At 38.3% G+C, this 144,179-nt stretch overlaps 6 protein-coding genes and 2 long non-coding RNA genes across 17 annotated transcripts in view; 6 read left to right on the top strand and 2 right to left on the bottom strand.

The window, feature by feature from the left end:
* Window positions 1-26,415: 26,415 nt before the first annotated feature.
* Window positions 26,416-32,377, bottom strand: lipg (lipase, endothelial). Of its 2 annotated transcripts, none has more exons than XM_044111936.1 (10): window positions 32,044-32,377; window positions 30,591-30,775; window positions 30,293-30,472; window positions 29,762-29,873; window positions 29,455-29,673; window positions 29,106-29,348; window positions 28,820-28,937; window positions 28,315-28,542; window positions 27,089-27,193; window positions 26,416-26,999 (listed from the first exon to the last, which is right to left on the bottom strand). In XM_044111936.1, exons 1-10 carry the CDS (start codon window positions 32,120-32,122, stop codon window positions 26,987-26,989), a joined length of 1,482 nt encoding a protein of 493 aa, XP_043967871.1. In that variant the 5' UTR covers window positions 32,123-32,377; the 3' UTR covers window positions 26,416-26,986. The 2 variants fall into 2 exon arrangements, with proteins under 2 accessions (XP_043967871.1, XP_043967869.1); XM_044111934.1 differs by having other exon boundaries at window positions 30,591-30,778; window positions 32,044-32,346.
* A 5,063-nt stretch (window positions 32,378-37,440) lies between these two features.
* Window positions 37,441-47,731, top strand: LOC122828403 (E3 ubiquitin-protein ligase KCMF1-like). Of its 2 annotated transcripts, none has more exons than XM_044111933.1 (7): window positions 37,441-37,654; window positions 39,469-39,636; window positions 41,571-41,710; window positions 43,812-43,913; window positions 44,710-44,890; window positions 46,089-46,407; window positions 46,956-47,731. In XM_044111933.1, exons 1-7 carry the CDS (start codon window positions 37,639-37,641, stop codon window positions 47,281-47,283), a joined length of 1,254 nt encoding a protein of 417 aa, XP_043967868.1. In that variant the 5' UTR covers window positions 37,441-37,638; the 3' UTR covers window positions 47,284-47,731. The 2 variants fall into 2 exon arrangements, with proteins under 2 accessions (XP_043967868.1, XP_043967867.1); XM_044111932.1 differs by lacking the exon at window positions 37,441-37,654 and adding an exon at window positions 37,733-38,620.
* A 3,218-nt stretch (window positions 47,732-50,949) lies between these two features.
* Window positions 50,950-108,848, bottom strand: slc20a2 (solute carrier family 20 member 2). 5 transcript variants are annotated; one of them, XM_044111927.1, is made up of 11 exons: window positions 108,534-108,848; window positions 78,542-79,104; window positions 76,558-76,698; window positions 76,368-76,453; window positions 75,684-75,780; window positions 75,431-75,550; window positions 73,021-73,254; window positions 71,294-71,924; window positions 70,477-70,662; window positions 64,924-65,008; window positions 50,950-56,546 (listed from the first exon to the last, which is right to left on the bottom strand). In XM_044111927.1, exons 2-11 carry the CDS (start codon window positions 78,828-78,830, stop codon window positions 56,382-56,384), a joined length of 2,034 nt encoding a protein of 677 aa, XP_043967862.1. In that variant the 5' UTR covers window positions 78,831-79,104; window positions 108,534-108,848; the 3' UTR covers window positions 50,950-56,381. The 5 variants fall into 5 exon arrangements, with proteins under 5 accessions (XP_043967862.1, XP_043967863.1, XP_043967861.1 ...); XM_044111928.1 differs by lacking the exon at window positions 108,534-108,848 and adding an exon at window positions 86,234-86,449; XM_044111926.1 differs by lacking the exon at window positions 64,924-65,008 and adding an exon at window positions 67,092-67,176 and having other exon boundaries at window positions 54,410-56,546.
* Window positions 56,540-64,914, top strand: LOC122828402. 3 transcript variants are annotated; one of them, XR_006370223.1, is made up of 5 exons: window positions 56,540-59,036; window positions 59,122-59,293; window positions 59,369-59,805; window positions 64,088-64,259; window positions 64,335-64,914. It is a non-coding gene; the product is annotated as an uncharacterized LOC122828402 (long non-coding RNA). The 3 variants fall into 3 exon arrangements; XR_006370222.1 differs by having other exon boundaries at window positions 64,088-64,914; XR_006370224.1 differs by lacking the exons at window positions 64,088-64,259; window positions 64,335-64,914 and adding an exon at window positions 63,140-63,318.
* A 777-nt stretch (window positions 108,849-109,625) lies between the features above and the next one.
* On the top strand, window positions 109,626-112,165 carry LOC122828195. The gene is made up of 4 exons (XR_006370176.1): window positions 109,626-109,690; window positions 111,097-111,227; window positions 111,388-111,492; window positions 111,576-112,165. It is a non-coding gene; the product is annotated as an uncharacterized LOC122828195 (long non-coding RNA).
* A 6,783-nt stretch (window positions 112,166-118,948) lies between these two features.
* Window positions 118,949-130,084, top strand: mthfd2l (methylenetetrahydrofolate dehydrogenase (NADP+ dependent) 2 like). Of its 2 annotated transcripts, XM_044111216.1 has the most exons (8): window positions 118,955-119,710; window positions 120,202-120,386; window positions 121,327-121,449; window positions 121,788-121,940; window positions 123,386-123,493; window positions 126,795-126,887; window positions 129,208-129,333; window positions 129,463-130,080. In XM_044111216.1, the coding sequence occupies exons 1-8, from the start codon at window positions 119,490-119,492 to the stop codon at window positions 129,576-129,578; spliced, it is 1,125 nt and encodes a 374-aa protein (XP_043967151.1). In that variant the 5' UTR covers window positions 118,955-119,489; the 3' UTR covers window positions 129,579-130,080. The 2 variants fall into 2 exon arrangements, with proteins under 2 accessions (XP_043967152.1, XP_043967151.1); XM_044111217.1 differs by lacking the exon at window positions 126,795-126,887 and having other exon boundaries at window positions 118,949-119,710; window positions 129,463-130,084.
* A 3,805-nt stretch (window positions 130,085-133,889) lies between these two features.
* On the top strand, window positions 133,890-135,680 carry epgn (epithelial mitogen homolog (mouse)). The gene is made up of 5 exons (XM_044111218.1): window positions 133,890-134,049; window positions 134,274-134,405; window positions 134,758-134,878; window positions 134,990-135,142; window positions 135,371-135,680. The coding sequence occupies exons 1-5, from the start codon at window positions 134,016-134,018 to the stop codon at window positions 135,423-135,425; spliced, it is 495 nt and encodes a 164-aa protein (XP_043967153.1). The 5' UTR covers window positions 133,890-134,015; the 3' UTR covers window positions 135,426-135,680.
* Window positions 135,681-137,403: 1,723 nt separating this feature from the next.
* Window positions 137,404-144,179, top strand: part of LOC122828663 (proepiregulin-like) — an 8,430-nt gene continuing 1,654 nt past the window's right edge. The window contains exons 1-4 of the mRNA XM_044112425.1: window positions 137,404-137,551; window positions 141,303-141,386; window positions 142,960-143,083; window positions 143,180-143,326. Of these exons, the coding sequence (XP_043968360.1) occupies window positions 137,512-137,551; window positions 141,303-141,386; window positions 142,960-143,083; window positions 143,180-143,326 (395 nt within the window). The 5' untranslated portion in view covers window positions 137,404-137,511. The remainder of the gene's footprint in view (window positions 137,552-141,302; window positions 141,387-142,959; window positions 143,084-143,179; window positions 143,327-144,179) is intronic.

Genomic DNA, 144,179 nt, shown 5'->3' with positions numbered 1-144,179 from the left:
GCAAATATCGTCAGGTCCAGGAGTCGAACCCACGACAGCTGCCTTGAGGACTCTAGGCCTCCAAGCATGGGTGGCGCTATCCCCTACACCACCACGGCACGCCCAAAGATTATGTTTACCATACAATTATCTTGTGAAATGCCTGTCCTGCTCATTTTAGCTCAAAGGCAAATTCCTGTAGTTCAAAATGTAAGCATTAGTCTTTGGTATTCTTACTGTTTTTTTGCAACTTATTGTTGATCTGCATATAATTAAGCATGAAGAAATAGGGAGATATTACATGCCTTATTTTTGTGCCTCTCGAACTTTTAATGTCAGGGATGCAACCTGTTGGGCTTCCTTAGAGTTTTTTTTTTTTGTTGTTGTTTTTTTTTTGGGGGGGGGGGTTGCATTTTTTTCTAGTTTAAATAATGAGCTGAATAATTATTAAAATTATAAAAATATATATATTATTTAAATTTTTTGAGACATTGTGAGATGCTCATTCTTCTGGGAGTCACTGCTCTACCAGATCCAGTTGATTTTCCCCAGGTATCTAGTTAATTTGCCTCCTGGATGCCCCCCTGCTCAGGTGAAGGCTGCTGTCCCTGTGACCCAAACCCAAATTAAGTGGAAGAAGATAAACGTGGAATTCAGATGAATACAAGCTTACACAAAACATTCAAAATAGCTTGCAAAGTTCTTGCCAAGTTTTTTGACAATAAGATACTCCGAGTTGCATCACTCAAGTAAAGGTTTACGCTGAGCTTAAGATTTCACGCAGGCAGTATGTACCTTTGTAACCCCACATCAAGCATGCATTACACTTTGCAACTTCTCGTTGTCACATATGGGTGTGTTTGATGAGTGAGCGACAAAGTATGCAGGCATCCCACTCTGCAGGAATATGTTCACCTGTACACATAGTCTCCTCAAGGACATCCTGTCCCAGGTCCTTTTATTTTCAAGAGTAAAAAATAATTATTTGCACATTTAAAAGCATTTTTTTTTTATTCAAAGGATGCAGATGACCACACATTCATCCCAGAGGTTTATTATCAGTTTTAACATTTATTAAAAGTATAGTAGTGAAAACAAATACATCCATTCTTCCTTGTTGATGTTGTAAAATTCTATCTGTATTGAACACCAAACTTCTTATTTGTTTCCGTGGAGAGCATTTAAAGTAGTTAGACATGAGGTGTAGAGAATACAATGTTCCTGGACTGGCCTAAGACAATAACATTGTCTTAGGAAATGAGAACATGAATTGTTTGAGTTCTAAACATTTCAGAGGGAATACCTTTTGACTGAGTAGGTTAGCAGATTTTTATGATTACATAAGGGACTATTATTTTTTTTGGAATGATAAGCAAAGTAACAGAATTTAGTTAAAGTAAGTCATAATAAGCATTATCATTATGGATATTTGATATTTTTTGTGAAGTCCCAGATGCACTCCATTCTGTTTTGGAGAATGCCTTGGTCCTTCATCAGTTCAGACAAATTAAGTCTCACAAAGTTTTTTTTTTAACATTTATCACAGTGAGCAAGCTGCCGGAGAGACTGCGGGTTGTGTGACGTAAGTTTAAAAGCGGAAAGATGGACAAATATGATTAAACAGAGGCTTGGTATGTTTTTGTTCACATTTACCAAGTTACTTCATTTCTTTCAGTATCATGCAAAGTCATTTCTTGTGACGTCATGATCTCAGGTGTTGCCAGGATACATTCAAAACAGCCCAGTGGATTACGGTTTAAACCACACCTTCTTCTCTCTATCTATGGTATATTGAATGCTAACATTTTATTTTTTCTTTAATAAAGTTGTGATAATATAGAGGTGAATGAAATGTTGTTCCACAAAATTTAATTTAATCCACTGCCTGGCTCCAGGTCAATGGTCCTCTACTTTCATTTCACACACGCAAGTTGTCATTTTGTCCCAGCCTGATTCCATTCACACATTATTACACACTCTTTTTTTGTTTATTGCAGGGATTAATTTTCAACTGCTCCTGTTTGTAGATTTTGAAATTAAAACAGACACTAGTACTTTAGGTGAAATCTGGTGAGTTAAGAATCGACCACCAAAACATGGAGTATTTCCTGATTTTTGACAGCATCTGATCTGTGCAACAGTTTAAAAACACTGTAGATGACAAGAGAAACTGGGTCTGACTCTGGTTCAAACCAGCTTAGGAGCAGAAATTGCTGGCTCAGGAAGCACTCCAGAAACCAGAGGCAAATTGTGCACAATGGTTGTCAGATCTTTTACACTTTTCCCATGTAATAAAGCCAGGTTATGAATATTCTCTATGTTTCACGCTGAATTTTGTGGGAATGTAACTCATCAGAGCCACTTTCCCACCGAGGACCCGAGTTTTCACACAATGTCCCTTTGTCTGGTCAAGTGCCACAGCTTCAATGGCAAACATTCAAAAGGAGCAAAGTGTCACAGCCCCGTGATTTGGGTCAGTTTAAAGGTTCGGTGGAAGAAAGGGAAAAGGGGGTTAGGGTTAAATCCAAAATTGGCAAGAGGGCTTAGCTTTGCTACATGAAGCAGGAAAGTGCACAAACGCCTTGAACGCCTTTCTTCAAGGTCTATACACCTTTTTGAGCCAAAATTGCTGACTTTTTCTAGTTCAGATTTATATAGTCTGTCCTTTGCCAATGTGGTTTAAGCTACAGATACAAAATTTATAACTATGTCGGTGTGACTTAGGTAATGGACAGATTGATGGATAAACAATTTTATTTTACAGAAAATAAAGTATGGAAAACTAAATATTTTGCCAGTTTTACACTGACCTCAAAAATACTGAATCAAAACTCCACACACCTCCAGATTTAGTAGAAATTCTGCATTTACCAAAGTCCCCTTTCTAAAGAAGTTCCTACTTTCATGATGTATGGTGATGGTGGTTGTGGGTGACTAAGCACAGAAGAACAGAAGTGTGGAGTGGATAATCAAAATATTTAATAAAAAAAATGATAAAACTTACAAAACTCACAGCTGTCCAGGCAGGAACGTAAACTAAAAATCCAAATACTAAATCAGCAAGGAGCCTCGAGGAAAACGATGGGGATAACAAAGAAGTGACTAGAGGAACCAGCAAGGAGTGACCGAGGGAGAGGTGCTTAAGTACTGGGAGGTTGAATGCTGAGACAAAAGACTTGAGCTGGTTGCAGGTGTGAATGGAAGGGAGCAGGAGAGAGAAGTGAAACAAGGTAAGAGGGGAGAATACACAGGAAAAATAATCTAACACTGAAGAAAAACTAGACTAAAAAACAGAATTAAACCAGAGTGACAGAAAATAACTAGTGACAAGAAATAAACATAACTGGAAACACTAAGGAAAAACTTAAGTGAAAACAAGGCAGAGCTAATAGAAAAACCAAGGAACACCAAAAATGATAAAATATTAAACCAAATTCAAAGAACCCCAGATTGTACAGACTCTTCCTATAGAGTCAACATGACTGCTTACTTTTAAATACCTGAATGATGCAACTAAGAGAGATGATTTACCAAACAGTGTAATGTATATGCCAACAAATGTTTACCATTTTAAAAATGTTTGTGTTGTAGAAAATAAATGCCTAATCCTACAAAAACATTTCCATGACACATGTGGAATTGTTCTTCTTTCTCATCTTGGCTAGAAAAGTAAGACTGTGCTGCATACCAGTGACTAAAAATCCAGGAAGACCACACACCACCACAAGAGTGCCTTCTCTTGTGGTGATGACTACTGCATACGAGAAGGGCTTGTGCTTGTGGTTAACGTATAATTTACATTGCCAAAGGTGTCAACGAACTAGAGTAACCCTTTATAAGGTGAGGCCACATCTTTCAGCCAATAGGATCAGGTCTAGAATGAGGCATCTTTCTCAGCCAATCAAGGCCTTCTTGTACCCTCCCCCTAGTTTCAGGTCTTTTTTCAGTTCTTTGTATTCCCTTACATCCCTTTCAAAAATTTTGTTTTATGAGTAACAACCTACTCCCAGAGGCGGAAGTGGTATTCAATCGTTAATGTGTACCAGTCAGGCAGTTTTTATTTTCTCTCTTTCCGCTAAAGCTCTTGTTTTTGTGTCTATTGAGTTTTTCTCCCACTTCATTGTTTTCCACCCATTCATTCACAAAAACCCACAACACTGGGGGAAATCCTTTACAACCAAGTCTGCTTTACTCTTGAATTTGTCTGTTTGCACTCTGAACAGCAGTATATGCTTTTTGAGATCATACTTTGCTCAACAAAGAGAGTTGGAAGCTGAGTCCACAGCCATGCGTGCTCTCATATGTCCCACTGCGAGTGTAATTTGAAGTGGGAGTACTATCATCTAACATCAGCTGTTGCATCATCCAAGGCGCAGGTATTTCTGTTTCTAGTATGAGAAATAAATGCCGTATGTTCTTAATACAACATTTCCCTGGTAAAATCTCTAAAGGAAACTCTGAAAATCAAACATAGATGTAAAAACTCTGCAATAACAGATTTGTTTATCTTGCTTTGAAAGTTAAATAGCTGTCAAATTGATTCGGGCCACAAAATGTTTTCTGATTCTGCCTGCTTGACATATGGAAGTTCTTGGAGAGAAGAAAGTAACTGAAGAAGGGAATACTTTGTTTCAAATATCAAAGAACAAAAAACCCCAAACTAAAACGGCTTGGAAAACTAAAACGACACACAGGAAAAACAATGCATACATATAAACTCAACTTTTATCTGGGATTGCGTATTCTTCTTTGATTGACTCGGTTTCTAACATCAAACAATAACAAAAATTCAGGATGAATGAGACAACACTAACTATAATACATAACTGGTTTTAAATTCAATAAGGCCCTGTGCACCAACACTTAAATATAGTAACATAGAAGAGCAGTATGAATAGAAAAGACTGTTTTGTTTGAAATGCCTTTAAACAATTATGGATGTAAAATGTTTTCAGAAAAAAAGGAAACATTGTTATTCTTCCATGTTTGGAAGAATAACTGGGAAGCAAACATTGTTGTTTGCTGTTACAGCCAGGAATTCATTGAATTGAAATAACACTAATTTCTTCACTTTAAGGAAACCTAAAAAAAAAACAAAAAAAACCCCCACCAGATTTAGAGTTTATTTTATCTTTAAATCTGTAATCTTCTATGAATGAGTTAAAGAGAATTGAACAGGATGTGTTAATGCTTTAACACCTTTTCTTTGCACAGCACGAAAATATGCAATACATTATTTTTGACTGACTCATTGGAATGTGGTTAAAACAGTAGCTGGGTAGTGCTGATAGAAAACACAGAACAAAAGCCTCATTCAAGGAGTGGAATGTTTTTTTAGCTTAAACTCTTTTACAATATCAATGATTTGCATTGCTCAGGAATGCAGGACTACACCTGATTCACACCAAGTTTTAACATGTGACCTGGTTTAATTAGATGCAGGTGGACCGTTCACACCAGGCTTTAAAATTCATTACGCATAATCAAATCACAGTTACTCACTTAGAATGGGAATAAATTGGAGCCATGTTGAAAAGTGGATTGTCGACATGTTCACTTGATTTACTGACTCTGGAGTAAAATCCCAGACATGTAGTCAGTTGCACTCTGTTGTAATTCAGGACTAAAGGGAGACAAATGATTCGCTGTGGCAATCCCTGAAGAGAAGAAGAATGTGAAGATAAACCAATGCTATGGAAACAGCTGTTTGACCAAACTAACGTCAGATACATGTTTGGAAGAATAACTCCTACTAAGATGCATTCATTTCCAAAGCAGTGGAGCAGGCAGCACTCCATATACAGAGGCCATATACAGTGCATCTGTTCAGGATTCAAATCCTCATCTTGAGAACTTTGTTTCATGTTGTCTCATTGCTGTCAATTAAACCCACTTAAATAACAAAACAAAAAAAATTGTAAACCTAAGGAGTTCCATACACTGTTTCTGACATGAAAAAAAAATCTCCCCAAAAACAGAACACAACACCTGACATGGAACGTTTGGTGGTGGGAAATGTGTCATGTTATCTGAATAATACGGTGGCCGACAGGTGCAAATGCGCAGCAAAAGAGAAAACATGCAAACAAAAAAAGACACACGCACAAATTAAATGCGGTAAACAAAAAGCAAATAAAATGCAGCAAACAAAAAAGAAGACACCCAGAATGAAATGCAGCAAACAAAAAGAGAGACGCAAACAAAAAAGAAGACACCCCCGAATGAAATGCAGCAAACAAAAAAGAAAACACCCCCGAATGAAATGCAGCAAACAAAAAGAGAGACGCAAACAAAAAAAGAAAACACCCCCGAATGAAATGCAGCAAACAAAAAGAGAGACGCAAACAAAAAAGAAGACACCCCCGAATGAAATGCAGCAAACAAAAAAGAAAACACCCCCGAATGAAATGCAGCAAACAAAAAGAGAGACGCAAACAAAAAAGAAGACACCCCCGAATGAAATGCAGCAAACAAAAAGAGAGACGCAAACAAAAAAGAAGACACCCCCGAATGAAATGCAGCAAACAAAAAAGAAAACACCCCCGAATGAAATGCAGCAAACAAAAAGTGTTGAAAACGGAAGTGCTCCAGACCACTAGGGGGAGTCAAAGAAAATAGTATTCATTTCTACGGGACCAGATGCAAGATTCTGTGCTGTTATTAAAAGTAGCATATAAATAGTCTACTCTACAAAACTATGTGCAGTTAGGCATAATAATTTTAAAAAATATATTTTTTAAAAAATAGAATAAAACCATATTTATTGAGATAATGTTATGTTGTTGCTGGGAAATCGGGACAGATGATCAAAATAGTTCCTGTTTTCCCAGCAACAACATACGCATCTCCCTCCTCCCCGTATTGTTTATGTTTCTGTCGCCGCAGATAACTGTCACATGTAAACGGCGGTCGTTCCCCAAGACGTACATAGGGATTAAATTAAATTACAAAAGAAAATAGCAACGCACAGTGATTTGGATAAGTAACTTTAATATGGTCTACTGGATTTGAATTAGCAACGCGTTTGATTACTCGTTACTAAAAACAGTGGTCCCACGACGCACATATTCATGAAGTACTTTTGGTTTAACAAGCCACACTTTTTTTAGATATATATCCCAGCTGTTTATCTCAATAAATATGGTTTTATTCTATTTTTTTTAAATATATTTTTTTAAATTATCATGCCTAACTGCACATAGTTTTATAGCCATTTTTTGATACAATCATACAGTTTCAGGCTTTTGTAGTTTTTTTCTGCGACTTATTTAATCTATCACGATTTTGAGATTGAATTCTCTGTCTGGCAAAGGAATTTATTTAACAAGCAGCTTCTGGAGTCATGTGAGCTTTAGATTGTGGGAAAAGAAATCCACCTGTCTGGAAATCCCTGCCATCAGCCCAAGAAGGACCGATTTAAGGCAGAGGTTATTTTATCTTAGTTACATGCAGCAAGGTCACTGGGTAAACTCTATGACCTCTGGCAGAATTACAATACAGAATCATGATTTTGTCTAGTCAGATGCATGAAGAAGCAATCTTGTGCAAGTGGTCTGTAGCTGCAAGTGTATAGTGTATTATAGTGTGAACCAAAACAGACAATGCTCCAAAACATTATTGTTCTAACAACAAACAGATTAACGTGCTAACATTAGAAAATGTGTAAGAAAATGCATGAAAAGTCTTCCCAGTACAAGAGAGAAAGAACAGACTGGACAACCAAGGATCATGTTAAAAAAATATTCACAGATTTATATCCTTGTCTACATTATTTGCTTTAATTTCACTAGATTTTATGTTTTCAACTGTTAGAAACTACATGGTTTGCCTGTTTCTCTCACTGAAAGGCAGAACTTTTCCAGCGTGTATAACTGGTTTTCCTCTGGACACTCTGCTCTTAACCTCAGTCTAAAAACAGGCTTTGCCTCAAGACTGTGTAAAAATGTGTGTGTCTGCATGGTTGTCTGTCTCATGTGACCTGTCAAGGCTGTAACACCCCTCCCCCCAACACCACCACCAAGCTCTCCTCCTTTCACCCATGGACTACTGGGATAGGCTCCAAAACACTGCAAAACCATGAAAGTTGGTGAAAGTAGCGTCACAATCATGGCCAGTGAAGCAGAAACTGTGAAGGTTGAATGAAAAACAAAAATTTATTTTGATCCCAATGCCGATGATACTTATCAGTGTTTCCCAAGCTGAACCACTCAGGACTCAAGACTTGCCTGGGCCTTAAGGACCAGGCAAGTCTTGGATCTGGTCCTCGAGGCCACTTCCCATCTAAAAAAAACATGTTTTAGATGGGAAAACAGACATATTTTAGATGATTCCCTGCTTTAACACCTGATACAGATGTTTGCACTTTAACAAACACCTATTGATCAGTCATCAATTGAATTCACGGGTACTGAGGCAGGGAAACACATAAAAAATGGAGGGCAGTGTACCTTGAAGTCCAGTGTTGGGAAACACTTTAAATAATATGGCAAAATGAAATATCATTCTGATGTTTTTATACACTTTTGCTACATGTTGCTCTCTAAAGTATCTATCAGACAAAAGTCCAGTTTGAGTCTCTAATGACCAAATTGAACTTCCTACAACCCAGAATTGTTGCAAGTTATAAATTTAAATCAAATGAATGTTAAGAGCTGGGGAAAATTTTGAGCTTCAAAATATTTTCCTTATTAAAGCAGAGTAAAACTGTTGCACAAAACAGAGGAGGTAGCACTCAGTTCTTTTCTCAATGTGTTTCTATTTTGTTTTAATAGTTTAATAGTTTTTCTTTAGTCTTGTTTCCTGCCTCACTAGAACACCATGTCCTAGCTTAAAAATGATTGCACGCTGTCCCGCTTAACTTCATTCTCTGTGAATAATACATTTTTGGGGTGTTTTTTATTTCCTTTAATTTTGTATAGATGTTTCCTTTTGACATGATAACAAATTTTTCTGTGTTTCTGATGTGGCATTTGTTCATCGTAAATAGTGTAAAACTTATGCCAAACATGGGGAGTTACAGTTTGGCATGAGGTAGGTTTGCAGCAGCACATGTTGTACTTTATACATGTTTGCAGCTGGAGCAACACTCACCATCATAAACTTAGTTCCCATGCTTCATGTGCCAAATTCCCCAACCAGTTAGGGTGTTCTTCCAGTTAAGTTTGCCTCCGGTTAAACTGATGATTCATTGGTAGTAGGGCTAAACTAATAGGGAGGAATTTGTTTGCATTGAGGTGAAAGATTAGCAGCTACTTTATGCAAACTGAAAATACCAGAGAGAGATGTTACAGGTTGATGCTTCAGCAAAAAGGAGCCTTGACAGAAACCTTTAGTGTGGACCTCACTTCCGTAACCAACAAGACTGATGTCTTAATTAAGGCTTGCAGCATTCTGCTAAAACTTGAAATATTGACAGGCTCTGTAACAGCATAACAACTGCACTGAACTTTTTTGAAACATTGTATTTCTTGTAAAGATCCAAGGACCTACTAAAACAATGTCACTGGCCAAAGACACATTTGCAAAATGATCAGTTCAGTTTAATCACAAGTTTCCTTCTTGTTGCTGCCTTTCAAACAACAGAAGCTGAACAACAGGTCTAGTAAATATGCTTATGCTTGTGTGTTCCAGGACCTTTGTTGGCATTTTTGTCTCCAGAAACCATGTTTTTCCTATGTGTTTAATTTCTTATTATTGTGTTTAATTTCTAATTTATTTCCCACTAGCATCTATTGATTAGTTTCACCAAATAGATAGATGTTACTGAAAATAGATAAGATTGCAGCTTAGGTGAAGTTTCTTCCCCAAGGACAGACTGAAATGAACAGAACAGGGATTTGGACCAGTTACAGGATGAACTCCTGCCTTCTGAACCACCATCAACATTAAACACTCTGTCCATTTGGACAATATACTTTTTCTGAAAATAAGTGACCTCTTGAGAATCTGCAAACTCAAAAAAATATTCATGTTTACTTTATCTGGAAAATAAAGCTCACTTTGGATGTAGACCAAAATATTGATATGCCTTTTCTGTGTGCTTGAATGATGCATTTACTTTTGGAGCTTTTGTTGTTTGTTGTAAAACTTGTTTAATGTTTTGTTGTGCAGGTTCTGCAGGTTGAAACAAAACAGTAAAAAAAAATCTGTTTAGGTTTTATAGAGTAATAATGTTTTTTATTTTATGCTTTTAAAAGTGAAAAAGGTTTAAAATCTTTTCTGTTTCTTCAGACTTCTAAGACAATGATTTTAATGAAAACTATATATATCAGTATATTGCTGTGCTTTTTGAAACTATCCCCTTGCATCATCTCATAAAGTAACTGGATGAACTTATTGCTCTTTGCTATCTTTCCCAAATGTGGAAGAGTTTTAGACGTGGTATTAAAAGCTTAACAATAAATCCTCAGTCTGCAGGAGAGTTGCTCTGATGAAAACTGAAATCCACTTTGCGACAGGATCCATTTGCAGCTGCTGGGAACCGGACCGTGAACACACATCTACGTTTGATCTGTTATAAAAAATCAACCTCCAGATTATGTGAATCAAATAATGTGGCATCAAAGTCAATACCTTACATACAACAGCAGGATTTGGAGCAGTAATGGTTCAAAAGTCATACTCTACGCCAGTTACACCATAAAACTTCTCCTGTGGTGAAGTGCGAGTTATTTAAATAGAAGTGAGTGCATGTTGAATAAAAATCTTTATGCAGATTTAACTCAAAACGTTCGTCATAAAGCTGATTACTTTGTTAAGCGGACAAACTACGCACTACAGTCATGTGAGAAGCCAGCTGTTGGGGCATGTGCAGCAAAGCAATAAATACATCACACATAATCCAAGCTAAAGGTTTACTTTGTTACATTTAATATCAACTGAAGTTTAAACTCGTTAACATGCCAATGATTTGTGTTTTGTATGTAAATAAGATATTTAATTGTGAAAACTAAGTTTTAAATTAATGAGGAACATTATCATAAATGTGAATTGAAAACCATTTTAATTTAAAGAACTTATTTCTGTTGACAGAAGTCCTCACCCAATTTCTGATGCAGCTGTAGATGGAGATAGCTGCTCCGGTTCCTGGTGAACAACCTCCATTAGGTCCAGTTACGGAGTTTGAAGAGGGGAACTAGGTAGAAACATAAAAGGGATTCAGGAAGATTTACTTCAATCTCTTGTGTCCAACAAGAGGATCTCAGGGCTCTAGTGTTGCCTCCTAATGTCTGGTCTCCAACAAGGAAAGTACTTCTCCTGAAGTTCCTTATCTTCAATGAAGGAGTTCTTGAAAGTCCACATCTTCAGGTTCCTAGCTAAATCTCTGACCCTTGAGGGTTACCCAAAAGGGTCGTCATCCTCAGATTCCTGCTCCAGACAAAGGGCTCCATGACGGTCCACCTTCTCGGGATCTTGTTTTTGCCTTCAGGTTGGGGGCCCAGTAGGCTTCACCTAAAGTTCCTGTTCATGTCTCAGGCTGGTCCTTCCTTGTCCTGAAGACTCTGTCTCAACAAAGTGGCTCAAGGACAACCTCCTTCCAGAACTTTGTGTTGAGACAGGCTGGCTTCCCAAAGACCTGCCCAAACTCTACTTTGTTGGACTAGCCTCCCGACTGACCACCTGAATTTTGCATATCATTTGAGCTAAATTACTTTTAAGTTTAATTACCTCCATGCAGGTTTTTTGGCAGGGAAGCAGGGGGGAAGCAGTGTTGGATTTTGATCATTTTCAGTATTTTCCTGTTCTTCATCAGCCAAGTTTTTCAGTCCACCTTAGCTCAGTCTAGCTCAGTCACCCTCCATGACTCTTTGCTGGGGTTTTTCTTTCTTGATTCTGTTGTTTCACTTATGTCTGTTTTTCTCTCATTCTGATAAGGTTCACATCATTAAATCTGTTTTTTATTATTATTATATTTTTTTCCTTCTGCTTAAACTCAGTGCCCCATCTGCCTACCTGCACTTGGGTCCTATACATTCAGTATGTTGTTCCCTTCCAAAGGGGTCATAGGACTGTCTCGGACACAGGCTGCTATTAACACGTGTGTCCGAGGTTGCATTGGTAAGAGACAGGAACTGATGTAAAGAGGCATCAGCTCATGTTCCGTGATGCATCTTAGCTCTGCCTCCCCTGTCCTGGATGGATAGGAGTCCAGTTACAACGGCAGTGGGCTGAATTGTTGTAGAAACAATGGCACGCTTATCGTCTGTGTGGCTGTAGAGACAGCTGTCACATCAAAACAGTGATGAGACGATAAAAGAAGCAGCTTGGTCAATTTTAGAGTTTTTAATGCATTGTAGAAAATAAAAGAAGTGCTGCAGTGATTTAGGTTACAGCAGACAGCCTGATAGCTGAATGTGTCCAAGGGTATGCAGTAAGAAAAAAATTGTTATCAGTCAGTATTGAGGACAGGACGGCATCCTTCAGGGTCGCTGATCTGGCCTAGAACTGATATGATTTATATGTGACTGATATGAAGCCTGGTGCTCCTTTGCAGAACACAGAGAGACATTCAGTGTAAAATAAAGCATTTATAGAGATATGGGGAACAAATTCATGTTTTGTCTTCTTCTGATATACATTGTAAACCCTTTAATACAGTCAAAGTGTCACTTGCAGTTTCATTTGTTTTAATGCCAATATAGAGCAAAGGTCTTTTAAGTTCTTAACATTTGCATGCTAGCATTATAATATGTCAAATTCTTTGATTTAAAGTAGTGTAAAGAATTATGTCTCAGACCCAACAATGAGGAACAATGTAAAGTAATATGTAAGAATTTTTAAAATCCTTTCTAAGCAGATTATTTTCTAGGCATGTCTTTGTATTCTTTGCACTCCATTTGGCTTATTCCTAAGCAAAAATCTCACTACAAAGCTCCAGACATAGTATAAGGTCTAGATGAGAAGAAATTCCCAGCATAGAGGCTCAACGTGTGGGGTTAATATTCAGAGTTTATTTTTTTACAAAAAGAATGAAGTTCTCTTATAAAGATCTTTCTAAGGATTTTATAAATTAAGAAGCTAGTTTTTGTTGTTGAGATATCTAATTCTTGGCTTCTTGACTATTACTGTGTAATGCTTTTCTGTCCATTTCCACCTAAACATCACAAGCCACCATTGTTATTTTTGTTTTTGTTTTTTTGGTAAATCCAATTTTTTTTATGCTGTTATACTTTGTGCTTTAAATTCACAATTAAAAGAGACTTTAATGATCATTGATACAACCATGCACACACACACTAAGGGAAATTACAAAGACCAGTTAACGTATAAGTTATGTTTGTGGGAGGAAATCCCAGAACCGCTGCATACATGGAAAAAACTAGTAAACTCCATGCAAAAAAAAAACAAAATATTTCATCAGCACTAGTTAAACTAGTACAGAAATATTTTTAGATTGTGGGATAAAAAATACGAGCACATGGAAAACACAATTCATACATGTGTTTACAAACACTGATGGATGTATAATAGTGTTTTGACTACATTTGACACTGCGACCAAGTTTTGTTCTTGGTCACCACTGAGAAACTTGAGAAAGAAGGAAACAGTTACACTTAAAGATTCAACTCTGGAAAATCAATAATAAATGTGCATCAAGCTGAGAGGTTTCAGTGTTAGCTGTTTACACCCTAATGACATCATTAGGATTCAAAATTGACTGTAAAACATCACTTTTATTTGAGTAAAATTGATGGGAAATGCTTATTGCTACCAACTTTAGCTATTTGGTTAATGGCTTGCCTGATTTGGGCAAAAGAGGGAATTCACATTGTTTTAATCCAATATTGTAATTTTACTGTTTATTGTAATTAATATTCCATGTTAGCTAAAGGGTGTTACATCTCTCAGGTCTCATTTTCAACTACTTGTTTTCTCAGTTCCTATAAGACAATTTCAAATCCTGTTAATCTGCAGGACAAAGTTTCTTTTTTTAAATGACCATTTCACAGAAATTCCAAAAAAATTGTGAAACTAAACTATAAATAGTTATTTAAAAATTTTGCTTTACTTTGTATAGATTGTTATGAAGTCAACCAAAAGCAAGTCTTGATTTTTAGAAAGTTGGTAGAAGCATAATACCAATAGATGTATATCAATGAGCTTTCCAATGGAATTGCCAACACTTGTGCAGTTTTAATGTTTCTGTTCACCACAACTTTATTATTATATTATATAATTGTTTAATTAATCACTCTGATGGTTAGTGGGTGTCCAAATTTGTGATTGCTATAAAGATGTGGTAAAAAAAAAAAAAAAAAGGCATCTTCTTTGGACTGTATCCATATTTGTGACCATAACATATCAGCTAAATATAAGGCTAATTCTTCTTTTTTTTTCCCACACTCTTTATGTCCAAGATGTCTTTCATACAGTAGCATTAAAAATCAGTCAGAATGCCGATGTTCTCTGCAGGCTCATTAAAAAGTTTTCTGGGCTGCAAGAAGAACACAGTGGGTTTCACACAAGATTTTGATGGCATGTACATCATTTGGCTTTATTCACTTCCTCCACTGCCATTTCTAAAACTACAGGGAGGCTACAATTCTAACACAGCTCGGAAAATTGACGTCATCGTTCACTACTTCTCCTTCTGTTCACTGATTGTCCCAGTCAGAAATCGACCAGAGTCAATCCAAGTCAATGATAGAAAGCCCAGACTTGGCAAGAAGCAAGATTTTGTCTTGGTTGAATTTTACAGGAAGGCATTCGCCAAGTTAGTCAACTGAAGGAAGTAATCTATTTTTCATGTGCAGTTCCAATGCAATACATGTATGGCGCACTGCCAAAGAAAAATCTCATTTTAAGAAGGAGGGATTTAAGGAAGAAAAATCACAAGCAGTGGATTTCGGGGTTTTTAATGCAATCTTAACGTAACCCATAAACAATTTTTTAGACTCTAGAGGCAATGTGTGATCAGGGAAGAACAGATTTTGTACTTTGTAATATTTTCTCTGACTGTTCTGTGTACAGAGCAGGGTGGCAGGCTGAGTGGTTTAACCAGTGTTAGTTTTATTTCTCCGTCCCCATAATACTGGTAATGACGTCTGGAACTGATTTTTAGACTTTTAGTTCCCACTTTCCACTTTCATCCCCTTTTCCAAATATGGTCACTTCTGGTGCCCCAACATCAACGTGTGCAGAACTGATACTTTAAACAAAGTCAAACAGGAAACTAAAAATGTAAACATGAAGCAGGTATTAGAAAATAACACCCACTAATTCCCAGAACTACCATTCACAAACATTTAACAAAAACATCGCATTAGCTTTCTAAACCATGTTATAATGATGTTTCAAGTGAGTCATCAAAGCTAGTGAAAAAAACTCACAAAGGAAGTACATTGACTGTGCAAACATGTATTACAAGTAAGCTAATGAAGAGCTTTGCATGTGAACATCACATCCTGGATTTCCCCTGGAAAGGGATGTTTCTGAAATCTGTAAATTACTTCCTTCGGTGAAAAGAAGTGTTTCTGAATTTTCTTGCAGTTTTTTGAATCCTTCACATGAATTTAACTTTTTCAGAGGTCATGTTGTCAAGATCTTATTACCAGCTTATTGTTTTCTCAGAAGATAATATCCAGATGCAAAAATAATGTGTTTTTTGACACTTTAGGGGGATTTCTTCACAGAAAGTGTCATTAGAGAAGTTGAGCCTATTGTTTCTATTATAGTTGCCCTTTCTCTCTGCTTTTGCTTTCTCTGTCATTTTGTGATGCACTTATGATCATGGTTGGATGCTGTAACTCTTTAGTTAATGAAGGGTCACTGAGGACAGCAGTAAAAGAAAGTCAGGATGTTAAGGATCTGGCACAAGTACAGTGAACAACACCAGTACTTCTGTTTGGATATAATAACTCTGTTTTTAAAAGTGTAAACAATGCTTATGGAAGGATGCCATATCACCTGGGCTACACAGTGGTGCAGTTATTACCACTGTGACCTTGCACCGAGAAGGTCCTGCATCGGAATCACAAGGTCTTTCTGTGTAGAGTTGGCATTTTCCTCTTGTGTGTTTATTGGTTCTCTCTGGATACTCCTGCTTCTTCTAACAGTCAACTGATGGATATTGGTTATCAAGGTCCGTAGGAGTAAGTGTGTGTAAGTGTGTGGGTGGTTGTTCATTGGTCCTTACTGGAAACTCCTTCTTCTTCCAACAGTCCACTGATGGATATTGGTTTATCAAGGTCCGTAGGAGTAAGTGTGTGTAAGTGTGTGGGTGGTTGTTTGCCCAGTGTGTCACTCTGTTGTGCTGTGTATTTACCTTCTGTCCCAATTCATATTCACAAGCTCCCACCCAGCCCTTGATCCTGCAAAGGCAAACAGAACCAGACGTCTGATGGATGAATGAATGAAAGCCATATCAAAATTCATAAAGAAGTCTTTAGATAGCAATGTCACCTTGTAGCAACCAATGTCATTCAATTATTTAAATTGAATGACATGGATTTCCCCTGGAAAGGGATGTTTCTGAAATCTGTAAATTACTTCCTTCGGTGGAAAGAAGTGTTTCTGAATTTTCTTGCAGTTTTTTGAATCCTTCACATGAATTTAACTTTTTCAGATGTCATGTTGTCAAGATCTTATTACCAGCTTGTTGTTTTCTCAGAAGATAATATCCAGATGCATTAATAATGTGTTTTTTGAGACTTTAGGGGGATTTCTTCACAGAAAGTGTCATTAGAGAAGTTGAGCCTATTGTTTCTATTATAGTTGCCCTTTCTCTCTGCTTTTGCTTTCTCTGTCATTTTGTGATGCACTTATGATCATGGTTGGATGCTGTAACTCTTTAGTTAATGAAGGGTCACTGAGGACAGCAGTAAAGGAAAGTCAGGATGTTAAGGATCTGGCACAAGTACAGTGAACAGCACCAGTACTTCTGTTTGGATATAATAAATCTGTTTTTAAAAGTGTAAACAATGCTTATGGAAGGATGCCATATCACCTGGGCTACACAGTGGTGCAGTTATTACCACTGTGACCTTGCACCGAGAAGGTCCTGCATCGGAAGCACAAGGTCTTTCAGTGTAGAGTTGGCATTTTCTTCTTGTGTGTTCATTGGTTCTCTCTGGATACTCCTGCTTCTTCTAACAGTCCACTGATGGATATTGGTTATCAAGGTCCGTAGGAGTAAGTGTGTGTAAGTGTGTGGGTGGTTGTTTGCCCAGTGTGTCACTCTGTTGTGCTGTGTATATATCTTCTGTCCCAATTCATATTCACAAGCTCTTACCCAGCCCTTGATCCTGCAAAGGCACACAGAACCAGACGACTGATGGATGAATGTGTCATGAATTTGCTGTGTGTGAGGTGGTGAGGCAGATGCTAGACCCAGGTGAAAGTGCAAATGATGATGTTTAATGGTGAAAAAATGTCCAACAAGTCCAAAAACCAAGGCGGCACTGCAGAGCCGAATCCTTGGCTCAGCACCGGTAGCAACTGCATATACAAAGGACAACAGACGTACAGAGACGTAACCCAGACGTAACCCAGACGTAATCCAGACGTAACCTAGACGTAGGACCCGACAAAGACACAGAGACACTAAATACACAGAGGGTCATCAGGGAACGAGACACACCTGGGAACTAATCAAGGGGAGCCAGGACAACACAGAGACTCAGACACACAGGAAACTCGAAATAAACATACAGAAAAACACGGAACATGACAGAATGAATGGAAGCCATATCAAAATTCATCAAGGAGTCTTTAGATAGCAATGACACCTTGTAGTAACCAATGTCATTCAATTATTTAAATTTTTTTTAATTAGCTTGAGTTAAAACAGTACCTCAAACTTAGTTCACAACATTTGTTACTTTAAAATCCATAACTTCTTATAAACCTCTTATGATTTATATCTTGATTTTAGACCACAATTTTTGAAACTGTCATTTTTTTCTTTCCTATTTATTTATAGTGAAATGTTTTTACAAGTCATTTTCATTTAGCTCGAATTCATTTATATTCACACTTCATGTGGTTGATTAACATTAAAAAACAAGGCTGGAATGATAGAAACCTGAGCCACAAAATACTGCAGATGCATTGAATTTTCTTTCTATAACTATTGTTAGTTAGCCAACATCCATCCATCCATTTTATGACCCCTAGTGGGGTCAAGAGGGGTGCTGGTGCCTCCCTCCATAGAACATTTCGGCCGAAAGGCGGGGTACACCCTGGACAGGTCTCCAGTCTGTCACAGGGCATAGTTATCCAACATTAAACTCATATTCTCCAGTCATTATAACTGTAATGTAGTTTGAGTTGTTTGAGCTTGAGCTTGTAATCTGGTTATTTTTAAACAACTGGCTAAACTCCTAATACCTGTTGTTGTTCAACTTTTTCAGGTTTTGTCAGGAGCACTCTGAGAGAGGTGCATGACCAACTGTTAACATTTTTTTCATTATTTTACTGATCAAGTCTGGCTCAGAAAAGCATATCACTCGACAATTATGATGACTAAATAGCTTAAAATTAAGAAATTGATTTAGTTTTGACTTTAATTTTTAGACTGCATTTTAGACAATTTATAGGATCAAGAGATGAGATTTTTGTTTATATTTGACATTATTCCCCTCCACTGCACAAAGGCCATCTTTTGAACCTCAAATATGAATTTTATTCTTGTTCTTCCACATAACTCAACAAGACAATCCCTCTTGATAATACGATCAGCTCAAACCACGCACGGCATGGGTGGCTGATGTCACCAAAAATGGCACAAATGTGACACCACACCCTCCATAAAAGTAAAGCTGTATAATTATAACCTCCTGTAAATATGGCATTAATTCTGATCCACTTTCCTTTCTTGCTGTTTGTTCTTATTAATATTTGGTATTCAATTTCTTGACTTCCTCTGTTCTCCACAGTAAAAGCAGAACATAATATATTGTGGAGTTTGAAGCAACAGTTGAACACCTGCTTAATCATCACGTCACATGCTAAGCATAAATTTGATTCTCATGTCAGATTCTTCCCTTCTCGTCCAGAAAATTTCAAAAGATATCCTACTTGGAAACAGAGAGATCATGTGACCTGGATGCTTTCAAGTCTTGCCAGAAGGCCTCAGCAGACCTCACACTTAAATGCTGTGGCTGCGGAGATCCATCACACTACAGAGAGTCTATGGAGTGCTATTCAAACTGTGTGCCTCTCTAACTATGAAATCGGTATGTTACCCCTGGGATGACGCAGTGTGACCTCCTCCCTCATTATTTGATTGCAAGATTCTAGATAACTGAATGCCAATATACCAACATGTGCTTATTCACGTGTTGTACGACATAGGCTGAATGCAATTTCCAAAACATCCCACATGTCTGAAGGTCATGTTTTCTATTTGTTTTGCCAATCCTCTGTATAGTATAGCAACAAATAAAATATAAAATATAACCATCTTTTGAAAAAGAGACATCACTTACGCTTCTCTTGTAACAACTATTATCTGGAAGCTGTTTCCAACTAGAAGGTCTTCTTCTTCTTCTTCTTCTTCTTCTTCTTTTCTTTTCCATCATCTCTCCGGTATAAACTGATACTCCATCAGTAATTCTTTTACATTTTTTAACTCTGAATTCTGGAACAATGAAAGACACCCCATTGCTGCTATTTGAGTTTTTAGACGCATCTGTAAAAACTTGGACATATCCATAGTACTTATTATCTAAATATGATTGAACCAAATATGGATCTGAAATGTTTTCTCCTTTCCTTTTCTCCAACAGAGTCAAATCAACAACATTATTATAAAATAGAGATGGATAAACTGGCGAAAGAGGAACTGTTTGACTAATATTTATATCAGATAAACCAAAATCTTTTATAATATTTCCTATCTCCCATCCAAAAGAATTTAATTTCTTTATTCCTATTTCTTTACCAATTTCAATAAATATAGGGTAGTGATCACTCCCTATAGTTGATTCTCTTAATATTTTCCACTTACTAATCCCGGCCAAATTCTTTGAAACTAAAGTTAAATCTAACGCTGATTCTGATCCATTTCTAATATTAATTATCGTCCCTTCCCCATTATTAAGACAAACCAGATGTTTTCTATCCATTATTTCTTCCACCACTTCTCCATTTGCATCATTCCTGTTACCCCACAAAGTACTATAAGCATTAAAATCTCCACAACAAATGAACTTTCTTCCTATATTTTTAAACATTTCCTCCATTTCATCTAAATCCAATTTTTTACACGGATTATAAAAATTTTATATTTTAATACTTTCTTTATTAATCCAAATTTCCACAGATAACCATTCTAGTGAAGCTCCTTTTCCTAAAAATCTATACTGTATTCCTTGTTTAATAAATATTACACATCCTCCTCCACTTTCTTGTTCCCTATCTCTTCTAAGACTATTATATCCTCTTATGACAAATTCTAACTCTGGTTTAAGCCATGTTTCTTGAATACAAATAATATCTGGTTTATTTTCCAAATAGTTTAAATATCCTTTAAATTCTTGACCATTTGCTAACAAACTCCTTGCATTCCATTGTAAAATAAGTATTAAATTCTTCCTCCACCTTGTTTCCCATCTATTTCAAGCCTTTTATTTATCAACTCCCAAGATAAATCCTTCACAGCTAGAAATTTTTCTGCACCTTTCACTATAATCTTGATTTTTTCAGTTTTCTGTTTCACTTGATCAGTACAATTAATGACATAAGCCATGAATAAAATTAATTTATCCATTGTAATTTCCATTCCTGACATTGTTCTTTGACTTGGCCCAAGATTTGGACTAGAAGACACTTGCTGGTTTTTCTGAACTGTTCTTTTTTCTTGAACACTTTTTGCTGCCTCTGCATAAGTAATGTTTTTAACTACTTTCAGCTGTTGAATTTCTGCTGCCTTTTTTCTTGCTTCACACCCTCCATATGCTACATTATGCTGACCACCGCAGTTACAACATTTCAACTGTACATCCGCTCCACATTCATCATATCGATGATCTCCACCACATTTAGCACATCTTTGCTTCCCTTTACACACTGATGCAATGTGACCATACCTTTGACATTTGTAACAGCGCAAGGGAGGAGGAATATAAGGTCTAACAGAAAAACTCAAGAAACCAATTTTCACTTTATCAGGAAGAACATCACCTTGAAACTCCAGAAGTATCGAAAAACTTTCTATTTTCTCCCCATCCATAGATTTTAACAATCTTTTCAATCTCCGCACTTCACCACCATGTATATTTCTTTTAAGTTTTTCTAAATCTTCCTCAAGCGGAATACCAGTGATTACACCACGTGATACTCTGTTTTCTCCAACAATTATCTTTTCACTCACAACCTTTTCACAAATGTTATCAATCTGCATGCTTTTATTCTTTTGTTCTTCAGACTTACATTTTATCAACATATTACCATCTCTCAAGATTTTTACAAACTCAACCTCCCCTAGTTTCTTTTTTATTTCTCTAGACACTGCTATCGGACTAAGGTTTATGTTCATATCTTCCTTCCTGAATTTAAGTATTACCTTAAACTCCTCATTTACCATTTTCCTCCTAACCACTCTGTTTTCTTCATCTGAACTATATTCTTCTAAACTTCTCTTACTATTTAGGTTACCATTCTCTCGATCATCTTTCGAAACTTTTTCCTTCCCTCTACCCCTTCCTCTACCTACCGTAGTCCATTCGTCAAAATCCATGTCATCTTCATCACCACCCCCATCTACCTTTGTGGTCATCCCAATCCAGTCACACTCCAGTTTATGCCAACCGCCTTTCCAAAAGTTGTTCGACCAATGTTGTCTTCTCAAGAAGATGCTGCCATTATCGTCAACTAGAAGGTCAAGACATCAATTAAATTTTATCTGTCTTTTATATGTAGAGGAGTGACAAAGAGAAATAGACTGCTGTGTCGCATCATATTTTAACCCCAGGGAAACAGGACGTTCTGGATTAGGTTCCTGGATACACTGGTCTCCTGTAGACTTGAGTAAAATTTTTAAAGTTTGTGTCCCTTTCATTTTAGAGGAATAATACGTGTGGAATTATTTAAAGGTTAATATTTCTTTGGGTTTTTTTTCTAGGACTGCAAAAAGAAATTACTTAAGGATCTTTTGAAGAGTGGAGAAGGCTGTCAAAGCATGAACCATACTCACATTTCACCAAAACCTCTCAATAACTATTATTTAGTTGAGACATAAGGCTGAATAGTGAAGCAGTTGGTTCTGTTGCTTTGGAGCCAGAAGGTCATGGGTTCAAATCCTGGCATGGTGTCTTTCTGGATGGAGTTAATATGTTCTCTCCAGTCATGTGTGGATTTTCTCTGGTTACTACAACTTTCTTCCGCTGTTCAATGAAATTGGTCTCTAAAACTTTAGGTGTGTGTAAGCATGGTTGTGTATCTGTGAAGCCCTGTGATGGACTGGCAACCTGTCGGAGGTGTACCCCGCGTCTTGCTCAATGACTGCCGGGGATAAGTACCAGCCCCCCTGCAAGGATCAACAAGTATAGACAATCGCTGGATAGTTGAGACATCACTGGATTTTAAAAAAAAGAAGAGGTATTTCTTAAGATCTGTCACCCAATGATCTTTTAACTCATGCTGTACAAATGTTACTCAACCAAATTGGATGACGATAAATCCCTGCAACATCATAAGCAGGATTAACATGACAAGTACATACATGGAAGATGCACAATGATGTTGAAATGTTTGACAGAGGGACTTCACTTCTTTCTTCCTTTTTTGCCAGAAAGAAGCTAAAACAAGAGTGTATTATCCTTACTTGGAATATTGGGAAAGGATCATTAGAATAGGTTTTGATTTCTCAAGATCTAAAAACAGAAGGAGGATAGCCGAGGCTTGGCTGGATAGCAGAATATGAGAGAGAATGCTACAGTACATCATATGTATATGAATGCAGAACAGTGTCTGATTATGGAGAAATAGCAACGATACCATTGAAGAAGAAACATCAATTTGTTGTAAAACCCTGCTGTGTCTTTTTTCCTGACACAGAGTTTCTGTTTTGCATCTGGAGTTCCCCTGAATTTTGGCAATTGTATTTGAGGAACAAGTACATGCAAGTAAAAGAAGAACCTCTTTGCAACTTTGCCCTTTTGGATCGGACAAATAAATTCTTAGAATAAGTTTGTTATTGTATATATATATTGAATTAAAAAATCTCAAAGGGTGCTACTCAAACAGTAGCACCCTCTTCAGGGAGGAAAATATCAACCCTGTTTTATTTTAACCCAAAATTTATACTTTTTTTCAAAAATCTATTGTCGTCATTCCAAAGAAACTTTTTTTAGGGATCATGGCCAGCGATCAAAGATCTAGGATTATTTCTAAATTTGTTATGAATGCAAATAGATTTTTATCAGAAATGCCTATTATTTTAGGTTCCCCTGTGGTTCAAGTCATAGATAAAATGAATGGAGATCCAGCTGGCTGCAAATATTTGACTTTTATTTATTTGCTGCTAAATTAAACTCTCTCACATGACTGGTTTTAAGAAGCAAGATAAGTAAATTATTTGGAAAATGGCCTAAATAAGTCCAGGACCCCTTGAACTCTGGTGTCTGGAGAAAAGCTCAGACACTCAGACTCAAAGTTTTCCTTAAAATTCACCACCTCATGGAAGAGGGGCCTGAACTAATTTGCTTCCATCATGTTTTAAGCACAATTCATATGCACAATGCCTCGGAAAAGTATTCACAGCCCTCAAACTTTTAGATATTTTGCTGCATTACGACTGCAAACTTCAACGCATTTTAATGGTCATTTATTTTTAAAAATCAGAGCTAGGCTATAAAGCTTCAAAGCAAAAGCAATAGAAGGACAGACTAAATCAAAATGAAACCTTTTAGTCTGCATGAAGGCAGTAGGTGTGAGATTGTATGTCAATCTGAAAACCATTCATTCAGAAAATCCCGGTTGTGGCAGCATGATGCTGTGGGGATCATGCTCTTTCTTCAATTGGAGAAAGGGAAGACGGACAGAGCTAAATACAGACAACTACTCAAAGAGAACCTATAAGAGCTTACCAAACACTCAAGAGTATGATGGAGGTTAACCCTTCAGTACTGTTTCAAGAAATGTACATCATGTGTTAAAATGTCCCAGTCAAATCCAGACCTAAATCTAATTAAGAATGTCTGGGAAGACTTAAAAACTGATATTCACAGATGGTGTTTATGCTTTTGCTGCTTTGCAAAGAAGAAGAGGCTAAAATATCAGTCAAAGTTGGTTGATACATATTAAAGTTTATTAGTCAAAGTACACACTACTTTTAGAACTGTGATTCTTCTCAGATCTGATCCCTGGAAACTGGAAACTCCCTGGAAGAGCCAGACCCTGAAAAAGGTTACATGAAACTGATGACAATAAGCAAACAAATATACTCCTACTCCAAATGATAACAGAGAAGTGAGTTACCCAAGCAAATTGATGCTATGGCGAGGGGGGAACATAGCCTTCTTACTCCACCAGACTCATCAACCTCCTCCAGAGATTGTTGTGTCTCTTTCTCTGTGGTATAAGTCATCAGTTTCCAGAAATAAGGCAAATTCATGAGTATAATCATAACCAGGAACACACAGCAAACACAATAGTCTCATTAAATATAATTTCTCAAGTATGTGTGGTACACATGAAAACATTCTGGCTCTGTAACTAATACTTTGGGATTTCAGTGCATGACAAGACAGAGCATGAGGATGACAAACTATCTCATCGATCTTGTTTCTGTTTGACTCAGGAAGAAAAAAAAGAAAAACGAAACTGAAAAGAAATTCCTGGCAAATAAAACTGATACAGCTTATTCTAATTTAATTTAAGAGAAAATCGTAGATGTTAAAATTTAACCACTGCATGCAGCAGAAGATATTGTTTGAAATTCAATATTTTGAGTTACAGTCAAAACAGAAATGGATGAACAGGTCTTAGTTTATATTGAATTGAACTGAAAATACTTTGTTGTTCACAGCGAAAATTCACATTTCAGTACAACCTGTGCAAAGAACAACACATAAACAGACATTCTAGACATGACATGGGAGACGGATGCCTGAGGGAACTGTACCTGATAAACCACAGTCTGTTTACTGAATCAGTGAAAACCTCTGCTAAAACTAAGACTCTTTTGTCACAGAGTTCAAATTATTAATGAGCCGTTGCAACATTCCTATGTTGAGGTGAATGAACTTTTGGCAATTTAAGCTGAGTTTAGCTTGAGGCGGTTAGTTTGATCAGTTACTCAGGGAAAATGAAAAGTAGATCAAGACAGACAAATGAGTAACATCTTTGGAAGCACTTTTCAGCATATAATGACTTCTAACTATTGAACCCCAACTTTTGTCTCAATCCTGCATGTTAGTACAGGTTTGAAGCTGTCCAGATGCTAACTATGAGTAAAATGTAAATATTTAATCCAACTTCTTCTCCAAATCATTTGACCTTAGCTGTCCCACTAAAGAACTAATATTAAACGTTGTCCATATTAGTTACCATCCACCCGTATATTCTTGCATGGTCGAGAAGTGTTGATGACTAATCTCCAGCAGCATTGGGCGAGAGGTAGGGTACACCCTGGACAGGTTTCCGGTCCATTATGAGGCACTACAGATACACAAAACTATGCACGCACACACCTAAGACTGTTTGGAGAAACAAACTAAAATGGAAGAAGTCAAATGCAAGTAGACGTGCAAACTCTAAGGAGAAAGAGCCAAAGTCAGGATTTGAACCAAAAGCATTCTTGCTCTGAGGAAACAGCGCTAATCATATTGTTCATTAGTGGAATAGTGATTTTTATCAATACAGATTTTTACAGCTTTTGTCACAAATCCACACAAATCCATTCAGTCCACCCTCAACCTTTAATTGCCTTCCATACAATTCCTGTTTGGAAGGCAATTAAACTTTTCCACTTTTAAGTTTACATCACCCCACTGAATGCTTTCTATAGAGCCTATATAGTTCTGACTGCATTCCTGGGGGAGAGGGAAGGTTAAATATTTTCTAAGAGAATTAAATCTTTAAAACTACACCTTGCCCAGTGGATAACTCAAATAAAACTCTTGCCAGACAACCCCGCACAAAAGAGGGGCTTACACTTGAGCCAAGATAAGTCAGTTCTGATAAGTAATCAGAAACTCAGTTCATGTTTCTCACTTCTCTTTCTATCCCATCAATCCAGTTTACTCAACATTTAGTGCCAGTTCAAGTACCACTCAACTCTTTCCCCAATACATTTATGGATCAGGTTCCCCAAAATATTGTGGAGACTACATTCAGATAAACTAGTTTAACCCTTACTCAGAAGTCAAATGCCATTTCAAAGACATCCACATTTTATGTAAAGTCTATTGCAAACCATTAGAGTTGCTGTACAAGAACTGACAGAATATCAACCTCCAGATAAAAGGGGAAAAAATGACAAGAAAAAGTTTCTACAAATTACTGACTTTATTATGCAAAAAAGATTTACACCATTTACACACACCCCAAAAATGACACTTTGTAACACTATGTTGTATTTAACAGGTCCAAATACAGTGTATCAGTAATCTCTCAGCAGTTCTTGGTCACAGACAAACACACAAATACTGCATCTGGAAGAATTGAACATGTCCATCATTATGGGATGTGCTGATAAGTTATGTTGGTCTTGCAGTGCTTTATTTTTTAATAAATAAAATATTTTAAAAAATGTACAGTATGTACTACAATGGCTGGCATTTCCTGGCACGAAGTAGAGCTTCGTACACACAAGAGTAACGTTCCACCCAGCAGCCTCAACGCAGACAGGACCTCCAGGGCTACCACCCAGAGCACCATTTCCCAGCTTTCTGGTAGACAGGACTCCCACAGTCTTCATTCCAAGAATCTTTCAAGACCTGAAGCCTCCTTCCCCAGTGCACCAATAAATCCAACAAAAGTGCAAAAGTGATGCTCCTCTTCTCTGAACCACACTGGGGCTCCCCGTGGTGACTGTGCATTGGTCATTTGAAGTCTCAACTTCTTACATTGGTAACCTTTAAGGAGATTTGGAATTAGACATGAAAAAAATAAATAAATAAAATTAAGTGTGACAAATCTGTAAAAATCAAGCTGGGTAGCCTACCGTTTTCTAGGTTTAACTTCCCAGCCGTCACGACATTTAACGAAGGTTATCGACTCTCCTGGAGAGATCTCCGTTTTTGAAGGGTCTTGCGCACAGAAGGTAAACCTGCAGCAAACAAAAGAACTTTAATACAGTGCCCTCTTAACATGCCTGGGGCCTCATGCATAAAACAGTGCGCAGTTTTCACACTAAAACTTGGCGTACGGAAAAATTTAGGAAAAAAAGTGTGGCGCACAAAAAACCGGTACCGCACGGCTCTTTAAGTTTTGCTCAGAGCTCCAGGATGATCAGTCTGAGCAATCTAGATGCTTATAAATCATCAACAACATTTCCCAGCAGATCAATATGATCTCTGAACAAACGCTCCCTCTGAATCCTTCCATTGGCGATGTTCTCCATCAGCGCCAAAACGTTCCACAATTACGTGGAACACCTTTGCGCAGCTACTTATATACGTGTGATTGCATACACACCTTGATCACCTTAAAAATAATAAAACCTGTTGATTATTTTTAATCAGCAGGATTGAGTTAATCTGCCGATCCAACCCCGTTTTCTTCTTTTAGTGAGAATGAAATTATCCCACAGATGCATTTTATGCGCTTCGGCGCACAGACCAATGAGTTACATCTTTACGAGACAAAAACTGTGAAAAAAAAAATACTATTTATATTCGAGCGAGGTTTTCACATATTCATTTTTATTTTGTGTGCGTGTTAGCTTATCGTCTGATGATAAATGCGGTTCAGTTTCATCGTTTACGTTTAAACAATAAAATATTAATTATGAAAAACATCGGGTCTATTGCTTCTTGCTCTAGATAACACCGAATGTAGTCAGATTTCAGTGTATTTAGGTGAGTTTTGACGCTGTGTAGTTTGATGTTGCGCGGCTGCCGCACATTTTCGCACCAGCGAAAAAGTGTGCGTATATTTACGCAAGGTAAATTTTTTATACATGCCGACTTGTGCGTAAATATGGCGCAGCACTTTTTTTGTGCGCATGCACGCTTTATGCATGAGGCCCCAGATTTCCATAGAAAAGGTCCAACTTCAGATAAAAGCCCTGCATGGTTTATACATTAAAAGAGCAAAAGTAAACTGTCACCAGGTCTCTAGAAAACTTTTACACACTGAGATGGTAATTTAGCAATTAATGCAATGGTAGTGCAGAGACCAGCTCTTGACAACCATGTTATAGACCTTGCCATCTCCAATGCTGCTTACTTTTTCTGAGATTCTCCAGCTTTCACACGAATCCGTCGGATTTCCAGGACAGGCTTGGCAGCGTTGGCGTTCCAGTTCCAGAAAGAGTTCTTGATATATTTGAAGACAGAGCTGAATGATTCAGAGTCCCCCTCCCAGCTTAGACGGATCTTCAGCAGATCACCAATGTCCTCTTCAGTGAACACCAAGAAAGTGTTAGTGAAGTTCAGGCCAATAGGATCAGCATGGCTGCAAAAGGAACATTGGGGATTGTCAGGAAATCTGCTAAAGCATCTGAAGACTGGGGAACAGCAAAGGTCAGGCAAGCAAAAATCAGTTACATGCAACTTTTCGAGCCAGAAGCAACCAGATCCAACTCAAATATACATTATATGGCTTTTAGCAGGTTTCCCCAAGAGAACCAAGTAGGCAGCTGCTTTGACATAGCTCAACGAAGAAGCTTCATGCATGGTCATGTCAAAACATTCCAGCAAGACTGGTTTTTCAGTCTAGATTTTGAACTTACACAACAAAGATGTTTTCCGTGTCATTATGACCACCGTACAGCTTCACATAAAATGTTGGATCTGCATTATCAAACTGCTTCCTGTTGAACACATGCATCTTCATTTGATAGTGGTATCCTTCAAGAGAAAAGTTAATGTTTAGTCAGTAATGTGTATACAGTAGCAATTTACATGTCACAGGACCTCCTCTGGTTTATGGCAGAGTTGCTTATCACTTACTACAGCAAGTATACAGAGTATAAGATAAAGCCATAGTAGATTTTCACATCATATCCATTTTCTTACCTCCAAAAGGAGTGTTGGCTCTGGTCTTCAGGTACATCTTACTGTTGCGTCTCTTGCGCATCTTTCTGGCATTGTAGCCAATGTTGTTGCAGCGGTTTTTGCGACAACTGAGGCAGACCCCTTTCTTGAATCGATCTGGCCCGGTGCATTGGTAGGCATAGCTCATGTGCTCCTTGTTCATCAGGGAGTCCACAAACAAGTGCACGGCTCGCTCATGTTCACACTTCATCACCTCCATAAAGTCTGGAGAAAACAGAAATTAGGCACAACATTTAAGAAATTAGAACCCCCATTAGTTTAGGTCTTACAATTAAAGAAGGTAACGGAAGGACCGTCTTTAAGGACTCACTTCCTGCTGCTGCCAACATCTCACTGAGCGCACAGCCAGGCTGCACGTCACCACCATTTGGATAGATGTCAATGTCACCAATTGGCTGCTGGATCCCAATGCTCACACCTAAAGCCTCCCGAGTGTACGTGTGCAGAACATCCACAAAATCGGCATCATCAGGCGACAGGCGTTTCTCCTCCTCCACACCCTCAAACATGGGCCCTGCTGGGTCCAGACCTATAAGAAACACAGAGTGGTAAGCTAACAGAATATTACATTTCCTAAGCAAGGTTTATTTAAAAGGGTTTAAATGGATTTATCTTACCAGTGATTCTACCAAGAGTTCCTTTTACATATGTTCCTGCAAAACCAGCTACATGAGCACCTAAACTGTATCCAATTAGATGAACATTCTCCAGAGGGAGTTTATGTTCCTCCTGTGTGCACAGAAAAAAAAGAGCGTTTCTATTAACGGCTGCCATAAAGTAGATTAATCATTCGTTTTACAGTCAAAGAGGCAAGTCTGCACTGCTGCTGAACCAGTTACAATCTGAACATGGAAACTTTTTAAAACTACAAAGCAATGAGGTGTTTGAGATGTCACAGGAATATGTGTATGCAACTAACTGTTATCAATTTCATTGCCAGTTCCTGCAAAAAAATAAAAAACAAAGTAAATCTGTGTCTAATCCTTTCGCCAGTATATGTAAAACCTTGTGACTCACTATAAAAAGGGAAACATAAATGTTTTCTCAAACCTTGTGGTTCATGAGTATATGCTTTGCCAGTGTCTATGCAGTTTTTATTACAACTGTGATTCATAAGAGGAAATATTTTTGGAGGTTATGTCACACACCTGTAGCCAGTTGAGCATTTTGGCAATGTCAACTCCAACAGCACGTGTGTGGTTGACTGCGTCAGGGTAGAGCTGCTGAGCCAAAGGTATCCAGTCAACAACCACCAAATTGGCTTCATTTTCACGCTGCATCACTGCAGAGACGAGTTTATGCATCCAGGTTTCAAATATGCCACTCATCTGAAAGGACATGAACAGAATTAGAACCAAGGCAGATTTTGTCTTCATTGGGAATTTCATTTCCTTTTAATCTTCGAGGTGGATTTTAAAACTAGATTAACATAAGACAGGCATTTACCGTCCAGCCATGGATGATGAAGATGGTCTTGGCTTTAGAGTTGAAGCCACATTCTTCCAAACAGGCCTTCTTGCCAGTTTGCAGGTAGCACCCTTCTTGGTCCAAGTCTAAACTTTTCCTCATGTTGTACTTAATCTTGCCATGGACAGCCTCCTCGTCTGTCGATTCAAACCCCTCGTCTTCACCTGCTGAGAAGAAATCCAAGTAAATACATTGGAAAGGCTCAAGTGGTAGTTTAATTTAAATGCTCCATCAGAAATTACTAAATAATGGCAACAGCCACAAATATCAAAAGTGCTCCTAGAACAGCAAGTGTCATTTGTGTGCTACTCAGTTTATATTGAATGTTAAAGAGTCATTCTATTCCAGAATCACCACTTGCATGCTGAACTGCTTCAAAGTCACAATGACTGGATGCAACTGCCGTGGTAGCACAAAATAAAATTTTATTTTAATCCATTGCAATAGTACTTATATACTGTGGATGTGATGGTTTGTAAAGCCGCTGCCAGCCATTTGTTGTGAATTGGCTTGTACGTCAGTGAACCAAAAATTGATACAAAACGTTTAAAGAAAAAAAAAATCGGCATTAGAAAATCTTAAATAAATAAATAAATAAATAAATAAATAAATAAATAAATAAATAAATAAATAAATAAATAAATAAATAAATAAAGACGGATTTGGCTCATGTGACTTCCAAAAGGATTAATCTCGGAAGCATTAAATTAAATCCTATTCAGGGTCTAAACTTTGGCACTTGAAGCCGGCCGGCTGATGCAGCAGACATCTGCAGCACAAAGGAGCGCAAACCTGCATGGGCACTTCACTCCCTCTCATACAGCTGCTGCTGGGAATTACGGCATTTTACATGCCAAATGTCTGACATAACCCTGCTGCTCCGGTGCAAATATTCTCTTTAACCAACCAGAACCGAGTCAAATTAAACTTGTTTTCCCCTCATCCAGACGCAGGAGATCTAATTTAATTCAGCGTTTAATTGACTGGTCGAGTCGATTTTAATTACAAGCCCCACAGAAGCTTGTCTCGGGGTGGCCATCACTACAATCGTTCAACATAAACATCCTTTAATTGGGCACAGTGACCAGAATGACTTCAGCCGAGTGGTCCTTAGTAAAACGCGGATTCAGCGGAACACATATCTAAATGGTCTAAACAGACAGAGGTGGGAGAAGAGACGTGGCGTGGACAGAACCTCCCTTCAAGATTCTAAAAAAAGGACACGTCGCAGTCATGGCTCATTAAATCCATCCCGCTTTTCAGCTTTGGATCGCTTATTCTGGATGATTTTCTGTTATACATTCGTCCCATTCAAGGTGGGAACTGTAAATTTATGAAGAAATTTCTAAATATTCTTGTCAGCTATGTTAGAACCAAGCAATGCCATTAAAAAGCAGACAAAGAAATGAATGAATAGACTTGGAGCGCTTACCTTTAAGAACACTGTTTTCCCCTAAAGCGGACGACACATACTGTAGAAAAGTCCATAGTAAAAATATGTTGAGATTCATTTCTCAATCACAGAGGAGATGAGCAACACTTAAAAGGGTGTGAGCGAGTCTAAAATGTTTGGGGTGTTTTGTTGTTGTTGTTGTTGTTGTTGCTCCTTGAGGTAAAGCCGTGAATGTTGATCTTGTGACAAAGGTACAGAGAACAGGCGCGTCCTCTTTTTGGATGCTCGCTTCCAGGAGTACGGCTCTACAACTACTTGAATCTGCCGGCTGAACGTCCCCTTTTCAGTTTTAAATACGTTCTCGTTGTAAGTCATCTGATCATCGGCTGATCTATCGTGAATCTTATTGGTCAAGCCCCCGATTGTTTACGCTGAAGGGCGTGGCGTCTCTTGAATGGAGTAAGAGTAATAGTTCCTCACGTTTTAGTGGTGACGCGAGCTCCGATGGCATGGCTTGTCAGATGTCCTGTAGCTGTTTGGTGCTCACGGGAATCAAACACAAACAGTAGATGGCAGAAACAAGGTGGGGAAAGGAGGAGGGAAAACGCAGTGAGTTTGTTTTCTTGTGGTATTAAAAGCTGAGAATATTCTGAGCCGCGTCATGGAATGGAAACAATCCACCACCGTGGAATATATTTAAAAGGCCATGTTGCGTGGGGGATGGAGACCACTACCCATACACACACACTGAAAGCATCTTTCCCCTGTTCTTGGCACGCAGCCAAACCACCAGCTTAAAGCGCAGACCAGTTTCAATGCAGGAGGGGAAGAATGGGCCTACTCACGCAAGGGGATCTACGTGAGTGGGCCCATTCTTCAGTGTTTGTGTGTTCATACATCAGGGCCTACCAAAAGGAAGTGGCATCTGCTTGTTAGAGTTTAGGATCATAGTCCTGAGATAGGGTAGCACATGACTGTGAAGCTGAAGGAAAGCAAAAGAATTTTCAATAACACTAATAAAAAATCATCTTTGCAACTTATTGTTGCAAAGGTGCCTCCAAACACCTTTGCAACATCAAATATGTATATATATATATATACACATATATATATACATATATATACACATATACATATATATATATATATATACATATATATATATATATATATATATATATATATATATATATATATATATATATATAGATATATATATAGATGGAGTGAAGGACAGCACAGAGGCCCTCATCATGGCCAGCCCAGGAACAGGCCCTAAACACCAGAGCAATTGAGGCCCAGATCTACCACACCAGACAAGACCCAAGGTGTAGGTTGTGCAAGGAGGCCCCTGAGACAGTCCAACACATAACAGCAGGGTGCAAGATACTGGCAGGGAAAGAATACATGGAACGACACAACCAAGTGGCAGGCATAGTGTACAGAAACATCTGTGCAGAATATGGACTGGAACCCCCAAGATCAAAGTGGGAAACACCCCCGAAGGTAGTGGAGAATGACCGAGCTAAGATCCTGTGGGACTTCCAGATCCAGACAGACAAAATGGTGAGGCGAACCAACCAGACATAGTCGTGGTGGATAAACAACAGAGGAAAGCCGTTGTGGTGGATGTGGCAATACCAAGTGACTGCAACATCAGGAAAAAGGAGCATGAAAAACTAGAGAAATACCAGGGCCTAAGGGAGGAACTGGAGAGGGCCTGGAAGGTGAAGACCACAGTGGTGCCTGTGGTCATCGGGACCCTCGGGGCAGTCACCCCCAAACTGGAACAGTGGCTACAACAAATCCCAGGAACAACATCAGACATCTCAGTCCAGAAATGTGCAGTCCTAGGCACAGCCAAGATACTGCGCAGAACCCTCAAGCTCCCAGGCCTCTGGTAGAGGACCCGAGCTAAGAGGAAGAAGAATCACCACCCGCGGTGGGTGAGAAGGGAATTTTTTTTTTTTATATATATATATAATGCTTTTTAATGCTTTTTATTATTGCTGCAACATATTTTTCAGAATCTTAATGACTTCCAGAACTATTTCTGAAATGACAGTTGCAATGCTGTTCATTGTTCTGCAGTTTGAAACAGAGTTTAAAAAAACATGTCAGCTATATTTGTGGAAGATTTTTCTCTCTCACTTCAAGAAATAAGATGTTTGATGGATGTTTTTTTTTTTTTTCAGTGTGTGGATTTAATCTTGCAATTGTTAAGCCAGAAAGAACTAAACATGCCTCTCAGACAGAATCTTGTGAAGAATTTAAGGATTTAGAAGATGAAATAAAAACAGTTTCAATTTTAGGATCCGACCTGTTTACAGTTATTTAGCCAGACATATAAAAGAATAAGTTATTTCCAGAAAACACACCAAACTATATAAAATTCAATGCTAAGGCACCGCCCGTCTCCCGCTCTCATTTATTAATTGTTTTATTAGAATCCTGGCCTTTGTATGGGCAGGCAGACATGATTAAATGCACTTACTACTATTTTTCTCTTTTCACAGATATTACAAGCTCCAGGGAAGAATATAAAAAAAATGCACATAATTTCAGTGAGACTGGCTGATTGTAACAGTGTAATCAGACTTATTCACTCAGATTTCTGCATCCTTCCCTACTTACACTGAGCCTGAAGAAGTCCGATTCAAAACATTTTCCAGCATTTCAAAATTCTGAGTGACGTCAGGTAAATTATTTATACACTAGAGAGGGTACATGGCTTGGACGTCTCCACTTAAACTCCCGTGACCTCCTCAGAGGCTATCGTGAATCTTTATAAGCACACAGTTATTAATAGGTAAGGGGCTAAAAATAGAAGAGATTATTTTCAAATAATCCTGTGTCTCTGTCCTCATTTTTTAAAATACATCGAAGACATTGAGTTTTTTTTCCTGTTCTTTTTTGTTTTTCTTTTTACCAACTTTTGACAAAGATAATGTCAAATTAAATTAGAGGGACTAACCTTTTGATTGCAAAGGTAATTGCACACTTCAGGACATGATGTCTTGTTCAGCTCAGCTTTTGTTGTTGAAAGTTAGAGACTATAATTAGTTTATGCAGAACTAGATCTGTGTCTTGTGTGTGTTTTATTTTAACGAAATGTTTCTGCTAACTTTGAAAGAAAAATGATTCACAGATAGGCTAATCGGTTTTGATCAATGCTCGGCAAACTTTTTGGACATCTTTGTATTTTTTGTGGATGTTTACTGCTTTAAAGGGTTTTGTAACCCTTTGTGTGGTTACAAAAAATAAAAAACAAAGGTGACAAATTTAGGGAAAAACAAGAAGTGAGGTCCAGCAACAACCTGAAAAATGCATCATCTATCATCTACTCATCTGCATTTTGTTTATCAAACCTGTTGCTGCTTCAAACTAGGTCACTGTCTGAAATCTTCACTGATTTAACTAAAATAACAGAAACAAATCGCGTCTTTACGTCTGTGCATATACAACAAATTAATCCGAAAGTAAATTGTGAGTCAAGTGTTAATATAAAGTAACACTGATGAATCTATGACTTTTAGGAACTTTTTAGCTCTACTTACAACATTCCAGTTATTTTCTGGAAATAACTTATTCCAGAGTAAGACTATCAAACAGTAAATTTTCCAGAAAGTCCTGTGACCTTATATTTATGTTTTTCATCTGAGCGTGACAACGACACCAAAGTAAACCAATGATACTTCTCCAGAAAGAGCTCCATGTGCTTCTCAGAACATGTCTGATGTCAGAAACTGGCATTCATGTTTACCTTGACAGCTAAAGAAGCCTTCAGTGAAGGGCGCATGTTATTCTTTCCATCCACTCAGCAAGATGTCAGGTCTCGCTCTGGGAGCCAATTCGGTTCTGCACCGTGCCGACCTGTCCTCAGTTTGTTCTGTGAGGTCTGTGCGGCAAGGAACCACTGCACGAAACTTAAATAATCACACAGAGCTGAGGTTGTCGAGGACAGCAGAAAAATCCTGTTTAAACATTTTTCAGGTGTCAGGTGGAGCTTTAATTCATCCTTAAAGCCTTTGTTAAAAACTGCAGCAGTGAAATGTCAAAATTAGAGCAAAGTTTGCAGCATCTGCAGACCCTTTTAGAAGAAATGGCATTCTACTCGTTCTGAAATTTCTGAACTAAATTACAGGTTTCCAGTTGTGATGCTTAAAGATGATCTTGATGATTTCAGCTAAAGCGGGTGACCAAGTACAAGGAAATAATGACACTGTAGCAAACAAACAAGACATGGAAAACTGTTGAGCAGTTTTATTTAATGGAAATACTTCCCAGGGTGACTGGTTGGTGTGATGGAAAACATTGCTGCCTCGCCTGAGTACAGTGTCTGGTTTGCATATGAGGTATGGAACCTTTGCTCGATGTTTACATGTTCTCCTCGTTATCTTTCTGGGATTTCCGGCGGTATTCCGTCCATAATCATAAAACTGTAATCAAAAACATGTGTCATCTTTAGGATGAGCTAGCTACTTTTTTCCCTACAATTTATTTGTGTTTTTCTTCATCTGAATGTAAACAGAGGATATAGTTGTTAACAGAGGACAGGGTGAGGCGCTGTGCTATGCATGCAGAGCACAGAGCTACTCATGAAAGGTGCATCCTGATGGGGTCTGGGTGTGTGATCAGAATGCCTCCACAGCAGATGTGTCTAACTCATTTTCATAGGCCGGTTGTAACACGATATATTGCTAAAACTACCCATTAACTACCCTATAACAAACTGTTAAAACACTAAACAAAAACAGCTATGTACTGTTTTCGCTATTAATCAAATAATAGCGAACATCTTTTCACACTGATGTAATTTGACAATATACAGACACACCGGGCTTTGATTTGATTGATGAAATCACATTTAAGCACACAACTGTAATCTTGTAATCTATCTAGGTGTTTTACTAGATTCTACCATCTAGAATTTAGAGAGCCACAAAAGAAAATTATGGATTTGGCCCCTTGGCCTTGAGTTTGACACATGCTCTACGGGCTTAGCCCTTGAAGATTAGAAACTCTCCAATATCTACAGAACTCACACTGTATGGCTGCTATCAGCTTTAGCCTGCATTCAGAGGTGATGGATGAGACTGAGGTGGTTGGGCATCTAAGCATCTGATCACCTAAAGAGCCTTGCCGCGGAGGGGACTGACTGGGATTCCCTGCTACAAATGCTACTCAAATGATCAAATATGATAATGTACGGATAAATTGAAATTTAATGTTTAGACTCTAATTAGGTGTGTTTATTTATTTTATATGTGTTTCGTGTGTATTTATTTATGTATATAAGCTTGAAATCGTATTAATCTGTACGTATTTTAAAAAATATGTGAAAGCTTGCACACTTTAATAATGCAATCAAATATCTAGAAAATTGCCTCTTCAGTTTACATCAGCCATGGCAACTGTGGCACCAAAAGTAAGACAGCAGCGCCCCCATGTGGCCAAACCAGTTGGCCGGTGACACAGCAGGAGGCGGAGGGGAGCAGTGAAGCCAAACCGGATCCTTCATGAGGGAAGAGGCCAGGGACAGGCACTAGCCCCGGCTTCTCTTCTCTTCTCTCATATTATTCTGTATTGCAAGCCACGGGAGCCCAAATAGGGGGCTGAGTCAGTGTTCGTAGGATGTCCCGTCATGAAGGTAAGACCTAATTTTAGCACAGACCGGAGGGCACCCCGCAAATTGTAATATAAACGTTGACACAGTGCACCGTCGGCTAACTCCTGCTAGCCGACAAATTCTCTATTTGGAGCTCGTCTTAGCTAACGTTAGCTACTATTAGCAACGTGTGTGCGCTAAATTGTTAACAACCCATTTTGGCGGTCTTAAAATATATATTTAATATAACGGCTCATCTGTTTGCAGTTACTTTGAGTAAATATTCATAATTCCACTTTAGTCAGCGCTGTCACATAGGCGGAAGACGCTAGTTGAAGTTAGCCGAGTGCTAACTTAGCATGCCAGCTATTCTATGTGGTGATGTAGGTGATCGTTGAGGAGCAAGGGGAGTGCCGAAAATAGGCAACATTAGAGGACAGCGGATCCCAGATGGCGTTGGAGGAGTGGAAGCTTGGAAATTATTCCTGTTAGCTGCTTTAGCTTCGTTCCTGGTGAAAGTTGGCCTGTAGATCTCAGCTTCATTAGCTAACGAACTGGAAACTAACAATCACCTCGTCCTTGTCACCAACCTTGTTTAGCCTGGAGTTGTTTACGCGAATAAAACGTAAACAGATGTATTTACTGCGATATTACTATAAAGTTTATTCAGGAACAATGCACTGGCTTGTCAGTTAACATTTTGCCCAACGGTAGCTGGTTAGTTGCAAAGGTTAATTCGGTGCTGGACGGCCTGTTTCCATGTTTGTGTTGTTGCTGTGAACTTTGCTGTCAGTTGTCGTCAAGTTATATATCTGAGAGAGTTGAGTAGTTGTCCTGAATTTAAGAAACGCTTATTAACTAAATAAAATGTTTGCCGGATTAAAAGGCAGTTTGTTTGGAAAGCAGAACACGGACAAGTATTTGTGTTCCCAGATTTAATTCCCTTTAACTCTTTCTCTGAGATGATTGAATTTAGAGATCTCAGCTGCCTTAACAAACAAATCAGAGGTGAGATTTTTAAATGCGTCCTTTAAATTTAGACTATTTGCTTTGTTTTGCATAAAATGTTGTAGCTTCTGAGTTTGTTGGTGGGACTACCAAGTTTTGTCTGTGATTTAATTGCATTACATTAGATAATTTACTTCAAATCCCAAAATGTGAATGACACTGATTAAGTTATTTTTTAAAGTAAAGGTTATGACTCATTTTTGAAATGGGGTTTTCTTTCAATCACAACCAGACTGAGCATTGTACTTGGGATGGTTTTATAGCAAAGTGCTGGTTGAGCTTGATAATTCTGAAATATAGTCACAGGAATAGTTACTTTTTTGGAACATTTTTAGGCAATAGATTGTTTGTTTTTATCATAATCATACTAAAACCAACAAATATTGTAATAAAATTTTAGTTCCATATCCCTCACCAATGCCTTCTCTTCTTTAAGTACATCAAACAGGATTTTGGTAGACCAGAACCACAACAATATGCTTTAGTTATGTTGTTACAGATGAAAGTAAAACATATACAAATGATGATTCTAGTTATCTTTGTGTTCACCTTGAATCTCAGAATTTCTTCCAATGATATAACAGTTATATAAATATTCAGTAAATAGCTGTTTGGTTTAAATATGTTATGTTTAAGCATCAGTTGGTCAGCGTTTGTTAGTTCACATGTTTTTGTGAATTATAATTCAGCTTGTGAAACTTTCCTCTTTTTCTACGTAAAAACAAAAGATTTTTTTTGTTGTTCTTGCATTAGATCGTATATTTATTGTAAATGTCTGCTGTAACAGTCTGATATGGTCATTCATATTGTTGAACTTTTGTGGTTTTGTTTCATGTGTTCTCCTTCAGGTGTGAGCTGCGACGCGTGTTTAAAGGGCAACTTCAGAGGTCGACGGTACAAGTGTTTAATTTGCTACGACTATGACCTGTGTGCATCATGCTACGAAAGCGGTGCAACCACGACCAGACACACCACAGAACATCCCATGCAGTGTATATTAACAAGAGTTGACTTTGGTATGTAAAGATAAAGTTAACATAAGGGATATTTTGAAAATGTGTACAACATGTTACATTTTGGCAGCATGACTCATCTGAATTTTTAAATTGAAGTAATTTGCTAGTGAAGTCTCTTAGGAATATGACGTTCATATTCATTTGTAGTTCTTTTTCTGTAAACAGCTGAATAAAGATGCAGTTTGCTTCTGTTCAGAAAACATGGATTTAATTAATTAAAGTATTAATGTTGGTATAGTTGTAGTTATTTAGCTTTTTTCTCTCTGGTTTTGAACACCATGTCATCAATAATTGAAACCTGGCAGCTTGATATTTTTGCATAGATCAGACTTGATTGAATCTTAGAATATGTTATCTTTCTTTTGACATATTTTAAATTGAGAGGCTTTAGTTTCCAAATGAACTTGCAGTACTTGTCGTTCCTAACCAGTCTTAAAAATAAATTTTTTATTTAATTTTTTTTTAGTATTTTCCATGTCTGTGTGGAAAAGGAAAACAGAAGTATGGAAAAATATTTTTATTTCCAGTCGTTTTTTCCTTTAAACTAATTATCTTACATTCCCAAAAAGAGTTGGTCCAGCCTGAACGTTTTACCCTGATTGCCCCAGACATTTGATGCTATTTTGGACATGGTTACTATTTTGTCATCTGCCACATAAAGTCTTTAGCTTAAATTAAAACAAATAGCGATCTGCCCTTTCATTGACAAATTTTGAATCCTGGATGTTTTAAAACAAAAACTCATAGTAGAGTAGAAGTATTGTTTCCACCTGCTTTCATGACCGTAATGATACATCATTGAGATGTGGAGGTATTAATGGGATAATACCAATGCTATTTAACCTGTTGTAAAATTCCTTAATGCTTTTCTTATTTTTATTAATATGTGTGCTCTCATCTGACTTGCTTCTTCCTTGTGAAAATGAATATTGTGAGATTCTTTCAGTTAGATTTAGTCTATTTTCTCCTTTTTGCTAAGTTTTAGCACGTTCAGTGTTTATCTTTATTGATTTTTCTACCATCCTCATCACTACTGCAGACACAGTAAAGATGTGGTCAGGTTAAACTGTCAACCTTCTTATCTAAAACACTGGACTATTTGTTATTTAAGCGATTGGGTCTTGGAGTTCTTATTCTGCATTTTTACATTTTTGCTATAAATGCAGACGAACTTGAAAAACTTGAGCTTTTTCTGAAAAACTTTGTGAACAGTAGAACCCTTAGTGGCGCTAACATGGCTGCTTACAAAGCAAACTGACATCCATCTATCCTTTTACCCGTCCATCCATGTGTGTCTGTTCATCCAGCTGTCCGTTCATTCATCTGTTTGTTTGTCCGTCCCTCTATCTGTTCAGCCATCTGTTTGTCCTTCTGTTTGTTTGGTCGTCCATCCTTCCATGGATCCATCAGTTAGTCTGTCTGTCCTTCCTTGCTTGACAATTTATCATCCAGTAATATTTGTTACTGTGTTACCCAACTTTTTTATTTAATTTGTTACCTGACTCCACTTTCATTCAGATGTTAAGAATTAAGTAAGTAATGATTTATGGAAGAAGCTTTAGAAACAAATGTTTGGTTTAATGTCATTTTAACTTGATGTGCAGGTTTGCAGTTGTATCATCTACCGGGGGCCTCGAGCTCCAGTCTGTCATGTAACTCTTAGATGCATTCCTAACTCTACACGTCTGAAACAAGTAATTGAATTATTGCCTCAGCATGCGGTCAAGTGCTGCTAGTGACCTAATTATTTGATTCAGGAAGGTTGAAGCAAAAACATCTCTAAAGAGTGCAGGGCGTCATCGTTAACAACGGGTCTATGAAATGACAATCTGAAGATATCATTTAATAACTTTACTAGAATCACAGATTGTTTTTTTTCCCTCTGGAATGCTTGTGTACATACTAGAGCTGAAAGCAGTTTGTCTTTGTTTCAGACCTGTACTATGGCGGAGAGGCGTTCTCGGTGGAACAGCCTCAGGCCTTCACCTGTCCCTACTGCGGCAGGATGGGCTACACAGAGATCTCCCTGCAGGAGCATGTGGCTGCAGAGCACACAGAAACCTCCACTGAAGTGGTGAGTGGGCGCCTTAAGATCAGTCGGCTCCATGTAACCCCGTATAAATGTCTGGCTCGACTTTACCGCTGAAAAGAAAGTGCTTCCAGCTGCAGTCTGAGTAAAATAAATGGATTGCAAATAATTTGTGGTCATTAAGTCTTAGTTTCAAAGCCAGTTTTGATGGGAAGTGTTGTCAGGTTGATTGTTTACGGGCAGAAACTAAAAACAAGGAGACAAATTGTTTATTGCTGTGAAATAATTCAAAGCTGTGCTGTATTGTTTTATATTTTTCTCCTATATTGCAGTTTTGCATGCAGATTATGGGAATTTTGCTTTCCTGCTATATAATCATTGTGGGCACAACACTGTCAGGCCACAGTGGAGAAATATTCCTAGATGTTAGAAGAAACTGATTTGCAAAGCTAAGCCTCACTACTTATATTAGTGTGGTGGTTTATCTTGATGCTGATACACAGACTAACTAGAAAGAAGGGCTTTAATTTCCATGAGACAATTTTCCAGGATGAGTAAAGGATACATTGATCTCTGAGGTAGAGAGAAGTATGTAATGTATTTGGAACTGTATTTCTCTTTATTCCAATCTTTGAACTTCCTTTGGTTAGTCTGTTTTAACAGAAATAGAATTTCAGCTTAAAACATCTAAATCTAAAGACAATGAACAGCTCATTGTCTTTAAGAGCATCACATTTCTGCTCTTAATTTGTTCTGAAACTTTTTATTTGAAATGTGAGCCACACTTTTTCCACTTCAGTTCACAAATAGTTCTGATGAAAGCTGATTTACGTTCCTCTGTTGGATGGATTCACTCAAGTCTAGATGACAGAGCTTCCAACAGCACATGTATTGATTTTTTTATTATTATTATTTTATTACATAGCTCTTAAGATTTACTGAAAGTGTATATTGCTGCATCACTCCAGACATCTCAGGAGGATAAGGCTTGAAGTTTCCATGAGACAGAAAATATCACAACAGAAATAAATTTCAAAATTAAACTTTTCTATTCCAATCTAAAGACAATGAACAGCTCATTGTCTTTAAGAGCATAGATTTCTGCATTTTGCATTAAAATTTGTTCTGAAACTTTTATTTCAAAACAAATTTGATTTGATGAGTTGATTTAATTTAAATTCACTGTTGGACAGATTCACAAAAAGATGACATATAAATGTATTGATTTTTTTATTATTTTATTACATAGCTCTTAAGATTTACTGAAAGTGTATATTGCTGCATCACTCCAGACATCTCAGGAGGATAAGGCTTGAAGTGCAGTGTATTTGGTTTACATGGACAGAAAATATCACAACAAATAATGAAAATAAATTCTAAATTAAACTTTACATTCACAAAAAGATACTTTTATAAATGTCAGTCTAGTAAACATGTTCCCATTATAAAAATAGATTCTTTTCTGGGTGCATTTTGCATTAAAATGACAATTCTAGCTGAGATTCACTTTTAAGTGTTCTAAATCAAAAACAAATTTGATTTGATGAGTTGATGAAAATAAAGTTCTGTTTCACCGTCAGCTACAGAGTCTGCTTGTCAGCAGACAAAAATAGAAACTATTTTTATACTGATTTGAGTGAGAAGAACCTTTAAAAAATATAGTCAGAAATGTTCTGGTTTCAACTGCATGTAGTGTGGACTATTCATGTACAGTTACTTACATTTTTAATAGGATCAAAAATATTGTGATTAATTCAGAAGTTTAGCACAATAAATAAACTCATAATAATGGTATTGATATTGTTTCACATATTTATACATAGTTGGCTGCATTAGAGCATCAATAAATGTTTATTTCCAACACCTTAACTATCTTAATTAGTGTACTGAAGTAGTTTATTATTAATGAGTGAGGCTTGCTTATAGATCAGTAATTGTGTGAGGCTCTTATTGTAGTAAATTTTTAAACTGCTTTTATTACTATGGCGATAACTATATCGCCACACTTCCTGACAAGGAGATCTTGTCAGGAAGTAATGTTGGGATCTATTGCTATAATATTTCTAAAGAAGACCCAGTTGGTCATTATGTGTGGTTCAGCTAATGCCACCATGTTTTTATTTTTTTTCTCCTCTTGTTTTTCCAGATATGCCCCATATGTGCAGCACTGCCAGGTGGCGACCCAAATCACGTGACGGATGACTTTGCTGCTCATCTCACACTTGAACACAGAGCCCCGAGAGACTTGATATCCTTTTATCACTCTGACAGTCACACATATATTCAGAACAACTCAAGAAAAATGTCTTTTTTTGAGAGTCAACTATACTTCACCCATTTAGTCCATAAATCAGACATGCTTTATTTCTCTCTAAGCCTCGGGTACAATAAAGTATTGTGGTTTATATCAGTGTTTACTTGCATTGGTATTATTTGGTCATTCAAAGTTCAGAAAGTGTTTTCACCTGCACAATTCTAAGAACCCTGAACCATTTTTAATGCATTCATTATTAAATGTTGCTAAATGTTATGTTGTTGTGCAGCATGTAATGAAATCAGTTGGCTTGCTTGTCAGGAAGGATCTGAAATACCTTGGTTCTAGAATAGCCTCAGGTCTGACCGCACCAGCCTTGTGGTCTATTTATAGGACACTTTGAACAAATGCTTCAGAGAAAACAAAAGAGGCAGAAATACTCTGAAATGAAACTCGGAGCAGGAGTTTCAGAAAGCTTTACAAAATGTCTCGGTTTGGTTTGAGTTGTGTAGCCTGTTACTCTGTGATTGGGAAGATTAGAGCAGCATGCAAATATGTTTTCAAATCACAGCTGGTGCTGAAGCTCTGTCAGACTGTAGGGAGCATGTTCTATTTGTTTTAATGCTGCAGTAAGCAAATATACAAGAACCGGGTTTTCCAATGTGAATATCCTCTTAAACTGTTAACAAGAATGTTTTCTCGTAAGAACATTTGACAAGATAAAGCTTTTTGTATATACATATAATAGATTTAGCTTCTAGTGTTTTTTTTCCTTAACAGCGAGCGTCACGATGAGTCCAGCGGGGTACGGCATGTGAGAAGGATGTTTCACCCCGGGCGCGGGTTGGGCGGCCCGCGAGCCCGCAGGTCTAACATGCATTTCACCAGCAGCTCCACAGGGGGGCTCTCCACCGGTCAGAGCTCCTCACAGAGCTCCAACTACAGCAGAGAGGCCATGGATCCCATAGCAGGCGAGTAGACAGCTGCAGGCTTTGCTGGACCGATGTTACTGCAGAAGCTGCTACCAACAAAAACAAGACATTTTAAAGTTGGACAGATAGTCTTAATTTTTAAAAAATATGTATTTTGCTCAGAAATGTTCCTGTCAAATATCAACTTAATTTTTTAAAGATATTTTTTAAGTTGTCTTTAAGAACCTCATGTTGTAGAAATGTATACAAGTTTTAGTGTGGCCTAGTCAAAGCCATCACACATCTCAAATCTGATATTAGTCACTAACATATTGGCATTGATCCGATGAATAAAAATGAACCGATGTTAACATTAAAAGTAAATATGAGATTTCCATATCAGCCCAAATTTTAAAATCAGTGCAGTCTTATGAAAAACACATTGTACGTTATTGTGAACACGTCAGGCAGCCCCTCCTCCCACCACGTTGATAGATAAAATAATAGCACAGTTGAATTTCCTCGCATGTCGATGTGCGCATAAGTAATTAGCAGATCTTGAAAGCCTGATAATTGCTTAATTGTAGGGGAAAAAAGAAAAAATAAAAAAAATCCAGACATCTTGTTTCACAATCTGCTCCTTATATATGTTGGGGATTTGCAGTAAAGTCAAAATCCTGATCTTGACTCCCTGATATTAAAACCCTTTAACAAATTAATTGGTCCTGTCAGCATCTATGCAACTAAAGGGAATAAATTTGAGAGCTGTAAAAATGTCTTTATTCCAACTTCTTTGCTTAGTTTTCATAATTTTTTTAAAAAAAAAAGCTAATATCTAAGGCATGTTTCAGTGGCTTTTAAAACGTTTGTTTTGTGTTGGAGGGAATTGTTGCTGTGGTAATTCCTTGTTTATCCTGTTCCTGATTTTAATTAGGTTCAGATCTTGGCATTCGTTCAGCCACCCCCAGCTGTGTCTTAATGGGGGCCAGTGTTCAGTTCCTAACAGAGCGCCAGTGTCCTTTCTAATGACTCGCTGTACCTGCTGAGCTTTGATCCCACGGCTCTGGTTTTAGAAGAGGAAATCGCTGGAAATTTGTCAGTGAATGTGTAGCTCTTACCAGTAAAGAAATGAATGATTTCACGTTGCAGCGTTTTGGTTTTCTTCGTGAGAGCTTGCAGTCTGGTAATGATCTTGTGCTCTGCAAGATCTTCCCATCACATTTCCTGACTCTGAACTTTGTGCGTTTGCTTCTCGTAGAGCTCCTGTCCCAGTTGTCGGGGGTACGGCGTTCGGCGGGGGGCCAGCTCAGTTCGGGTCCCTCCGCCTCGCAGCTCCAGCAGCTTCAGATGCAACTCCAGCTGGAGCGCCAGCAGGCGCAGGTGGCGCGCCAGCAGCTGGAGACGGCCCGAAACGCCAGCCGAGGTGGAGGCCGAACCAACGCAATCCTCAACACAAATTCAACCGTTGCAAACCCCAACCCCAGCGCCAACCACACCAACAACCCCAACCCCCACCCAGGGGCAACTGAGCCCAACACACAACACACGGCACACAGCTCCCAGTTTCTACTCAGCAGGTAGGAACATCTACGCTCCATCTGACACTCATTACTTCTGATGGTGCCAATTGTGGCTTTTTACTGATAATTTCATAAACCACAGAATCCAGATACTTTGATTTGCCATAATTAGTTCTGTGATGCTTGGTTTAACAACAGAACACCAAATGTCAACTTTTGATCTTAAATACCTCAATATGAACAGCGGGTGGCTCCAAACCATCTCTATGATGCAGTTAGTTAAGGGTTGAAACAGCAGGTGGACTATGTATAAAAAATAAAAATTTAAATCACTATTGGCCCAATTGCACTGTGAGGTGAGATACATTTAGAGGATTTTGAAGTATCAAACACATAGTGACTTTAAGTCACCTTGAATTTTATACCTTTCCTCCAAGAAGACAGACACACATAGTCAGAATGACTTATGATCTCTAAACTGTATTTCAACACAGGAATCTGTAAACTACAGAAACCTGTACTTTTACAGGTCAGTTAATACATAGAACAAACCTCTAAGTTGATCCTTGTGTGAAGTCATAGCCGTTTCTTCTTCCGTCCCCCAGGCTGAGCGAACCGCGGCTGTCTGAGGTGGAGCGGCAAGCGTGTGAGGCCCAGTGGGCTGACAGGAGCCTGTTCGTCACTGAGCTGCTGCTCTCCACTCTGCTGCCCGACGACGACGCCTCGGCCTCTTCCTCCGAAGACGAGGATGATTGTCATGGCTCGTTGCGAAACTTCGCCGACTTCGAGGCCATGGGCTGCGTGGAGGTGATGACGTTGGACGTGGCCCTGGAGAACCTCAACCTCAAGGAGATGAGCCCCGCCCCGAAGAAGACGAAACCGGCGACTAAAACGGCACCCGCCAAGAAAGAGCCCCCCGCGCCACCCCTTTGATGACATGGCCGCTCCCTTTCCCCCTTCAATCCACCATTGTGACTAGCCGACTGCTCCGTCAGTCCAACTGCCAATGGATGACAAAGACTGCAGTTCTTCATGGCTTGTTTTTTGTTTTTGTTTTTTTCTCAGTGATTGTCATTTCAGTTCTGTCGCTCCCCAACTCCACCCCATGTTTTACTTTGTGTACGTTGAATAAAAGTAGTGAGACGAGAGAATGTGAAAGCAAGCAAGCGTGTCGGGTGTGTGAGACAAAAGAAGAGAACTATATAAATATATTATAAAAAAAAAAAAAACTCTATATGAAAGTTGATAATCAGTCCCACATAACCCGTGTTTCCTCTAGCAGAAAGCGTAATCCGCTGTTTTCCAGAGACAAAACCTTGTCACACACTCACAGAAGGAGAGGAGGCCGACTGAAACCCCTCCGCTTAATAAAAAAAAACAACGCTGCTGTGTATTTATAGATATAAATTAAAGTGCTTGGATGGTTTACCACAACTGAAGCATGAGCTTAAATCACCATGTGCCCATTTTAAACTGCACAGTCACCAGATGGGGAGGTCCTGGCTAACTTTCAACTGTTTGGTGCCTCTTCACCGGCATCGTTCCACCACACACGCACACACACTTTCTCTCGCACACACACTGACTGTTTTTGTTAACCCCTATGTCAAAGTCTCAAGCCCCTCCCCTTTGTGTGACACCAACTGTTTTTTTTTTTGTTTGTTTTTTTTTGGTCGTGTGACCTGGCTTTATATCGACTGTGGGCACTTTGGTTTTGAATTTGCATATCCGGTGTCCATTTATGTACACTACAACTGTTCTGCACAGAAGCGAAACACACATCTCTGAGGCGAAAGAGCCGAAGCGATCTCTTGGTTGTGACCGTTTTCAGGCCTTTTCTAACAGAAGGAACGAGAGCCTTGGACTCCTCACACGGTTGTTTTCTCTCTCCTCTCTTTGTCTTTTACAGGAGATCAGACGCTTCTTTCTCCAGCTTCATGTGTTCTGAAATTAATCTCATGAATACAAAGATTTGCTCATCATGTGACTTGGAAGGAGAGGATCCTATATTGCTCTTTCCGTCAATCTCTCTACGAGTCCAAAAAGATCTTTGTATGCCTCCACTGCTAAACTGAAGAAATGCAATGTATGTTTTTTGGCTCACGAGAAGAGCCAAACGACAGGGTAAACCTTTTCAGTTTGGAGGACAATAAAACATTTTTTGGATGGAAACAGACTAACCCAAATCCTGCTGTCTGGTTATTTTTGGTTTATTTTTTTGGCTTTTATTTTTTCCCCAGTTGCCAATTTTCCTGGCGAGCATGTACAGAATAATGGTATAAAAAAAATAAACACATACCTTCCAGGTCGAGTTCAATCTCATGTAGTCCTGTCATCTCCTGATGCATCGATTGCGCAAGTTTATTTGTGTAGCCCATTTCAGCAACAAGGCAGTACAAAGTGCTTTACATCATAAAAACAAAAAGTAAAAAGAAAAGTAGAGCAGTTGTCCTTGTTTACAGCTGTCTTCTGCAGTCGTCTTTAAAAAAAATTATATTAACCAGCAATAACTCGCCTAATTCAATAAATAAAGTAAAAAGTTTTAACCTTATATGTTCTAAAGAACTAGGAGAAACTAGTCTAATCTTGTTTCTGCTTATTTTAATGAAAATTCATTAATTTACAGATTGGACTGAGGAAAAATGTCTTTCCACCCTCAGGTTGTTTCCCTGACTTGAGCGCAGCTGTGTTATTTCTCAGAACGATTCACTCAGAAAACAAGTTTTTGAAATTCTATCTGGGAAATATGAAAAGCATTACACACTTTATGAAACACAGGAATGGCCACATATTTGAACCAGGAACAAATACAACCTAGAGGTGAATCTTCAGTTTAATAAAAAGGTCATTCATTTCTGTAATTCAGTTGTTATAGCAAACCGCATACAGTGCTGTAAAAAAGGTACCACTTTTTTGATGCACATAAATATTTCAGGATTTTAATTTCAACAATAACCTAAGAAGACACAATGCAACATCAGGAAATTCCCCAAAGAGAACCCATCTGACTACATAATATAGGTTAAAAGATCAGAAGCAGCACTTCATGGCCTGATCTAAAGAAATTGACATTGGTCTGTCGGTAAAAGTTTACAAAGGCATCTCTGAGGCTTTGGGACGCCAGAGAACTATTATCTATTATTAGAAAGTGGAACCTTCACAGGAATCTCCAACCAAGAAAATTACTCCAAGAGCGCATTGTAGACTCACCAGAATGTTTTCCAGCAAACCTCTGAAGCCTCCACAGAACAGCTGCGGCCATACCGAGATTATAAATTAGACACACGTGGTTACTAATTGGAGGTAATTGTATTGGATTGAAACAGTACATGGAACTAAATACAAAGGCAAGCCATAATTCTGAGCTATTTACAATTCAATTTGTTTATAAAATAATGAAAATGTCCGAGGAGCATTAATATTTTTGCAGTGTTAAGATCAACATAAACCAAAGCCAATTTGTTTGAAACAAAAAGACCAAAAACGTGTTTATCTAGGTTTTAGTTCATTTTCATTAAATCTAAGCTGTAATTTAAAACGGTTCGAAACTTTGAGCTCTATAAACGACTCCCTGATGGGAGCTTTTATAATTTGCAGAAGCCGCATTTTTATAAACAGCCAAAAGACTTCCTGTTGTCAATTAGGATGACAAACCACAAACAAATACCTTTTACAAAACAGAAACAGTGCCCTCCATCATTTTAAGAGCTTTTCAAAGCCCCAGGCAGCAGGAGGGTTATGGTTTCCATTTCTTTTTGGTTACTGATTTAACCGACATGAAATAGGAGGCATTATCCCGTTAAATGTACACGGTGTCACTTGCTGTGTGCAAGAATTAATCCAGCCTTTTTTTGTCCAAGCATTACTGGAGAGGTTTCTTAAATTAAACCCAGCAGACACAGACACGCTGCTGGGAAAGTGTGTGCCAACATCCAAGTAAGATCAGCCTGAAAAGATGTGGCAGATTCACGCAGCCTTTGTCCATGTCGGTATCCGTAGGAGACGGAGAGTATGTGAAGTAAAGGGGGTTGAGGAAACGGGACTAAAGTCATGGAAGCATGTTTTACATGGGATCAATCTCTGTTTCTTTCCCCTCTGACTTTCAGGAAATGTTATTCATTATTGAAACTTTAATCACGTTTGCTTGAATAATAGCCATTCTCCAGCAGTAATTGCAGTGAAAACGGTTCTTGAGGCTATAGACTCAAGAGAACTGAAAGCAAATTCATTTGTTTCTACTTAAAATAAATTCCCCCACGATATAATAAAGTTTGGGGTTGAAACTTGAACTTTGTGTACATTGAATAAAAACAGAGACGATAGACTGTGAAAGCAAGCAAGGGTGTCGGGTGAGTGAGACAAAAATAGAGAACTATATAAATTATGTTATATTTGTATAGTGAACTTAAAGAAAATTACATTTTAATATCTGTTCTGCACTTATGGTTTTAGTTGGTCAAATTCTCACTGAAAAAAAACATAACTATAACTGTCCAAGTGACATGACCACATTCTTACCTGAATTACTGATGAGTACTTAGAGAAACAGAAACTTCAGCATACAGACACCACTCCAAAAATAAAAACACAACTCATTTGTTTTAGGTATCCTTTGTAATTTTAATTCCCATAATTTAGTTTAAATGACATTTTTTCCCACTAAAATTCTTAAATAAAACATTACAGTACGACATATGCAAATCAGAAGAGCATAAGATTTTTTTTGTTGTTGTTGAAGCAAGCTACAGTTTATCCTGAATTTCTTTGCATTTTTTTTCTTCTATTTACCTTTTAAAAGGACCGGACAGTTGAGAAGCAGTAAACAGTAAGAAGACGACACAGAACTGCAAAGCCTGCAGGCCGGCCAAGGAGCACGTTTTATTACAAAAACGACCAGACAAACAAACAGACTGTGGCACGCCATGTTCAGATGAAGGTCTGATTTTTTTAACCCCTCTTCTTTTATCTGTAATGACAGCTGGTCCTATGCAACCATGAGAGGGCGCTATTACACCGGTCAAGTGACGAGGTTTGCACCTTTAACAGTTTGTGATGTACATTCAGGGAGCGAGAAGAAAATGGCACATTCTGTGCAGTTTCTGTTTATAAAATTATTATAACAATAAAACAGAAGCATACTTACTCCCTAAATGACAATTTAGCCAGTTGCCAAAATGATGCCCCTCTTTATGATGAGGAAAGTGGCAAAGTACATCATCTATCGGCTGAATTTACTGGAGTGAACTGAAAAAAAAAATGAAAAAACACTTTTCATTTATGAAATTTCAGTTTTTTCTGTCTTGAGGGTACTTTGTAATGTTTTTGTGCACACAAAGTTTTGGATCAAATGTCAGATAAATCAATTTATTAACTTTAAAGTTTCAAAAACAATATGTAATGTTTTTTATTTAATGTTTTATCTTTTTCTCCCCTAGGACTGAGCAATGTGCCCTTTTGGCCTATCAGGACGACGAATGCATGAAGAACAAAAAAAAACAAAAAAAACAAGGGAAAGCGAGTTGCACAAGAGGCTTGCACAGCGTGTTGATGTTCACTTGAAACGCCACAAGATGAGGAGCTAGAATATCAGCCTCCTGCTGCTGAAAAGCAAAACACCATTCGTCTTTGAAGTGCACTCCACACTCAGAAAAATATTATGTAGAAATAATTTCACTTTTTATTACAGTAGCTTTCAGTTAAGATATATGCTACTGCTGTAAAAAATAAAAAAATAAAAAAATAAGGATTTAAATATGTCTAGCATCTGTAGAGGGCGCTATGGAAGCAGCTGAAATCAATGCAAGGGTTAATGCTTAAGAGAGATTTTAATTCCATCTCTGTAAAATGAAATTCTGCTCTGTGTGCTGATTACAGCCGTCTCCCTGCGGAAAGGTCGCAAGGTCAAATGTCAGTGAAGGCCTATATGTGTGGAGAATAGCTTGTCTGGCTCTTTTCCCAAATTGAAAGCCATGCGTTGAGTTAAACTGCCTGCTGCACGTTGTGTGCCTGCAAGTCTTGTTCGAGATGCATTCAGCAGGAGGAAAAATATGAGCAAGCAAGTTTTTTTTTTTTTTTTTTTTTAAAGAAAATTCAGATTAATTATACTGGGAAAATCTTTGGCTTTGTACTTTTATATTTTTCCACATGACAAGTTACAATGACTGCTTACAGACAAAAGGTGCACTTCTTCCTCAGCAGAAATCAGAAATCATGAGGAAGTGAACATGCCGGCTCTGTGCAGGCCTCTGTGCAGCACGATTTGTGACAGAGGAAAAGGTCATGAGCTGCAAGGGAGGTCAGCTGCTCAGAAACCAGCAAGCAAACCCTGAAGGGGAAACTTTTTTTTTTTTTTTTTTTGCATTTTAGACATGATGTCATAGCAGAGCTGTCCTCCTCTGGCGGCTCACTGCCAAAGTCAATGTAGTAGGGAAACAAAATTACAAAGTGTTTTCATCTATAGTTCAAAAATAAAAATGGTCATTTCAAAATCTGATCTACTCGCGATCGACACGTCAATCTACATGTTAGAAGAAGACACTGGGCTCAGTGGGAGTGGGCACGAGTGCCAAAACAGACGTGGACGGGAATATTTCCCGCAGTTCCTCCATATTTCAAGCCCACAGCGTCTCCCTCTAAAAGTGCGCGGAAGCTCACCCAGGTTAAAACGCAGATATGGTAGAAAAATATATAGTTTTGATGAGATTTCTCTAGTTATTCTTTTCATCACTGAATTGCACCCACACATGTAGTGTTAACACATTGCAGTAGCAGTGTAAAGTGACAGGGATCATGATCAGCACTACTACAAAGCTGACTGAGGGAAAAAAGAAACAAAATCAAACACACTTCCTCTCAATGCTCTCGTTCTCTCTAGACACTTCTGGTTATATTCTGTTTTGTTTTACTTGCACTTAAAAATTCATGGTTAATAGTTTGTCTTTCATTGGCATCATTAGGCAACAGTTTGTTTTTTTTAAACAGATACTCTACAATATGGTTACAATGTAAACACCACAGTACTGAATTATTTTACCGTCTCTGCACAAAGTAAAACACGTTACAAGGCATGTGGCTACTTAAGCATAGATTTGTTCATGAAGAAAATAAAAAAAAAAAAACAGGAAACACACCACAAAAACAACAAAAACATCCAACAGCTGGCATAGAGTTTGTTCAAACAAAAATAACTTTAGACTTTGTTCATCTGCAGGTCACCTAGGTGACCTTGTTTTAAAAGCTGGTGATGATCAGTTTTTTTATTTTCTAAATCACTTTCACTTTCAGATAAAATGAGATCAAAGGGATAGTTCAGGATTTTAGAAGTGAGGTTCTGTAAACAGACAATAGAGAGCGAAAATCTTTCCTGTAGCAAAAAATGGCATCTCCATTTAGGCTAAATGCAAACATGTTAATCCAGAGGCCAAAACTAACTGCTCATATGAGTGACACCAGTTTCTATCATCTTAAAATTTTAAATGTGATTTTGGCAAATGCTACTATGCTAATGCTAGTGGAGATTCACTGAGAAATTAATTTGGTGGGCAGATTTACAGCCAGATTCCAGCTCAGTGGAAACCAGATCTTTCTGCCATCAATGAATGAAGAGCTACCAGGTCGCAATAACAAAAACAATTGGTGGTGTTGAAGCTGTTACTGAGGGAAGTAAATTTAAAGTTTCTTCTTACTTTTAGCATGAGTAAGGAGCTTAAAATATCAGATTGTATACAATTAAGAGACCTCTTAAAAAAGGAATATATTTGACATGACTAAATTTTTCGGTTTGATCATAACCTGTCATATTTCATAAGAATAAATTTGCCCAAACAGGGAGTGAAAGCAGAGTTAATGGTAAATATCTACTAAAATTAAGATTTCAATGTTTTTATGAACATTGGGAATTAAAACCTCTTAATAAAACCCATTAATAAATTAATAAGTAATGGTTAAGTTTCAAAATAGCTTGTTTACAAGTTTTAGGTTTGGACCAAACTGCTTAAGGATGAAGTAAGGAGACAACCTTTCTTTGCCTTATAAATAATCTGCACATAAAGTGCTGGGATATTTTTAAGAGTTGGGTTGCTAACAAAAGTCTGTTTTTGAACCGACTCTGCTCAGATTAGCAATTAGCAGTAGCCTCTAATCACAGTTAATTGCGATTTATATAAAATTAAGATCATAAGATCAATTTCTAACATCCAAATCATAAATACAAGAATGCCCCTTGAAATCTAAACTGAAGTCAAGACTTTGAAAGTTTGGAGGTATCCAACAGCCCTAGGTTTAACATACAAAATGGCTGCTAGGCTCACTGAATGTGGTTGGTGGAGGTATAAACTATGTTTTAGTGCTTCTTACGGTTCGTCTTTCATAAATCAATGGGATGCAGTGCTCCACAATCACTAGTTGAAAAACTGTTCCTTAAGAGTTTAAACACATTAAACAAAGAATTTTGCCGTGATCATTTTTTATTACTAATAGTTACCATGGATACCACTACCAAACAGTTTTTTTTTCTGACTTGCAGTTGAAGTCTGATTTAACTTCCAGATATAAATTCTGGAAGTTAAGCCCACAAAATAAAAAATCAGAGTTTCCCTCTGCAGGTTAGAAATAAACTGCTTACAAACCTCTAACAAAGCCTCACTTCTTGTCGTCCCTGACCATCTCTTTAAGACAGATGTCTTATGATATTTAGTGTTATGAGCAGCCTGAAATCCTGCACCAGGCTTTAGGTGAGCCTTCACTCTGACTGTATTGAATCAAATTGAACTTTTAGCACCGGCGGGCAGAAGACGCCTCTGCACTTTGAACACACTGAGGAGCTATGCTGCCTTTTGCTGGAGTCCGCTTTCTTTACATGTTTTAGTGTTGGATATGATACCATTTATCATGTGAAAGTAGGGTTCGACATGACAGTGACTCAGCTGTATGTATGAAAATAAAGGCATAAGGATAAAGATATGTTATGGGACCTCGTCAGTTTGCGCTCGCACGCCTCAGCTCAGTTTTAGTGTTTTGGCATCTTTCGGCTCTAAATTGGCATGCTGAAATGTCGACTTTGGCATGGATCGACTCTGAGGAGAGTGACCTATCTTTCCCAACCCAACCTTTCTGGTTCATTTCCTCAAACTGAGCCGTTTCCAATCAAACCACACTTTTTTCTCTCCTACTCTGAACCTTGAGCATGAATCATACTTTGTATGATGACGATAAGATGAAGAGCCCCCCTCCCACCCTCTCTCTACAACAATAAAAACAAGCCAGGATCCCACTGCCAAACTCCATAAAGGACAGTATTTACAGTACAAATTACATTATAATACATCATTAAAAAATATGAGACTCATCTCTAAAAACATACAGGAGCTCTCCACAAAAATGAAAATCAAATCCTTTAGTAAATTAGGTTTCTATGGTATCATGGAAAATAAAACGTTGCACGACTCTTTTTCTGAGGCATCCTTTCCTTTTGGCACCGGTTGTACCTAGCTGGCGTGTTTAAAAACGGACATGATGGATGGGTTGGTTAACCACACGCACGTCTTTTCTTATTTTTGTGTGCCAAAGCAAGCCGTAATACAACAGATCACAGTCAGAACGACAATATATACACTTTTTTTTCCTTTCGGATATCGGAAATGTGCTCACTAGTATGGTTACTTTTTCTTTTTTTAATTCTTAATTTCTTTTTTTAATTAAAAGGTAAATTTCCTATTTCTGTATTTACAGCAGACTGAATGATGCATTTTCCCCCCAAAAAGAGAATAAATATGAACTGATTGAAACTCAAAGGAGTTGAGAGGATTTCCGGACGACAGAGCCAGGCAGCGTGGGAACCAACCTCTTAGTACAACCAAAGTCCATTTGTAAACCTCTGCAGCTTCCTCAAACTCTTCTCCTTCACCTCACTCACTCCGGTTCCTGCTTGCCTTCCCTCAACAACACCCAAGCTACGATTTCCTTCCAAGTTTCCCCTTCTCTGACTCCCCTCTTCCATTCTCCACCGCTCGCCCTCCCGGCCACTTCCCCCCTCAGACGAAGGGCAGGATGCCATAGACGAACAGGGCCATGACGGCGGCGCTGAACAGGCCAGCCACCGGCACCGTGACGAACCAGGCCAGGAAGATGTTCCTGAAGAGGTGCCAGTCCACGGCTTTCTGGGAGCGGATCCAGCCCACGGCTACGACCGAGCCCACCTGGACGGCGCGGATGGAGAGAAGAGACAGAAAGGCAATCAGCAGCAGAACTGAACGCGTCCGAAGGTTGCAGAGATGGTGAAGAGCTGCAGGGTGTCTTTGCGGTTCTCAGGACTATGTGGCCAGAATATTTTCACTTCCATTAGACATCACCGTCCTGGCTCAGCTCAAATACACAGCTGTGAAAAAAATTTATTGGCACCTCAGGTAAAGATTTCTAATAAATTCTTCTGTCATCACAGCTGCATATTAAATATCCACCCTTTTTTGAATATTTATGCAAGTAAGGGAAAAAAAATTAGTATGTGGCTCAGATATTGGTAACTTCTGGCTACTCTTTTGTATATCTCCCCTTCTGTGAACGGGACAGCATGTTCCAAGATTGGAGCACACAGAGATGGATCTTAGATATATTTTGGATAATTGCTTTGTTAAATGACCATGGCAGCCACTTTTTTCAGCCTTCTCTTTAAAATCATACAGTTTTTTTTATTTCTATTTTTTATTTTCTATGTAGAACTTGAATGTATCAGGAGGTAATTCGGTCACTGAGTGATGTATTGTATAATTTATTCATGCTTTTTCCACATCTTTACCAGGCGTGTCAACAAATCGGTCTGTGTAGCTATTAGCTTCTTCAACAACTTAACAGATTGAGTGCTACACTTCTGTGTAATCAGAAGCATTTGACTAGATTTTGTATTTATTTATTTCTTTATTTATTTATATCTGCGAACCAGTAAAGGTTCTTATCCTTTCGCAATAAAGTTTAGCATTCTCAAAAAGGAAGAGCCTGAGTAAAATTGCTAATAATATCTGAGCTGATAAGAGAAGTGACAGAGGTCAGCTGTGAATAGAAGAGCGTGTGCAGCCTGCAGCTCTTCACATTTCAGACTCAAATGTGTGTTAGTAACGGCAAGCCTGGAAGTTATTACCGACTAAAGCAAAAGAAAATTAATTCTCGCGTGAAAGTTTGACACAAGCAGGTCTAGCCTATGAAACACACTCAGTGTCAGACTTTCACCTATGCATTTTTTATTTACCTTAAATAGCAGGAACCCAGTTCAGTTGGAAGAAAAATACAATTTCAGACATGTTTGAGAATCATGTGCAGTGACTTGCTGTCAGTCAGAGCAGCAGGTAACACTTAGCCGTCTGCTCGCATTCAGCCAGAGAAACGTGAGGCGCAGAGCGCACTCTGATCTCTGCCGACCTCCCCTGACACATTTAAATCAGTCCACATTAGTAGATGAAAGGTCAGACAGACAAACAGTGAGCAACACTAAGACCTGGAGGTTCGTATGGGAGATTCTTGTCAAATTGTTTGTCACCAACATGAACCTCAATACTCCAAGAAATAGAAAAAAAAATAGTTTTTAGATAATTTGCATGCAGTTAAACCTCAGTCTTAGTGTCGCCTGCCCACAGATCCTCTGAAACAGCAAAGTCACTGTACACAATCGTCTTATATTGACTCACACCAAGGACTGGGCATCAATTTAGCCTCAACAAAAAGAGAAAAGCTCAATCTAAGAGAAAGATCAGTCGGACCCGACACAAGTTAATGAAACCCAATCAATGCCCATAAATCCTCACACTCTCTCCTTCACACAAACCATTGGAGATGCACGGATAAGAAGTTAATTTATTGCTAAAGACTTTGAAGGACACTGAGAAATCTCAGTTTCACTCTCTCAGCTTAAAATAACAAATGGCTTTAAATCCAATCAGTTTACAAATTAGAATTTAGTTTTTTAGATGGCATTTCACCAAAAACATCAGTACATCTCCAGACCAAATCATTTAAAAATTACATAATTACCACAATCATAAACCTCTAACCATCATTAGATTTAGCATCTTGGCAAAGCAGCAGATTATCCACAATTTTAGGGAAGAAACATGACAGGGTTGTATGTGAGAAATGGAGATAAGGAATGGTGCTGATGGTGATAATAGTGATATTTAGACAAACTGATCATCAGTAACTGGACACCAGTTTTGAGTCTCCTGCAGTTTCCCCTCAAGGAATTCAAGCCTCAGTACATGGACACCCAAAGGCGCCAAATTCAATAACTCAACTACTAAATAACTGGGGAACATTGATTTAAAAAACCTCTAGGCAGAATATTTGCAAAATACAGAATTGTCTCAAAGAAATTTTTATGCTAGAGATGTACTATTTTATGACAGTTTCAGTATGCAGATTATTTGAAGCTTTTATGACTGAAATCCAAAAGTGCCATCATTCAAAAACCGAGTAAATGATTAACTACTGGTTTGGAATCTGTTAGGTACTGGGGTTTTTGGTTCAGTTTTAGTTGTGGGTTGGGTTCCTATTTGTTCCTACCACTAGAGGGTGCCAGAGGCTGCCGTCCCGGAGGGGTGTGTCGAATCTCCCGACACACCGGTTGCTGATCACTCATCTGCTCGGATGTTGAAGAGGAGCTGACCGACACTCATTCAACGCCTGAGTGTTAACCTGCAATGGTAGCCCGAGCCACTGAACCAGAACCTCTCTGTGTTTACCTGAGTTTTCCTCTCGAGTAAATCACCTGTTGCTTGTCACTTTCAGGTGCCGCTCTGGAAACGTGGAGTTCCCTTCCGAGAACTTGTCCCGCTTGTTCTTACCTGTCCGCCCTCCGCCGCAGCCTTCTCCCTCTGGACCCTCAAAGGACCCACTCGAAGACCTACCCGATCCTACGGCCCGGAACCCTTCCCCCAGCTCGTAATCCACCTCGCCACAAGTAAGACCACTCCTTTTCTTCGAAGCTCCCAATTCCCATGACCTTAAACTCATCATCTCTCTGTTACCTTCCTAGTGTGTCATTCAGACTGCGAGCCGTTCCCTGGGAGACGCTTCCCCGCCCGCGATACATTTCTCTGATTTCTTTGTAAATAAACCTTTAACGGAACATCTATTCTCCTGTCGTGTTCTGCATGTGGGTTAGGAAAGTTGAGCCAAACATGACAGAACACTCAGGCCAAAATCCTAGCCCAGCGGACGCGATAAGGAAGACTTTATCTGAACAACACTCTCTAATTCAGTCCCACGAGTCCGCCCTGCAGGAGCTGAGTGCTCGCCAAGCTGAAACCAATCGCCGCTTGGATGAGTTAACCACATTTCTACGGAATTCTCTTCCGCAACCCCCGGCACCAGAACCAGTCGCTACTCCGGATCCAGTTCCACCGGCCAGAACCACGTTTTCTGAGATCCGCCCGCCGACTCCTGAAAGGTTTTCTGGAGATCACAACAAATGTAAGGGATTTATATTACAGTGCTCCATAATATTTAATCATTCGCCCCAAAGTTTTTCACATGATAGCTCGAAGATAGCTTACATCCTGTCCTTACTGTCTGACCGCGCCCTATGCTGGGCTGAGGCCCGTTTTCCCACACCCACTAATTATGGTTGCTCTTTTGATGAGTTTTTAAAAGAGTTTAAACAAGTTTTCGGTCAGGACCAGGACACAGCCTTTAACTCACGGGAGCTATGGAATTTGAAGCAAGGGCAACGAACCGTTTCGGATTTTGCCATAGACTTTAGAATTAGAGCAGCCGCTTCCGGCTGGGATGCCGCAGCTCTTAAAAGTGCGTTTTTTCACGCCTTAAACGAATCGATAAAGGATGAATTGGCCATCCTTGATGAACCGCAAACTTTAGAGCAGTTAATAGCTCTATCTATCCGACTGGATACCAGGATCCGTTCCCGAGTCAAAGAAAGAAACCGAAGAGTCTCTGCGGTTAAGATGTTTGCTGGCCCCTCGATTACTCTGCCTGAATCCCCACCACCAAGGGCTGGCGATCCCGAGCCCATGCAGATTGGCCGCACTCGCCTCTCTCCGGAGGAGAGGCAGAAACGCATGGTTTCCCGGCTATGTCTTTATTGCGGGGCCCCGGGCCATTTTATTGCCACCTGCCCGGAGCGTTTAAACCGTCAGGTCCGCCAGTAAGAATGAGGAGGCTGGCGGACCTCCCTCTTAACAAAGAAACTCCTCGCCTGTTACTGCCGGCAAACCTCGCCATCGGCAGCCATGATTTCCCGCTGTCTGTTTTCATTGATTCGGGGTGCGAACGAGATCTTATGGACACAGCATTAGTCCACCAGCTGTCTCTAGAGACCGTTCAGTTGCCTGTTCCGCTCCGAGTTACAGCTATTGACGGACAGTCGCTCCCCCGAATCACTCACCAGACTAAGCCGCTGCGTCTCATTATTTCCGGTAACCACAGCGAGTTGATTTCTTTTTTTGTCTTCCCCACCGCTAACTCATCTGTGATCCTCGGTTTTAACTGGTTGCAACGTCATAACCCACATATTAACTGGGCTGACAAACGTCTTGAGTCATGGTCCACTTCCTGTCATGCTTCCTGCCTCCGCTCTGCGTTTCCCCCAGGTCCTCCCACGAGGCAATCTGAACCAGCAGCCTCACTAGATCTGTCTACAATTCCCTCAGAGTACCATGACCTGGCACCAGTTTTCAGTAAAACCAAGGCCCTTTCACTTCCGCCTCACCGTCCATATGACTGCGCCATCGATCTCCTACCCGGAGCACCCCTTCCATCCAGCCGTCTCTATAACATCTCCCGACCTGAGCGGGAGACTATGGAGAAGTATATTAAGGAGTCGTTGGCTGCAGGTATCATCCGCACATCCTCCTCTCCTCTAGGGGCGGGATTCTTCTTTGTGGGAAAGAAAGATGGCTCTCTCCGTCCCTGTATTGATTATAGGGGTTTAAATCAAATAACTGTTAAGAATAAATATCCTCTGCCCCTATTATCATCTGCATTTGAACCGGTCCACGGCTCCACCATTTTTTCCAAACTAGACTTAAGAAACGCGTACCATCTTCTTCGCATTCGTCAAGGTGACGAGTGGAAGACGGCCTTCAAGACTCCGTTAGGTCACTTTGAGTATTTGGTCATGCCTTTTGGTTTGTCTAATGCCCCTGCTTTTTTCCAAGCACTTGTCAACGACGTCCTGAGAGACTTCCTTAATGTTTTTGTTTTTGTGTACCTTGATGATATTCTCATCTTTTCTAAGAACCTCTTGGAACACCGTCGCCATGTCCGTCTCGTCCTCCAGCGGCTCCTGGAAAACAGACTGTTTGTGAAGGCAGAGAAATGTGAGTTTCACAAAGCTTCAATCTCCTTTCTTGGTTATATTCTAGAGGGCGGGCAGATAAGACCCACAGAGGAGAAGATCAAAGCCGTGTTGGATTGGCCCACCCCGGACTCACGTAAACAGCTCCAACGGTTCCTAGGATTTGCTAACTTCTATCGTCGTTTCATTCGAAATTACAGTCAGACTGCCTTACCCCTAACATCACTAACTTCACCAAGTCCAGTTTCTGTTGCAGCAGACGCTGCATTCAAGAGACTTAAATCCCTGTTTGCGTCTGCACCGGTCCTTGTTCAACCCGACCAGAAGCAGTTTATTGTTGAGGTTGATGCCTCTGACACGGGGGTAGGAGCAGTCCTATCACAGGTTTCGAACACTGACGGCAAAACTCACCCCTGTGCCTTTTTTTCCCGTAGGCTTTCTCCCTCGGAGCGAAACTATGACGTGGGCGATAGAGAACTGTTGGCCATCAAGCTGGCCTTAGAGGAGTGGCGGCACTGGTTGGAGGGCGCTGAACATCCCGTGCTGGTTTGGACGGATCATAAGAACCTGGCTTACCTCCAATCTGCTAAGCGACTTAATCCTCGGCAGTCACGCTGGTCCCTGTTTTTCTCCCGGTTCAATCTCACCATTTCCTTCCGTCCTGGTTCTCGTAATATCAAACCTGATGCCCTCTCACGTATTCACTCTCCAGATGACTCCGACAGAGTTTCTACCACGATTCTGCCTCCTAGCTGTGTGGTAGCGTCAGTTTCTTGGGAGATCGAAGATCTTATAAGACAAGCCCAGCGAACCGAGCCCACTCCCGAGTCCTGTTCCCCAAATAAAATTTATGTTCCATCTACAGTCAGGTCCCGTTTTCTACACTGGATCCATTCCTCTAAGTTTTCTGCACACCCGGGCATCAGCCGTACCATCGCTCTTATTAACCGGAAGTTTTGGTGGTCATCTATACATAAGGATGTTAAAGAATTCGTTTCTGCCTGCCCTGTTTGTTCTAGGAATAAATCCTCCCTCGGGCCTCCTCTAACCTTTACCCGTCCCCAAGCGCCCATGGTCGCACATTGCGATTGATTTTGTCACTGGCCTTCCTCTTCTAAAGGTATGACAACAATCCTTACCATAATAGACCGCTTTCTAAGGCCTGTCATTTAATTTCCTCCGAAACTACCATCTGCTTTTCAGACAGCTCAATTACTGGTTAAACATGTTTTTCGCTTGCATGGCATTCCAGTGGAGATTTTGTCTGACCGAGGACCCCAGTTTACGCCACAGGTATGGAAAGGTTTCTGTTCAGCGCTTGACGCAAGAGTAAGCGCTGACATCTGGGTTCCACCCACAGACCAATGGCCAGACTGAGCGTATGAATCAAGAACTGGAATCCTCTCTGCTGCCTCACATCCACCAACCCTGCTGACTGGAGCATTTTTCTCCCATGGGTGGAGTATGCTCATAATTGTCATGTTTCTGCAGCCACAGGTCGGTCCCCCTTCGAAGCCTCTATAGGGTATCAGCCACCGCTGTTTGCGACTGAAGAGGTCGACATTGCCGTTACATCGGTGCAACACCACATCCGCCGTTGTCACAAGATCTGGAGGGAGACGGTTCACGCACTCAACCGCACAGCTGGCCAAAACAAGAGGCTGGCTGACCGCAGGAGGATCCCGCCCTGATTACACCCGGCCAGAAGGTATGGTTGTCGACACAAGATATACCGCTAAAATCTATGTCCAAGAAACTGTCTCCCAAGTTCATAGGTCCTTTCGAAATTCAGTCTGTTATTAACCCTACTGCAGTCCGCCTGCGCCTCCCTCCCTCCCTGCGCATTCACCCCACGTTCCATGTTTCTCGAATCAAACCCGTCCAGACCAGCTCGCTCTGCCCTCCTTCCGAGCCCCCTCCTCCTCCCCGAGAAGTTGATGGCCATCCGGCCTACTCCGTCCGCCGGATCGTGGACTCCCGTCGACGAGGTCGCGGCTGGCGATACCTCGTTGATTGGGAGGGCTACGGCCCGGAAGATCGTTCCTGGGTCCCCGGCTCCTTCATTTTGGATCCATCCCTTATAAGGGACTACCGCGTGCTCGCTTCAATCCAGTTTTCTAGGCCAGGTGGCGACCATTAAGGGGGGGGGTACTGTTAGGTACTGGGGTTTTTGGTTCAGTTTTAGTTGTGGGTTGGGTTCCTATTTGTTCCTACCACTAGAGGGTGCCAGAGGCTGCCGTCCCGGAGGGGTGTGTCGAATCTCCCGACACACCGGTTGCTGATCACTCATCTGCTCGGATGTTGAAGAGGAGCTGACCGACACTCATTCAACGCCTGAGTGTTAACCTGCAATGGTAGCCCGAGCCACTGAACAAGAGCCTCTCTGTGTTTACCTGAGTTTTCCTCTCGAGTAAATCACCTGTTGCTTGTCACTTTCAGGTGCCGCTCTGGAAACGTGGAGTTCCCTTCCGAGAACTTGTCCCGCTTGTTCTTACCTGTCCGCCCTCCGCCGCAGCCTTCTCCCTCTGGACCCTCAAAGGACCCACTCGAAGACCTACCTGATCCTACGGCCCGGAACCCTTCCCCCAGCTCGTAATCCACCTCGCCACAAGTAAGACCACTCCTTTTCTTCGAAGCTCCCAATTCCCATGACCTTAAACTCATCATCTCTCTGTTACCTTCCTAGTGTGTCATTCAGACTGCGAGCCGTTCCCTGGGAGACGCTTCCCCGCCCGCGATACATTTCTCTGATTTCTTTGTAAATAAACCTTTAACGGAACATCTATTCTCCTGTCGTGTTCTGCATGTGGGTTAGGAAAGTTGAGCCAAACATGACAGAATCAAAAATAAAATCACATGTAGATAAGTAAAAAACTGAAAAAAATTGAGAGATAATTCAACATGAGAGCCGATTATTATAATTCTACAAAAGAAGCAACTCATTTTCATTAATTTAAGTTTAAATATGGCAAGGGATTTAAACCCTTACAATTTCAGGGTTAAAAATAATAATTTGTTAAGGTAAGCTACACTACGAATACATTTATGAGTAACAACTTAATCCCCAGTATCAAACCAAGTACAATCTTTGATGTTCCAAAGTTCCCCTTAAGAAAAATTGGAAATTTAGTTGCTGGAGAAAAACTGCAAGAGAGATCAAAACTTCAACTTCAGGAGTTGTGATTGATTTCAGTGATCAAGAGCTAGAGATGAAGCGCCGAAGAGGGGCTCTCGTGGTGGAGGCTCCTCACTCAACTGCTTATAAACTCCAATACCTTGCAGTGGGTGGAGCTTATTGGGATGCCCACATTTGATGCAACAAGCACTGTTAGCGCACTCATTACTTCAATGCAAAATCCGCTGTGAAGACACATGAGTGGAGAGACAGAAAGATGAAGAGGCAGAGGTAAAAAATAGTGGAAAACAAAGTGTAACAGTGGGATCGGGTAGGAGGACGCCAGCCAGTGGTGGGGGACGGTGGAGGGGAAGTCGGCTTACGACCGAGCACAGGAGGGTGGGGACCCACCGCCAAACCATGCCAGTGTTGAGTGGGCAGCATTATGAGAGCTGGTGGAAATGAAACAGAGTAATGTAGGTGTGGAGGAGGGAGCAGGGGGCGGGGATCAGGCAGGACTGGGACTGGACCGCTCCGCCTCGCCTTCCAGTCTGGATCTGGTGTTCCTGAAAAGAGCTGGGGAGAGGAGCTGCACACTGAGGCCCAGGGCTGCCCGAGAACGGCTGGATGGGCCAAAATGTCCGACAGTGTTCTCTGACTGGACGGTAAAATCTGGACTTTAAAAGGAAAAGTTGATAAAGGAGTGGCTGCAGATGAAATAGCTTTGGCAATCACTTGAAATGATAAAGCTGCAGTTTTTTTAAAGTGTGTGCAATAGAGATATTTATGTCTAAACAATGGCACAGCAAAACCTCTTAATCTTAAAAGGTTGTTTAAAAAATAAACTACATTGAAGGCAAGAATATTTTCTTAAAAAACATTTTAGTAGTCATTATTACACCAAAATGGTGTATTTATGACCAGATTTAATGGTTTTTGCAATAATTTTGATATTTTTTGAAAATAATGATTTTTAAAAATTAACTTTTTCTCAAGAAAACAAAAAAAAACTGTTTTGTAAAATAATCTTTTCTCTTTTGTGGGTGATATTTCATACATTATGCTTTGGTGCTAATGTAATTATCATAAGCAAAAAGATCTTGTATGTAAACCCCAAACTGTTTCTAAAACTTTTATAAATTGCATGTATTTTATAATTTTGTGGGTGTCGCAGTTTTTTGATCAATTGCTTAGTCATGATGAGAAAAAAACTCAACTGTTTATATACTAGTGAGCTCCTGCAGCCCAGCTAACACTGCTAGCACAGACCCAGTTTCATTGAACAACAGTCTGTTGTTTATCATGGTGGAAGTACAATTACAATCACTTCTATGAGCGGATATCACATCAGTTCTAACCAATTTATTTCATGCAAATAGAATCAAAATTCATATATATTAATAACTCTTATTTTTTTAATTTATGGCTAGACAGGCTAACAACAGGCTGGGAAACTGATTGGACTGGATAGTACAAAAATATATTCACATAAAGGTTTTATGTCAGTCAATATCTATAATTATTGATTAGCATTTTATTTTAAATATGTGAAATTCTGTCAAACTGGCGAAGTGATTTTTCCTGCTTCCTTTCAGGCTGTTATTCAAATTTTCTCTTTGCACTCAAAGCTGTTATTTTTTATTTAAGCAGTAATGAGGCATGCTGATGAAACCTGAAACTGCTGCTGCACATGTTACTCAACAAGTTGTTGCTGGGCAACCAAAGAGTAAGTGAGTGAGCTGATGCTTCCCACCTAGCCTAGCCTACATCCCCCAGAATGCTATGCAGTTCAGTGAAATTATAGAAAATTTGATCAGACATCATATATTGATATTGATCACATGTCTATTGGGATACATATAGTTTTTGCTTTATTTCTCGACTCTAAAGGTGTGAACTGAAATTTGATTACCCAGCTTCAACAGTTAATGCTGAGAATTTTATATAAATGACACACCAGGTATTAAAATACTCAAAACATCTACTAAATCTCAACTCTATTTTCAAATTAATAAATTTATCATATTTGTTCAATGTTATAGTCTTTCCATGTTTTGAGATTAGCTCGATCAAAAATATTTTCAGTAAAAACAACAAAAACAAAAATGATTGTCAAAGCCATCAAAAAATGGCCATAAATCCAAAAATTTTAACGACAATAATTCAAATGTTAGAATTTAGCAATTTTTAGAGCATTTACTTTCTGTCTCCAGGGATAATCCAAGGCCTGGCGCCCTGGGGGAAAGTGTGAGCTCCCCTCTCCCCTGGAGGGACCTGCAGGGGTCAAGAGGTCAGTCTGAGGGAGTGGGAGGGGCCACTCGGTCATACCTTGCAGTGTGTGGTACTGACAGGGATTCCGATATTTGAAGCCAACACGACTGTGAGTGCAGAGGCCAGTTCAATAGTGAATCCACTGTGGAAGGAGGGAGGGGAGACGTTCTTCACTGTAATGACTTGGACGGAGCTGCTGGAGGCACCGCCTCCCCAGCATCCACATCACCAAGCACATTTCAACAGTTCTTACATGTTTACACATCACACAGTCAAACAATAACAATGAAACTGTAATTACTAAAGCCCTTCATTAGACAGCCACACACAAAGACGTTCTGTGAGGTCCTGAGTGTTTGCTGGTAATTTCAGGTATGGTGACATGTGATCACACATGGGTGTGACTATAAAGAGCCTAAAGCTTACAAGAAGACATAATTTCTCCAGGAATCACTCCCTGTTTCCAGGGATCTTTGGCTCTAGAATAATGGATGAACTGAAAGAGAAAATTGTTAATGCATTCACAGAAAATACACAAAATGTATGTTCATGAGTCAGAAAAGCACAGAATTAAAATTATAGAGCACAAAGGCAGCAACTTGAAACTAGAGGGTTGATATTTGCTAAATAAATAATAGCAACACTGAAGGAAATTTCTGGGTGGATTTCATTTAGCTACAGAGATATAATCGTTAAAATGTAATTCCAGTCACTGGTCATGAACAGCAGGGCTAATCTGTATCCCAGCAGGGCTCCATTGATTTCACCAAAGGTACTTTGAGCAAAGCTTCAATCCCTCTATAAACAGGAACTACATCAGGTTAAACTTTAATGTTTCAGAGGCTATTTGAATCGCTAATGGGGCTTTAGTTCAGATATATCCCTAAGCCTTCTGTGAAGATATACAATTATAAAAAAAGGGAATATTGTTGCAGTCTCTTTCAGTAAGACATTATTATCAACATAATGTACACCTAATATCCCCCTGAATCTTAGCTGATGTGGATTTTCTGATAAATTTTATTGTTAATTAGTCAATTATGATTTGACATTTCTCAATATGGTGTCAGAAACTGATAACACACTGAAGTAAACAAAATAAATGCCATGTTGTCACAATAAATCATTAGATTAGTCCCAGTCAGAAGTTTTACAAGTCAGGCTTTCACACAGGTTTCCATTTTTCTGCTCTACATTTTTGCATAAAAACCACAAAAGTATGCTTTTTCCCCTCATACTGCTCATTCCTACTATAGGAGTTAGAAATATTATATTGAATGTGCAGCAAATGTACTGCAATACAGCCTCCCTTTATCTCCTGCTGGTGTGATGCACAATGTCACAATTTCAAATTAAATTTCTATGCAATGAGAAAAGTTACTTCACTTAAGAGTGAAGTAAGCTTGACTATTGAGATTGACAAATATGATTCTCTAACTTGAGGTTGAACTGACTGACTTATCTGGTAGTATGAAGATTTGGTTGCTTCAAACACGCTAACTGCTGAAAGCTCAAACGGCACAAGCAACATCTGCACCAATCTGATCAGGCCGAGGCTTGAGAGGAATGATGAAAATCCATACTCCAGGTTTGAAAATACCTCACTGTGCCGCGATTACTGGGCTGCTGAAATATATGCCAGGGCATGTACTGTAGACCACACAAACACACACAATGTTCTGTTTTCGCCCCAAAACAAATTTCTTTGTCAGGCTGATTCATGAAAACGGACTCAGGAGAAAAGCGAGGCTTTTGAACTGTGAACCAGTGCAAATTTGTCTTAGGATACTGGCAGCCCAGTCAGTGTGGGATGGAAGGAGAGAGATTAAGTGGGAAAAAAAAGGGTACACACACAAAGAGAAAGGAGAAAATAAAAAGGTGGAGAAATAAAGAAAGAAGGAAAATAATGGGATAGCATGAGCGTGGGAAGGACTGAGGGGAAAAGGGAGACAGATTTAAAGGAGAAAGATGAATAAAAGACCAAAGGATGAGGAAATCAACAGATATTTACTAAAGGGTAGAAAAAGAAACGACAAAGAAAGGGAAAAAAGAAAAAAAAAGGAAAAGTGCAAGAGGAGTCGCCAGGCTGTCGTCCCTCCCTGTGGTTTGAGAGGAGAAGTTCCCACTGTGGTTTGTTCCCTCACTCCCTCATCCTACTCCGCTTCATCCGGAATGCCAAACAACTTCCTGTAACCCTCTGTGATGCTCCTGCCAGGCAAAAACAACTTGTGCACGCACACAACCTCATAGGCTCTTGCTGGAGCAATTAGGCCTAAATAAGCATGCATGCATACAAGTGCACGTACAGTAGATTCAACACAGTTTGTGCAACCCGCAGGCAAAGCGCTGTTTTTTTTTCTTAACAAACAGACATTGCTGAGGTTTGCGTGCACACATTCTTTAGATAATGCGTGGGAAGACTTAGGAGACAGCAAGAGACAGAGAGATGGAAGCAAAGACGAATGAAGAGCAGGGAGCGATTAACGATGTGAGCTCTGACTGCTGCTGCGGCTGCGTGAGTTGTCGGACAGCGAGCTGTAGGGGTTCATTTACTGTGGTCTGAAAAACGACCCAATTATCCACACATATTATGTAAGAGGTCAAACCAGAAACAGAACATATACTGCACTGCTTAGAAACGTTAATTTTTAGGAAGATTTCAACAATTAATAAGAACCTGCATGACAAAGAGAATATTGGACTCTTTATTTATACATCTGCATAAGTTCTTTATTGAAGCAATTTGACCTTTTCTCTGGATCATTCAAACCAATTTCAAAATGTTATCAAATTGAAAGCAAACTGAGGACCTCCATCATATTCTTTTAAGCTTCTTAATGCAAACTTATTCGATACAATTTAACTATTTTAGAATGGCATAGATATATTCCTTTACTGAAAATCTTTAGAAACACTTTAACAGATCTAGAATGCTAAGGTGTTAAAAGTGGTTTGAAAATTTTGCAAAGTACGGTAGATAAATTGGTTCAGATTCAACTGAAGCGTCGATGATTCTATAAATATTGTTTGAGAAGCCGGCGTAGTAACTTTAGTCAGTATCAGGAGTGTTTGTGTGAATTGGAGCATGCTCAGTTTAAACATAATGAGTCACAGGTAGCTCATGAGGCGTTTACAACCACACAATGGAAGTGACTGTTTCCAAGTGTTTGTGTTTTTCTGTCTGGCTGTTGTGGATTATTAACTACCCTCTAAGTGATCAATTACTCTAAACATTCTTCATGACCCTGAGTGCTGGGTCCTATTAAAGCTGTGTTTACTCACCACAGAGTCTGCAGAATTGGATGAACCTGTTTGTGTCAGCCTCTTTGGGGCAAGCCAACCCAATCAAGTAGGAAATTCAATCTTTATCACATGATCAACCACCCAGCAACGTACAAGCAGACACCTTTGCATCGTGTGTCCAATAAGGAGACTCTCTCACCTTGAAGGGGTGATGGGAGTCAGGTCCTTCCCCAAGGTCTGGATGACGCGCCGTCCCCACACCCACAGGCCGGCACAGATGCCCACACCACCATAAAACAGCAGCCAGATTGGAGTGGCAGCGTCCTGCATGACTCCGCCCTGTTCATAAATCATCCATAGCGCCACCAGGGGCCCGATGGCATTACTGCAAATATGAGAAAATAATGCCTTCAGCTTATATCTCTGATTGAAAGAGCCAACCTGAGTTAAACTGATCACCAAAAATTGTCCACGAATAAGAGAAGCACTACTTCAACATAATTTTTACCAGTTTTTAAAAGTAAAAAGTAGCTGATCAAGAAACTATTCGAGAGTAAAAAAGCATTAGATAAAATGGCTATTCAAGTACTGATGAACTGATGTAAATATAAAAATGACATAATCAGACAGACCAAGTTATAAAGTTATGTGGAAATGTTGATATTTTAAACATCAAAATGGAAATTTATATAAATAATTACAAAATAAAAACATGCAAAAGAACTATTTTTCTAAATCAATTTCTTTCAGTATGAAACATTAACAAAACATGCAGGTGTGTCCATATCTGGTGAGATTTTGGTGAAAACGTTTGTTCTTCATTCGATTTAAAATTGGCTATTGAACATTTTCAAACGATTCACAATTCCCAGGGCTAGAAATTGTGATTCTTTATAGAATAAATTTTCCCTCTGTGGAAGTAAAAGTACTCCTAAACGCTAAATTTTTTCCCCAAAACATTTCTCAAGTAAATGTAACTGAGTAAATATAATTAGTTACTATCCAACTCTGCTCACCTGACATCATTGCCTCCATGGGCGAAAGAGCCAAAGCAGGCGGTGAGGATCTGCAGGAAGTGGAAAAGCAGAAACACCTCAGACTTGTCCTTCTCCTCATGCTCTTCCTCCACCAAGTCATCAAGAGGCATAGGCGCTGGAGCTCCTTCTTTCTCCACCCCCTCCAGCTCTGTGGCCAGCTTCAGCTCCACTCCTCCCTCCTCTGCTTCGATCTCAGCCTCGGCCACGGCGTTGCAGTATGACGAGTAGCTGTCGTAACGCATCCGCTTTTTGGAGTAGGATACGCTGTTGCTCCTGCCGCCGCCCTCTCCCACCAGCTTCTCGCTGTCGTCACGGGACTCGGCGCGCCTGACAGGCTGGACGGGCATGCCGCATATCGCAGCTGTGTAGCAGGTGTAGCTGTTGTTGCGGCGCAGCAGACGGTAATTGTTGTCAGGCTGTTGTGCGCCGGACCGGTCGCCATCATCCATGCGGCCCAGGTGGATTTTGTGGAGCAAGTCTTTGTAGAGGCCAGAGTCCTTGTGGACCGTGTGGTAAACCTGGCCGTCGCTACGCATGTGGCCATCGAAGGTGAAGCTGCCGTTAGCGATGGGCGACTTGAGGCAGCCGTTGGTCATAGAGTGGGTTCGACCTAAAAGGTGGAAACAAGGAGGGCATTAGGGAGAACAGTCAGTTTTATTTTAGTTTTCCCTATTCAGTTTGAAATCTGAATGGTTTGTGATACATTTATGGATTTAGGCCAAGGGTATTAACTGGACCGACCACTCTTACATAAATATGCCTTAATCTAAATATGCCCATCATCTCTCAGGCTGCACATTTAAGTTCTATTCCACTTCAAATCACTGAAACAGTTCATTTAAATCAAGAATAAAAACCCTTAGAGTCGCCCTTGATTTATAATAACTGGCACATTGGTCTACATATTTGATGTATATTTGCTTGTTGATTTTGATGATGACGTTTGACAAAACATAATGTTTATTGCCGTTTCATAATTGGCTATTATATCATGTTTTTATGGTGTAAAGCACTTTGAACTGCATTGTTGGTGGAACATGAACTGTGGACTTCTTCACTATTTCTTGGCTTATTGCTCTCCTTGCTGACCTGTGGACAGTCATGTTTTGGTAGGTTTGCAGCAGGAAGCTATGGATTTTGTTTTAGAACCAAACCTGTCTAATCTGCAGCTGGTTGTTCACAAATGTTCCATAATAAACCTCTGGGGCCTTTACAGCAGTGTTTCCCAACCCTGGTCCTCAAGGCACACAGTCCTACATGTTTTAGAGGTTTCCCTGCTTTAATGTGCCTGATTCAACTGATAGCAGTTCTACAAACGCCTGTTAATCAGTCATCAATTGAAATCAGCTGCACTGAAGCAAGGAAATACCTAAAACATGCAGGGCAGTGTGCCTTGAGGACCAGGGTTGGGAAACACTGCTTTACGGAACAGCTGGATTTATACTAACGTTAAATTATACATATTTGGACTCTTTTTACAATGTTAGTAACTTCTGATGGCAACTGGCTGTATTTTATTTTAGTTAGGGGTATTCAAGTAAGAGAGACTAAGTACATATTCATGCAACACAATTACTCACTGCAGTAAGAATAAACATAGTTATTCTTATGTGCTTCTTTGTGTTTGTCTGCCACATAATATCCCCATAAAACACACAGAAGGCCATGCATCTCAGAAAGTGCTTTCTACAGGAACACATTCTTACCGTACACCCTGCCGTTGGGCAGGACAGTGCCTCCATTGACCATGTTGGAGAGCTCTCCGCTGGAGTCCCGGGTGCTCTTGTCACTGCCGCCCCCTGTGAGCGGCACCACGGCCTCGTCTGTGCCTTTTGCCCCAGGCAGCTCCTTGAAGACGGGGCTCTCTTCTTCTTCTTCAGGGATTTTGTCCAGACTTTCATCAGATATCCTGGACAGAGCCTGCTCTTTCTTTAGGCGACCTGAGGAAAATTAGAAGTCATGCAGACAAAATATTTCCAAATAATGCAATGTTAACAACAAAGAAATGAGGGGCAATAGGTGATTGTTCACATCCCTGTTTGAGTTACCACATCAGGTCCGAAACAAAGGTTTTAGTGTGTGTAATTAAAAATGAGATGACTAAGAAACTAAAGAGCGCAGACAACTAGATAACTAGCAGCTTATAGATTTAAACAGATAGATTTATGAGACAAGACCAACGCAGTAACTAGAAAACCTTCAAATGATTGTGAAATTGTGCCACAAACTGATCATGAATCAGCCTTGTTGTTCCAAGTCCATTAGGACTTTGAAATGCTCCTCCTGTAATAACCGAATCTTTACAGCTCAACTTTTATTTTAAAGAATGTTTTTATTCTGAGAGTTTAAGATAACATTTTTTGTTGAATTATGGAAATGTTGAATTATCTAAATCTAACTTAATTTTACTTTCATTTTAATTAGAAACCTAAGGAGCAGCCACAACAGAATTAAATAGAATAGAAATAGAATTTATTGTAACTCAATAGGATAATCCAAATTAAATCTGACATCTAGACGCCAATAAATTGCTGAGTTGCTAGTTACTACGGTGATTTCCACTTTTCCCAGGTAAACATCAGAGGGTAAAGCCATAGTTCACGCTTTTCTTTCGAGGCAAACAAAACAACACAAGAATCTATACTAAAACTCAAAGAAATTCTTGACACAAGTGGCCAAAATGCCTTTTGTCAATGATTTTTGAAGGAGATATAACAGGTTCAATGCACTGTTGACCTGCTGTTTTGAGAGAGGTTTGGGAGGAGTGTTACAATGGAAGTTTATGGTACGTTGTATGTGCATTTTCTTAGATCTGTAGGGATTGTACAGAAATCAATGGGTAGTACAATTTTAAATGAAAACAGACACAAAAATTCCTACATTCTGATGCATAGATTTCATGTGTAGTTGAGAAAATGTGGGCATAAAAGAAGTTTCAACCAAAACATTTCTGAATATTTTACAGGGTCAAATGTAATACTGGAATCCTGCAGGTATCTGGATTTGGACTTTAGGCAATGTTTCTCTGTGTTAGAGAAATGTACATTCTGTTAACAATGGTGTAGGGGAGGAATAGGGTAACTAAGAGTTTTTTCTCAAATCTCACCATCATTTAATAAGTTCCCAGAAAGCAGAGAGCTTTGTTTTGTTTTGGTTCTGCTTTTTGAAGGATTACAGCAAAATATTTTGCAATTGTTATGAGAGAAAACAGATGAATATTTATAACTTGTTACAAAGAAATCTAAAAATGAACTGTAACAACAGTACAACTATGCTTGTGTCTTGGCACCCTTCATGACTTAGAAAAATTCTGCTGGAACATTTTCATAAACACACACATCCATCAGCTGATCCAAACTAATCCCAGGGCTGGTACTCCTGAACTGTAAGTACACAAACACTTTTTAAATCATTTAATTTCATAGCAATAACCAGCTTAAGACCACACCACGGTGCATAATCCTGAAAGGCATTTAGAGTTCATGATATTCTAGCCAGCAGGCCAACTCAGACTTTAAACTGTGCAGAGTTAAAGGACGGAGAGAACTAAATTTAATTTGAGCAATAATGTTTTATGAGTAAATTTGAGTCTTTAAGTTCCATTCTTTTAACAAAGGAAGTTAGTGTTTCTATGAAAAAGACTTGGCATGTTAACTTAACCAAGTAGTTCTTATTTATTCAACACCAAGCCAATCTAAACAGACAAGCTTCCCTCCTCTATTCCAGACAGTCTTTCCACCGTTTTGGTTTTCTGTGTCCTGAGTTTTATAATCGTCTTCCATGCTGCGGGCTGCGTCTCCCATTAGGAAAAACAATTGCTGGCTTTGATCTTAAAAGCTTTCTACACTGCAGGCATTGATCCTAAGCATTTTCATCTGGCATAGTAGCTACATACAAAGAATACCTGCTCCTGAGGGGAAATAAAACACAACATAATAAGAGCACAGAGTACTTTGGTGGTTTTAATGACTCTAACCAACAAACAACAAAACCCACAGCGGCTCAACTCTGTTATTTAGCATCAGAACTTTACTAGAATAAACGGAGACCTCAGGATGTTGATACAATGCTGTAAAATGGTTGGAACCACACACACAAAAACATGCAGATACTCACTTGCTATTTTTCTTCTCATCCAAGGACAGACAATTATCCAGACCAAAGCTGCACAGACCAGCGACCCGGCTAATGTGATGAGGAAGATGGCCCAAACTGGTAGCATCTCTAATCCAAGCACTGCACATCAAAAAAACAACACGGAGAAAATATTTCCTTGTTTTACAAGTGCAGTCACCACATATTTTTCTGTTCTTTGTCATGATACATAAAACATTATATCAGTTAAGAATAACTATTGTCCAGTACTTACATGGGGCTCCAGTGTACATGATAGAAAAAGTGTTAATCCCGATGGTGGAGGCATAGAAGACAGGCAGCGCACGCAGGCCATTTGGGACAGAATCATCCTTCAAACAAAGCAGAGATTAAGTTTTAAATTATTATTCCGGTATTTTAGTTTTACTTCAGTTATGTTTTTAAATCTTTTAGCATCCTTCCATCTAAAATAGTGAGTGAATGCCCTGGACTTGGGATTTCAATTCAACAACAAAGAAAAAGACAAATGTGACAAAGTGGTAGCAAAACAATTTGGATAAAAATTTAAGCAGTGACACTAGTTCACTTCATAAACTGTCATGAGATTCATTCTTGTACAACATTGCAGTGGTGACCTTAAAATGATCTGCAACCATTTTTATCCTCCTGGTGTGTCTGCCATCACCTGTTACATAACATCAGATTTGCATGTGTTGCCAAATCAAAATGGGTTTTTATCAGTGTTGAAGTTCTCTGGGCAAGTTATGTCTACACGTCAATCAGAGTTTGACTTGTAATGTTTAAACTCACATCACCTGAGGAGACAATCATATCTTTATGTAACTGTGCCAAAATTACTTCCAGCAATCCAAAAAGACAACGACGGCTGTCCATCACCTAGACTTTATGACAGTCTAGGCTTAATTGGTAGGAGATTGAAACTATTTTTGAAATCCACCTTATTGAGAATGAAGTGCCTGATGACCAGGAAGAGGAGTCCAGACATGAGACCAGAGAGCAAGGGTGAGATGAACCAAGAAGCCACTGGAGGAGAAATAAAATTATTAGGAATTAACAAGACACAAAGAAAATATCAATCCAAATGTTTTTGCTCCATTTTATGCAGATTTTTCTCCTGATGTCCTTACCGATTTTGACCAGCTGCATCCACTGCACGCCCTTTGTGCCGATGGCCACCATGGAGAAGCCAATGGTTGCTCCAACAATGCAGTGAGTCCCGGAGATGGGCAGTTTGAGGAAGGAGGCGATGAGTTGCCAGACAGCTGACCCTGTGACCCAAACAGAAACATCTAAATGAAGATCACGGTGGCAGCATGCAGGAGTTGAGCTGTTATTAAAATTCTTATCTTCTCTTTTTGTAGAATTTTTTTTATCATCTCTTTTTTGGTTGAGGTATAGCTTTTTTAGACAAATAGTCTTTCTAGTTTTGAATGCCGTATAGCAGGAAGGATTTTTGCTCTTAGTTCTTTACCGTTTTTACTGCTTCACTTCGTAACCGTGGCAACAATGTATTTTCTTTACAACCAGGAACATCTGATTAGATGCTTAGCATCTAAAGCTCAAATAATACCTGAACTATGACCTCCACATCTCAGTGGAGTTGAAACCATTGCTTCATGAATGCAGAGAGTGACCAAAGAAGAGAAAGAGGAGGAGAAAGTTAAGCCATCTCTTCCATGAATCACAACGGGGAAGAATCATATAACCCTAACTCCAACATCTCTCTCTGCAATGATACAGACAGAGATTTAAAGAGGAATGATAAAAGCACGTTCTGGTGTCATGCAGGATGTGGAATATTATTTCTGCTGTGTGGATATCGAGTTGTGAGCAGGTCATAATAGTCATGAGACTTTCATACATCAAAAGTGTCTTCAGTCAGAGTCCTCTTCAAATTCATTGATAGGCTGCTACCAGAGATGTCCACAGTATCACCATTCACAATAACTCTTTGAAGATACTTGGATGGTATGAGTTACAACAATATTTCTGTTTGAGATGAATAAACTATTTTTAAACTGAATATGAACTTTTTGGCCATTTACATATAAACTATGTTCTACACCTAAAAACAAACAACTAATAAACAGTTCTTGATGCATTTAGTGCAAAAGATACGGAAATGATGCTAACATGAACAAGATAAAATTCACCTGAAATTATTTTAATTATTATTAATGATACAAAATAGAATAAAATAGAACCTTCAACATCCCTGCCAAATATTACAGAGGCTAAAGATGTAAACATTGTACAGTGCCACCTCTGAGACCTCCAGTCAAGCATCAAAACCTGTTAAACAAGGTGGACTTTTCCTTGTATTGTCTCATCAATTTAAGAAGTTTAATGTTTTTCTAAATGTGTCTAAACAGTGCAGGAGAAAACATTTTCTAAAAATGCTCATTGTTTCCCAAACACTTTATGGCAGTCTACCTGGTCTGTTTTCCATGTATTTATTTTTTGAAGTAATGTGGAAATCTGTCACAGTCTTTATTTTTAAAATCATGCTAAAGCATGCTAAATTTAATATCCTATTTTAATAGGCATGTATGTTTTTTAAAGTTATTTGAAAGCAGATTTATATTATTGATGTTGATTGTTGATTTCTTTGAATCTCCTTATGACAAAGTGCTAAAAACGGATTTTGCTTCATCTTACATATTTTAATCAGAGAACAATGGTTCATATAATATTTTGAGATAAATATATGTGGTTTTGCAAAGTTAATATTTGAAGAAGCTTATGCAAAATATATTTTAAGACTGTTCTGGTCCAAAAATTGCACTTACAGTAAAACCTTTTCTGTTTGAGGTCATTTAGGATCATCAAAATAATTTTATTTTACTATTTGCTAAATGCTAGAATAATCAGAGGCAGAATGTTTAGCAGATTTATTTTCTTATTCAAATTCAGAAGTTTGCAAACATTTCCTGAATATTTGCTTCTTTCCTCATGATGTATTTTATGAACACATCAGTCCCTCCTGCATCAAAACACCCACATATCCTAAAAGCCTACAACAATTTCATGTATGATTTTACGCAATACTATCTAAATACATTTCAAATCAACTAAAATAATGAAAACAATCTACTAAGAAGATGTACTTACCGACCATGGCGCTGACCTCCCCCGCCATTAGAATGGGGACCGTCTCATTATAGAGGCTGACGTCTATGATGCCCTTTCGAATGGTCTCTCCCACTTTGGCCCCAAGCAGCATCGAGCCCAGGGTCTCAAAGATGGACGCCAGGATGCAGGCCTGCTTCAGAGTGACCACGCCGGACCCCACTGCTGTGCCGAATGAGTTAGCCACATCGTTGGCCCCGACGGAGAAGGCCAAAATGAAGGCGATGATGAAGCCAAGAATCACCATCCACAGATACGATTCCAAATCCATCTTGATATGATTTTATCAGAGCACAAATCCAAGCAGAAGAAAAAAAATGCAGGTAAATTATTCTAAAAGGAAAAATGTGCTTTTCGTCTTCAGCAGAGGACTTGGTAAGTCCACTCCTTTTCTTCGTCCCCTGGTTTGAAAAAAGTTCGAGGGGAGAAGCACAGCTGCTAACTAAGCGTTTGGAGCTCAGTCCAAATATTGGAGACTAGTGATGCCGGGAGCAGGAAACATTCCATAGCTTAGTGTGAGGTAGCCTGTGTGCTTGCTCTTTCACCTGCCAGAGACAAGAGAGGAGACATAGAAACAGATTAGCGTCGTAAGCCATGATTACTCAGCTACTAGCTGACAACACCTCCATGTGACTTCCTCAGTAAAACTAAAACAGAGGAGTGGGGGCACAGAGAGAGAGAGAAGGAAGCAAGAGTAGACAGAAGCCAAACAGGGAAAATTGGCTTCAATAAAACAGGGAGCGCTCTCCAGCAGGGGAAGCTGGGGACATCTCGATTGCTGTAACAGGAAATTATAGAGCACAATGATATTTTAGTCCAGACCGTTCAGGGTTATGGCTGTCGGCATTGACAATGAGAAGACCTTAGTGTCCACAGACAGAGAAGAGCAATGCTCCCAACAACAGACACACAGTTCATAAGTAATCTGACAATAAAATTATACACTTTGGATAATGGATGAGTAGATGGATGAGTGGACGAACAGACAGATGAAAATCAACAGGCGATGACCAAACCAAAAGGTGGATGGATCGGTGTATCCATTTGAGTGTCCGTCCAATAGACAAACTGACGAATGGAGATAAAATAAGGGACAAATGGATAATAGGTGGATGCATGATGGAAACCCAACAGAAAAGACAAATGGTAAGAGGTGGATGGGCAGATGGATAGATTAACCATAGATGGACAAGCAGACGTAGAGATAGATGGGTAATAGTTGGGTGATGGATGGATGATAGGTGATCTCTATAAGATTTGGAAAAGAAAATAAGATATATTTCTGAATTATGGACTTATATCATATGGACAATAAACCTTATAAACAGAGGACAGTAAATTTAGCAAATAGATTCAAGTATGAAAGATAATTAATCTAAATGTCTACAAGCAATTTGATCAAACAGATCTCTTTGAAAAAGCAGCAGAAACGTTAGCACTTCAACTGTCACACTCGCTGACAGACGAGGATGTTTGTGTGTCTCAGACTCTCCTCCCATCGTTCTCTCCTTCACCATCAGCACTGCTGCAGCAGAGCTCTCAGAATCACAAAGTTATACAACAGTTTTAGAAAGCAGCTTCGGAGCACAAGTTCAAACAGAATCGAAAGCTTTGCTGCAGATAAAAAGTGAGAAAAAATTGCTTCATTAATTTAAGACTGCAATGCAGCAGGAGCAAGAGGGAAGTTTTTCTTCTTACAAAGGAAATGGATTTTTTATGGACCAAAATATGTGGCAGAGGGAATATGACCAAATTGCTTTGGATTCTTGTACTCTCCAGGTGGAAAGAACGCCTCCCGAATATGCTGAGGTCTAACTTAAAAAGCTAATGTAAACAGAGTTGTATATTTATACATATACTATGCTTAGATAAGGTTTGGAAAGACTAATTATTAAAATTTCGTCCAAGTCAGCTTATATGATGATGAAAATGTGTAATCCATCTATTTTATTGAAGATGATATGAAAATAAAAGGTTTTTCAGGGTTTTTCTTTTGGCACCAAGTTAACCAGGTTCCAGCAATGTTCTAGATGAGTTTATCTCCCAACTGATCACTTTAGATCTGCTGGAAACAACTTGTAAAAATGTTCCCATGCGGGTTGTTTACATCATAACAAAATCAACATGCTTTAAACACACATGGCCACCAAAACTAGAGCTTCTGGTCCCTGAGAACGCACCTTCACACATCACTTCTCTGCGACCTAGATAGAGTCATTGCAAAGGAGTTAATGACATCACATGTCCCTCTAAGGTTTAAATCTGTTGTTAATGAGAGGCATCAAATGTAACCAGCTTGAAGGTTGAATTAGTACATTCTCTCGGCATGAAGAAACTGCATGCTCCTTGTTGCATGGGGGGCAGGCCCCTCATTTCAAAATAATCCCCAGCCAGTCATGGCTCCCTCCTCCCAACAGAACTCCATCTGGAACAGTTGAGGTCATTCGCAGCTCTCCTTTATCCTTTGTTGAACCACAACAGACACAGAATGGGTCTCAAGATCACATCTGCGGTGGTGCACCGCACAAAATTAGAATCATGATACAGGCGAGAGGCAAGTGTCTGCACATTTATTTTAAAAATCAAGTCATGTTAGATATAAAAGAGGTAACAAGAAGTATGAAGATAATCTATTGTTGTTCTTAAAACTGACATAAGCCTCAAGTAAAATCTCTGCACAGAATTTTTCAAGAAAAGTTTCTAAGCTGCGTTAGAGCTTCACAAACTATTTAGAATCCAGCAACATCACAGTATCAATGTCAAAAGTTAATTTCAGTAATTCAAAAAGTTCAACTCCTTCTTATATAGCTTTATTATAAAGGGATATATTTTGACTGTTTACGTCTGCTCATTTTGATGGATTATAGCTTAAAGGTGAACAATAACACCACCAAATTCAGTTTTTAAGAAGATCTTAACATTACATTAGATTTTTAATGCAAACATTTAATATATTATTCTACACAATCATAAGAACAACTACTGAAAAAAGTAGTTGTTGTGGCTTACCATCCTCAAAAAGGATGGTAAGCCAAAGAACAAAATGTAGTAATAAAAAAAAACAAACAAAAAAAAAAACAGGGTATTGAAACCACAGGACTGACAGGCATCTTAATAGTCTATTCAAGAGCTTGATGCATTTTTATACAATTCTGGACTGCAACTGGAATCAGAGCTTCAAGAGACAGATGTACCCAGAGTCTGGGTTAAGAAAAAAAATGGACAGTTTCCTTTTCGAATTTTCCATTTCATTTAAGAAATCAAGTTCTCAAAACCTGGAAGAAGACTGGAGAGGAACAAACTTATGTTACTTAAGGTCCAGTCTGTAGGTTTCAGATTCAGCTAAATTGTCCCAGCTAGGGTTTCATAATATCTAAAGCTGTTAATTTACTTAATTCTTAAACTATTGAAATTGTTCAGTTTTTAAATAAGTATGGACTTCTTTAAAACTTCTGTTCATTGGTTGATAAACAATTTGTTTTGGAGTCAATTTTAAAAACTTTGAAGGACTGATGATATGGTGTGTAAATGTTTAATCCAGTGAGCGGAGATGCCTCAGGAGAACCAGACTACAAAGGTCAGAGGCGAGCATGACTCTCCACAGAGGACTTCCACACACTCCAGATTCAAACAGAGGGAGCAGACAGAGCTCCTGCTAACTGTGTGTCAAATATACGCTAGAAGAAATGAGAAAGAGGAAGTGGCCCATTTATAACCCTTTTTATTTTAACAGTATAACAACTCAACATGACAGCTGTACCCGACACATTCTGGACACCATGAAGACCAGTGTGTACTCTAGCACTCCCAGTTATAAACATAAAATTACTTGTCAGTGAAAGTTTTAACTCCCCATGATCGCCACAATCCAAATGAGTTTTTTTAAATGTTTCAGTCAATATTTATTTTGCTAAAATAGGGACTACAACCGCCTCCAAATAGCAAAAATCTGCAAATACTTTTCAGAAATAATAGACATGAAGAAAATGCTATCAAAAATTAAAGTGTAACTATGCCAAAATGAAAATAATTCTTGGATCATAGTCCGATTCTCTTTTTAACCATAACATACTTTTAGTCATCTTAATGAACAGGACTAACTCCAGTTGAATAGCCGTCTGGGTCTGATAAAGTTTTCTGAATCTGAGTGTTAAAGTGAACTATCCCTCAACAAAATAGTCTGACTGTGCAGCACAGCTTGAGGTACATAATTGCTATTCAGATTCTGCAATAGCACTAATGAGATCAGACATTTAGTAATACAATAATTTGATATCTTAAAATCTCTGTTGGTCAGAGGAGACCGCAAGCCAACATCTACAGCTGAGCTAATGAAATGAGCTAAACAAAACAGGACAATCTGGCAAGACGCTCCTTCAGGCCTCATCACCGTCGATGTGAAACAATTTGGTAAAACAATTACAGAATAAGCCAGAATGGGGTTATTTTTAAAAATCAGATTTGTGATACAATCTGCAGAAAAGAAAATCAAAAAATGTAGATTCATTATCAGTAATGGCAACAATTTTCTGCAGTTCGAGAAAGAGTGCCATAAATGAGTCTGTTTTTTTCTTTTTTCCTTTCTAGTGGAGACAAATTAACCTGAATAGGAAGGTAATATTCTGAATACAAATTGGAATTGGAAGCGTGTGCTATGAGCATCCTGGAGGTCACATTGAACACTAGCTTCTTTCACAGGCATAATGTGCTAATATTAGCAGTGCTACCCATTTTAGCAATATCTAGCTGAATGTGGAACCAAGTTATCAGCCCAAGCATTTAATTAAACATTTCTTTTAATTAGCAATTTTGCCAATTACCTAAAAATTTCTGACCAAATTTACACAAAACATCCTTCCAACAGGTATTACTTAACTGGATCAAATAATCCAAATATAATTTAGGGATTAGGGAATCAGGTGCAATCAAATTCAGTGTCCTTGGACTGTTGACAAAGGAACACTATTCATCTAGATACTTTTACATAAACAGATATATTATTGGTAAATTTAACTGTAATTTTGTGGCAATGCTAGACAGCACAGTTTTTAGAAACTTGGCAGTAACTCATTATGGTCCTCCCTTAGGGTTTACTTTGCTGCAATGTCAATATGTCCTCTAATAACACCCACCTCAAATTGTTTTGCCACAATTAGCACATCAGAGATATAGGAATATTTAGATTTTAAAGGTTCCAGAGAAAGCTCTTCTAATAAAAAAAAACCCTGACTGACACATTGTATGAAGTGCCCTGCTCTTCAACTTATTTCTGGCAGACCCAGTTTCTTTCTGTGAGCGTCAGGTGGCAAGTAGTTCACATAATGAGAGCTGTGACGCAGGCACAGACACAACACGGGCAAACAGGACTAAACTGGGAGCTGTATGTCTGTCGGTGAAAATTGAGAATGAAGCAGAGGTCAAAGATGGGTGTTTAGGAGCATCGCTGGATTCAGACATGCCTCAGAGCCAGTGGGAGTCACAGACAAGCCTCACAGGGCAAATGTGTCAGGATATTCAGACAACAGTGAAGAAAAGTTGTTTGTAATTCAAGACATTGTCTTTGTCAGCAACAAAAATCTACTGATCTTTTTGCTGTTGCATTTTTTCTTTCAGTTCTTTTACACTGAGTCTCGGTGTCTGTCGCTACTTGCTTGTCTAAAAGTGAATGGCAAAAGTCAGCAACTTGATGTAATCTGCTAAGTTTCCTTAGTTTTGAAACTAATTTGAATAATAAACTGAACTTAATGCCCTATTTGTTAAGTAAGATCAATGGAATGCATGCAAGACTGAAACTATATATAACATAACATGTTGATAAGATATTTTCTTACCAGCCCTTAATGACCACACTTTGTATTATATATATTTTTACTCACTCAGTTGTTGAAACTCACCAAGAGAGATGGGATTTTGTATAATGGTATTTGTTAGTATGTTTCCTCTATGCTTAACTGCAAAGAATGGACAGGAACACATAGTAATTGGCTTAATGCTACTGCAATAAGAACTGCAACAAATGGCAATCCCATTTGTTTTGCAACTTCCAGCTGGAATAGACTGAACGTTTCTATGTTGATAGAAATTTTGTTTGCTCACATAGACCAACATTTCCCAAATGTTTCAGATTTGGTACAAGACAACTTATCTCACGACAGCACTGAAAAAAGCTGGGGAGCAAATTAATACAAGACCAAACTAACACAAAGCAATAAAAATCCAATATGTGGACTTCATGCTTACCATTATTTTTATTTAATTTTTTAACTTATGAGTATCTTGAAATGCTACAAGAACATCTAGTATCTCAACATTTAGTAGGCGACGAGAAATCGTCTGAGGAACAAAATTGCTCTAGTTTTAGTTTGAGTTGGCTCAACTCCAAACACACTACTCACTGCAGATTTCTGCTAATGACACTCTTCCTTGCTGAAGTTGTAACTAAGCAAAAAAAGTCTCAAGAGATGTAAGTAAGTAAAAGAAGACAGTTTAATTTGTGGCACACTGAGATACATCTATGGTTAGTTCAACAAGATATTAGCCAACATTTCAAATTCTAGAACCTCAACTGTTCCATTTTATCTTCTAAAAATCTCAATATGTATAAAGGACCACTGTTTCCAGAGGTTGCAAACAAATACAGCTAATTTTGTAACAAGACTGTAAAATATTTTTGTTTTGCATCATGTCTTACATACAATTTTGAAAGAAAATTCAGAATATCAACAAGAAAAAAAATTACAAGAACTGTAGAAACTGTAGATCTGAAATTGGGAGCAATGCAACAAGACAGGGGCAGAAAACTGCAAAAAAGAGAGAGAAGTTTAAAACTCTGCAGCACTATGCTGTTTTATTTTTCTTCTTTTGTTGTATTGCTTTTAATACCGCAATGTGACTCTCACCCAGCTCAAGTTTTGAAGTCTGGCTCCAACTATTCAATTAGGGTTCACAATTACCTGGAGAGTCACCTGAAAGATATTTTGTCTTGTCAACTGAATTACCACATGTACACCATAAAACAAGAATTGTTACTCAACATGTTACTCAATTTGCATTCCAGCTGTAATCAGTTTCTGTCACATGAGTTCAACACTCTAAAACATTTTTACTTATGCTTTTATTCCAATATTGTCATCATACAGAGATAACTTTAGCTTTAAGTTAACAGTCTAGACTAAACTGACCTGCAGCGTCTGGTGTGGCAGCCATTTAAGAAAAAAAAAAGAAGGAAAAAAAAACAAAACTTGTGTGCAAACTACTTAGTGCGATTATTGTCCGAACCATTTGAAGTCACTGCTGTGTGATGCTCATTAATCTGCCTGGGATGCCACTGCACCACAGCTGGTGCAAAACAGTGTCACGAGCTGAAGTCTGCATTGACACGCAGCTATGCTTTCCACACGCTGATTCAACCCCTTCCTCTTAGCAAGCAGACTCATCTTTCAGCACAACTACAAAGAACACACACACACACACACAGAGTCACATGATGACTCACAACAGCATTGTTGCACCTGAAGCATTAAAAATCTGTAGTCTATGCCTCCAAGGACACAGGGTGGCTGCAGCTAACAGATGGCGTACCAAGTTAAAAAGAAAGACTCATAATTAAGGACAATGAGGACAAACCGGCAAGCATTAACACAGCGTCAGAGACAGTAAATATAGTCCACTCACCTTCGTGTTTCCTTACCTAAAGAAGATGGAGAAGCGGCAGAGATGAATGAACGCTTCAAGACAAAATGACACAGAAACAGAGAGATGGAACGAAAAGGACAGGTTGAGTCTGAATTCAAGACATGAATGGGAAAGAGAGCAGCTGATGACAAGAGAAGAGGAGCAGAGAGAAGGAGCATGAGGAAATCAGCAGGTTGAGGTGGTGTTGCCGGACAGAGGAGGAGGAGGAGAGCACCAGCTAACAAGCTTGGGGGTTGGAGGGGAATGTGCAGAGGAGCCAGCTGAGCAGAGACTGCCTCTTAAAGGAGCGTATCTGCACACCGGGCTATAGGGAATAAACATCTGAGAAGCCGAGGTGTTCTGCTGGTCGGAGTATGGAAATGATCATTGATAGATTAAGAGGAGAAGGAGCACCTCTGGGAGAGAGAAGCATACAGTTTGATTAAGGAGCACCTCCATTTAGCTTGCCCACAACAAAGCAGAGGAAGCAGATTAATCTAAAAGCCTCTTTGGCACACAAGAGCTGGAGAGGGCCATTGAAGAGCAACAGTTTAACAGCAAGTGAAGAGAATGGGCTTAATCTTCATCTCAGGTGCTTTTTACTGAACTCAGACAGAATAGTTTTCTTCTTCTTGCCACAAAAGGTCGTCACACCAGAACCACGACTCCATCTCAACAGTATTTGGTTACAGTCCTCCATTTACTGTCTCTGCCTTTCTCTTGTTGCCACAATTGTCCCTTTTATCGACCCGCTGAACAGTGTGTCTTTATGTCGCTGAGTTCGGGTGGGCAGGAATAGGAGCACTCACTCGCTGACACAATGAAGCGAGAAGACCAGACTCGCTGTAGGCGACGAGACACAAAGCAGGACCAGACTTCACTGCTCAAGTGCCATAGTCCTCCAAGACATAGCAAAGAATGCTAAACTGACAGAAAGATAATTCAGACACAATGGGGATGAAATGATTATAATTTTTTATGATAGTGAAACAGAATCAGAATTAAACAAATAGTTAGTTACAGGGTTATTAAAAACCGTCTACTGACTTTCCCAAGGCAAAGCAAGGCGACTTTAGTTATATAGCACCTTTCAGCCGGAGACAGTTCAAAGTGCTTGAGACACAGTGACCCATATTGTTTTGCCGCAGACACAATCAGAAAAAAAATTAAAATACAGCTGGGACATTTCAACCACTGAAAGACAACATGTTTTAAATACTGCTGTATTGGGACTTTAAAACCGCAAGGAAGGCTGTTGGAAGATACTTTGTTCTTCACTGAATCCAGAAGGACACAACACTCGCAGTATTTTGTTTCCAGTAGCCGGTAGCACGGATCACTAAGAACCTTTAGACAGATGCTTACATTATTCAGAATGGTCAGGTTTGTTTATCAAACTTGCCATTGACATGTCAAATTTCATGAACTATCCCTTTTTTATTTAAATGTCTGTTTATAGTCAGCAGGATGGCCAATATAATAAAATGAGACTGTGGTTCAACAAGTATTTAGGCTGCACAAGCGTCGAAACATCAAATGAACTCACATCAAACTTCCTATAAATCATCACAATAAAAGTTTTAAGAAGACTGTAAGTCTCTCAAGTTCAAATAAGAAAAACATCTTACAGTATTTACACCACTAGTATAAACAACTGTGTGATGGCGGGGTCTGCTGTTTGTTCAGGCAGCAAACTGTATATTGTGTGTAACAGCATTTAATAAAAAGGACAATTTTTAAATTTGCTAACTTACCGTACTGATTTGCAGTAAGCAGACATAAATTAGGCAGGTACATAACCTACACTAACCCAAAAATGTAGAAATTTTGTGTCAATTTCTTTCTTTACTATGCTCGGCATTAAATCTCGAGTCTTTGGGTAGCATGTTTTTTATTGCTTTGTGTGTTGGTGATTTTCACTTTATTAACACAGCTTTTTGAAGAGAAAACATTTTGTGAGTCAGTGAAATTATGAAAACTATTACTGACGCTGGAGAAAATCTGATAAATCAAAGTCTCCAGGTTGTCAGGAACATCATTGGATTGAAACAGCAGTTTGATTAATTCTTACAAATTTCCATAAAATAGTGACAACACTGATAAAGGTGAGGAATTGGTAAATAAGCTGAGGTCCTCTGCAGAGGTCAGGCTCTACTACACTAATTTACAAAGTAATGAACAGTAAAAAGCCCTCTACACATCTAAATCTTTATACTAATATGAATATTTGCTTAAAAACTCCACACATAAGATAAAACCCATAGCAGTATAATTTACGCGTAGGTACCTTCATCCTCGCATCTTATCTGTGAACTCTAAAAGCACCAGTTAATTATTCCAGAGCTCTTGCACTTGTTGAGGTCCTGCGGATTTTGTCCTCCAAAGTCTCTCACTTATTATGTCCCTTTCTGCCTCCCCCCCCTGATCTGGTCCTGCCTACAAAAAAGCCAATCTGCGTCAGCTGCACCTGCCCCCACCAACTCTTTGGTTCACAGCAGGGAGCCGCTGTCTCTCGGATCCCAAACACACCATAACAAACACACACTGTACAATGCTAAGATCAGAAGGCTCGGATCAGGAAGGTGGGGGGTCTCTTAAGAATGACAACAACTGAGCATGTTGCTTCTCAACACCATCTTCAAAGCTTTGCCCTATGCTCACATTTCCATAAAGCCTCTCATTTCTTCAAAACAGTAAATAAAGACGCATTTATACCGAACATTTATACCGCCTGATTCAACTGATTACAGTTCAACAAACGCCTGTTAATCAGTCATCAATTGAAATCAGCTGGACTGAAGCAAGGACATACCTAAAACATGCAGGGCAGTGAGCCTCGAGGATCAGGGTTGGGAAACACTGACATAAAAGTAAACAAACAAACAAAAAAAAATCAATTTTCTGAAATATTTATTGTTCAAACATATCTCTTTCTCCTATTTGAAGATATAATGCTACAGGGACAGCAATTTTTCTACAAAATAAAACTGCATTGTAAGTGATCTCGCTTTCAGCCTTTATAAAGACGCAAAAATTCTTATTTACAGGGTTTCACTTTGTAAATAATCAATGCACCCTTGAATTAAGGTTATCATTTGTTTCTTATCTTACAATCGGGGCAATATGAAACATTTGCGGATAAAAGCTTAAAAACAAGATGATCATTTGATTTGTTCCACACAAAATGAGCTCCGTCTTGGAGTGTTGAGTTTTGCAGATCAAATTGATGTGGGAATAAGTCATTTCTTTACAGCCTAATGTATTTTTTCTAAGGCTTTCACTGCAGAAGTGATGTAGGTGTGATAAAAGGAAATATGACTCTACAGTGAGACTTAATCTTATCAACCAACTTCTGCAGAAGGCTTATTGACTGATTGTAGAGATAGCTTCTGGGAGGGACTTTCTCTAACTTTTTAGGTGGGATGTGAACAAGCTGAAATAGATCTAAAAAGAAGCAGCAGTAACAGAAAATAAGATGAGGTAAAGTTGCTCCACCAATGTTAAACCCCAGAGTGATGGACAAAGATTGAAGCAGTGATATATTTCTCAATACTTCATTAGGTGGAGAAAAATTTTACAAATTCCAGGACGTTTTCTGACATTTCAATATAAAGGACTTAAAGCTGAAAGGAAGAGATGGGAAATGCTTTTTGAATTATGTGGAGTTGAAATCACTCTTCAATGTAATCCATGACTTGGACTAAAACTGTGAACATTAAGGTCTACTTTATCTTTTCTAAAACAAATCGTAAAATTACAACAGCTTTCCTCCAATCTGCTGTGTGTGTAGAAGGTTTCCTCCATGCTGTCTGCAGCAGTTGTGGGTTTGTGCGACTACGTCAGCCGATCTCTGCTTCAGTCACTGACCGTCTCCGCTATCTCAAAACAAACAAGTCAGATAGAGTTGATTAGCCCTTAATGAGCCAAATTTGAAATGTTTCTCAAATTTTCAGAGACTTAAGTAGTCTGCAGTATTAAAGTACTTTACGTTAGGTGAGGATAAACATAAGTTTCATTGCGAAACTTATGTTTCATAGTGGTTGTACTACTATTACACAGTAGCACAACCGATGCATTAACAAAGAGTTAAATATGTTGCTTGTCTGCTACTTTTGCCCCATTTTTTCCCCGTATTTGATAGATTAGCTGCCTGCTTCTGTGTCAATATCCTGACGCAGAAAACTATCTTTGCATTTCAATCCTTTTCAATTGTGTATTTAAACTCAATATTAAATGAAGAAAACAAAGTACTAAATTATATATTTAGGAAATAAAAGCCTGTTTAAAATTATTGCCTCTATTTATACATTATTACTAAATGCTTTCATAAAACCATTATTTTCTTTTTGAAATGAACTCTTATTGAACTAGGATCCACTTTTGGTTCTTTCTAATTGGAAATTCAAATCCAACAAGATTCCTTCTCCTTACATCGCAAGAAATTAAAATCTTAAGAGACAATTGAACGAGCTTTGGCAGAAGAGGACACAATCAAGCAACCGTTTGGCTTTTCAAGTTGTGTAATCTTCAAATTGAGATACTCTCCAGGTCAGCTCTCTCTGGTTTCAGAGGACACAGGTTTGACTCCTCACCCTGAAATGATACAGTGACATGAGCGACTCCTCCCTGTTCAAGGGTCTATATGCCTGTTTTAAGTAACTGAGACAGACACACTGCACTGTTCTCAATGTTTGTACCCATGTTTGTTTCCAAGAAGTCTAAAAAAAGAACAGTGACTAGGAACAAAACAATACAAACAAATATTTTATCTGTTCCAAGTATTGGATTTTGTATTATTTCAGAGTCAGCTGAGCACACACACAAAGAACATGCAAACCACAAACAGCTGCAATACAAAGAAGAGAGTGCTCATAATAATGCTTTTAGGCTCACGGACATTATTAGTCACCTCTTAGAATAAACTCGTACTCACAGCAAGATCCCAATAGAACAATCGGAATGTGTCATTAAAGCAAAAAATAGAGCCAGCAATCCAACTGCAAGAGTCACTATTTTTGGCTCGCTTTCACATCATATGACCAACACAATGAGGATCAGGACCTACCAATAACTGTGGCTTTTTGAAGCTGGTTTTCTCTTTCCACCATCTGTGTCCATGTTGCTGAAGGTAGGAGTCATCTTACCCTTGACCCTCTCTCCCAGTTTTCCACTGCTAGCTCCCCCACTCACCCCTCCTCCTACAATCTGCTATAGCCGGATGGTTCCAGTTCTTTTCCACAAACCAGCAACCAGCTGACCGCTGAGCAAAAATGTCTTCACATCTGTCCTCCCTCTTTTTTTTTCCGCTTTTCCACCTTCTCTTCCAAGATCATCTCCTCTGAAATGTACAATGAGGTGATTTGTACAATGTAGAGTTCTCAAAACACTTCCAGGGTCTTCAACCTTCCCACCTCTGTCTTAGCTGCTAGGACTGGTAATCTAGAGTTGGCATGCTTTGAGGTTTTCAACTGTGTTACTAGGGCAAAGTGGGTGCAGGTATTAACGAGTACCGAAAAAACTAGCACAAACAGGCTGAGAGACTGTAAGAGAAATGTGCAAAAGCTAAATCAAAGAGAAAAATCACACATCACCACCTTGGTTTTGCATTTTCTTTCAACATCTCTCTGCTTACTGACCCATGAAGTCTTAATGTGATTGTTAAAGTCTAAAAGTCTCAACAAGCCTACCATGTTATTTCATGCATCAAAGAATCCATGACTGAAACACATTTTTTCAGAACCTATACAAATGTCCTAACTGAAGACAGACAATTTAGAGTTTAAATAACATTTTGAAAGCCATCAAGAAGCCATATAAAAGCCAGTTTTCAGTCATAAATCTTTAAGTCATACGTTGTTTTCAATCAGCCAAACTTTGTAGTAAATCTTAAATTGTAACTGGTGAGTAGCGTATTTTTCGGACTATAAACCGCTACTTTTTTCCCCACGCTTTGAACCATGCGGCTTATCGCTCGGTGCGGCTTTTCTGTGAATTTTTCTTCAGCCACCAGGGGGTTCTTTAGCAGGAACTGAATCATTGGAAGTCAAAATTGGAAGTCAAAGAAGAAAGCGCTAATTTTTATTTAGAACAAGCACATGCTAGCAGCAGGCACAACGGAGAAATTTCTTCAAACTCTTACCCCCTCATCATAGAAACAACACAAAGAAAAAGACGGCGCTTTTAAGTTGAAGGCTATTGATCTGGTAGTACAGGAGGGAAATACAGCCGCTACACGTGAGCTAGGCGTGAACAAGTTTATGGTTCGGCGTTGGAGACACAGGGCTGCGTCCTGAATAGCAGATTTATTGAAAAACCGAGAGCGGTGGCGATACCACCGGCTTATAGCCTGGTGCGGCTAATATATGTACGTTTCCAGTTTTTAAAAAATTATTTGTAGGTGCGGCTTATAGAGAGGTGCACTCTATAGTCCAGAAAATACGGTAGATAAAACCTTTAGTGATTTACTAGTCATACCAGAAATTTAATGTTTACATGACGAGGCTCAAATCATACAGACAGCTAGATATTCCAATTCAACTGTATAAAAAAAGTGCAGTACAATTTTGTTTCTGATGCCATATGAAAAAATCCAGGCAAAACCTATGATTATACCAAGTCCTGTACTTGGGACCAATCCTTCATACCATAAAGAAGCATGTTTAGGATACCATTTCAACTTTTAAACGTGCCAGCTACATCTTTGTAAGTGTTCATTTTGAGTTTAGTAGAAATCAGATCAAGATTAGCTGTATATTGCAATTAAATCGCATTGCATGCCTGATTACTGTCAGACTTATAGGATTAATGGATCTCTTAAATAGAACCCGTGTAAGAGCATAAATCAGGCTAGAATGTCTAAAAAGGAATAGATAAAAGGATTGGAGGTGGCCTATTCAAAGTCTGGACTTAAATCTGGTTGACATGCTTTGGCAAGAGTTTTCATAAGCTATTTATACTTTAAATCCCTCTAATGTAGTTATTTTAACTGTGTAAAGAAAAGTAAAACAAATTTGCTCACAGTAATGTACAGGAACCACTTACAGGTATCCAAATACTGGCACAATTTTTTTGGTTTATTGTGCAATTACCACCCCTACAAGGGGTACAAGGCAGGGTTAATTTTACTTGTAATAACAGAAAATTATCAGTTAAAAACTCCTTTCTTTGTTTAGTAGGATTATCTTAGATTTTTTTTTTCAAACTATGAAACATTTAAATCTGGCAAAAAAACAAAACAAAACAATCATCTGCATACTTCTTTCATGGCACTGTAGTTTTTCATTCTGACTAGACAGCTACGATCAACTCAGAGAATCAGAAAAAACTGATAAATTCAACTTTAGAACTCTGCACAAAGTTGAATTTGTGCAGAGAAATGCACAAATTTCTCTGTGCAAAAAATAAAATAAAAAGAGCCTTTTACTGCGTCTGTGTCTTTCTGAGAAATGTATAAAGAAGTTTTCATCTGGACAGCACATTAAATGAAAAGTCCTTCTAATATTCCCATTTTAAAAACAAAGGCGCCGTTTCACATACTATGTTTGTTTTGAATATTGCCTTTGGTAGTACGAGCTGTCTGGGAAAATCCTGCAGGGTGCTCGCGTCCTGCCAGTACATCAGTGTGTGGTGAAAGGTTGCACAAGGACAAAAAGCATGCCCATAAACATCTGAAGCCAGTTAACATTATGTGCATGGCCCTTTTTTACACTGTATGAACTGTGCATACAGCAGAATGTTTGGTTACGCTAACTGTTCTCTCCAGTAACCAGCAGAACTGGTACTTGGATCCCAGCGTCCATCACATGTAACTTTAAGCGATGAGTAGAGAAGTGGAGAAGGAAAGCGGTACAGTGAGAGCGTGATTGGACCCGGGTAAGCTGATCTAGTGGCCTGTGCCCTCCTGCTCTTAATCCGGGCTTCCAGCACATGACCCAGCTAACAGCATTACAGAGCACTTTGATTAGACCTGCCGCTGCGCGCATGTTCTGAAAGACACAGCAGAGGCAGCGGGGTGGAACATGGGGGTCCTGTGTACTTCCACAACAGAGGAATGCCGGGCGTTTGAAGACTCGTGTGTGTGTGAACCAGCAGTCTCTGACTTCAACGTACACAGCGGAAGCAAACATACGAAGCGGGTCGGATTAGGCTCGCAAGTCAGCGAGTCAGAGGATTACCCTCGCAGGGTGAAACGGACTGCAAACGTTACCGGTGGCTGCAGGTCAAGATGCAGAGTGACAAATTCACATCATGACTTTATTTTAAGGAACTGTGTAAAGTGTATAACTAAAAGAAAAAAAAAAGAAAAAGCTGGTACACCAAGAAAAGAAACCAAGTTGCATCTATTTATTTTCAATTCAGAATCAAGTCCAGCAAAAGTTAATCCCAGCTAAATTCAGTCATGAAAGACCTCTGGAAATATTTCACATAAATCTGACCATAACTAATCTCATCAAAAGTACTGTTTCAACATTTGTTTTTATTTCAAAATGCCAAACTTTCACAAACTTAGATTCTTTAGTAAATGTTTCTGCAAAAGTTTTCTACAAATTATCACACATTTTGAAGTTCTCAATCTCAGCAGCACCAAGGTACAGCTGTGTGTTCTGCTGTGGTTCATAACAAAACTTTATAAACCTCCATTTATCCTCAACTCACTCGGCACAGGTTGCAGCGTGATTGGGTCTTCCTTTTAGACCCAATCACTCTTTGAAAATAGTTTTATAACACGGTTTATTAGGGAGAAATCAGATGTTTTATGTGGCATGTCTTTGAAATAGTATCTCAGGCAGAGTCAATGACTGAAGCTGATCTCAGCTCACTTGAAAGCATACACAGAAAGACAAGGTTACTGCTGCAGACAGCATACATATCAGCAATTTGGATGTACAATATCAGTATATACACGACTAAAAATATTGATGTTAAGGCAATAATTTAATCAACAATTACATCAATAAAGCCATAACTATGGCCATGCAGAAGTTTGGTGCAAAGCACAATATCTTTATTTCAATATCAGTGCTTTGGGAGTGAAACAAAAGAACTGGTTCTAAGTGGGCATGGGCTTCTGTTGTATTCACACTGCATCTGGGATTACCGTACTTCTGCTTCGTTTTGCAGTTGATGCATAACAGTTCTGACCACATTGGTTGTCATCCTAAACAACTGATGGAAGTGAAAACCTGTGTCCAGAACCTGAACTATAATCTGAAAAATGGAGCTTTCACTTTAATACTAATATTTTATGGCAGGAAATAAATCAAATTTTGTTATATATGTTTATGAAATGTGAATGGACAAGCCTCCTGGACGCCTCCCTGGTGAGGTGTTCCGGGCACGTCCCACCGGGAGGAGGCCCCGGGGAAGACCCAGGACACGCTGGAGGGACTATGCTATGTTCTCGGCTGGCCTGGGAGGACCATGGATTCCTCCTCAGCTAGAGGGAAGTCTGGGCCTCCCTTCTGAAGCCCCCGCGACCCGACCCCGGATAAGCGGAAGAAGATGGATGGATGGAAGGATGTTTATGAAATGGAAGTCTCACTGTGAAAATGAGGTTTTAATTTTTCACAGTGAGGTGCTGACATGCTTGCAGGTCGAGCTCTCAAACCTCAGGGACTGTTTTTATTTTTCGGTTTGTGAACCAAGCTTGCACATCAGCATAACACCAGAGAATAACACCAGAATAACTCTGCTGCCACCACCGCCTCCTCAGAACAAACAGTAAATACAATAATATTCAAAACTCAGCAAGTGCTTCATGAATCCCCACTACAGTCTGAACTCTGCTCTTGTTTTCTACATGTTGCCATTTTCCAATAAAACAGAGCAACACAAATGTATTACTGTGCCCAAAGGGGTCAGCATTTGTAAAGCTACATGTAAGAGGTGCCACTTTTTTTGTATCCAAATGCTGCTACAGCAATATGGTTTCTGAGGTGAACTCAATGTGACAAGCGGTCTGCTGCCGTTATAATTAGGGGTCTGTTCTAACTAACTAACTATTCTAAGATATTAAACCACCTGGTCTTGTTGGGAAGCCACTACAATTTACAGAGCATGAAGAGAGTATTTTAGTTTCTATAAATGTCATTTGAAATATAAACAGCTCACAGCATTTATTACAATGCAATGTTGCTATCTATTAAAGTTACAGGAATTACTGGAAGTTGCAAGCAGTAAATGTCTGATGACACAGTGCTGCCTTTTACAGTCATTCGATCCCTGTTTCTTCAAAATGGAATAAGGAGTATAGCTTCCTTAACATAGTGTTGGTTATCTGCAGCTATAGTCCCTCCTACATTGTTGAGCCTTTGCTTAGATTTGTCCATTGAGAGCCTGAAAGTTTAATTTTCCAAACACAGGAGCCTTGTTTGGTGGAAAAATAGGGCATCATTGTAAATGTTTTTAGAGCCTATAATGTTCTGAATCACTTAACATTAAGAATGGCCAGTTCAATAATTAATGCCATATACTGTCAAAACTAGATATTTCCATATATATGAAAAGTAGGACCAGAATTTTAATGCATCAATTTTCATAATTTCATAAATTTTTTATAAATTTTAACATAATTAAATGCATGTTTTGTTTTGTTTTTATTAAATACTAACGTTTCAGTCAGATCCTTTGTATTTGTGTGTTTTTGGTGTGCTTACAAATCTGAAAGATAATCGACATCTGCAAACAACAAACAAAACTGCTTGCCCCCCTGGGGGTTAATTTTTGCTTAAAAAATTATCTGAAGGGATGTTGGAAGAGGCAATTGATGTGATCAACTTGGGCTCACAGGACTCAGCTTATTAATTAAGCTTTTCAAGCCTAATACCTAAGGTCAGTACCCATATTTCTAATGTCAACATCTCCAATATCTGGTCAAAAAATTCACATGAATGATCAGGGGTTCCTGAAACACATGAAAGCTGAATGATATAATCTTGAGTTAAGACTTGGAAAGAACTCGATCCTTAAAATGGATAATAACAATAAAAATATCAACAAATACTTTACTAAGTGGTTTCAGGACAATACATTTACTGTCTTGGAGTGGCCATCACAGAGCCCTAATCTAAATGACCTGGGTAATCTTTGAGGAGAGCAGAAGAGTTTTGTGTGTGAACAAGGAAGTTTACAAACCATACTCGGTTACACTGAGGAATAGGCCAAAAATAGAAATATTTTGGTTATTACCAAGGGCCCAAAAATAGAAAGGTTTTACAGTCAAGATAAAGAAGTTGTGTCTTTTAAACTGTGTGTGTAAATATCTGCTTCCAGCTTTATCTGACTCAACGTAGTTTGTTACTGTACATCTTGAATTTGCTGACATTTTTCTAAATCACATTGATAGAGGCTGTGATTTGATCATAATTCCTTGACTGAGACAGTTGGAATTGGAATGGGATGTCCCAACAGTGTGCACAATTACATTTTATCTAATAAAATGTAATTGTGATCTTCACATTAGGCAGAACCAGAACTGTTTCTCTGATAACACAAGTCACGTTTTTAATACACTAGTCATTCAGTATTCTTTAAAGCAAAATAAAGACTAGGTTGTGTCGTCACAAGGTAAAAAAGTATTCAACATTACTTATATCTACAGTTAAGCACAAGGAGTTGTTTTAAATGAAATAAAAACATAATTAACAACCACAACCTAATGACCACAGGAGAAACTCTCAAGAGAAAACACTGCAAACGCTGAAATGAGCGTTGGCTCAGATCAGAAAATCATAATGAGGTGAGTCCTACCAGGTCAAACTAAATAAGCAAAAGCTATTTTCCACATCCTTGAGTTAAAAAAAACAGCTTTGAAACATTTCAGCCAACCTTTTGTGCCTTTCTATGTTAAAACGAAAGATCCTCATGGAAATACTTCAACAACACTTTTACTCATTTACAAACCCCCATAAAACAACCCCCTGTAAGACAGAAATGACTGATATGTTTTAAAATCAGAAAGCTATAATCCTTAAAACACACTGGTAGAAAAAGAATTAACCCTATGATGGTGTTTTTAAAAAGCCAGAGGAGTGTTTATGATTCTAGATTACATGGCTGGATTGTTGACAATGGTTCAGACAAAACATGGGTAATCTCTCTCTGTATTATTGGTGTGCCTGTTGTACTAATGTCAGAACATAGCTGAATGTAAACATTATAAAAACATCCTTGCCTAAGCAGCAGAGGGAACCATGGAGACCTTCACTAACATTTCATCCTAATCTCCCATAGTTTTTCATTTTGACATTACCCTGGGAAAACATTTGCTGCTCAAGAACAGCATCAGCTTATTCTGTGAACAGAGCACTTTCAGCAGTTTCCCAGGGGATCTTAGCAGGTGAGAAGCATTTTTATACCGAGTTTAAATATCAAGCTGTTTTCTAAAGAGAAGTTAACATTACACCCAGGAGAGGTCTAAAACACACCAATTATTCCACATACTATTGTTAAACTCAATGAATAGTCTAGATTTCTACTGGACTATTCATCATATTCCCCTGTCAGTTCAATTCTCAGTATAAACAAAGGAATGACTCCACCCGACCATAGAGGAAAAGTTTCAGACAAAACAATACATTTAGAAAATTATTTAAATAACAAGCGATGTATGAATAGCTGACAATGTTGTTTTTTCAGTTAAACCCAAAAAGGAGGCAGTGAAACAAATGTGATCACTTTGTTTCATCAATCTAATTGCTGATTGTTTAAAAGCAACAATTCTCCTTTAAAAATCCTTGTCCACTTCTGTCAACATTAGCATTCTTGCTTTTGCATCATAAAACAGAGCTGATGCCTTTCTACACTGTCTCCTCCTGTGGAGGAAATACTGAATCCTGATTGCAACCTGTGCCGAGTTTTCATAACATTGGAAGAAGTTGGATGCAAGTGCATCTGAACACACTGAGCATCAGACTGTTGGATAATCATGTCAAACTACTTCTTTACAAAAAAAAAGACAAAAAGAGACTGAATTTCAGCAGAAGACTTTTTTTTCTGAAAAAAAAAACTCACTCAATTATCAGTTGTGTGTAGCTGTGCCAACAATGACACATCTTGATACATTCAATGTGTACAGTTGCGCTTCCTCCATGGAGAATGAGCTTACTCACAATTCTGCCCAGGAACAAGAGAATGAATAAACAGTGGGATCACAACACTATCTGACCAATGGAGATACAAGTCGGTGATGATCTGTGTATTTTCCAGTATGATGGAGCACCATCTCATGAAGCAAAGCATGTAAAATTTGGAAAGCTTTAGACATGTGGTCAAAAAACTGCCTATGTGTTCCATTGAAAAGTGGCCAATTCTGAAAAAGTGGGAAAATATGCACAAAGTGTCAAATCCAAAGTCTGATCACCATGAACCCCGAAAGTTAAAGCATGTCAGAGAGAATTACAGTAATTAGAAAGAACAGACATCCCCTAATCTGACAAATATTAACTACATAATTTTGAATCGACAGCAAATACAAGCTTTTCAAAATCTGTATGTTTGGGTTTCTTTTTTTTTGCAAACCATTAAACATGCAAAGAAAATCTACCCCCATTAAAGTCACCAAACACATAATTTGTGTCACTGTATGAAAATAGCTCCGACAGTGATGTGTGTTTGGACAGCTGTGAAGCAGACCACCATTAGGCCTAAGATGTGCTGTTCTTGAGTATTTTCATATCCGTTTATCATAATAGCTTTATTTTGAATTGGTGGTCAACATTTTTGTTGGGTCACAATAATATTTCACAACAGAATGACATCTCAAGTTGGGTAACATGAACCGCTTAGTTTATCTTTCATTTGTCCAAGCGTTTTTTTGTGAGGAAATGATTTACATGAACTTTAAGTAGCAAAATAAAATCAATACATCAAAATAAAATATTGCTGGAAAACACACCTTGAAAAACATAACCGCATTTCACAAAATCTTAATTGTAGTAAGATCATGCAAGTTTTTCTTATATTGACGAACACGCAAAGTTATGTCAGGCTTGTTAGCTCAGTTGGTCGGAGCGTGGTACTCATAAAGCCAAGGTCATGGGTTCAATCCCCACACTGGCCAATTGAAACATAAAGTCTTTCAGTAGATAAACTCTTCAAAGTAGCAGGAGGCCAAATTAAACCATAATTCATGTTCATTTTGAAAAACTTTAGAATTTCACTGCTTTTGTAAAGATCATGTAAGTTTTTCTTACATTGATGATAACTGAGCATTATGTGTGGCTGGTTAGCACAACTGGTCAGAGTAGAGTACTTATAATACCAAGGTCATGGGTTCAATCCCCACACTGCCCAACTGAAATATAAAGTCTTCAGGAAATCAATTCTTCATAATAGCAGGAGGCTGTATATTAAACCATTACGCACATTGATTTTGAAAAACAATAGAATATGAGCTCTTTACTCAAATCTTCATTGTGGTAAGATCATGCAAGTTCTCTTAAATCCATGTAAACTCAACATTATGAGTTACCATGTATTTAAGAAAACCCTGCCCACCTGGGGTTAGCTCAGCTGGACAAAGTGTGGCGCTAATAACGCTGAGGTAAGTGGTTCAATCCCCATACTGGTCAATGGAAATCTAAAGACTTTCAGACAAACAACACTTCAAAATAAAAAGGATTGGAAAATAAAATCAATACTTCAAAATAAAAATAGTTGGAAAATAAAATCAACATTTCAAAATAAAAAGTGGTTCTGAAATAAAATCAACACTTCAAAATAAAAAATGGCTCTGAAAAATACTATCTAACAAATAATGGACCCATTATGGCAACAATGAGGAAAGCAAATGCTGTCAGTAAATAGCATCATTTCTTTTCTATTTCAATCAAAACAGAATGACTGAAATGTAATTGTCTGCTGAAACTAGTTAGATCCAATCACACAAGGTGGTGTTATGAATAAAAAGACAGAGACCACTGGTCACTGACAAATGCCCGCACCAACCAGGCCCACTCCTCTGAGGTGTCACATTTCCACCACTTGTTCTTGTTGCTAAAGGCAGACAGGAGAAGGAATGAATTGGCTAGAAATAGCATTGTCACATGAGCAAGTGCAGTGACCAGTCAGCCAGCTGCTCATCCTTACATGGAGTACTGTCCCGTCCATCTCACCGTAAAATACAAACAGGCCACAACATTATCAACACCACAGCCTTTGTCTCTTGTGTAGCTGAGAACATTCTTCAAAATGGTGGTAATTTGTAAGCATTGGACAAATTACTAACAGCACAAACAGAATGGTTTGCTATTTTAAGAGCAGATTTTCCATGCTATGCTTCATTGTGGCAAGATCCACAATGAAGCATAAATGTTCATTTATGCTTGGTGGCAACGCTTTGCCACCAAACATTTTCCTAAACCTCACTGACCTCAGGCATTAGAGGCAAGGTTTTGACTCACTAAACCTAAGAGCCTCCAAAAGCAGACCTATGAATGAACATGAGGAAGAAGAAAAGGAAAAGAATAATGACATCCATGGCATCTATTCTACCTTTAGGGACAAAACCACAATGCCTCACAGTTTAGCAGTAAGCCTCGTTATTAGCATAGTTAACACGAGGCCAGCGCCCAAACAAGAGACGCTCTGTGTGACAGTGCAGTGATACACAGAAGGCTACCAGTAAGACCACAAAAAAGCTCTCAGGGGCCGAGTGGAGTGCACAAATGGGGCCAGAAACACAGCTGATAGAGCCAATTCCACCTCTCATCCACTCACACATTTCATACTTTTTTTAAAAAATGTGCAGTTAAGTATTTTTAGAGTAATTGTGTGAGGTCTAGGTCAGTAATTGTGTAGAGTTGTACAATATATTTAATTGCAGTTTTCACAATAAAATTGTATTGCAAGTACAAAGGACCCACGGATATTTTTCAGGCACCGCCTTTGTGGAATTTTATTGATATATTTGCCAAAGTGGCTGTTCCATTGACATTTTATTCCTTCCTACTTTTATTTATGCCTGCAAGCAAACCATTTTGGACCTAGGTACTGTTTAATTCTTTGTGGACAAGTAATTCCATGAGGTATGGAGAGAATCAATCAAATCTAATGAAAATACAAATAGCATACCGTAATACTACAAAGATTTGAAAAGACAAAGGGAAAAAAACCTGTGCATTTTCAAAGCAAGAACCAGTAAAATGCCATGAAAGTATCAATTACGTTATTGATATAAAGTATGATGCATTTCTGTTCTTGTCAAAATTAAATAATGATCAGAAATTGAGAAAAATATTATATTTTGTGTCTTTGAAGCAACTACAAAAAAGAAAATCCCTTCAGTTATCCCTCATTAAAAAGCTAGACAAGGATCTTCTCGCTGCATTGAGAGCAGGCACTAACAGGCAGCAAATGGTCAAGAACATAATTTAATTACAAAATGAGTTCTCTCTGTAAATGCCAACATTTTTAGAAGAATGTTAAAGATACCACAATCAATCACTCAGGAAATGTCAGCAGCAAATCACGGGGTGATTGAGGTTTGTTTCTATGACAGAGAATGCAAGGCTATGTAAAAACAAAACCATGACAATTATTTCAGCTAGCAAACATTATCATTATGCTTGGAACTGAACAAGAGCTCACTAGAAGCATTTACATCCAAACAATATGAATTTGAAAAAATAATCAGAGTTTAGGGTGACATTTGCCCCAATTAAAATCTTAAATGATTTTTTTTCCCCTTCACTTTTTGTTACACTGACCCTTGAAACATGACTCACATGAGATAAGAGGCTTTCTGTTCCCTCATTACAGAACTAGCTGGTTGTTCAAACACACAAGGTGCATTTTTAATATCTTAATTTTTAACCAGCAATATTGGCATAATATTTGCACCACATGATCAATTATTCTAACCAGGCTTTTTTTTACAGCAAGGATTAGCATAATTAATACAAGCACAACAATACACACACCCAGCATGAAGATCCACACTCATCATGTGACACTGCCATAACAAAACAGGGCTCCGACATAACTGAGTCATTGTGCTCTCAGGGTGAGGTGGGCTGATCAGAGAGGCAGACTGTTCTCCGACTGTGACTCTCCTGATCCCAGTGCCAACTGCCCTGCCACCCACAGACACTGACACACCCACTGGCAGAAGGGCCAGCCTGCACGGAGCCACGCCATCATGGAAACCGAACCAAAGAGCATTTACAATGCTTCTGTTTTTTTCTCCTTACTCCTCTCCTTACCTCTCAGGGTCAAAATCTTTTATTGTTATACAATGTGACATTTATAGAGCTTATTTGCTCATTTAAAAATACATTCTGTTCCTACTAGTATACAATGCCAAAAAAAAGCTTGGGATATGTCAAGTTTCTCACATCTATGAACTGAAGTTTTTGCCAATTATGTCTCACAAAACAGTTATAGTTCATTTTTAGGGGTAGAAACAAGTTCTAAACGAGATTTAGATCTGGACTTAAATTTCATTGATGTCTCTCTTGTGTGTCTCCCTGTGATTAATTGGTGACCGGTCCAGAGTGACCACTGGAGAAAGGCTGAATGTTTAAAGCAGGACAGAAAAGTTAACATGTACTATACTTTTTTAACCTTAGCCATGGCATATCTTGAAAGAAACAAATAAATATCCTTTTAGAGAAACACATCCTGCATAGAGTAAGACTAGAAAGTAATGTAGTGTGACCTGCTCCTATTCCCCATATGAAGGACACCTGCTGCTGGCAAAAGCCTTACAGTGAATTTGACACTGATCTGAAATAAAGTGTTGACTCATTAATAGCCCACAGTTCTTAGAAAATAAGACTTCCTAATAACGTGTACTGAGAAAGAATACCCCCATGAAAATCAGTCTTCTTTCTCTTTAATATTCTGTTGAATATGAAAACAGAGCAATACCACATCTGTGCATGGAAACACCAACTTCTTTTGACACCCAAGTTAAAAAAACCCTGCATGACACAAGCTCCAGATACCCATGTTATCTTCACATAAAACATGCAGTTTTGTGTTTGTGATGAGGCTTTTGGTTTTATGGATAGCATTGGCTCCTTTGACCGGGTTGTGGCTGAACACTGTTACGCAGAACCAGCTATTTAGAGTGAATCACTCCTTCCTTTTTCTTTTCCAAAAGGATTATACTCACAAAAGGCAGGTCAAAGTACAGTCAAAGTATGCGTTTTCTGAACCTGCCTTAATTCCCCAAGATAATAGCCGAAGTTCTAGAGACTTTCAATGAAAAGCTGTACACCAACAGTCGTATTCATCTTTGAACATGGCTAAATCTGTCGGCCGAAACAGAAGGAAATCCTGATTCCTAAAAACCAAAGCATCCAACTGTCCACATGTGAGAGCTATATTTTGATTTTAAATCCATCCATGATTCATGTAAAAACCAGGCAAGCAAGCTTGGAGGAAGCAAAACATTTAAAGCCGTAAACAAGAATGTATGGAGACAGAAACCAGTTTCAGTTTCCTGTTTGTCCTTGCTTTGATTAAAAAAGGGTACAAATGGTAAGATTACATAAACATGGTCCAAAAATGGGCTGGCATGTTGTCAAACACTGTTGAGATGGTGGAAGGAGGGGCCAGCAACATGTTCCTACGAAACGTGTCAACAAAACTCCAGACAGTCCAGTCCTATGTTCATGCCAAGCATGTAAAAAGAAGGAAGTCATTAATTTAACTACCTTATCATATTGCAGGTCCATATCTGTCTTACAGCTTTTAAAACGAGCCAAGATACAGCAATCAGTATTTGGCTCTCCCAGGGGGGAGGCTTGGCTGTGTCAAACAACTGATGCTCATTATTTATAAGAAAAGCTTTTCATGAGGAATAAATAACTGAAAAAAAACATAAGGCCAAAGCAGAACCAAACCTTCTTCTTTCACATACTTTCTTATCACTGTAGTCTAATCAATAATTAACCCATGAAACCTCATTCTGGCTACTATCTGATCCACAGCATGCAAGTAGAAAATAACTCACGATATATTTAGCATACTTATCAGTGTTATAAAATATGGAGACAGCTTGTAAAACACATGATAGTAGCATCTAAACAAAGTACCGCCATATGATTTCTAAAGCTATTTTGTAGTTTTATAAATGTTTACTGTGCAACAAAAAGATGCAAAATGATCAGCAGGTGAAAATACTGTTATACTGAGGGATACATTTGATTTACTCCTCTCTATTTCAAAAGCTGATTAATTTTTTTTTCTTTTATTCCAATTTTAAGCATTTCAAGTCCATTTTGACCCGTTTTTAATGAATTGACTGTACAATAAAGTCAAATTTACAAGCTAAGCGTCTGCAATATTGGTCTTTTATACTCCACTAATAGAACAGTCCGTCACTGAAGAAGTTCTCCTGTTCTGGAACAGCTTAATGCATAGGGTGGGACCTGAACTGGGGTGAGAGGGCATCCCAGGACAGAGGTTGCCTTCCTGATGAGCTAATTTACTTGCTTCCTCCCAGTCGTTGATAAGCTGCTTCTCTAACAAACTACACTGAAACTAATGCCTTGGGCACCCAAATAAAAAAAGCTTTCCAAAAGATTCCAATCTTCTTAGCAGGGAAGGTCTGCTCTGACCCATCCTTTAAAGAGCATCATTGTTGTGGCTCCAATCCAGTTAATTTTTGAGGTGACACCCAGGAACTTATAATAGTTCAGTTTCTCAATGTCAGTTCAAACGTCAGTGTGGTGGGTTTGCACCTGCAGATAAGTGTTACAGGTCAATGAGGGAAATCTTGGGATTCCTTTTCAAGCCTATTCTGGGAGATCGCACCTCATTCAAGCCCGGATTGACCCTCAACCTAGAGGTACAAACAACGTTTTTCTGTTGAGAACCATGAGCTAAGACTTGGAACCACTCCAGTGGGCATTGTAAATTACATGCTGGAAGATAACAAAACCTACACTATTTGAAAAAAGCACAAATGAAACCCTAATGTTCCCAAACCTCAGACCCTTTCCTACGTGACTACACTTTAATGATCTTATGCAAGATCACCACAAACAGGATTGTTACAAGGGTCAGCCCAAGAAGAACCCAGCCCACACCCACAACAAGAACAACTTTTTACTGAGTGCAGACACACCTCCTGCTGTGCATAGGTACTAAACTCCAGGTTTTGAGAGCTAGTGTCTCCAACTTTTAGATATGCCTCTGCTGCAACACACCTGAATCAGATAATTAGGCCATCAGGACTCTGAAGAACTTGTCTACATAGGTAAAATTGATTGTTGTGTGTTGAACTAGCGCAGGGGTGGGCAATCCTGGTCCTCAAGCCTCCAGTCACACCACTGACAAAAAAACTCTTAATCAGGCATGGTTACAAGCCATTTGCAAATCTACAAAACCCATGTAAATTGGACAACTCCTCTGAGCCTCTCAGCAATTCCACAAAAGTATAGAGCTGGTCAACCATCACTTAAAGCACCTTGTCAGGTGGAACAGATTCCATGGCTTCAGAATTTTACCTTGTAGGAAATCATTAATTAAAAACGTTTGGAAAACATTTTTCCATACTCAAGATGTGTCTTTTTGAATCAAAAAGTTTCCAGACGGTGTAAAGAGTGTGTGTAAATCCGTAAATCAACTTCCAACTCAAACCTCGAAGTAACTGCGTAGCACCTTAAAGCTCATTATCCTCCTTTCTCACCAGTAAATAGAGCCACTTGTTGCCAATGCTGTCAAATGTCACTAGCCTTATGGTGGTATTGCTTCATTTGTTGGGTTTGGGGTATGCATCTGGAAGATTCCAAATGACAAACTTGCACAAATTGAACACACAAAAATGGACAGAACGCTGCATTCAATATGTGTCTGGGTATTTAACATCGAACACAAATTGGTGTTTTGAGTCAATGCAGCCAACAGGCACTGGTCATTTAGTTTTTGCAATTTTGTACCTGATGTTTTCAGTTGATGCACCTTTCTCTATACAACAGCATAATTGTGGTGTAGTAATTGTTTTTATAAGTTCATACAAACCAAGACAAGTGATCATTTAAAGTAACTTTTAATAGTGTGATTAAAGTCTAGTGCAGGCCGATACGGCTATGCAATTTCAGTATGTAACAGTTACTGACAGAAGGTTGCTCGGTTAGTTTGTTTTGATGAAACCAAAACAAAAAAGCATGACCCTAACATACTTTATTAGGGTCAACTGGCCAGTAGAGTAATTACAACCAATATAAATGGAATCAGGTTGTAATACATATACACACAATAATACATAACAAAATTATATGCAACCATTTTCTGACTTGGTTATAACTTATCTCCACAATTCACTAAAACAGTCAACTAAAATAAAATGTGGTACTTCCTCGAGTCTAGCGCACTAAAATGAGTTTAAACCATAGCAATGGCATCATAGATAATTTTAGCTGTTTTAAAACCAACAATTTCAATTATTTATTTTTTTTTTAAACTCAATATGCCTTGATACAGGTAACTAGCCCGTGCCTATTCTTCACACAACCCTGTACTGTGGGTGTGGATGAAAATGGCCAGAGAAATAATGAGAGGCAATAATGACAAACCTGTTATACTGCATAATGTCCTGTTTGTCTGTCTAGTCAGAGCTCCTGAAAACAATTCAAACTGATATTATTAAAACACTAAAGCAGTAACAGACCGGGTTTGAGAGATAGAAAGATCAAGGGAAAGCCTCCTCAAGCATTTCTGGCACTTAAACAATCTTCTCTTATGTCACTACTATTATTGGGCAATGGGGAGATATCGGCGTCACTTAGTGCGCATGCCCAGAACAAAGATTACTCCGAAAAGCCCAACAGAGGGAAATAAACTCGAGTGATAAACAACTAATTGACTTAAAAGGAAGTGAATGCATCTCTTGTATGCTTGTTTTCGTCTTTAGTTGGAATTTGCAGCTTCTCTTAATCGTTAAAATACAGCGGTCAGGCTATGAATTAAAGAAAATGAGTTGGTGCTATTGTCAGCTGTAGAGTCAACACACGTGCAACTCCATTGACTCAAATCTGGAAACATTTTTCACTAAAATTATATAGAGATGAAAGATTGACACTTATTTTATCTTAAACATGCAAAAATGGCGAGGAGTTTGAAAAAGCAACAGATAAATGTAATGTCACTGTGGTTATTGTGGCCAGCTAATTTAAATATTTGTGCATTTAAACGCTGTATTCACACTCAGCAGGCCCGTTTCCTTCCTAAAATATAGCCCACACAGATGCCATGTACACAAGAAGAGCCGCTAACCGCGACAGAAATCCCACCTAAAGGACAAATCCACATGGTCTGTGGGGTTCTCTAATGTTAAACAAAATGTACTTACCAACGAAATAGGACACCGCAAGCGGAGAAATGTCCCACCGTTCCCTATCTGCCTCCTACTTCTCCACGCCTGTCTGTCGTCTGCGTGTATTTTCCCAGAACAGCGTCTACATGGGCTGCGCCGAAAATGTCAAGATTCCAGCAGTGGCTGACGGTTCTGTCGCTCCAGTCCGATCCGGGTTGATTACCCCCTCGACTCGGCCAAATCATGCGACCATGGTGCCCTGAATGTCGCCTGCTGCTACTGCTCTCATCCGGGCGTTTGCGGGAGGAGGAGTGGGAAGAGCCGTCCGTCCGTTTCAGCGCTACTCTGGATGTCAGATTTGAGATGAAGGAGGGCGGGCAGGGGGAGCATATAGAGAGGCAGGAAGGGAGAGAGTCAATCTGGTCAATGCATGGTGACAGAATATAGTGGGATGAAATATTTTAATATCTGCAAGACATAGGTTTTAAAAAATGTTGAGAAGATCGAAATTTTCCCGGAATGCACATTTTATTTTAACCTGAAGACATACTAATCTCTAATAGATTTCTACTAACACTGTTGTAAATCAGTGATAGATCCATGTGAATACCTATTCACTGTGTTTTTTTGTTTGTTTGTTTTTTTTGCACTGTGAAGTCATTTTGTTCCATTGCACCCACGCGTGTAGTCTGGCTTATTTTTTATTTGAAACATTGAGGAATGTAAAGTTGGAGGGAAATAAAGATCCACTTCTGGAGAATTTAGAGGCAATTAACCCAGCAACTTACCTTTGTACGGATGGATGTTTCTGTATTAATGTCCCGACCATGCGTCCTTCCCCGACGAAGGACGCACTTTCACCAAGACAGCGTTAATGTTTTGATCATAGTGTGGGGGACCAGTTGCTGGGGACTATAGATCAAGGAACCTTACCCTTCCATTAAAATATGATTCTATTCTCTTTAATATAAATATTTTGTTTTGTTGTTATAAAGCACTGTGTTTCATTGCCCATGTTAAGCTTAACATTATATGGTAACTATTCTGGCTGAGAGTGAAATGAATTTAGAAAAGGATCAGTTTTTAACAGGCGCTTTGGGCAGCCTTGGGTCCTAAGTTTATGTGTTGAAGAACGTAAACTCAGTAGAACATAGTGTGACGCACGTCGGATTTATGAATGTTTGTATTTTCAGGTAAGCCGAAGTAGTGAAAAGTTACCAACAGGCATTGTATTTTGGTGACATTAAGTTGTAGATTTTCATAAGACAAAATGTACATTGCTGTTTTAATAACAGCGATATGATTATCTCCGTCGAGACAGCTAAGCTAAGTTTGTGTTGAAGAACCTAAGCTCAGTAGGACATTGTACCCATAGTGTGACGCAAGTCGGATTTATGAATGTTTGTATTTTCAGAAAAAAAGGAAGGTAAAGAAAATTTACAATCACCGCATGTCTCGAAATCACTATTGTTCGAGTGTGCAACAATAGTTATCGTCCTCGGTACTTTCTCACCGAACATACTTGATTAGTATCAGTCAGGGCGGCGTTTTTTAGCCTCCCCTTTAACAACAAATTAATTTCGTCGTACTTCTGACCACGTTTTCTGATAAAAAAAAAATAGAAGCCATATGCTTCCAGACGTTTCACTCAGACGACAATTTGAACCAGCTTTGAAAACATTTTATGCAATTCACCGCTTTTTCTCTTCTTTCTTGCGTTAAGCTGCACCATCATAGCTTACCGCATGACAAAACAGAGGTCCATTATGTAGAAAATTTTATATCAGCCTTAACTGTCTAGTCTATTAATTTAGGAGGAGATGCATTTTAATTTCTGAGCCTGCCAATATCTGCATCCCCTGTCTATTGTCCTAGTGATGTGAATCTTATACGAATATGAATCAACAAATGTGCTTTTAGTGGAATATTTTTCAACAACTTCTTGAACAGATTTAGGATTTACATCTAACTTTAGTCAAAAGTAAGTGTTTTTTCCTCTGCTTTCAGTTTTTCTGCTATTAAGGATGCAGCTCTGCATCTCCAACACAGCCATGGTGGCATCTTTTTCTTTGTGTTGTTTCTATGATGAGGGGGTATGAGTTTGAAGAAATTTATCCGTCATGCCGGCTGCTAGCATGTGCTTGTTCTAAATGAAAGTTAGCACTTTCTTCTTTGATTTCCAATTTTGATTTCCAATGATCCACTTCCTGCTAAAGAACCCCCTGGTGGTTGAAGAAAAATCCACAGAAAAGCTGCACCAGGCTATAAACCGTATGATTCAAAGCGTGGGAAAAAAAAAGTAGCGGCTTATAGTTCAAAAAATACAGTGCGTATATATATATATATATATATATATATTTTTTTTTTTTTAATTTTCAAAAGCTATCACCTCTGCGGGTATCAGAGTGTGCTGTTTGCCAGTCTGCAGGACATAAAATAAAGGACTTCGTTGAGCACACCCCAATAAAGGCATTGGTCTTAACGAAACAATTAAAGGAATATTCTCCGTTACTCTACTTTGACAACCATAACATAAGGCTAAATGAAATGTTTAAATCCAATTTGTTATTGTATATGTTTTCCCTCTCTTTTTATATAGGTTTCACAACCGTTTGAGCTGGTTGGAATGGACCTAATAGGGAAAGTGAAAGTCACTACATCTGTGTGATGACTGACTATTACACCAAATGGACACAGGCATACCCGATTACCTCATAAACGGCAGAAGAGGTCACAAAACAAATACTTAAATTTCTCTTTCAATTTGAGGCACCAAAAACTCTGTCCAAGGCACAGAGTTTGTGAATTCAGTAAAGTTTTATTTCATCAACATTTTCAAATATGACATGCAGTTCTTTGACTTATGAATTTTTTTGGTTGTGACCGACAGACAAACAAGAGCGTCTGTGAAAACCTTGGGATTGAAACAAGTCTGCACACCATACCATCCACAGACAAACTGTTTGGTAAAAAGAATGAACGGCACTATCCAATGGTGACTGGTACTCATCTACAATTAGAGTCCCAATTTCACAAGTTTTAATCATGTTATAATGTTATTAAAATATTTCTTTTCAGATCTCTGTGCAAACTTGTGGAGTCCAAACCAGAAACTTGGGACGAATTTCTGGACACAGTAATGTTTGAACATTTTGTTTGTGGTTAGTAAAGTGTTGCAATTCATTTTTCTACTTGTCTATGTCTTTTCTTTCTTAGATTGATCCAGAAAAATTTAAGATAATTGTGAGAATTGTTAATAAAGTCACCATTGGAGGCAACAAGTTGAGTAAAACAAGAAAAAATGTTTTTTTTATTATCAAAAATGTAGTAATTGGTTCACTAGAATGTTAATTTAACATTTTATCTTCTCACCAAGCACATTTATGAGAAGGGATGAAAGTATCAAGGTGGAAATGTGAAACAGTCCAACATGCCATCCAGCAAGATGATGTTTCATGTAGTGCGTTTGCTCTCAAAGTGCTGTTTTCAACAAAAATGTGTACTTGACTAGGATTACTTATTTTCTATGTAATGTGGAACATTGTGTAATATATAACCTTGTTAATTTATATAACCTTAATGTCTTCTGTGCTCTCTCTTTCCACAAACATCTATATCTATAGATAGATAGCTTTATCTTTGTCATGATTTTTGGTTTTGGTGATGGTGAGGATGGAGGCGTTGTGGACCCAGGTTGCAGAGTAAATGATGGTGTAAATGGTGATAGCAAATGGTACAAAAAGTCCAGGCAGCACAGGTAAGCATTTAGGCAAGGAACTCAAACACTGGTAGCAACTGGAACAGAACTAGCCAACGACAGAGATACGACCATGATTCAAAAAGGAGCAGTGAACACAGGTGGGATTAAATACACAAGGGGTAATGAGGGAACACGAGACACAGCTGGGAGCAATCAAGGGCAGAGAGACAACACAAGAACTAAATTGACACACAAAAAACCAAATCCTCACAATCTACCAAGATGTTTGTATACATGTTACTTTATGTTCTCTTTTTGATGTTGTAAACATAAATATCAATATGAAAGTGGTGGCCTACTAATCACATTGCCATTAATCTGATGGTATTTTGTATGAGTAGAACTTTTAAGATGATGAACAGTTTTCGCTAACTTAAACTGTGCATTTCTGGCTGAAATAGAATGTAGTTATATTGATGTATTACATGGTTGATTTATGTTCATGTCTATTGAAAGACTTAAAAATATATAAAACAAAAATGTTTAATTTTTCATAAAACCAAAATATAAATTATTTATACATGTTTTACATTTAGCAAGGTTGCATTGTCATATCTATTTCTTTTAGTATCCTTACAATAGTGACAATAGTGAAATCATGATAATAACTGGCAGTTAAATACAAAATAGAACAACTAATGCATAACATTAAATAATTAAGTTACACAAAATGGAAATGGAAGTTTCAGATGGCCCAAATCCTTATTTCCAAAAAACGCATGCCCTTGTTAACTTTGAGAAATAAAGAGCTAAGAGTGAAATAACATTTTCTATATAATCACATTTGTTTGTTCTCTTAACTGCTGGTATACGTTTCATATCAATAGCATAATATTTGGTGAATATAGAGAGGCCATGCAGGTATCGGCAAGCTAGTAATTTGCTATGCCAAAAAAATTTATCCCCCTGCTAACATGGATTAATAAAGAGAGAAGAGGGATTTCACTTGTTCTACATAATCACATTTGTCCTATGAACTTCTGGTAAAAGTTTCATATCAATAGGTTCTCTTTCAACATTCGTTTTGGTATCTCACTATGGGACACGACCCCTGCGTCTGACCCCCAGAAGCTCTATTACATTACTTCGGTAGAAGTGACATTGACTCCAGGAGGAGGGGCTTCCTCCCAATATAAATGCCTGACATCACGCAAGCAATCTTCAGTCTAATACCTCTTCTCGCTCCCAGAAGCAATTCTCAGACGCCTAGGACGGTTACTATTGAGCTAGCTTACCTGTTCACAGAGCGAGCTAACAACTCGGTCGTCGAACGCTTCTCAATAGCTGTGCTTGGTTCTGAGTTCATCTACCACAGGTCTGTTGCCAAACAGCAGCAGCTACAGCTAGTCTCCAAACTAGCTGCGTCCTTTTGCTTTGATTTGAACTAAGCTGATAGTCACGAAGCTTGGACCTGTAGTCACCATGAAGAGGACCAAACTACCGACTAGAACATGCACGTGTGGCAACCTCATTGCTGGGGCAGATGCCCATTCTGTCTGCGCTTCGTGTCTTGGGCCGCAACATGCCCAGGATGGGTTAGCGTCACCAGCGAGCTGTGAACATTGTGCACGGCTCTGTTAAAAGTCATCGACGCAAGCTAGCGTACCAAGCTAGTTTGTCAGAGGCGGAACCTGTGCTGGGGATATCCAATCCCCCTCCACTGATTCTTGCCGCGACTGATGAGGGAGAGCTCCCTTTAGCACAAGCCAGTTGGGGTGACCAGCTTGATGCTGTCGTACCTCTACTTGACCTGGAGAAAGACAAAGCCGACCTCCCGGCATTCAGTAATTTTGCTGGTGCAGAATCTGACTCTGAGGTGTAATCTGTTAGTCTTGGGTCTAAGACCCGAGAGTCCCATGGATCCAAAGGGTTTATTTGGCCCCACTGTTGCAGCAATGCAAAAACGCTTCAAGAAAAAAAAGAGAGAAGGTGAAGCAGTGCAACTCTTTCTGCCCAGAAGAACACAACCTCCTCCCTCCGTGGCACCTCATCAGACGTTCGCTCAGGCAATGACTCGACCAGTCTACTGCATCCCTAAACGCCAACTGCAGCCGGCGAACCACGGCCAGGGAAAGCAGATCGAGCTCAAGGGTGCGTGGGGAATAAAGCCCTTCGCGCCACCTGTGACTCCAGGAACCAAACCTCTGGACACCGCAAGCACGAAGAAAAAGAGCTAGGGAGCTAGTCTCGGGGTGGGAGTGCTGGCACTGCCAGACACGTGCTCCCCCCACCAGGAAACGTTCTGTCCCAGTTCAAGTTTGCAAAGCCACGTTCAGGGCAATTCAAATGGTCTTCACCACATAAAGGGAAGCCCCTAATGAAGCAATGCCTTTCCCATTGGATAGTCGGAGCTATTGCTACAGCCTATCAGAGTAGAGGTCTTGCACCCCCTGCAGGTCTATGAGCTCATTCCACTAGTGGCATGGCCTCCTCCTGGGCACTGTTTCAGGGTATACCTTTGGAGGACATATGTGATGCTGCCAGCTGGGCAACTCCTCACACCTTCACTAGGTTCTATAGACTGGATGTCACGGCAACAACTCTGGCTCACACAGTTCTGGGCGTGGGATCCACACTTGGATAACTGCAGGATGCATCTTTTGGTCTTTGAGTAAGCTTATCTGGCAATACTGGAGTCGCTACATCCCTTAGTGAGATACCAAAATTAATGTTGAAAGATAACTTTAGGTTAAGAATTTAACCCCGGTTCTTTGAAACATCAGTGAGGTATCTCACCAGATCACCCTCCTTAACTGGAGCGAGGAAGAGGTGTGCTTAAAAGACTGAAGATTGCTTGCGTGAGTCAGTCATTTATATTGATAGGAAGCCCCTCCTCCTAGAGCTGACATCACTTCTACCGGCCAGTCAAGACTGGCGTAATGTAATAGAGTTTCTGGGGGACAGACGCACAGGTCGTGTCCTGTAGTGCGATACCTCACTCACGTTTCAGAGAACCGGGGTTAAATTCTTAACCTAAAAATATTTGGTGAAAATGGACAGGGCATGTAGATATCGACAAGCTAATAATTGGCTATGCCAAAAAAATCCATGCTAACATGGAGAAATAGAGTTAAGAGTGAAATATCTTTTGTTCAGACACAAACCATGTGGGAGAATAGTCACAGCTCACTGACTGACTGTATGGTAGGTGAAATTTAATTTATTCAGCCTTTTTTTTCCGCATTAAAGTCCCATTGAATAAACATATTTTCTGTCTGGGACTCAGCACTGGGCTAGCTGCTAACAAAGTTAGGACTCTGGGGACTACCAAGCTACGGCGTAAAAATAACTTATCTTACCTTACGTTTGAATGTTTGTTCTTCTAAGTTATTGTCCAATAAAATATCTGAAAATACAATTAAACAATGCGAGCGTTTCTGTGGGCGCTGCAAACTCTGGCATTGTTAGTTTCCGCATGTGTTTTTAGCCGTAGATTGCTGATCCAATTTTCTTGTCTTTTTTAGGTAAGTTTTTTAAATTAACTCCCTTATGACCAGCTTCCTTCGAAACACAAAAATAACATTTATCTTTCTCTCTATTGGTTAGAACAACAGCACATGACATAAACTAAGCATTTTGATCAGCAGAAGTAAATGGGCTGCTTTTACTTTCTGCCTCCATGTGCATTGGGTGGCTTTGATGCTACGTCATTTGAAGCCTAGCAATAGCAAATCATTAGCGGAGAACATATTCATCAGAAAATGACTATAAAACGTTTGACTCATATATTTCAATAAAGGTGTCAAAACCTTATTATATATATAATAAAACCCACCGTTTTAGGGCTTTCATGGTTAAGAAACCTAATAATGTTACGAATATCTTTTAAGAGTTGTCTCTTCGGTCATATTTCACTCCGTTTTCTCATCAATCTGCGAGAGTTTTTAGAGCGATGCGCATTCCCTCGACTGGGCCAGTAATTCTTGGCAGGCATGTGTTTCTCAGCATAACACAAGCATCTAATATACTGGTAGCCTCATGTTTAAGGCGTAAATGTTATGTAACCGTCTGTGCCAGTCAACAACAGTGGTGGGGGAGAAAAAGGAGGGGTGTGTTTTAGGGCAATTAAATGAGCTTAAACTTCAACAAGATTTCTCCGTTTAATCAAAATGCCTAATAACTGAAACAGAAAACAAACGGTAATCCATTTGTGCAAATTCTTGCTTGAATTTACTCTTCCAAGAAGAGTTGTAAAACCCTTATAAGATCAAGTTAACACAATTAAGTCTGGCCTGAAACAGATTTTCTCCTTTCATTTATTGGAACTTGTTGAGGCATGAGTCCACCAGTAAATTACTGTTATGGACCAGAACAGCTTAATACTCTGACAGTTTGTTCAGGTACACACATGAAAGCCATGTTTTTTAAGTCACAGCTATGACAGATTAAGATTAATTTCTGACAATATAATATTGTGATATCTTATAACTGTAGGATACACAATAGTATTCAACGGGAGTCCATACTCGTAATCAACATCTGCAAGCAAAATCAGGTGTTTAGTTAACTCTTCTACTTTGCTGCAAAAAATTTTTTTAAATCTCAGATACGACATGACATCATTTAATTGCTACTGAATATTCTGGCTTTGTGGAACTTTTTCTCAGATCAAAATGAGGAAAAACATACAAAATTAAAGGGCAAATACGTACATCGATAAAATTATGAAAATGTTTCAGCAGATAAAGCTGCTTCCACATGGGTTCTTCATGGTATTCACTCCGTTTTATATTTCCTGTTTTGACTTTTTTTGGTCATAAATTGTTACACAAATATGTATATCAGCCAAATATATCTAGAGTAAACACAGGAGTAGTTCAAAATCATTTATTTCATTAAGAAAATAAAATAGCCAAACCTCATGTAAAGTAATACATTTATGGCATGACTTCCAAATTTTTATCTCATACGTGTGTGTGAATTGCTTTGCCCTGGTACATATTTGCAGTAATTATGGCATCTCTATATTGTAAAGTTCATAATGCAAAAACATCTAACCTACCTGAAGCTGTCAGGTTTAGCTCAGAGGTTAGACCGTGTATGCTGTTGCATCAGGCGTAGCTCAGAACCGAAGAGTCAGCATCCTGTGCTTCAGATGTACAGTCAGCAGTCTCACAGTTACACAACAAATATCACAGCTACATCACAGTTACATCAACCTGATCAACTTTATTTTTACTTTCTCTGAGTTCTCTCATTCCTTTTGAGGTCCAGATGGCTATTGTAATATTTACAATGGAGTTTGTTTACTACTGGAAAATCAAATGTAATTTTGAGGTCTGTGTGTGTTTTGAGTTATGTAGCCATGATATAAATCTGCCTACCAAACGTGTATACTAAAAACTGCTGATTGGTTTCTATGTACTCTTTAAATTCATGTCCAGGCAGGCCTGGTCTGGGTGTGGTGTTTACCAAGATTTCTACCACCACTCCCACCACTCAAACAAACCTTTACTCTAAATGTGTCATGTGTTCCAAAGTCTTTAAAGTCAATAACTTGTTTTCAACCACAACCAAGTGATATGAACTGCTAAAACAAACAATACTCAAAATCTTGTCCATTTCTTTTTTTCTTTTTTTGCCAAGTCTGGTACTTAAATACTTTAGAAACCTCTGGTGTCTGATATTGAGACAGTTTTTACAAAATTATTTATGTTCTTGTAATTTCTTCTTTTCTTTTCTTTTACTTTTTAACAATAGCATGCTGCATTATGCACACATCTGTGAGACTGGTTGTTAAACTTAAACATTTATCACGGTATTGCTTTATATACAGCTGAATAACTGGCATGTTAGTTTACAAGCTTGCCCTGAACATATAGGGAGCAGCACAACAACATTAAAACCTAACCGTGACTCTTTATTGCCTATGTGCTGGAAAATATTGGCTAATGTTTGCATGGCCTCTGGAGGGGTGTAATGAGGTAGGCAGGGTTTATTTTAATGTTTACAGTAAAATAACAATAGAATCATGTTTTCATGTCAATATTTGCACATATGTAATGTATGAATCTGAAAGTTAATAAAAGTATCCGTGCTTTGAGCTACAAGAAAGTGCTGTGATGGTGTAAAGATTTATTACTTCCAAAGATAAACAAGAGTCAAGATATAAAATCATACCAGAGATTTCACCAGTAATGTCTGTCTTACTCCCAAAAGTCACCAATGGGCAAATTTTCTATAACTGTAAATCCCTGCGAGTTTGCGGTACAGTATGAGTGATGACTAATAATTCCTTTTTAAACCATATCTTAATTTTTATTCTCATACAAATTATTCATCCTCATAGATATTTTCAAAACCTTTTGTACATTTGTGTAAATGCTATTTTCATACTTCATTTAAAGAAAACAGTGGATTTCTTTAATCAGATTTAAGTAACTATTTGGTTCGTATTTAACATTCTGTTTTTACATATAATATATTCTATTTTGTGTGAGTCTATGTGCTTTGATTTCATGTCACTTTTGCACATACATTTCCTGATTCTGAGACAATAGAGAATATTGCTATTCTATCCTTAATAAAACAAACATTTGCTTCCACCTTGTGGAAAATTAGTGTAGCACCCTTATTTGAGTATCCTGTTATTCTGGAGAATCATGTAAAACCTACAGTCTAATTTAAAAATACAACTATAAAGGTGAAACAAGGACTAAATGCCTCCAATTACACCAGTTTGACATAATACATTTTATGTATTGGTACTTCATTTAGAAAATACATTTTAAGGCTGTGCTCTCACTATTGAGGTTTGATTAGGAAACACACTTTTGACTATTAAAAAACAAACTGCCATTCTAGAATGCTCTCTGGAAATTATTTTCATTTCAATGGTTTAAAATAAAAACATTACAATCACAATTGTAGGAAGAGATACAACTGTTGTTGAGACTTTAAAAATATACTAAAGCTGTATATAATTGTTCACATTTGGTCAAAGTCTTTCTATTGTTTTTCTACTTTTTGTCTTCGTTATTATTTCACATTCATAACATATTTAGGATTACATGCATATGGTTGCTTCAAATAATATGATCTCGCAGGAAGAAATTGTAATTTTTTTTTTCTCGTCAATATGCTTTTTGTATGCTCTGCCCTGAACAGCTTTTTATGTTACATTATGTTTAAGAACTGTTACTTTTATATATGTCTTTCTACGTAAATGTTTATTTGACGGTTGAACATCTAAACGCCTGTTACTAAAAATCAGAACATACTGTATGTAGAACATGTTTCAAATAGAACCTATATTACCCTTCCCCTTTTGTGCACGCACGTACACACGCACGACGTACCCACGCACAAATATGGCGGCTTCTATTTCACCTCTACGCTCCTCCTTCAGGATTTGCTCACCGTTAACTGCACACTTTCACTGCTGCCGTGCCAAACTGCGGATGCACAGAAAGTGCGAGAGTCAAAGGAGGCATCTGTACCACTCTGTGAGAAGGTAAACGTTGTCACATTGAAAATAGTGCCATGTTTTGTTGAAATAAATGGAAGGGATGGAGAGCGGCGTTTCGGCACCGGTGGAAGCAGTGCGAGTACCGTACGTCAGATGTCAGAGGAAGGATTGTAACTGCCAGCAGTATTCACTGTAACCGGTAGAGGGCGCAAGGTAAATGGGCATTAAGCGGCATGGGGAAAAATAAAACAAACTTACTTAGAAACGAGTGTACTAATCTATTCCATTTGTATCGGTTACTCAGTGACATTGCTGAAGGACAGATACGTTTGTTTAAGTCACAGGTGCTCTCTGTGTGGTACTTAAGATTAGTTTACACTTTCGTAGTCAGTAAGATTTTTTTCAATCGCCAAAATTTTTTCTCTCAAAAAATAAAATATGTATTCTAAATATGTATAATTTTTTTATATCACAGTTTTATTTCAGTTGCTACTCAAAAATAAATTATTTCTTTTCTTTACTATAAACTTCTCTAGGCACAGTGCTGTGGTGATTTCAGGAACAGAGTTGGCCCGTCAGATTCACAGAGAAATCCAGCGAGATGTGGAAGAGCTAATCGCTCAGGGCAACATGAGACCCCACCTTGGCGTAATCTTAGTCGGAGATGACCCTGCCAGTCATACCTATGTTAAGAACAAGACCCGGGCAGCCACCATCCTGGGTCAGATATGAGCAGTGTGTGTCTTTCTCAACACTTTCCTCAGAGTGTATGGTGCAGTCATGCACATGCATCTCATTAAGTTGGAATACACAATTTCTGTAACTCAGTTTGAATATTTAAACACAGAATATGTTTAATTTTTCTTTATAATGTTAAAAATAATAAAGACCAATAGAGAAGGAATATTTATCTCACAAATGTCATATTATGATTATGTCACTGGTTACACATCATATTGAAGACTGCTAACCTGATAGTAGTCAGTGACACCCTCCACAGAAGATCATTGTTAAAGAATCTGGTGAATCCAAACGCCGTCTTGAAAAATTCAGTTGAAATAAAAAACCCATTCAAGAGTTTGTCAGAAATTCACAGTTTGTGGAATTCGCCAGGAGTCAGTGCTTCAAGGTAGACCACAAATCCAGGGCATGAGCTGAAATGGGCTGTCACATTCCTTGTGTTACTAGTGACAACACCAGAAGTGTCTTATCTGGGCTCAAAGAGTACCTATTGGAAGGTTAAAATAAATCTCTAAATCACCAGGTATTGTCGGCTTATACTGTATGTAGTACATGGACACATTTTTAGAAAAAAACCCCAAAAGGAATTCTTGAAATATTTGGACTTTGATTCACTGCAATCTGTTATCATTTAAACAAACAGAAATTAATATTTGATGTGTATTGCTGCATTCTTGAATTGGTGTAATATGTGAGTTTCCCTCTTAGAATCAAATTGCTGAAACAAATTAACTTTTCAATGCTCTATTGAGATGCATGTGTATGTCAGCCTTATGTGAAATTAAGAAAGATAATAAATTTTTCTTTCTTTTGCAAACATATTTTATAATAATGTATAGATTTCAGATCATGAGAACAGAACTACTGTATTTAAAAATACATTGTTTATTGCCCACCGTGTTATTTTTGACTGTCTCCAGGTATTTCCAGTGACACAGTGGTTCGGCCCAGCTCAGTTTCCCAGGAAGAGTTGCTGGGGCTGATTGATAGGATGAACCGTGACTGGAGGGTCAGCGGTCTCCTGGTGCAGCTGCCACTTCCAGGTAAGCAAACAGAACACTTTGGAGATTTAGTTACCCAGGTTAAGAGATGGGCACTACAGTGCATTATAGTATACAGTGTATACTATAATGCACTATAGTGTAATCAACTTGCACTATAGTGTATACTATACACTATAGTGCAAGTTGATTACACTATAGTGGAATCAACTTGTAATTAAATATAACCTTTATCAGACACATTGATCAGTTTAGTAATAGTTAAATAAATTAAATAATTAATAGGCATTTTTTTAAAGTAGCAAAAACTAGTAATATTTAATAAGTATTTAGGTTTAATGTAATCATATGGGTTTTGTTTTTTTCACTCTGTCGTTCAGAGCACATCAACGAGCGAGCTGTGTGTAATGCAATTGCTCCAGAGAAGGATGTTGATGGTTTCCATATTGTGAATATTGGAAAGTTGTGCCTGGACCAGAGATCGATGGTACCTGCGACGCCTGCAGCTGTCTGGGAGATGATCAAAAGAGCAGGTAAACAAGCAAGGGTTCTAAATCTCACGTACATCTTTTTCATTTTGTTTACTTGTACTTGTTCTGAACAAATGATCCTCTAGAGGGCAGTAAAGATCTACTAGCTCTCATGGTAATATACTAACCATTCCTTGCTGCTATAACACGTGCTGTAAAATCGTCATGTTTGATCCTTTCATAAATGGATTTCTTTTTATTAGTTTCTTCTTGTATTGAGTTTAGTAAGTGCTATGTCAGTTTTATTCTGTGTTATAGTCTCTCCATTATGCACAACATAGTACGGATGTGCCATATTAGAATTGGCACAGAAATTATAGTAAAAAGTCAACCATTAGCCAGACAATCCTGTCACCTAGTTTATCTTTTAGAAATGTATATTTGTAACAGTTTGTTGAGCAACACTGACAATGTCTAAAGCTCCAGGATTTTCTCAGAAAATAGACATGTAGCTCTGATTTAATCCTATAACTATCATTTATTTTAAAAACTGGCTTGATCAGTTAAAAAAACATTCTGTGTGATCACAGTATTAGATTTAATGTGTCACTTTTCTTCATTAACTTAATTATAACCCTTCAATTGAAATAAACAAATGAAATAGTGGAAAATTTTCTTACACCAACAACAAGCTCATAAAGAATGTTTTGTGCTCAAGAAAAGTAAAACCTCCAGTCAAACTTGGCTGTTGATCAGTAAAGTTCAGTTCAGGTAACTGTTGCTTCACAGGATGACACTGATGTGAGGTGAAAAACATTGCGTAAAATGCAGGTTTCTATCTGCTGCAGGAATTTGGTGATAAAGATATAAATGAAAGGCAAGAAAGAAACCTTTAAAGGTATTAAAGGATTTCTTGATGCATTGTTCTTTATAGTACGGGTTGGAATAACAATTTATGACAATAAAGAAATTAGACATTAATTTTATAAACAATCAGTGATTTTATTTTTTTAAAATGTTCTTTTATCAAGAGCTCTGCCAACCTAATTTATGATGTGTTGATTAAGAGCAAAAAAAAAACAGATTTCTAGTGTGATCAGCATTTTTAATTGATATAAATTTTATGAATTTAAGATTTACCTTTTGTTCTTTAAATAACTGAGTCCCTTGGCTTCAGTCTGCAACTGTTTGCATGTAGCAGAAGTTCCAAAAGCTAAAAAGAAAATCTGCATCTAACCTCTGAACCCTAAGAGTTTTTTTGGTTTTCTTGTGGTGTTTTTATGCTACATCATTTTAACATCAAACAAAGCTGCACTGTTTGTATTATAGTATTCAACCTAAATACAATGTTTCAAAAAGGACAAAGTTACACGAAACTTGTTTGTTCATTCCTGCAGTTCAAAAGGCAACCTGACAAAAATGTGCAACAAAATATCAGTAGATCTTTAAGATAAGGGTAATTTTTAAGAAGAAATTTAATTTTCTTTCCCGGGAATGTGTTTACACAGGAATTGAGACGGTGGGAAAAAATGTCTTGGTTGCTGGTCGCTCCAAAAATGTTGGAATGCCCATTGCTATGTTGCTGCATACTGATCGTAACCATGAACGCCCTGGAGGTAAGCTAAGTGATTTGCATTTATTCTTTTATCTGTTCCATCAAGCTAAGTTATTCAGCCCAATAATATGACAAACATCTTAATAGAAAATTCAAGTTGCACCATCCTGGTTTTCCCTAAAGGATATTTGATGCTTTAAGCTTTTTATCAGGATATGAATGTACACTTCAATGACTCCTTGCCTTTTTTGTCAAAAAAAGAAAAATAATGCTGAAGCATGTCCTGCTGGATAAAAAGAAGGGAGTGTCAAAGCCTTAATCAGGGCGAAACATTTGGCACTTCGCACCACTGGGAAACGGATCCAGTCCTTATATGGGTGCAGGAAGGAAGAAACGGATTTCAAAAGGTGTTGCCTGCATTAAGCAACAAGACTTACTATAACTGTTAAAGTTCAGCAATATGACAGGATAAAGTTACCCAAGGTGCAATACATATGCTAAGCAGAAGGCAATAAGCTGTAGTTTCTGATCTCATTTAAGAAATTACAATAAAGAAAATAAGTAAAGGGCTCTAGGGAGTTACATTTCTTTACATGTTTAAAGCAAATGATATACAGCCAATCAGAAATTTTTTAGCTAATTCCAGCTTTCAGTTTCCAAGAATCCGTAGAGCGGAAGAAACCAGTAAAGAAAACAAGTTTCTTACCAGTTTTACCAGTTTTTGAAGAAACTGTTTTGAGATTTATTTCTAACTGCTGTTTTTATTTCATGGTTCATGCCCTTTTAAAAATGTACACACATTCTGTAAATGGGTTACTTGGTAATTTTCGTGCTGGTCTGAATAAGTTAACTGAAACATACAAAGATTATATTCATACCATCACATTTTATTAAAATACATACACTTTTACTGGCCACTTTATTAGGAAAATCAGATTGGACCCCGTTTTCAAAACTAATTTAATTCTTTTTGCTACAAATTCAACAATGTTTCTGAAACATTCCTCAAAAATCTGGGATCCATGTCAGCATGACAGCTTCACAATGCTGATGCAACTTTGTTTGCTGAATTTATGATGCAAATTTGTTGTTCCACTACATCCCAGAGGTGTTCTGTTAGATTCAGATATGGTGACTGTGGAAGCTATTCGAGTTGAGTTAAGTCAAAATCATTTTCAGAAGAATTCAAGTTTGTGACATGGTACATTATTATGTTAGAATGATCAATCAAAACATATATACTCATAGATAATCTGTGATGTGAAGTGATTGATGTTATTGGCAACAATACTTCTGTAGCGTGTTGGTTTTAGCTGACAATTCTATGGCATCCAAAGTGTGCCAAAACTACCCTTGACAACATAAAAGCACCACCACTGGCAACTATTGACCCTGCCCAGGAGCTATCCAGGTCTTTATGTCGTTTATTTGAAGTTGATAGCCTAACATCTAAATTTCAGAGCTGAATAGAGATTCAATGAAAGAGTAAATATTTTCATTAATCTTAAATTTACCTATGTTGTTGAAGCTATGTGAATTATAGACAATTTTACCATATTATTACTGCGTATATGATTATTTCAATGTTAAAATTCTATTTTGGTGTCATTGATACAGCTGTTTGTCAGTTGCATGAGTTTATCTATGTGTCACTGCAAAACAGGTATCTGTTAACACAAGACTTTGTGAGAACTGGTTCAGCCCTTTTCAGATGAAAGGATATGTAAAATTTCAGTTGAACTTCACAGCATATGCAACAGTGAGCGCCTGGTTTCCCCACGCCTTCATACTTGGGTGAAACCCTTGCAATCAATGTAGGTTAAAGGTTGTCCCCACAAATTAATTTTCTGTACCTTTTATCAGTTACAGGAGCAAAGATCTTTACCTTTGCTCCTGGTAGCTCATAACAATTTCACTTATTTTTTCTTTGTGGTTAATTCAGTTTTATAAAAACAGACCAATAGGAATAGGAACAGTTTAGACAGAACAGCCAATGATCCAGAGACTTGAAACATTTACTCACCCTCCATAATATATACCCTCCTAATATATATCAGAAACTATACGCTTTATTCAGTTGGGAGGTTTATGCTAGATTGAAACATGACCGGATTCATCTGCAGACGTATAAAATTTTTTCTCCCTTGATATTGAAGCCTCGGGTGGATTAAACAGAACAACAGTTTTCTGCCAATCAGAAGAACAATAAATCAATTCTAGCCTCTACACGGGAGCTTGGGTCAGACACTGAGCAACAATTGGCCTCCAACTCTTTCATCAGTTTAGGTGTGCATGGTAAAAAACATTCTCTGTAGATTTGACATAAGGCATACATTAGCTCTCAGCTGCACTATTCCAGATCTTTTTCATTGGATACTTAAATCTTAATTTGGAAAAGGATCTCAGAATTACCAACAATAAAAGGTAAAGCACACTGTTCACAGCAAGTGAGCATAAAGTTGATGCAAAATATACAATACAAAAATAACATTCTGACTGTGCCTAAATAGATCATTGATCAATTTGTAACTGTTTCAGCACCTTTTTACCACAATTTTGTTCAAATTTTAGAATATTCTTCCAGGATATAAATGAAAAGTGCAAATGCATCACAAAAAGTTTCAATTAGTTGTGTGCAAAGGCTATTGATTCTTTTGTAAGGACTAAGATGCAGGATCCATTAGGAATCCATTCATCTTAATATTATTTTTACCATTTGAAATATTTTTATTAGATATTTACCAATTCATAATATAAGTTTCATTGCTGATGAAACTGAAGCACAACTTTTGCACTTGTTTTGCATGCTAAGCTCTTGCAATAACTTAAAAATAAGCCAAATTCCTACAGCATGACTGTATAAACTGATGTGTCCCTACAATGCATGTTTTAAAGGTCAGACAACAGTTCATCCGTAATGCGACCCGGATGTTCGATGTGCTGGGACTTGTTGTGCCTTACATCATTTTCTTTATCTCACCCAAAAATGTTCCAGTGTGATGCATTCTACTTTCTTTCTAAGACTTCCTTAGTCACAAGGGCCACACACTGTAGTGAAGAAACCTAGATTCGTTGGCGTACATACCGTTTTTGAGATCTATAAAATTTGTGAAAACATAAGTATATTAATTGCATTAACAGTAAATGTGGCTTTTAGTAAATTTTAGAGTTCTGCCCTACTCTCAGTGTAATGTTCTTGCAATGTTTACATCTTAGCATTGTGAAGGATAAATCTGAGTTTCCCTTTCTATATTCACTAACTTAAATTTACATAAAACAAAGAATAATTTTCCCCATTAGATTAAAAAAATAGTTTATTTTTGTTGCTTAATTCAACCTCAAAGCTCCTCTTTGCCTCTCAGGTGATGCCACAGTGACGATCGCTCACAGATGTACACCAAGGGATCAGCTGAAAAAACTTACCATGCTGGCTGACATCATAATTGCAGCAGCAGGTAATTAAAGTTTACCAGAGAGAGGGAAAGATTTTTTACTATTTTTCTTCATAGTTCAGTTATGTGTTTGTTAATGGCTACAAAATGGTAGTAAGTTAGAATTAAATGGTAACTGAGGAAATGGAAGTACTATTATTCAAATTTTTACTAAATGCAATAATTCTTACCTTACCTATGCTTTTGTACGTAACAACTGAAAATCAAATAACGCGCTAACAGAATATATCCATGAATAGTTTAGTTTTTAGGTATCATGGATGTCACATATTTTCTAGTCTATAATTTGTATCACATCAAATCCTGTTTTCATCTAAATTCATTGCCCAGGACAATGCTCAAGAAAAATACTCTTAATTTAATTTTAATCTAACTTTTTTGTGGAATATCCTGAATAGCTTTAAAAAATTATTTTAAATTAAATATATTAGTAGAAGTAATTGTAATTTATAGTCTCATATTGCCCAGCCTATAGATCTAAAATATAAGAACCATTGTGTAAGGTATAAAGAGCCACTTGTGGCTCCAAAGTCTCAGTTGACAATAAAGGTAGAGTTATAATAGAATAGGTCAGATTTTACAAAATCTGATTAAAATTCATAAACATTTGTTGCTGTAATTGATAAAAGCTGTGTAAAAAGTAATCTGAGTACTGAGTTAATTTTTGGTCATTTTATTTTCATTCTTCATTTCACTGTGATACTCTTTGTGATTTTATCAATAAAAAGTGTTAATATAAATACGCTTTGCTTACAGAAATATATTAGATATACTATAAGTGGAGTTTGGGAAGCAGTTTGTTAATATTTGTTATATTTTTTAAACTGGATATTATATGCAACCAAACATTTTTATTTATTACATTTTCATAGGAAAGTAAATTGATTAATGTGCCAGAATCCATTCTCCTTTTATAATTCCTCTACCTAAACAGGTGTAGATTCTGCTGTACACTCCTCAATCCTTTAGACTCTTTGAATTTGCATTTGCATAAAAAGAATTATGCAGGCTGGTATTGGAAGAAAAAGTAAAGAATATGAAAAAGGCTTACCAGCCCTTACTTGAATAGTTCTTGTTCAAGTCTGCATTGCAAATGTGAAAATTTCCAGATAACTGTTTTGTCTCTCAGCTTTGTTCCTCTTTCTGAAGAACAAGGTGGTCTTATAGGATTGGAATGTGAAACTATAAATCTTGTGTAAAACTGTAGTAACAACGTCGTTGGGGGTGCCAGGTTACACCCTTAATGACGGGTGTAATCAATGCCCCGTAATCAACGACATTAAAGGATTTTTTTCTTCTTGATGAAAAGATTAACCTTTCAGTTCATTTTATGTTTGTGAGATATACAGTATCTGTTTCATTATAAAGTATTTTTTCTTTTTTAATCTCTCTCATTATATATACTCTCAATACCTTTTTAAGTTGCTATTACTTTTGTTGGTAAACCAGTCCTTATAATAATAGTACAAAATTGACCAAGTTCTCTTAGCCACTCTTCGAAATGGGAAACAAAATAGTAAGGGAGATGAGTACTGATCTCTGTGTTCAGAAAAGGGCAACAAGAAAATAGCTGTCCATATTCCTAATAACAGGTACAGCAGTGGTTAGTAATTCATGGCTGTCACAGTCAAATATCTGGGACTTGTATGAAAGGACCAAGATCAGATCAGAATGGTAAGTAGAGCTGATTTTTGACTCAAGTATTTTGGCTCGAGACAGCTTAATTTTGAGGGCAGCCTGATCATGAACTTTATTTCAGTTTTTTTTGCCCCTTCAATGGAGACCAGGTGCTGAGCGTCATGTACAGAGTAAGAAATGTACAACATTTTGCCTGTACTTGATGGCTGACTAAGGTTGCTATTACATTTGCAGCTTTAGGTTTGGGACTGCATTTGACCATCTTCACAGTCTAAAATGCTTAGATGGGTCAAAATTTAACTGGATTATTTAACACCCCACATAGATTCTTTGAAAATTTAGTTTGATATTTAAAAGCTTTTTCAATTTAAGGAAAAATAGCTATTAATAAGACTGTAGAATGTTGATGGAGCTTAAAAGAAAGGACTCACCCAGGAAACCAATCCCTAATGGTAAGGGACATAAAAAAATCTCCAAAGCTCATAGTTAGGACATTACAGCATCGAGGATCACCTTTACAGTCTATAGAAACCATTAAAACCATATTTACATGTTAAGTGGTTATTGTCTCATTTAAAAATGATAAAGGTATGAAAAATCAACTTGTGTTCTCTGTTCGACATGGTGGGGAATCTATGAACCTGTTTCTCTTCCAAATATGCCTTTTTGTTCCCCCTTTGGTCAGGCGTTCCAGGTCTGATCACAGCAGACATGGTGAAAAAGGGTGCAGCAGTTATTGACGTCGGCATAAATCGCATTCTGGACCAGAACAAGGGGAAAGTCCGGCTCATCGGGGATGTGGATTTTGAGGGTAAACAAGCAATACATTTTACTAGGATTGCCTCAGCAGAGGAAATATCTTAATACCTGCACATCACCTGCATTTTATGGCGAATAAGGAGCATTGCTTAACACCATATCATGTTTCTATTTGTTTTAGGGGTGAAGGAGAAAGCAGGTTTCATAACACCTGTTCCAGGAGGTGTTGGTCCAATGACTGTTGCCATGCTCATGAAAAACACTGTGACTGCTGCCAGAAATGCACTGATGCATTAAAAACAGTATACACCCTTCATTTTACTTTGCATTGCAGAGAGATAACAGCTTATGAACATGCGATAACCTGCATACATTTCAGCACACACTCAAAACCAAATCCTTCTGCTGAACAATTACACACTTTTATTTCAACAGTTTTGACCTCAAGATTTCATACTTGCCTGGAAACCTACTTGATATGTACCATGTTTACTTCCATATTTATTATTTATTTTATTATTGTAGTTCAGATTTTGCTTTTGTACGTTAGATTAATATTTTTTCTACTGCAGTGTTTTGATTTATGGAATATGCTGAAAATTAGCAAGAAAGAAGTCATAATAAAAGTGGGTTTGAGTCAGTGCCGTGTCAATGGGTTTATTTTTTTCATTATTAGTACTTAGTTTCTCTGTAATTGGACTTATGGGATATAAACTTTTTTTGTCAAAAATAGACCTTGGTTTTATATTCTAGGTAACAACTAATGCAGTGAACCCTCGTTTTTCGCCGGGGTTGAGTTCTTTAAAGAACCCATGATAGGCAAAATCCGGGAAGTAGTTTTTTTACAATTATTATAAAGCACAGTTAAATACTCTACATTGAATCCAAAGAACAAAACCTGAATTTTTTAAAACAAATAGAACACTTTCTTACAAATAACTACAGTAAAATAATCCTTTTAATCATCAATCCGAAGTACAGTAGGACAAATTGTGACTCGCGTATTTCACTGTTCCTCTGACTGTGACGCTGCGGCCTCACTCTGCTCTCTAGTGTCTTTTTCTTCTGAAGCTTGTGGTGCAGGTGTGATTTTTTGAGAGAAGAACATAGTCATCAGTAGTTGCTGTCGCTCTTGTTTTCTTCTGGGCAAAAATATTTGCCATAATTTGACAAGCTGTATTAAGTATATTTAAATACTGTAACGTGATTGGCACACAGGTAGAGAAGAAGCGCGGAGACTGTTTAGCCAGTCAGGATGCCGAACACAATGCACTGTGAAAAAATTACACAAAAAAATCTGCAAAGCAGCGACGCCGTGAAAAGTGAACAGTGAATGTTTAAGAAAACAAATGTGAGGTTTTGACTTTTTTTAATATATTTTTACTTGCACAATTACTGGGTGACTGTACTTGTGCAGAACTATTATGCAAGTGCAACTAAATGAAGACATTTTTCCATCTCACTGTTTAATATGCATCAGTTTAAGTCAGAATTATAAACAACTCAAAACTTTCCAATAAAAAATAAACAGCAACAAATTTGTGACCAATATCTCCACCTTAATTTTCCTTCTTTTCTTCCCTTCATACAGTCTGTCAGTTTCTTGATATGTTGACAACTTTTTGTTCAACATAGCCTTACAGACACTGTTCAGAGAGGTGAACTGTTTTCCTTCACCTTAAGTGTTGAGGTCCAAGCATCTTTAATAGCTCATATCAATATCCCACCTTCACCTTACTGCTGTCTGAATCAAAGTGGAGCTCTGTTCCCCTTACTCATCCACCCACAGGCCCATCAAGAGTGGCTCTCATTCCATAAGTTCTTTTGAAAAATCTGTCCTCAGGTATTTCTTGGCCCAGTCTAGACACCTGTGTTTATGGGTGTTATTCAGCGATGGTCAGGTTTCAGCCTGTCTTTTCTTGGCCATGTCTCTGAAAACTGAACGTCTTGTACTTCTAGTTTCTCCAGGCAGGTTGCAGTCCTTAATGGGCCAACCCCTATCTCATTACACAAATACACAACACCTGCTATGCTTAAATCCATTTAGCACTGAAGTTTCTGCAGCTTTAAGTCTGGAAATATGTGTAAAAAAACTGATGAAATGGTCCAGATACTCACTTACTTAATACTTGTGCACACACTGTAAATAAGTTCCACCGTCGTTTCTTTTCAAATAGAGATTAACTGACAAAGAATCAGCAACATGCAGATCATAAACTATTGTTTGACTTTATTCTAGACAAGTTAAAACAGGAACACTATTCAACAAGTATGTTAAAACTGCAATTTAAATTGCTACCGGCATCATAAAAAAATGTTTTAAGGAATTTGTAAAGAAGATTCAGGTACCACTAAAAGGATGACCCACCTTGGTGACAGTAATTATATTGTTTCACAATGCTGGAAAAAACAATCCAGTCTGGGAATTGTTCATCTGTTGACTCCCAACTTTCTGAGGATAGTGACCCATTTTTTTTTTTTTTTATTTAAGGCTATTTTAAGGATGGCTTAATCAAGAAATATTTCCAAAATATCTCCAGTCAAATGAGATGTAATAAATACTGTAAATCTATTTGGACCATGTAGTATCACACTGCTTTTAGATGTAACTATTTCATTGTGTAAACAGTATATAGCTTAAGAGGTTTAATTGAGAATAGTTGGAATATTTTCTAGACTTGTAGTGGATACTGGCAGCAAAAAAAAATAATAGCAATTGAAGTTATGTTTTATAAAACTGTAAAATCTTCAATGGAATGTTTAGCTTGTCTCCTCACTTTGGTAAAAACTGGTCCTAGAAAAGAAAATTCTCTAAACCACAAAAGCCCTGAAAAACTTTACCTACAAAAACTAATTGTGATGTGTTTATTTCTCAGACTTGTGAATCAAACTTTTATTTACTTGAAACAGCCAAGCTAGATTTGTCTTGTCATCTCAAGAAAACGCAAATGTTTTTTTGGTTGTTTTTTTTTAATAGCGTCAGGTTGTTTTGTAGCAACAAACGGTCTTGACAGCAAAATGAATAGAGTGAAATCAAGGGGAGAGTAATGAAACGGGTTACACCCAGTTTCATTGTTTTCCCCTTAATATCACTCTCAGTATCACTTCCATGAAACTTCAGTGGAGACATGGTGCATTGTAACGAACAGAAAGTGGGTACACTGTGGTCACAAAGGGATGGATATGACCAGGATGGCTGAGATGTTTAGTCATAATTGCTACTAAGGGGCCCAGTTTGGCCAAGCAAATACTCCCACACCATCACAGACCTGAACTGTTGAGTCTTGCTGTCTTGTAGTTTATGCCAAATGCTAGCCATTCTTCCTAGCTGACAGGAATGCACTCTAATTTTGTCTTTTGTTGATGTAGCCACCCGCTTCAAGGTGCTGTGTGAGATAGTTTTCCACATTGTTTGGTAGTGCAGAGTACTTGTATCAAGTACTGTTACCTTTTTATCAGCTAGTCTGCCTGTTCTCATATGACCCCTGCAATCAACAAGGTGAAAAGAAATTCTCTTTTTTTGGATCACTTTTCATGAATCCAAGAGATGGTTGTGGGTAAAATCCCAGTAGGCTAGTGATTTTTAAAATAGTCGGCACAACCAAAATGGCACCAACAACCAAGATATGTCAATACTCACTAACACACCCTGTCTGATGAACTGTTTTCAAACCGTGAAAACATAAAGTCTTACCAAGTACTTTTGGGCTAGTTTCTAGTTCATGATTGCACTCATATCTAGTACTTTTTCATCAATATTAATAAATTGTTGACTTAAAACAAGTTTCTATTTCTTGCTGAAAAGTTATTTGTAAGTTAGTTTTGTCTTATATTAAGGGTACTATGGTATTTGTACTAAAGACTACACCAAAAATACATAGCTTAGAAGCCGAGGTGTGTTAAGTTATTGCCGTAAGATTGGCTAGGTAGTTAGCCAGTACTAGTGGAAATGGAGCCTACCACCACCGATTGACCAGTAAAAGACTTGGTTGCCATGGAGACTGATCACTGGCTGTTGTATTCAACTTCATCCCATTCAAATCAATTCAAAGTATCTGGCAAGTATTTTGGGGGTATTTTTTTGTATTGAGCAGGTGTAACTCATAAAAACAGCTTATTAATTGAAGAATTTAACCATCAGGAGGAAGAAACCACTGCTAACGTCAGACAACTTCACTTGCATTTTTTAGTTATGCATTTACCGTTTGTGTTGTAAACAGATCTTGTCTGCACCTGTTGGACAGAGACACTGAGGCAGCCAAAGACAAGAATCTAGCCAGAAACGTGCTCTTGTAATCTCATCCCTGATGAAACAGAGAGGTTTACAACAAATGTGATTCTCAGTGGAGCTACTTCTAACAAACTAAAAGACATACTTCAGGTAAACACTCAATCTCATACTGGCTTGCGTCTGTGCTTCCAGAGAATACCTTCAATAAGAGGAGCTTTGAGATGAACACGTGACCCTTGCACTACCACCAGCACCCCTGCCAGCAATTACCACCACAGGTGTTGCCTCTGCATGCAGAGGTGAAATGAAATGAAAAGAAGGATGTGGATAATTTTTTTTTCTTCAAAGGAAATGCCTCTTTCTTTGTTGAAACTTGGCAGGTCTTTGATTGGCTGCGAAACATCTTCAAAGGACTGGAGCACATTATATAGCCTGAACAGAACAGAAGTCTAAGCAGTCAGAAGACGATAAGCAGAAAAAACATCTCACTAACAGAAGACAACATGTCCATACAAAGACAGACATTCCTAAGGAAGGGTGAGCTTCTTGCTTTTTTGTAATGTGTACTTTTGAAATAATAACCATACTGTAATTTTTCATTTTGTGCAAAATGGTAGTAAGCAAACTGAAATTCAGCATTGTAGGGCATGGAAGTTGAACAGTAGAACTTTTTAAAACAGTCTTTTTTAACCACAACTTCAAACAAAGCTGCTCATGCACTATTCTAATATTAATTAAAATATCTTTTTTTTTTTTTCCAGTTCTCACCTTCACAGTGACAGTGCTGCTTCTGCTGGCCACAACAGGAAAGTCTGAGATGTTGAATGACGACACGCTGACTACTGTGTCGCCCTCTGTCTTAAATTCGTCTCTGACCGTCCAGACAGTCAACAGTATGTTTCTCTAGTTTTCATATGTTGGAAGAATTAGTGTAAGAGAAAAAGGCCCCCAAAATTTTCTTCTGAATCATTTCTTATTGAAGCTATTTTAATTTTCCGTATAGGAAAATAATATAATTATTTTCATGACTGCAATGAATAACTGACACAGAATGAAGGAATTGAAGGAATTGAATTAAACCAGGTCTTTTGTTCAGGTACCAGCTGAACAAGTTTCCATTTAGTATTTTTGTCTGTATTAGACTTTTTAATTATTTTAATTCTACATTCATATAACAGCATCAGTTGGAAGGACTCTGTTTATTAATTTTGACATGAGTGTTCTTCTCTGCGTCTTTTTCTCCAGGCACCACGAACCAAAGTAAGGTCCAGCTTTCAGTCAGGCCATGTGGAGATGAAAATGAAAAATACTGCTTAAACGATGGCAAGTGCATCTACCCCCAAGACAGCCGTCGACCTTCCTGCATGTAAGCACACAACTGATGGCGCCGGCCTGTCCAAATATATTAACAACCGTTTTACACAGGTTGGTTCATGTTTGCTTTTGGAATGCACTCACATTTTTTTCTTCTCTACAGCTGCATGCCTTCTCACAGCGGGCCACGCTGCGAGATCTTCACCGATTTGACTTACCAACCATTAACTGTGGACAAGGTTATTCCCATCTTTTTTGGGTGTGTCATGATCGCCATCATTCTGGGTCTCGTATTGTGCTGCTTTATCAAAAGGAGGTAAGTAACTGTGGGCTCTAATGCCACACGTTTAACGCAGAACCAAAGAAATTGCTCATGTTGAGGCGTGTTGTGATGCAGACATTAAAAAGTTTTTATAGCTATTTTGCATGTCAATCAAGATTTATAGTCACTAATGACTTTCCACTCTTTTTGCAGAGTATAAGTTTATTTTTTCTCAGAACAAATTTGTAATAATGACATTGAATTTTGTTTAATTTTTTGCAGATGTGTAAAATCAGCACCTCTGATAAAAGCCGCTGCATTTGAGACTTCGGTGTGACATCATCAACTCCTCTTCACGATGTTTCTGCACGACTTGAACTGGATTTTATTTTATAACTTAAAGCGAGGTTTTAAGTGTTTTGTAAACTTGAGATATACATATTTTAAAATAACAATGTGAATGCTGAATTTTGTTATTAACAGTTCTACGATAGTTCTGGCCAATATTCTATTTATTGTAATTTTATTTTGATTAAATTATTTGCCTTCTTTTTTTATTTAAGGTTTTGTAATAAATTATAAATAAAACATCTGTTTCAAAAATGTTATTTTGAAAGCAGGTACTGCTGTCGACATTTAAACAGTAGTTGACTGTTAAACATTCACTCTTGCACTTTAGCATGTAATACACATTTGCTCATATAGTTTTTTGAGAGTACCAATTAAACCAAAGGAAAACTGTGAATGAACAACATTAATGAACAAAACAGTCATTAAAACCAGATTAAATAATTTCAGCTTAATAACATAAAAATGTCAAGTGAAAACATATAGACTTTAAGCTGTAGATCAGCCTTTGAAGCTATGATGCACTATATAGGACTTATGAGCTCAATGGATTAACTGGTGTTGTGTGTAGCAGTTCTAGGTAGTTTGCAGTTTAATGTATTTAAATCCCACCAATTTAAATGAATCATGCACACAGATTTATAGTCACTTGCAAACGTTCCAATTAGTTATAAAACAATGCAATGAAGGTCAGTGTATCACTTATGTTAGATAAAAAATAAACTTTTCTGGAAACCTAGAGAAGTCAGTGCATGGGTGGAGATTCACCTTCTAGAAGGGAAACCCCAAACCGACAGCAGGAGTAACAACAGAATGGATTAAGTCCAAGAAAGCTAATGTATTAGGGCTCAGTCAAAGCCCATACCCAAATCCAACAAAAACTTTGTGACATAAATTGAAAACTGATGTTCTTCAACATATATTGTACAATTCGAACACAAAAGAACAACCAGCATAGGTTTTTATTAGCAAACAAAATGTGCAAACTGGTCAGGAGGAGCTTCTTTGGCTCCTGATCAGACTTTGTTGGGGAAATTTACAGTTGAGTAATGGAGTAAATAGGAAGTCTTACAAAACCAGAAAATGTAGGTATCATGGAGGTCATAAGGCTTGGTTGAGTCAGATGCAGAGAAATTCACAGATCAGATAAGAAGCAGACAAGGGCAATGGTCTGAAGGAGACAGAAAACAGGTTGGGGGCTGTGACAGTGGTTGTCAAGAGACAATCTGGGACTGAGTAAGTGCAAAGCAGGTGCATATAAAGGCAACAGTACAGGTCAAAGCAAACCAGCAGCCAACTAGAGCAGAGGGGGCAGAGAGCAGTATGAACCATTACAGGGAAAAAGAAAATCATGACATGTTCATAGACACACTCCCTCCAATTTGACTGAGCTTGAGCTAATTTCCAAAGGATGGACAAAAATTTAAGTCTCTAAATGAGTAAATGCAAAGGGCATCTAATGGCAAAAATTGGATTGACAAAATAGTTAAGCATAAATACACTCCACAATTTAAATAATTATTTTAGATTTCCTTGTAGCAGGAACGATTAAAACCAATTTATACATTTTCAAAGCAAAATCAAATTAAAAGTGGTTAAAAACTGTTAATCTGTTGTTAAAGATTTAAAAATAGCAAAAACATTGTTTTGTTGTTAAACACGTTACTTAAAAATTCATATAAACAAAAACTAGATTTATACATATTATTCCAAGAAAATAAACCTGCACGTTCTTGAATTAAAACCATGACTTAAACAAACAAACAAACAAACAAATCAGCGGAAGTTTCAGTGAAAAGCAATGACTGAGAAAACCATGACAGTGCAGCGTCATGAAACTGCGGTAGGCTATCTTGGAACCACGTTGATGTAAACTGGCTCTTTGAGGTATAATTAATGTAAATCACAGGAGTCCCTCACCACACCCACCCACGCCTCATGACCGAGCCCCCGCGGGGTTTCACTCATCCTCTGGCTTAAGGAGCCTCAGCCCGCACCTTCTTCTCTTCCGGACAGACACCTTAGCAAGTCGGAAGCGCCTCTTTGTAATAACCCAGACAAGCAGTGGCTCTGAAATGCGGACCAGAAGACCCCCAGCGTTCCTGTCCCTCATCGGTAATGTCTGTTTTTCTATAAATTAGAGGTTAGAGGTGTTTGCAACAGGATATTGTTCTCAGTTTGGGACGGCAGGCAAGTTAAAACTTAGCAAAGGGAAACAAGTAGGACAGGCTTTTAATAAGCACTCCTTATACAGGTATAGTTTGACAGTCTACTTCCACCTATCTTTATATGTCATTAATTCAGCTAATTTAGTAGCTTTGTTATTATTAAAAAGAAGAATGGAAAAAAAAATCTATAGCTTGTTCTTATTTGCTTTAGCACAATTTTCTGGATGCCAGATAGTCAAAATGTTATCACTTTTTCAAAATATCCCTTTCACAAACCTTCCTATTTGAAGAGACTTGTGCTGTCATACTTCACAATAAGTGAATCACTAATTTAAAGGTCACTCGAGTTTTTTAAAAAACGTATTAAACTTAATCACTCCAAAAATAAACACAATTATAACAACTATATTCATTGTTTGATTGTGTTTTACAGGTGCTTCCAAACTATTTTAGACACAAAATACCTTTTAATCTAGCAAAATGGCCGACAATTTAGACTTAAAATGGCAGGAATTTCAGCTAAGTTAAAGTCTGGTCCATACAGAAAAGAGTTTTTAAAATGATAAAGTGTTTTTCCATTTGTTTTCTGCATCCACACAGATACAGCATTTGTTTTTTTTTTGTGTTTTGTTTTGTTTTCTTACTAAAGGGGTCCCAGAGTGAACATTTCATTTTATACCCATGGATAGCAAACACATCTTTTGTAAACCTGCTGAATTATCAGCCCAACCTGTAATCTAATCCGTAACCCCAAACATGTCGCATATAGAAACATGTATGGCTTGTAGTTTAATTATTTCAGTTGCATTAGCACTTGTTCCCTCAAAGCATAATTGGCCATGCTAACTAGCCCTAGCACTCATGGCAGGCTCCATTGTAATGAACCAGAGAAAAAGGGGGAGGATGTGAACAGCATGATTGACAGCGCTAAGATCCTCCTCCTTGCTCTGATTGGTTGGTTTTGATGGCACAATATATTTGTTCAAATAACACCAAGACCATATGGAGAAGGCAGAGGAACTGGATTTTTTTCACAGATTGTCTACCTTACATCATTTATTTATTTATTTATTTATTTATTTATTTATTTATTTATTTATTTATTTATTTATTTATTTATTTATTTTAGTTTTAGAGGCTTAATGGGGAAACATTATTGTGATCACATGCTAAGTACCTGAAATGTAGGAGCTTCTTAAGGCGACAGATGCCCAATTTCAAGTAGATAAATTGCAAAGTCCAAACTATTTTAAATCATGTTTGATATATGCAGCATTTTTATAATAACTGAAGGCAACAGAATTACTTAATTGTGCTATAAAATGTCCCTATGTGCACAGAAAATACATAATACTGCCCCTTTAATATCAGATGTTGAAATCAACCCAAGTCATTTCTGTCATAAACTTAGATTGAAAGGCAAGATAGCAAACATGTAGCTTACTTTGGGAAATATGACCTTTATGTTCATTATAACATGGGGACAAAAATCAAACTCAATTCACGGAAAGACACAGACATTCCCACGAGGGTGGGAAAAGATCCTCCTCTCAAATGCATAAAAATCATATAAATACAAGCTGCAATGGCTCCACTAACTGATGCAGATATTTTGGCTGTATTCCAAACCCAAATGCAGTAGGGATTCTGGTTCTGAGGAGAGATGTTCTCATTTTGATAACCCAGAAATCAGTTCTAGAGCTAATCCTTCCCCATTATTTGAAGAACAATTGTTTTGCTACAGATACTTGAAGCACGGAAGAGGAGGTGACAGGAAGATTATTCTTACAGGTTAACGTTGCAAAAGGGAAGTTGGTTTAAAGATAAGTAAACTAGAGGAGCTATGACTAAAACTATGACACGTTTAGGTTTATGACACCTTTATCTTGAAAGAAAATTGCCTTTTTGCTTTGCCTCGCTCTGAATAGCTAGTACTAATCTCTGTTCATTCAAAGTGATTATGCAAAGATTGTTATTTGTTGCAGGTTAGATATTGTTGTTTAAAATATAAAAAAATTGTAAAATCTAAACTATTCCTTTAAATTTCAGGATGTTCTGAATTTCACTCCATGAGGTTCATGAAAAGACTAAATGAAAAAAACTAGATACCATGACTGAATTTGTTGAAGGGTTTACATAAAAATAGTTTCTTTATACATTTATATTTTCACTAATCCCATCGGTATACAAAATGTGTTCTAAATTTGCGCTAATTCAGATGTTTAAGGTAAATTTATACCCAGTTTAGCAAGAATTTGTTACTAATAGTGTCTTCGTATGAAACGCAATCAAGCTGATTATCCTATGGAACCATGAAAGACAGATTCTTTATTTTTATTTGAAATGGAAATTTAGCTGTCCATAATGTCAGAAAACCTGCTTTATGTATATTATGAACTAGTCTTTGGAAATCGTTCACTTAGTCTGATTAGCAGACATTTGTGTCTTTAGAGAGAAACGTTTAATTTATTTATTCAAATGAAGTGACTAAAAAGTGATTTATCAATGAGGAATATGTTTTTACTATTTCATGGGCACACCACTGAACCTAGTTACAAAAGCTCCCAACAATCAGCCTTGCTTCCCTTGTACACAGAGAATAACATCTACGCAGCCATAACAACAAAAACAGTTGAATGGACGCTGTTTTGAGGCAAGTGTTACTAGATTCATATCCAAACAAATCTTGGATTTAGAGCCGTATGTTTTTCTAACCTGGCTGCTGGAATGTGGGCGTCCTTACATACTGTGCGTTCTAAAGCTTTGCAGGTCCGAACAGGCAAAGAGGGCCAGGCCACCAAGCCGCTGTACGTCACATCCTGCAGCTGGCAGCGGCTCTAACGCTTCTTACCAAACTAGGTTATTTTCCCCGTGTCATTTTTTTTACAACTTCTGGATTTTTTCCTTTAAGGTGGCCCAGAGCATTATCTAAACAGAGTCAGCAAAGAGGAATTAAAACTGATCTTTGTGGTCTAATCAACATAATGAGATCTATTCTCATAGGCTATAAATCACGTCAAGTCAAAAAAACAAGTTTCTACATACCTAGATTGTTTGTGCAAATAAAATTGACCTTTGTTACAGTAAAGATTTGATTTTGAGATTTGAGACACACATTTTACTGACAAGTATGTCAATATGTTTATTGACATACTTGACATACACTTTAGTTGAAATTACCAAATGTTTACTGCAGTTGAAGCAAAGATTATTTTGTTTCAACTGCAACATTTAAATCAGTTAATATTTTCCCCCTAGCCACTGGGTAGTGACAGGGCTGTAACTGTTGACATATTAAAGGTTAACCCATCTTCTCATCTGGTCCAAACCATGTCACATCTGCACACAGTCATTGATTGTGAGGTTTTGGATTTACGAAGACCAGCTCACGTTTTGAAAGGGCATGAACAACTCTAACAAGGATTCTTTGTCAGCATGACTCAGCTTAAAAGAGACTTGATTGTTTTTTTTTTCTTCTCCAACCATTGACCTAGTGCTTGAATAGTGGTTTGTAAATCTGTTGATATTGAGTTTCTATGCCATTGTTGAGACTAGAGGTATTGTAAGATGACAGAGAACCACTCTGATAATAGTTCTCACTGAACAATTGCTGAATTGTAAAGTTATTTCCTTTATTCACCTCAGACCTGATTTTTTCTCTTGTGTAAAGTGCAATCATTGCTGTTTTTCATCAACAGGTGTTGTGCTGATTTGGCCATATGTACTCACCATGAGTATTTCACCCAGACTCCAAACCACAGGCAGTTCCTCTCTAACTGCAGGTAATGAACAATAAAGTTGATTTACAACTTTTTGTGGGGGTGAGTTTGATTTTACTGATCGCACGCTAATCCCTGAACATACGTCTCAAAGGTTTTGTAATACATGTTGGTAAAGAGAAAAATGTAGTTAATAAATTGAAGGTTATAACTGTGGCAATTTTTGTGATATACACCACAGGGCAGTGTTTAAATAGGTTTGGAATGGTGTCCAAGGGTGAAACCACATCAACAAACATCAAAGAAAATAATATAACTTGTCTGTGTGTTGTGCACTGAAACATGTTTCTATTGCTTCCATGTTCCCCTCTGGTAAGCAGGTGTCCTCTGCTTTCTGCTGAGAGCAACAAAATTAGCTCATGTTCTTTGTGCTGGACTGCCTTCAATCACACTCCATTATATTTGATAATTTTCTGTATTTTAATTCTTTGGGTACGGGCAGATGAGGAACTTGTGCGTAATAATCTATAATTATTATGTAGTTTATTTTTAACTTCTCATAATATTTTATGCTGTAATGCAAAATAAATTGATAGAGTTTGTCTCTAGAACAGTAAATAAGGTAAATGAATCTTTAGCAGCTTATATTTCCATTATCCTGTTGGAAAATATTCAGTGTACAAATGTTATTAAAGAAAATAGGCATGTATTAAGGGTTGACACCTTTTAATCAGGCGGTGAGCCTCTTTTTGGTAGGAGACATAAACATTGCTCAGACAAGGATGAGTAGTGTTAATGGGTCTTGTACATCTGTTTTTTTTTTCACATCATCCACCACAAACATGACGTGTGCTAAGTGTCAACTTGTGACTGTGACTGTAAATGACTGTGGCAACAGGAAATAGGTTTCTGTCTGTCTTTTTACTAGCTTTAAAGAAGCACCACAACCATATTGTGAACTGAAAGACCATTTTCATGGTTTGGGATTAGTTTTACTGCATCATGCTTTTTACGTTTACTTGAGTAATGTTATTTTGAAGTAACACTTCTCTTACTTGATCTGGATTTCTGGCTACTCTTTCAAGCTCTAGTTACATTACTGAGTACAGAATAAGCATTTTTTTCACCCAAACACATAAACATCATAACACCAAGACCATATGGAGAAGGCAGAGGAACTGCCTTCTCCATTTATTTATTTCTGATAAATAACTATTTATCAGAAATGCTTTGCTGTTTTTTGGGAGGTGAATATGACTCAATGGGTGGAGTAGTCTTTACAATTCAAAAGTTTTGGTCCAAGCCTCTTCCTGCCAGGTGTGAATGTGCCCCATGGGAAAGACCCTTATCTCCAAGTTGCCTAACAATCTGTGCATCAATGTATGACAGCGTGCATTTTTGTGAGTAGATATGGATGAGTGTATCTCTAATGTAACCTGTATGACAAGAAAACTGTCACACAAACTGTATGTTGCCAGGTCATTCAACCTTTAGTTGTTTCTTTGCAGCCAAAAGAGATTCCTTATCCTTATTTAACTGTTTGTAATAATGTTGCCCTAATCCTATTAATAAACCGTGGAATATTTAACCCAAAAGGATCAACATGAATTTTGATAACAAACTAAATCTGTTGCAGGTCAGGAAGAGCGCCCTCATATGACCAAACGCTCAATTACAAGCTGTGAAAGAGAGTTTGACACCTTCTGCTTTAACAATGGCAAGTGCATTCTGCTGGAGGACATGAAAGAACACCACTGCAAGTAGGTACATGCCTTAAATGTATGTGTGTGTGTTTCCTGTTCCTTTGCTTTGTCAGTGTCCATAAATAATACGTGACACCTCTATTTGTATTGCAGGTGTAAGAAGGGCTTTTATGGCCCTAGGTGTGCCAACCCAGAGCTTGTTGGTCGGCCAATGGATGAAGAGCAAGTGGTAGTCATCTTGTTCTGTGTGACCCTGCTGATGATTGGTCTCGGTGGGGCTTTATACTTCTTCTACAAGTGGTAAGGCTTTCATCCATGAATGAATAAGTTTAATGCTGTGTAACGTTTGATCTCTGAAAGATAAATGCTAAGGGCCACAGATAACAATTAAAGCTGATTATGAGTCACACTTGAAACAACAGTTGACTCAGATGGATTCAGACCATTGAACAGACACATGAGAATATAGAGCATGAAAGCAGGAGAACACGGGAAAAAAGGTCAACATCAGTGATTTTCAAACATCTCAAGCTTAAAATTTCCAACCCTGCCATGCCAACAAGACTAGATGGTTAGACTAGTCCAAAATGTACCCATTTGGTTTACATATGAAATGCCACAGTGATCATAAATGCAGTTGTGAAGAAGTTTAGAGTTGGGTCTGTTTACAGAAGAATATCAGAAGCTTGGACCTCTCAAAGCACTTTCCAATCCACCATGATGGTGGCACCATCATGCTGTGGGATGATTTTCTTCACCAGGGAAAGTGAATGAGGTCAAGGTTGACAGGAAGATTAGTGGAGCTAAGTATATGGCAATCCTGAAAAAAAAAACAAAAAAACAACAAAAAACATATTCGAGTCTGGAAAATGTTTAAAAATGACGTTGGGTGGATGTTGACCCTCCTGTAGGAAAACAACTCTAAACATTAAGCTTGAGTTATGACGGAGTAGTTAAGATTAGATTATCTCAATGGGAAATATTTATTTGGATTAAATAATAAATAATAATAAATTAATAAGAATATTATATTTAAGGCACTCTTAACATTTTAAATGCCATCAGTGTATCTGACCAATTGCATTGATATTTCCTGCCAGAGAAACCTCCACCGGATATAAATGTTAGTGATCTAACAGTGATGACATTTTAA

This window comes from Gambusia affinis, linkage group LG03 (assembly GCF_019740435.1).
Source record: "Gambusia affinis linkage group LG03, SWU_Gaff_1.0, whole genome shotgun sequence".
Classification (NCBI taxonomy): domain Eukaryota; kingdom Metazoa; phylum Chordata; class Actinopteri; order Cyprinodontiformes; family Poeciliidae; genus Gambusia; species Gambusia affinis.
This window is presented reverse-complemented; position numbering and strand designations above follow the sequence as displayed.

What these genes read in the sequence shown, in the direction of transcription:
- LOC122828403 (XM_044111932.1), top strand. Translation starts at nt 38,575, where the DNA reads ATGATTGAATTTAGAGATCTCAGCTGCCTTAACAAACAAATCAGAG. An exon ending in GGCCATGGATCCCATAGCAG is followed by an intron (nt 44,891 to 46,088) that starts GCGAGTAGACAG and finishes TGCTTCTCGTAG; the next exon opens with AGCTCCTGTCCCAGTTGTCG. An exon ending in TCCCAGTTTCTACTCAGCAG is followed by an intron (nt 46,408 to 46,955) that starts GTAGGAACATCT and finishes TCCGTCCCCCAG; the next exon opens with GCTGAGCGAACCGCGGCTGT.
- slc20a2 (XM_044111927.1), bottom strand. Translation starts at nt 78,830, where the DNA reads ATGGATTTGGAATCGTATCTGTGGATGGTGATTCTTGGCTTCATCATC. An exon ending in GCCCAACGGCAGGGTGTACG is followed by an intron (nt 71,925 to 73,020) that starts GTAAGAATGTGT and finishes TCCACCTTTTAG; the next exon opens with GTCGAACCCACTCTATGACC. An exon ending in CATGGAGGCAATGATGTCAG is followed by an intron (nt 70,663 to 71,293) that starts GTGAGCAGAGTT and finishes TCATATTTGCAG; the next exon opens with TAATGCCATCGGGCCCCTGG.
- lipg (XM_044111934.1), bottom strand. Translation starts at nt 32,122, where the DNA reads ATGAATCTCAACATATTTTTACTATGGACTTTTCTACAGTATGTGTCG. An exon ending in AACTCTTGGTAGAATCACTG is followed by an intron (nt 29,674 to 29,761) that starts GTAAGATAAATC and finishes TGTTTCTTATAG; the next exon opens with GTCTGGACCCAGCAGGGCCC. An exon ending in AGCCAACACTCCTTTTGGAG is followed by an intron (nt 28,938 to 29,105) that starts GTAAGAAAATGG and finishes TTTCTCTTGAAG; the next exon opens with GATACCACTATCAAATGAAG.
- epgn (XM_044111218.1), top strand. Translation starts at nt 134,016, where the DNA reads ATGTCCATACAAAGACAGACATTCCTAAGGAAGG. An exon ending in GACCGTCCAGACAGTCAACA is followed by an intron (nt 134,406 to 134,757) that starts GTATGTTTCTCT and finishes CTTTTTCTCCAG; the next exon opens with GCACCACGAACCAAAGTAAG. An exon ending in TGCTGCTTTATCAAAAGGAG is followed by an intron (nt 135,143 to 135,370) that starts GTAAGTAACTGT and finishes AATTTTTTGCAG; the next exon opens with ATGTGTAAAATCAGCACCTC.
- mthfd2l (XM_044111216.1), top strand. Translation starts at nt 119,490, where the DNA reads ATGTTTCAAATAGAACCTATATTACCCTTCCCCTTTTGTGCACGCACG. An exon ending in CCGGGCAGCCACCATCCTGG is followed by an intron (nt 120,387 to 121,326) that starts GTCAGATATGAG and finishes GACTGTCTCCAG; the next exon opens with GTATTTCCAGTGACACAGTG. An exon ending in TAACCATGAACGCCCTGGAG is followed by an intron (nt 123,494 to 126,794) that starts GTAAGCTAAGTG and finishes TTTGCCTCTCAG; the next exon opens with GTGATGCCACAGTGACGATC.